The 121,798-nt window shown below is 49.0% G+C and overlaps 6 protein-coding genes and 1 long non-coding RNA gene across 16 annotated transcripts; 4 read left to right on the top strand and 3 right to left on the bottom strand.

The window, feature by feature from the left end:
* Positions 1 to 5,239: 5,239 nt before the first annotated feature.
* On the top strand, positions 5,240 to 7,742 carry Gpbar1 (G protein-coupled bile acid receptor 1). The gene is made up of 2 exons (XM_034499178.2): positions 5,240 to 5,335; positions 6,607 to 7,742. The coding sequence occupies exon 2, from the start codon at positions 6,649 to 6,651 to the stop codon at positions 7,636 to 7,638; it is 990 nt and encodes a 329-aa protein (XP_034355069.1). The 5' UTR covers positions 5,240 to 5,335; positions 6,607 to 6,648; the 3' UTR covers positions 7,639 to 7,742.
* A 146-nt stretch (positions 7,743 to 7,888) lies between these two features.
* Aamp (angio associated migratory cell protein) lies at positions 7,889 to 13,780 on the bottom strand. 3 transcript variants are annotated; one of them, XM_076931677.1, is made up of 12 exons: positions 13,478 to 13,780; positions 12,578 to 12,860; positions 11,962 to 12,117; positions 11,167 to 11,286; positions 10,471 to 10,610; positions 10,072 to 10,216; positions 9,781 to 9,864; positions 9,574 to 9,689; positions 9,378 to 9,481; positions 9,139 to 9,229; positions 8,829 to 8,983; positions 7,889 to 8,358 (listed from the first exon to the last, which is right to left on the bottom strand). In XM_076931677.1, the coding sequence occupies exons 2-12, from the start codon at positions 12,696 to 12,698 to the stop codon at positions 8,283 to 8,285; spliced, it is 1,308 nt and encodes a 435-aa protein (XP_076787792.1). In that variant the 5' UTR covers positions 12,699 to 12,860; positions 13,478 to 13,780; the 3' UTR covers positions 7,889 to 8,282. The 3 variants fall into 3 exon arrangements, with proteins under 3 accessions (XP_076787792.1, XP_034353765.1, XP_034353766.1); XM_034497874.2 differs by lacking the exon at positions 13,478 to 13,780 and having other exon boundaries at positions 11,962 to 12,120; positions 12,578 to 12,995; XM_034497875.3 differs by lacking the exon at positions 13,478 to 13,780 and having other exon boundaries at positions 12,578 to 12,964.
* Pnkd (PNKD metallo-beta-lactamase domain containing) lies at positions 13,075 to 87,793 on the top strand. Of its 3 annotated transcripts, XM_034497876.2 has the most exons (10): positions 13,075 to 13,211; positions 13,947 to 14,115; positions 81,067 to 81,182; positions 81,292 to 81,404; positions 82,409 to 82,467; positions 82,980 to 83,072; positions 83,403 to 83,566; positions 84,167 to 84,253; positions 85,498 to 85,613; positions 85,862 to 87,793. In XM_034497876.2, the coding sequence occupies exons 1-10, from the start codon at positions 13,145 to 13,147 to the stop codon at positions 86,033 to 86,035; spliced, it is 1,158 nt and encodes a 385-aa protein (XP_034353767.1). In that variant the 5' UTR covers positions 13,075 to 13,144; the 3' UTR covers positions 86,036 to 87,793. The 3 variants fall into 3 exon arrangements, with proteins under 3 accessions (XP_034353767.1, XP_034353771.1, XP_034353768.1); XM_034497877.2 differs by lacking the exons at positions 13,075 to 13,211; positions 13,947 to 14,115 and adding an exon at positions 62,476 to 62,655; XM_034497880.2 differs by lacking the exons at positions 81,067 to 81,182; positions 81,292 to 81,404; positions 82,409 to 82,467; ... (3 more) ...; positions 85,498 to 85,613; positions 85,862 to 87,793 and adding an exon at positions 15,199 to 15,571.
* On the bottom strand, positions 16,303 to 32,929 carry Tmbim1 (transmembrane BAX inhibitor motif containing 1). Of its 3 annotated transcripts, none has more exons than XM_034497881.2 (12): positions 32,465 to 32,602; positions 23,497 to 23,738; positions 22,278 to 22,369; positions 21,334 to 21,398; positions 21,162 to 21,215; positions 20,780 to 20,830; positions 19,817 to 19,856; positions 19,546 to 19,583; positions 19,335 to 19,422; positions 18,928 to 19,023; positions 17,972 to 18,025; positions 16,303 to 17,626 (listed from the first exon to the last, which is right to left on the bottom strand). In XM_034497881.2, the coding sequence occupies exons 2-12, from the start codon at positions 23,696 to 23,698 to the stop codon at positions 17,480 to 17,482; spliced, it is 927 nt and encodes a 308-aa protein (XP_034353772.1). In that variant the 5' UTR covers positions 23,699 to 23,738; positions 32,465 to 32,602; the 3' UTR covers positions 16,303 to 17,479. The 3 variants fall into 3 exon arrangements, with proteins under 3 accessions (XP_034353772.1, XP_076787794.1, XP_034353773.1); XM_076931679.1 differs by lacking the exon at positions 32,465 to 32,602 and adding an exon at positions 32,793 to 32,929 and having other exon boundaries at positions 17,336 to 17,626; XM_034497882.2 differs by lacking the exon at positions 32,465 to 32,602 and adding an exon at positions 25,403 to 25,526 and having other exon boundaries at positions 17,336 to 17,626.
* On the bottom strand, positions 38,011 to 39,559 carry LOC143441795 (uncharacterized). Its single transcript, XR_013109482.1, has 2 exons — positions 39,421 to 39,559; positions 38,011 to 38,162 (listed from the first exon to the last, which is right to left on the bottom strand). It is a non-coding gene; the product is annotated as an uncharacterized LOC143441795 (long non-coding RNA).
* Positions 87,794 to 96,357: 8,564 nt separating the features above from the next.
* On the top strand, positions 96,358 to 104,478 carry Catip (ciliogenesis associated TTC17 interacting protein). Its single transcript, XM_034498619.2, has 10 exons — positions 96,358 to 96,435; positions 96,617 to 96,748; positions 97,046 to 97,243; positions 97,506 to 97,561; positions 98,709 to 98,795; positions 98,954 to 99,121; positions 101,876 to 102,000; positions 103,054 to 103,130; positions 103,355 to 103,443; positions 103,603 to 104,478. Exons 1-10 carry the CDS (start codon positions 96,411 to 96,413, stop codon positions 104,215 to 104,217), a joined length of 1,572 nt encoding a protein of 523 aa, XP_034354510.1. The 5' UTR covers positions 96,358 to 96,410; the 3' UTR covers positions 104,218 to 104,478.
* A 6,565-nt stretch (positions 104,479 to 111,043) lies between these two features.
* On the top strand, positions 111,044 to 121,549 carry Slc11a1 (solute carrier family 11 member 1). Of its 4 annotated transcripts, none has more exons than XM_034498168.2 (15): positions 111,044 to 111,192; positions 111,577 to 111,710; positions 112,677 to 112,799; positions 113,046 to 113,165; positions 115,367 to 115,473; positions 115,828 to 115,898; positions 116,215 to 116,282; positions 116,438 to 116,593; positions 117,405 to 117,563; positions 119,226 to 119,315; positions 119,411 to 119,530; positions 119,824 to 119,973; positions 120,334 to 120,407; positions 120,789 to 120,942; positions 121,033 to 121,549. In XM_034498168.2, the coding sequence occupies exons 1-15, from the start codon at positions 111,186 to 111,188 to the stop codon at positions 121,183 to 121,185; spliced, it is 1,686 nt and encodes a 561-aa protein (XP_034354059.1). In that variant the 5' UTR covers positions 111,044 to 111,185; the 3' UTR covers positions 121,186 to 121,549. The 4 variants fall into 4 exon arrangements, with proteins under 4 accessions (XP_034354059.1, XP_076787789.1, XP_076787791.1 ...); XM_076931674.1 differs by having other exon boundaries at positions 112,632 to 112,799; XM_076931676.1 differs by having other exon boundaries at positions 111,065 to 111,222.
* The last annotated feature ends 249 nt before the right edge of the window (positions 121,550 to 121,798 follow it).

The following is a 121,798-nucleotide window of genomic DNA, read 5'->3' as shown; positions in this document are numbered from 1 at the left end:
AAAGGTAGGACTTCATGCACACCTCCTCCCTCTAACAAAAATGTTGGAAGATCCCGCTTTGTGCAGGATCACAAAGTACTCATCACGGCTGTGTGGTTGTGGTTCTAACAGCAGCAGCATGCCTTGATGGCAGTATTTCCTGATGCTCTTTCCCCATCTTCCCAGGTCTTGGAATTCTTTTTTACTTCACTTCTGTCTTGGAGTTTTTCTTCTAATGAAGAGAGGAAGAGAGACTTTGACCAGGACAACTCTTTTTTTTTTTTTTTTTTTTTTTTTTTTTTAAACTTTTTATTGATTCTTTGTTTCACACCATACACACCAGTCCGGCTCATCTTTCCATCCCTTCATAACTGCCCTTGCAACCTGTCCCCCAAAAGAAAAAGAAAATCTCATCGTGGAAACTGTAGTATGCCACAGTATATCATCCTGTCTACACATCTTTACTTGCAAATGCTCATTGCAATGAGTCATTGATCCGGTTCAAGGCCTCTGGCTTCTGCCACACCATCAATATGGGATCCTCACCAGGATTCCTCCCCATTATCCTGTTGTTGCCCTGTGTCCTGGAGCTCCTACAGCTTTGGATCTGTGTGACCAGCCCTTTCACAGGCTCAGCAGTTTGTAGATGAGATAAATGTTGGGGTGGACAAGCGCACACAGTTTTTAAAAACAATAAATTCCAGTCCTCCTTGGGAGGTAGTAGCAGGTGGATTTCTGTGATTTCAAAACAAGCCTATTTGATACAATGAATTCCAGGCGAGCCAAGGCTGCATAATGCAACTATGTCTCAAAAAAACAAAACCCCAAAAAAAAACAGCTAGGTGGTGGTGGTGGTGGTGAATCCCAGCACGTGGGGTTGGGGGAAAACAGGCTGCTCTTTTGAATTCAAGGCCAGCTTGGTCTACAAAGTTCCAGGACAGCCAGTTAAGTAGACAAACACTGCCTCAAAAACAAAAGGCTCCAATAGGATCTTACCATCTAATTCAGGTAGGCAAGCAACAGCAATAACCTGTACTTTTTTGGGGGGACGGGGGTGGGTGGTGTCTCTGAGACAATTAGGTTTCTAAAGAAGTACTACAGGTAATAAAATCAGGTTGGTTAGAAATCATAGGAGAACATATGACATTAAATATTCTTATAATAGTAAGCAAACCCTGTCTCAATTCCACAATGTGTTGTCAACATCAAAAACCCATGCTGAATGGAGGAGGAAGAGACATTTTCTTCAGTGATTCAGCTGCTGGTAAGGTATATATGTTCCTGTAAACACCTCTAACGAAACTCACTAAATCCTTAAAAAAAAAAAAATGACAGCAGGGGACAAGAGGGTACCCAATAAGCAGGCTTGTAGGGTGGTGTGATGGGACATCATGATAATTTATACATACTAAAAGGGGAGTAACACATGGTGAGTTGGACATGGCTCACACTTGTTCCCAGCACTTCCAAGGGCAAGGCAGAATTGCTTTGAGTTTCTGGCCCACAGAATGAGACCTTGCTTCAGAACAACGGGAAAAGAACAGATGAATACATGTTATACAGCATACACATCTCTAATATGTACAGACACAGATCTGCATACATAGAGTCTATTTATTTGGGTGGGTTTCCCCCCACACCCAGTGCTAGGGATGAATCCCAGAGCCTCGTGTATGCTGCACAATCACCAGCCACCACTGAGCTACACTCTGGTTCTAGAATTTAGCTATGTAAGCCTACTTCTCTTCTTTGCAATGTTTTTAAAATTATATGTGTGTGTATGTGTATGAGTGCACGTGCCCTTGAAGGTTGTACTCTCTTACCTAAGATGATTGTATTGCCTCTGTTGGAGAGAAGAGGAATCTCTAAATCTGAATGGCACATATTTAGCAGGAAGGGATATGAGATTACAGTAAGTGGAGGGGGTATGTTGGGTAAAGAAGGAAAAAGTCCTAACCTAATACATCAGTCTGCTTGTTGATGCTCGTATGTGGTGACTGGCATTTCGTTGCCTTTATATAGGGTCCACCCAACGCACCTTTACTCAATCTTCCCTGAAACCTAAACAGAACATGTTTGTTAAGACTGCTAGGATTCCGGGCTGGAGAGATGGCTCAGCAGTTAGGAGCACTGGCTGCTCTTCCAGAGGTCCTGAGTTCAATTCCCAGCAACCACATAGTGACTCACAACCATCTGTAATGGTATCTGATGCCCTCTTCTGGTGTGTCTGAAAATAGCTACAGTGTACTCATATACATAAAATAAATAAATCTTTAAAAAAAAAAAAAAATAAAAGACTGCTAGGATTCAAGGGGCTCACACAGGATAGGACAGGGCTTCTTCTGCCTCCACACCTGAATACGGATTTCTCAAAGCCAGCATCCTGGCCTGTTACAGTGTCTACCTAGAAGGCATATCCACATCAGCTTTAAGTGCAGGCCAACTGGTATAGTGGTGTAAACCAGTGATTCCAGCACTTGGGAGGCTGAGGCAGGAGGATCAGTAGTTTAAGGTTAGCCAGCATCCTGGCCAATCTGTTACAGTATCTAGAACAGTGGTTCTCAACCTGTAGGTCTCAAGCCCATTGGGGGTTCAAAGTACCCTTTCACAGGGGTCACCTAAGACCATTAAAGACATAGATATTCACACCACAATTCACAACAGCAAAATTACAGTTATGAAGTAGCAACAAAATAATGTTATGGTTGGGGGGGTGGTTGACCACAACATGAGGAACTATATTAAAGGGTTGCAGCATTAGAATGGCAGAGAACCACTGCTCTAGAAGGCATGTCTACATCAGCTTTAAGTGCAGGCCAACTGTGTGTGGTAATGCAAACCAAAGATCCCAGCACTTGGGAGGCTGAGGCAGAAGATCAGGAGTACAAGGTTAGCGTGGGCTACATACCAAGACCCTGTCTCATTGGTATGGGGCATATTAAGTAGCAGCTGGGAAAGCGATTCAGAGCACAGGAAGTTTCATCTGCTTCCCTGGTTCAGAGTAACTGCTTTCAGACCTCATAAAGCACACCCACCCAGTCCCAAGTGCATCAGGAAGAATACAGGAAACTGGACCAGGGAGATCCAGGAGGCTTCTAGCCTTCTAGGACAGTCTGGATTGTCCAGCCCAGCACATGCTCTCCACCAGGAAAACATCAGGTCAGGGCCACAGGCAGCAGATGGAGTGTCTGAAAACTTGCACCAGAGGGCAAAAGAAACTGTCATGGCCCAGGGCTTGACAGCCACAGAAAGGAAGCAGATACGCTGGTAATGGAGAAACTGAACTGAGCACAGGACAGGACCCAGACTCTCCAGCTCCCACTGCCTGAGCTGTCCCCCTCACACGCCATACCACACACAGTGTTTAGACAGAACAGAGAAGAAACAGACATCCTGAATCTCTGGGGAAGGAGGCTGGGGACAGAAGACAGGCTTGTTTATTCCTGGCAGCCCCTATATCCAAGGGGTCTTGCCCCATTTTAGACTAGCCCCAGGCTGACCTCTCCCAGAGTCTGACTCATGCCCCACTGCCACTGCGTGGGACTGAGACTCTGTGCCTGCCGGCATCCTGGAGGATGGATTTAAGACCAGTCTGCTTATTCTCCCAGCAGAAGCCCCACCTCTCCAGGACCCTGGAATGTGTGCTGTAGGGCAAACGGTGCCAGAGTCCTCAGACCTCCAGCCGTTCTCTCCAAGGGTAGTGAAGTCTTCTTGTTCTGTGAGGAGGTTGGTCTCATCTCAGTTCCAGCTTACTCGATACAGCCCCAGCCTGGTTCAGTCTTTAGGAAGTTTGGCTGGCCTCCCCTCCCTTAGCCCTAAAGATAAAGAGTGGAAATCGGACACAGATCTCTCGGCTTCTGCACTGGGAACATGTCCTTCTCTCTGTACCTTGGATGTCCTAGGCTTCCTATCTGCCTTTCAAGGCAGGGTCCTTGTTTGAAGGGGACAGGTGCTGAGAAGAACAGAAATCCTAATGATTTAACAGTAATCAAGTTCTCAGGAGTATGGGCTGATATGGTTCATGTTACCTACTTTGCTGGAAGGAGACTCTTCTTTTCTTTGGTTGCTTTGGAACAAGGTCTGACTATGCTTCTGAAACTGGCTGCAACTTACTGCAACCTACACATCTCAAGTGCTAGGACCACAAACCCAGGTTAGGTAAGTACGGTCTTGAGCTCTGCTCTGCAAATGAAGAAACTGAGAGAACTTAAACAGTTTGCCCACATTCACACAGCTAAAGCAGTGGGATCACTACCAGCCCTGTCATGCGCATTGCCGGGTATGCCCCTGAGTCTCACGGAGGTGGGAAAGCCAGCCATTTGTTAAGTTTCCTTCTTCTTGGTACTGTCAAACATTGTGTTATCCACAGATCCCTGTGCTGACACTCCCCACGGCAACTCCAACAGGTGACTTTTCCTTTTGGGGGAGGATTGACAGTATTGAAACAGTCTTACCATAACCCATCCCAAAACTTGACTCAGAAACCATTCAGGACTGGGGATGTAGTTCAGTTGAGTGTTAACCTAAGTGAATCCATGAGTTCTCTAACCTACCTGTAATATGGCGGAGTGTAGGAGAACCATCAGACTCTGTGACATAAAGCTGTAACTTGGGAGGTGGAGGGAGGAAAAAGGATCAGAAGTTCAAGGTGACAGTCCACTACACAGGAGTTTGAGGCCAGCCCAGGCAATATGAGACCCTGTCTCACAAGAAAAGTTGAGAGGTATGCAGGATGACTCCAGAGTCAGGAAGACAAGACTAGATCAGTGAAGATTCCCAGGGCCCTAGCCCCACCTCCATCTTACATGCACACCGTCCTTTGGTGTTATCAGCAAACGTATCTAGCTTGTTTGTGGGCTGCTGACTGGCATGTTCAGGGCTTAAGATACCTAAAAAATGGCTCTGTTAGCAGGAGGGGAGGAGTGTTGTGTACCAAACATTATTCATTAGATGGAATGTTTTTCCCATGTGAGCCTGGCATTGTGAGCAAGAGGGTCCAGAGGTAAGGAAACACCACCCAGGTTTCATGATGTGGCCGACTGCTAGGGAAGGGTTCACTTACACAGGAGGGGGGAGCCCTCTCAGTAAAAGCAGTCAGGATGTGCCACGTCCCACCCCAGAGGCGGAGCCAAAACTGAGGTCCTCCAGCCTGGACTCCTCCATCCCTTCAGGAGCCCAGGCCAGGACAGAGTCTGAGCAGGCAAGCCGGGTTCCTGCTGTCCTCAGCATCGAAGCACCATGCACTCATTGGTCAGGACACCAGGCATGGCCCGAAGACTTGCAAGAGTGGCCGCTGTGACTCTTTGATCCTCAGAGGAGGAGCTAGCGAGCACCACCACCTGTTCCTGACAGCCATGTGAGTAGCTACACAGCAACCCCTCCAGGTCTGATCCCGAAGAGGTCACTGCACTGGCTCAAGCCATTCAGGAGCTATGGTCCACACCCCACCAGGAAGTTACCCCGGGATATGGATGTCTACCTTTCTTGATATTCTGAGGGAGGTTGGTGAGGGTCCGAAGGGTGGGTCTCTAGCTCAAGCTAGGTCTCAGTAGTTTAATAAAGACAGATGGTGTAGGGAGGAAGGGGAACAAACTGGGGACGGAGATAGAAAGCTAGACCTGAGTGGCAGGCTGTGGGGGAGCCTGAAGAACTAGGCCAATGGAGGGAAAGCATCAGGAGTGCGGCTTGGGAGCACTTGGGAAGAAGAGCATCTTACAGCCTAAGGTAACCATACAGCTGATGCTGGTCCTAGGCCAGAGGCCAGAGGAGCAGCAGGCAGAATCCTTCCCTATTGACTTTGATCCTAGCAACAGCAGATGCTCCAGTTGACAGGATCCAGGCCCCCCTCCCAGTTGCCCTCCAGTGTGGCCTGGGGCTGAGACCAAGCAGCCGAGTAAAAGCAAGCCAGCTAGAGTCAGTCTCAAGGCTTTTCCTTGTCCCCTGGTTTCAGCTTGTGTTTAGAGGTGAGGGGGTGCTTTGTTCTTAGCACCCCCAATTCCTTACCAAGCATCTCCCCACCCTTCCCTCCAGTTCCCAGGAAGGGCCTGTTGCTAGTGTGGAGCGGATGAGTCAAGTTTATGGGCTGGAAGTCCTACCCGGAGGCTGTTCACTGATGTGTAACAGGCTCCACGTGTAGACAGGGTGGGGGTGCGGGAACAGAGCACTCTGTGACTTCCCAGACCTAGCCTTTGGGAGCCTCTCATCCAGTGATTGGCCAGCTACTGTCCTCTCTTTGGCACCCTGGTTGTGGGCAGGCAAAGGTTGACAAATGCTCTGGGTAGGTTGCCTTCCAGTCTAGACAGACATAAATGTAGCTGCCCAGGGGCTGTCTGATGACTGAGAGGTAAAGCTACCTGTTGGGAACTGTGGTTACGCCTGAAGTGTAGCCTCGTCTAAGATACACCAGAATTGATTTTCTAAGAGAAACATGATTTCCCTATGTAAAAAATCATCCAAAAGCATGATTTCCCTATGTAAAAATGTTTTTTAAGTTGACAACTGAGAAAATCTGTGTCAGAAAGTAAGGTATGGCTCACAGTCTGAGTCTGAAGCCTCAATGATAACGCGCTGTCCCCACCAGGGCAGTAGCTGCAGGACCAAGCTAACTCTGGCCACTCCTCCACCCAGGCATGCTGGCTGCAGCTCCGGATCCTCCATGTGCCAAGACCCATGATGACACAGAACAACACTGAGCTGTCGGCCATTCCCATGGGGGTTGTGGGCCTTTCTCTAGTCCTGGCAAGCCTCATTGTCATCACCAACCTGCTCCTGGCCCTAGGCATCGCCCTGGACCGCCACCTGCGCAGCCCCCCTGCTGGCTGCTTCTTTCTAAGCCTACTACTAGCTGGGCTACTCACAGGGCTGGCACTGCCCGTGCTGCCTGGGCTATGGAGCAGGAGACATCGAGGCTACTGGTCCTGCCTCCTTCTCCACCTGGCCCCCAACTTTTGCTTCCTCTCCCTGATGGCCAATCTGCTGCTGGTACATGGGGAGCGCTACATGGCAGTGTTGCAGCCACTCCGGCCCCGCGGGAGTGTGCGGCTAGCCCTGCTCCTCACCTGGGTCAGCTCCCTGTTCTTTGCCAGTCTGCCTGCTCTGGGCTGGAACCATTGGAGCCCTGATGCCAACTGCAGCTCTCAAGCTGTCTTCCCAGCCCCCTACCTCTACCTCGAAGTCTATGGGCTCCTGTTGCCTGCTGTGGGGGCCACTGCCCTGCTCTCTGTCCGTGTGTTGGCCACTGCCCACCGCCAGCTGTGTGAGATCCGCCGACTGGAGCGGGCAGTGTGCCGTGATGCACCCTCGACCCTGGCTAGGACTCTCACCTGGAGGCAGGCTAGGGCACAGGCGGGAGCCACACTGCTCTTTTTGCTGTGTTGGGGGCCCTATGTGGCTACGTTGCTCCTGTCAGTCTTGGCCTATGAGCGTCGCCCACCACTAGGGCCTGGAACTCTGTTATCTCTGGTCTCCCTGGGCAGCGCCAGTGCTGCAGCTGTGCCTGTGGCCATGGGTCTGGGTGATCAGCGGTACACAGCCCCCTGGAGGGCAGCTGCCCAAAGGTGGCTACGAGCGCTCAGAGGAAGAGCCAAGAGGGACAATCCAGGTCCCAGCACTGCCTACCACACCAGCAGGCAATGCAGCATTGACCTGGACTTGAACTAGGGAGACAGTAGCTACTGCTGCCTCCCAGAACACTCATTTGTCACAGTGCCCCACTTCTTTGGATTGGAGCCCTTGCTCCATGAGACCTCACCCAGACCAAATAAATCTCTGGCCACCAGGGTAGGTTATCTCCTTCCATATCTCCAGGAATGGGAGGGGCCAGAGAACTGCCCTAGAAGGACCCAGAGACAGACTAAGCACCACAGGAAGACTACTTCCTGTGCAGCCACCACAGAATGCACACAGACACTGCCAATGGGAAGTATATTTTATTTACATTTTTAAAATCTGTAACTAGTCTCTCTTCCTCCTTTCCTTTCCCAGAGACTTGGGAAGGGAAAGAACGGGAACCTCAAAGACCTACCCCCAACATACAAAGACGCACCCCATGGCTCACACCAGCGAATCAAAGTGAAAGAGACATGGCCTCCTACAAGGCCCCAGGGCTGGACAGGGGAGGGTGGGCCTGGCAAGGCAGGTCTCCAGGGAGGAAAGGGACAAGGAGTAGGCAGGTCAGCTGAAGGGGTTGGAAAGCAGTCCAATGTTCTTCCCTCCTCTTCCCTCTGCACCCCGCATCTCTGCTGGGGGGCAGGGTGTCCCTTTATCCCCCTCAACACCAGACACCATGCCAGAGGCTGCAGCCGTTAACGGTCAGGTCTCTGGACACAAAATACTTTTGCTTTGTGGTCTCCTGATGTGGTCACCACCAGGGAAGCATCTCTGTCGACAGAACACAGGGGTCAAAGAATGGAGGAACCTGAAGCCAGCGCAAGCCCATTCCCCAGGGGTCCTGAGGCAGCTGCTCCCACATGGCCTCTATTATCAGTCCCTGCCTGAGTCTGTATCTGGTTCTCAGACCCTTCTCCTGAAGCAAGGGAGCTGATTCAACTATGTCCACGCAAACAAGAGAATCAGTGAAGGAAACCCCTAACATGGGAGGAACACAGACCGCGTAGGACAGGTTCATTCTCAGTCTCAGTCCCCACAATGGATAGTTCACTACAAATTGCTGGGATAGGGCTGGATTCTAGGACTGTGACTGCACAGGTGAACGGCCTGGCACGCCTTCATCACACGATGCATCCAGGTATTGGGTCTCACTTCCCTTAGGAATCCCCTCCCATCCACAAAGGACCTGTGCTACCTCACACTAAACCCACTTTCTAGAGCCACCAGCCCACAATGCTTACTTGCTGAGGGCAAAGTCCAGGATCTCAGCAGTGTGGCCCCGGTAGTCAGTAAGCAGGCGGCCAGTCCGGGCATCCCAGAGACGTACAACACCATCCAGGCTACAGGTGTACACCACAGCAGTGCCAGCCTCCCACAGCAGCTGAACAATGCCCGACTGTCCGGGAATGTGACACAGTAATAGAGTAGGGCAGAAGTCAGGAGGGAGAAGACAAGACACCATCCCCACCCTCAGAGGGGCCACAGAGGGCAGGCTGCCCTTTAGCCAACACAACAGCCCACTGAATAGGAACAAAGCCCCAGACATCATACCTGGTGCTGACATTGGTGCCGGAGTGTCTGTGTAGACAGGTCATAGATGGCCAAGGTTCCGTCCAGATAGCCAACAGCGGCCAGAGGCATGCTGAGAAGCAGGTGACACAGGAAGGCTCTTGAGGCCCTAGATTCATACACCTTCCCTCCTCCCTGGTCCCAATACCTGAATCCCTCCTCAAAGCCACCTCCTCCCTCAGTGTCTTGGGTCTCCAGGCCAAGGCTCTGCTCACACTCACACACTGCAGAAGCCCAAGGACTCCACAGAGTTAGACTCACTCTCCTCCCCCTCTCCCAGGCTGGGCTGGGAGGCGACTGTCTCGGGTCTGAACACACCCACCACCTACAGGTAAGAGAAGAGGCTCACAGACCTGGGTAAAGAAGAAAAGGACAGGGGAGGGGCAGACGGTTCAGACAGAAGCCTAAGCTACTTACCTTGCCAGTGGTGGCACTGACCAGCTTGGCCTGGCAGTCCACAGAGCCAGTCAGGATTAGGCTGCCATCCTGGTTGGTGGCAACACAGGTCAGAGGTCCCTGATGACCCTCAGTCCCTAGAACAGAACAGGTGGACAGAGGTTCCGGTACCTGGCTCTCAGGCTCCTCCCTCCCAGCCAAGGAAAACACCCCCAGCCCCTCTGATACCTTTTAGTACATGGATGGGGTTTCCTTGCTTGAGGTCCCAGATTCTGATGGTCCCATCTTCATACCCTACGACAGCTCTCTTCCCTAAGGACCAAGGCACAGACAACCAGAGGACAGAGGGCACTCAGACACACCAAGGAAAGAAGGAACAGGAAGGATAGAGCAGGAGGTTCCCAAATCTCCCCTGGAGTCACAGGTAAGACCAAGTATAGTGCAGGAGACTGGGATGACTGAAGTACCTCCAAGTCACTGGATGCACCTCTACCCCCAGGAAGACACAATTGCTCTTACCATCAGGGAGGACGCGGCCACAGGTTGCAGGGCAGTTGGGGCCCTGGAAGGTCTTACAGTCACCATTTGGGACCTTCCACATCCAAGTGTTACCATCGGCTGTGCCCGCCAACAGGACAGGGGCCCGAGGGTGCCACTCCATCCACTGGTCAGAGAGGGAGGATCAGCAAGCAAGGCCTGCTACCTAGCCTACCTAAGAGTCCATGAACCTTATCCAAGCCATGACCTAAGTCAGCAAGAACTTTGTAGGTAAACAGACACACTGCTAGAGCTCGGGGTGCCTCGGCTCAAGGCAAACTTCTCCAGTACAGATTTGGATATGCCTGCCGCTATCCCTCCCAGAAGCACTTGCTCTCACTTAAGGTCCCACAGAGTTGAAGGCCACTCCAAGGATCTCACCTCCAGGTCTCCTGCTTCAAAGGACCAGACTTCTTCCTTGGTGTCTACCTGCCACACTTTCAAAAGACCACTCATGTCCCCTGTGGCCACTAGGGTGGAATCGTGACTGAAACCAGCACATGTCACAGAGTCTTTGTGGCCTGAAGCAAAGAAAGTAGGCAGATTTTGAACTCAAGTTTGCCTAAGAGATGTAACAAGTTTGAGGCTAGCCTTGGCTACATCCAAGGCCAACTCAACTGTATAACCTTAAAAAGGAACAAGTGGCAGAAAAAGAACATTAAAAATACCTAAATGCTGGAGACCTGTGACCCACTCATCTAGTCACCTTTTAAAAGCAACTGAGCAGGAAAAAAAAAAAAAGTAGGAGGACTTCAGCAAACAAGGGGCCAAACTTGCTGCAGCTCCAGGGACCAGACATTCCAGGTTTCCCAGGAACAGACACTACTGGCCCCACTAGTAAGCGAGCAACCAGAGCCTTTTCTCTGGCCTCTGCTTACTCCTACACCAGTACCAATGCTCATCTAAGCCAGCCCCCCCCCCCCCCCCCCGCCTATTAGCATTTCCTGTCCCAATGCCTACCACACTGTTATTATTCTGTTGTGGGTTCCTGGATCCAGCACAAGACAGAGGCTAGCAAACAGCACAGGGGCCACCTGCCAAGACGTCCAAAGGAACACAACCTCCCCAGCCTCTCACCTGCACACTCAAAGAGAAGTTCCCCATCGCTGAGCCGCCACACGAAGGCTTTGTCGTCTTCACCCCCCGTCACTGCCAAGGTGTTGGTTTTGGGGTCCAGGCTCACACAAAACACAGATGCTGTCCCAAGACATGGTCCATGAGAAAGGGGATGCAACTGGGCTCTCCCCTAGAGTTCTGTCTTTCAGAAGCTTCAAAAAGCACACTCCCCTTTTCCCAAAGCCACAGTTATTCTTTCCTGGGAAGGCTGCATCTAGTTCTCGTTTACAGTATCAGATTGTTAAGAGAAATCCTTCCCAAGCCCACGAAGCTCCAAGTCCCCCTCCAGAGCATATCCCCTGCCATGCTGTTCCCCTTACCACATACTCTGAGGTGCAAGCCAAGAGGTGGCTTCATGTGCACAGGCCATACCAGGCTAGGCATAAAGTAAGTTATGAGACCTTCGTGAGGCTGGCATCTGAGGTTATTGGCCATGCTCCTTTTGGAGTGTAAACTGCCTTTAATTTCCACTTAGGTTACTTCCATTCACTTTCATCCAATATAACTTTTTTTTTTTTTTTTTTTTTTTTAAAGAACACTAAGATTCAGAACGCTAACAAAGGTGACAGAGGCAGAGGCAGGATGAACCCAGGGGTCCCACTTAACCTCAGTGCCCTTTGGCCCTTTCTTTGAATATCCTGCAGGCCAAAGTGGGTGGCTTTTCACATTTGTCTCTCATAACACCTGTCCAGGGCCAGCGGGCCATACTCAAAAGTCCATCTGCACTGATCTGAGGTGATCCCTTCAAAGGCCTACCTGAGTGCAATGCAAAGGTGACCTCACTATCATCCGGACCCTCCATGCTACCGACCACCCCTTCCTGGGGTTCCAGGACCCAGCCCTCGTCATTGCCCTCTTCTTCTTCTTCCTCTTCCTCAAAGTCCACGTCTTCCATCTCTTGGGCAAGATCATCTGCTTTGGGAGAAGCATTAAAAGATGGAGCTCGAAAGATATTGAAGGAATAGGGTAAGGGTTGAAGAACGAAAAAGGTGACGCTAGGGTCGGTCATGTGGCCAAAGGTTAAAGTGTTGTCCCACACGTACCGAGCAGGAAGAGAGCACTTGGGGGGCGGGGAGGGGGAGAGAGGCTGGGTCTGAAGACCTGGTGTTGGCCAGCGACCGTGTGGGAAGAGAGGACAGAGGGCATGATGGGAAGGGGGTGTGTGAGGGGAAGGGCCAGGGGAGGCGTCAAGGAACCCCCACCCAGTCAGGCCTAAAAACTAAATGTGGGGGGTAGGGAAGGAGGTCCGGGAGAGAAATGTCGGTAGGAACGACCGGTAGGGAAGGGGGAAGGGGGAACTGGGGAGAAGCAGGGGTCAGAGGCCAGGGGTGAGCGCCTACTGTCCCGTGGCCTCAGGAGCGTCAGTTCTCACCCGGGTCCGGCGGGCCTGGATCCAGCTCTACCACCTCAATGATCTCTTCATCTCCGTGAAAGCTCAGAGTCTCCAGAGGCGGGGTGTCAGCGGCCGCTCCGCTCTCCGATTCGGACTCCATGCGGCGAAAGCTACCGATCCACTTCTCTGGGCCCAAACGCCTCCCAGAGTCAGCTCTGCGCGACGACGCGGAACTCGAGCCCCTCCTCCCGGGAGGAAGTAGGCGTAGGTGACTCCCGGCCGAAAGAGCGACGGCATCCGGGCCAATAGCGACAGTGGTGGACTAACAGAGTCGCCAATCATAAGGCAGAACTAGGATGATCAGGCCGGGGCGTGGCGGGAGAGCACAAGCTCCACCCTACACGACTCCGCCCCCAGCTGGAGGGAAACAAGCGAGCGTGCGCGCCTCCGGGGTCTCCTGGGAGGAGTAGTTCTCCCGGGCCCGCTACGCGGGCGTTTGGGAAATGTAGTTTCTGCTCTGTAGGCAGGACGGAAGGCGCGGGGGAGGCCCCTTACGCAAACTACAATTCCCGACGGGGAGCGCAGTGAAGGGGGTGGGACCCGAACATGGCGGCGGTGGTAGCTGCTACGGCGTTGAAGGGCCGGGGGGCGAGAAATGCCCGCGTCCTCCGGGGTAAGGAGAGGGACCCTCGGGAGGGCAGGGTTCTAAAAGATTCCGTTTCCTTCATATCCCACCCAGCGCGACAGCAGGAAGTCAGGATGCCAATCGCTGCCCACACTTCTCTGCAAGATCTTAGAGAGTCTGGGGGTGAAAAAGATGCTCTAGAGGTCACCCAGTCTAACCCCTGCGTTAGGTTGCGCGGCATATCTAGGGTCTTATTGCTGGAGACAGTACCAGAGAAACCTTTAGACTCCCGCGTCCCAGGGGTTTCAACTCACCGCAGTGCAGAGGAAGGAACCCTAGGCTTCTGGAGGCTTGAGTTCTAGCACTGAGTAATTAGCGGTTTGACCTTGTGCGAAGCAGCTCGTCTCTCTGGGCTTCAGCTTCCTCTTCGACTGGATGGAGTTAGTTATCCTTAAGGATAGCTAAGGTCCTGCAGTTTTAAAACAGTTCCCCGGATTTCCTTCATTCGTATGTCTCCGTTGAGTTCCTCTGCAGTCCTTCCCAGCCTGACTTCTGAATAGAAGAACAGCAGCGAAGCTCACTGCCTTGGCACCAGGGTGAGGAGCCCGCAGTGACGTGGAAGTAGCTTCCAAAGGTGTCACCCGATGGCGATTTTCCCATTTCTTTTTAGATTCTATACAGCACTTGTTACTCCAAACTGCAGTCACTCCCCTTCCTCAAATCTCAGCCACTCTTCCTCTTCCCCATCTCCCATACTGACGTGCGCCGTACTTTGATTCACAGGGATCCTCTCTGGAGCCACAGCTAACAAGGCTTCCCAGAACAGGACCAGAGCACTGCAGAGCCACGGCTCACCAGAATGCAAGGAGGAGCCTGAGCCCCTCTCCCCTGAGCTAGAATACATTCCCAGAAAGAGGGGCAAGAACCCCATGAAAGCTGTGGGACTAGCCTGGTGAGTTGTAACTGCCCCTTTGCCTGCCAGTGGGGAGTTCGATGAAAGGTGTTGGGACCTAGAAACTTCTCCAAGTTGCAGGTGGAGAATTCAAGGGAAGGAAATTGCTGGAGTCAAGGGATGGAATCTCAGAAGAGTGGGGTGAGGTGAGGGTGGAACGATATGTAAAACTGGGGAACAGTGGCTTTTCTGTGCAGCAAATTGAGGTGATCTGAGTCACTGGATTCATCCTTCTTCCCTTTGGGAGCAGGGGTAACATTCCAGTCCCAGTAATTAATTAAAATAGTTTCAGCTTGTGTTGTGTAGAAGCTAGATGTGTTTCTGTGAGTTCTGTGGTTCTGATTCTGGCTTTAATACATTTTACTGATTATCAGTCACTAAGGTAAAAGGAAGGGAAATTAATTTTTTTCCAGCAAATGTCTGAGGTATGACAGTACTTTGCCATATAGTGTTTTAAGCTTTCTGAGGTAAACACTGCACTTCATCTCACCAAGGAGGGAACTGAGGCCCCCCAGCTGCGACTGTCACCAGCTCTCGTGGCTTCCTGTTCTTTGGCCCTTACCAAGACCCTGCTTTAGTAGTAGTTGCTCAAATGGAGAGTGGGTGCACATGCTTAATGTTCTTGAAGCCCTAAGTTCAATTCACAACACCATAAAGAAAAATAGAGGGGGTCGGGCAAGGGACATGAGACAGTATATGTAGGGAGGGCCTTTGCTAACTCAGAGCAAGCCTGGGCTGCTTAGGCTGTCACATAGAAGCATTCAGCACAAGTGAGGAGGAGAACTGAGTACCAGCCATAAGAGGAAAAGTGAAGAGGCAGGTAGACCACACTGGGCTTTTAGTGCCATGCCTAGGAGTTTGGAGTTGGCCAGGATGTAATAGAGAACTATTATGGTTGTCTAAAGCAGGCAGCAGCAGGAGGCTCTGGTTTGTGGGGTCCCTCCAGCACTCAGCACAAAGGACAGGTAGACAGATGTCTCACCGCAGCATTTGTACAAGTGGCAAAGCTGGACTGATTCTTCTAGCTCCTCTGGCTCAGTCCCAGCCCCTGCCCAAACCCGGTGCACATCTCCCCATCCCTAGGGCCATCGGCTTCCCCTGTGGTATCCTCTTCTTCGTCCTCACCAAGCAGGAAGTGGACAAGGACCGATTGAAGCAGATGAAGGCTCGTCAGAACATGCGGGTGTCTAACACGGGCGAGTATGAGAGCCAGAGGTTCAGGGCTTCGCCCCAACAAGCCCAGTTCCCTGAAGTTGGGTCTGGGGTACAGACCTGAGTGAGGATGACTACAACCTTGTGCTATGCTCTTGACTGACAGCCTGTGTGGCCAGTTGTGTTCATTGCTCCTGAGGCCCACCAGAGGGCGCATGATGCCCAAACAGCTGCCAGCACCCACCTCTTCCACATGGTGGAAGGAGCCAAATGCAAATAAAGTTATTAAGTACTGGCACGGAAAGGAAGCAAGGCTGCATTTCTAAGCTCCCGGGAGGGGAGGGTCAGAGTGGGACTAGTTGCTCATCCCTGTTCCCTCACAGACCTGTGTTCCCAGATGGGTGAAGTAACCACAGCAAGCCTAGGAACAGGCCCTGGAGACCCAAGTCTTAAGAGCCACTGGTTAGGAGAGTAGCTACCCATGCAGCCTAAACCGGTTAAAATTAGTCAGGCATGGATATCTTTAATCCCAGCACTTAGAAAGCAGAGGCAGGTGGATCTTTGAGTTTGAAGCCAGGGTTCCAAGACAGCCAGAGCAAAATAATAAAGAGACCTTGCCTCAAAACAAAAGAAACAAAAAATCAAACGTAGTATTCAGGGTGTGGAAGAAAATTTTTTTAAAAAATGTATCTAAATATGTCAGCCTCTCTGGGCCTCATTTTCCTCCTTTGTAAGAGAAACTAGTTTCCAAGAGATTCTAAATCCATGGTCTAGCCCCTTTCCTGTCTGGAAAAAAAAATTATAAAGACACAGCTTCATGGAGAAATTAAAGCTAGGCTGCTTTTTACAGATATACAGGTGATCCAACAGGATGGTGAGAACCCCCTTCTGGAGCCAATACTGCAGACTTGGGCACCTGCTGTCATTTCGGCAGCCTGTCTCACCCATCACCAAGAACTGTGCCAAGAAAGTCTGCTTGGTTCCATAGAACGTGTTACCACCTTACAGTCAAGAAAGCCATAGCCACTCAAGATCTTCCTGCCATAAAGCTTTATTACATTTCTAGTTGTGTCCCTTTGTGACATATTCAGAATCAAGTACTGGACAGAAAAGCTCTATGTCCTTGGGCTAGTAAGGTTTCTACCCCAACTGATAAACTGGCTTCTATCCCCACCCTGGTACCAGCTGGAGGCACTTGGATTACATAGCGAGCAGCAGCTGGCTTGAAGAGGGCGTTTTAGTCTGAAATCTCCCAGTGGGAATATAGAACAGATTGAACTTGTGTTAGAGAGAAAGGTCACTGTGCACCAGAGTAGACTTCAGTGTTTCTCAGACCAGAGAGGGCACCCAAGGCACTTTCCCTGTCCCCACTCATCTCTCACCCAGACTGCTTCCCAGCCACACCCAGGATCCCACAATCCACATCACTTGCTGACCTCCACCTCTGTGTGTCAGAGCAAAGTAGGAGGTCCCCCTAGGTCAGATTTTAAAAGCCTCAGAAGGCTCGAAGCTCTGTGGGTCTGGATGGTAGCCAAGATGGGTACCAGCCAGGGTGGATGCCATTCTGTGTTAGCCCCATACTGAATGAACTTTGCTCACTGTCATTTCCCATAGCCCAGATAAATAATCGATGCTGGATAAATAATGTTACTGGAAGTTGGGGTTGGAACAGAGAGACCCCAGGGCACAGGTCTCTCTAGCTTCTAAAGCTAAGAGATGCGAAGCCTAAGAACTCAGACAGCGTGACTGGCCTGTGAGCACTGGAGCGGGGGGCAAAGCATCCGGCTTTATTGGATCCAGGAGGGGAGCAGCTCCAGCTCCTAGCCTAGAACCCTGTGGCTGAGGTGGGAGGGGAGCCTCTTCACCTCAGAGTTCCTGTGTTCACAGGCTCCCTACTCCCCCTACACACACACACACACACACACACACACACACACACACAAACACACACACACACGAAAAGTTTGGTGCATACTCGTCGTGGGTAAAGGGAAGGAGATACACCTTCAGTCTAGTTCTTACCAAGCCCACCAAGGGCAAGAGGTGCCAGTAACCCCAGCATCATGGCTCTCATAGAACACAGCCAGAGACCCTCCCATCCCCTGGATGGAGAGGAAACTGAGCAGATTATTTGAGGGGATATGGGAACTAGGGCCCAGCCCAATAGGAAAGGGTGAGTCCCAGGCCACTGAAAGGGACATCTCTCTATATTTCAGTCTCGATTTCCTAGGAGCTGGAGCACAAAGGTGAAGATGTAGACTATATCTGTGTAGATCTGCAGGGCGCCTGTGATGTAGTCCTCTGGGCTGATGGTATGCTTCCGGTTCCCCAGGACCAGCTGTGTGTCATAAGCCAGGAACTGCAGGGAAACCAGACATGAGTACCTAGGAGCTCGGAGTCCAGGGCTCATTTCCTGCCAGCACAATGTCCTGAGGGCCCTGGGCCAGCCTTATAGCTCACTAATGGAGTCACTAAGGAGTAGTGCGATGCATGGTTTCTGCCCTTGAGCAGTTCACTAGTCTACCAAAGACTGACACACAGCTGTCACCCAGCCAGCAATAAGAACAGAACACAGCAGGGGTGTCAGAAACTTGTAAAACACCTACATAAGAAAGAGAACAGTGGTCCATGGCTCCTCCCCACCTCCCAAGCTGCCTAAACTCCACCATCTCAGCCCCCTTCCCAGAAAAGGGAACAAACTTACCAGGGTGAAACAGATGGCCCCCACAGCTGCATAGACCATGTGGAGCCAGTAAATCTATGAAATAGCACAATATGGCATTAGGAAGCTGAACAAAGCATGACCAAAGCAGGCCCACAAGAGCCAGCTGACCCTGGGACTCCAGCTACAGGAGGTAGGGAAACTATCTCCAGGATGCCCCATCCTGCCTCTCTAGATCCTGGGAGGAACTGAGAATGTGATTTATCTGCTAGAGGCAGCAAAGGCTGTCCTGCAATGTCCACATTAAACATTAAGCCAAACTGAAAGCTACTAAAGTACAGGAGTGTCTACTGTAGGTCCTAGAAACAAGTAAGGTACTACTGTAGGTCCTAGAAACAAGGCAGCTGAGTAAAAGTCATGAGGGCCAAGCCCAGTGCATGCTGTTTGAAGAGCCTGTGACAGTGAGCTCCCAGCAGCCTATGGATGCAGCTCACTGGCTCCTACAACCCACCTTAGGGACAATTTAGAGAAGCCCCCCAGCAACCTGCCACCCTGGTCAACACTACTGCCATGTGCCTGTGCACAGGCCAAAACCAGCCATGGTGAGCGGGGCAGCACCTCTCGTTCTGATCCTTCCCCCCCCCCCCCCCGCAAGCCCTGTGCTCCCCCCTTAGCTGACTGGAAGCAAAGAAGGCATCAGAACCAGCAATCTCAGGGCCCCTTCCATCCAGGCCTAACTTGGTCCTTCAGGTTTGTCTCACAGAACCTGGTCTCTGTAACCTACCACTTCCTATAGGAACTGAGTGGTGCTATTCAGGACCTAAGGGACTATGGTTTACCACCTACCTGAAAGAAATCTGTTATAACCTAACCCAAAAGGATGGTATTATGTTGGTGCCTGCATTGGCCAATGGAGAGGTATGTTAGCCAGAGCCCACCCCCACTCCATAGGAAGTCTGCTGCTTGGGTTCTGCCTGCCCTCGTGGTAGGACACTCACATATTCAAAGAACAGCACTATGCTTGTGACAATACCAGTCACCATCAGCACTATTCCCAGCACACAGAAGAGGCCTGTACATGAGGTGAAGTCCACCTAGCAGAAAGGGAGAAAGAGGCACATCAGATAACTGCCATCCTTAGCAAACCAGAGGACTGACCCTGAGCCCCAGTTGTGGGGTCCCAGTGCTGCTCCTGGGAGCATGGCAGTGACATTGACATGCTAAGGACACATACCATACAGGAAGCAACTTGGCAAGTACAGACATGGGAGCAGGGGATTAGGCTAGGGTCTGCAAGGGTCTGGGCCCTCCCATGCCTGCCCAAGTGCCAAACCCAGAGTGTGTGTGTGTGTGTGTGTGTGTGTACGAAGGCAGGGTGCCAAGGAAGGGCCTTCCCCATCCTCACCTTAGTCTGAAAGCAGAAGATGGTGACAGAAATGGACACCACAGCAGTGATGATCATTGCTATGATGACAGCTTTGGTTTCATACATACTGGGGAAAAGGAAGCATAAGCCATAAGTAGAGACTCCCTGTGTTCAGGCTTATGCCCATAGTCCACCCAGCCCCCCACAACATTCCCTCCCCAAGAGCATGGAGGACTGTCCTTGAACATACCTGGAAATAGTGCCTGTCATAAAGCCCAAAGCCAAAGTCTAAGGGAAGGAGAGAATAGAACAGGATGAGCTCTTGAGTATGGTTCAACATGGTATCAGGCTCTAAGCTCCAGCCCCAATACTGTGGTCGCCATGGCCCTGCCAGAGCTGGGGGTAGATGTAACTGTATTGGGAGGAACAGCCACAGAGGAAAGCAAGAGCAGGGCCAGCCAAGGACAAGGGTGTCCCCAACCCTTTCCCCAGTAGGTCTCCCATTTCCCTTCTAGACTTACAAAGATGGTTAGCAGGATGACGTTCCATGGGAATCGGCGTCTGCAGAGAGAGAGACAGACAGACAGACACACACTTGGGCCCATTATATCTTAGCAGTCCTTCAGCTGAAGGAAGTCCTTAGCTCCTAAGAAATAAGCCTTTTCCTTAGAGAGGGTACTCAGGTATTTACACAAGGATAACCTGACACAGTCCTTCCCTGTGGAGCCAGCATGGCCAGGGCTTGTTTACAGCTCTCATGTCCACTGTGTGACTGTGACAAAGTCCTCGGCCTCTCTAAACCTTGAGTTCTTCCTGATAGGGATATAGTAACTTTCCCTTTTGTGTTTTTAATTGTTTATTATATATGTATGCATGTGTGTGTGTGTGTACATGTACCATTGCACACATGTGGAGGTCAGAGGACAGCTTGTGAGAATCATTTTCTTTCCAACATGTGGGTTTCGGGCCTTAAACTCAGATCATTAGGCGTGATGGAAAGTACCTATACCTGTTGAGCCATCTTGCTACTTCCTCCCTTTTTTATTTTCTTTTCTGTTTATTAAATACTTGAAATGGTCCATATCTTTTTTTTTTAACATTTACTTACTTATTTTATGTATATGAATACACCATTTGCTCTCTTCAGACACAACAGAAGAGGGCATCAGACCCATTATAGATGGTTGTGAGCCACTGTGTGGTTGCTGGAAATTAAACTCAGGACCTCTGGACAAGCAGTCAGTGAGTGCTCTTAACCACTGAGCCATCTCTCCAGCCAGGTCCATATCTTGTATATATGACTCTTACATATCTTGTAAGACAGATATAGCCAAGTGGGCATCACACACTACTCTGTAACATAGCTGGCCTCTTGTCCCTCATCAGTACTCCTTGTAGGTCTCTCTCCACTATATAAACCCTTTATAATAATTTGTCCCTGTCCCACTTTCTGCTCTCCTCTTGTCAGGGTCTCCAACACTCACCTGGGTCCCTGGCAGCAGGCAAGGATCACGTAGGTGACAAGGAAGACAGCGCTGGGGGAAGAGATGGGACACAGCTATAGGGCAGGACACCCCCTCCCCGGCCTGCTCCTGGCCTAATATGACCTAAAGGTAGTACAGGGTGATCATGGAGAGCCTCTCGGCAGTGCCATGAAGTCACAGTTCATCACCCATGTCTGCCTGGTCCTGTCCTGTCCTGTCCCAGCACTCCATGATGTTACTCCTCAGTCACTCTTCTGCCCCTGCCTGGAGACTGGCACAGTTTCTGGGAAGCCCTTTCTTCTAGGGCATAGTTCTGCCCTACACAAAGCTGGTCAGCTGCCTCCTGTCCCCTCCCTTCCCAGCAGCAACACCCTGCACTCACTAGGACACGTAGTACACAGCCACATTGCTCCTCACATATTCGCTGACTGGTTCCCTGCGAAACAGAAGATGCCAAGAAAGGAGTCATCCTGTGGTCGTCCGCCTCCAGCTGAGAGCCACCCCTCCATGGGCAGCCTAGCAGGTAACCCAGGCTGAGAAAAGGAGAGACTCACACAAAGGTGAAGATAGCAATGATGGCCACAGTGATGAGCAGCTGGACGGAAATGATGCAGTACACCTAGAACAAACAGCCAGGGATAGAGCTCAAATCTCATCCTAGCCTCTCCCTGAAGGACAGTCAGTGCCAAGGCCTCTGCCCACCTACCTCACCCCCGTCTTGTTAGTGTACAAGGGGCCTGCTTTTAATTTGAAAGGCTTAATGGTTAAGAACATATATTGCTCATGGACCAGAGCTCAGTTCCCAGAACAGCACCAGGCAGCTCGTGTTACCTGTATCCAACCCTAGCTCCAGGGGATCTGATGCTTTCTTCTGGATTCCTTGGATACTACACTCACACGCATGCACACACATACACATGTGTGTGTTTGCGCACACACACCTTAATTAAAAATAAAATCAGTCTTGAAAAGATAAGCAATGACTGTAATTTGGAAGGCTCCACTTTTCGAGTCCTCAGACATTCTTCCCTGACTGCAGTCTGGCCTGGAAGGGACCCCTCTGCCACTCCAGCTGTCTCTTGGTCCCTTTCCACCTACCCAGCATCCAACTTATAGTCAGCTTAGAGTATACTGCTCACTTTCTCTGCCTGCTCCTGTACTAACAGCAGCTTTCTGTGACAAGGATTGAAAGAAGGGTTATGGCCGGCAGTGGTGGCGCACGCCTTTAATCCCAGCACTTGGGAGGCAGAGGCAGGCGGATTTCTGAGTTCGAGGCTAGCCTGGTCTACAGAGTGAGTTCCAGGACAGATAGGGCCACACAGAGAAACCCTGTCTAGGAAAAAACAAACAAAAAACAAAACCAAAACAAAGTCAGGGCAATGGGAATCATAAAGAGGGGCATCCCTCTGAGGAAGGTGCAGAGGTAGGCAGCTAAGACGTTTGTGTGGGAATGTGTACCTGAACCTAGTTGTCCCCTAAGCCCCAGCCCATTTCTTACCTTTTGGATGAAGGCATGTCGGACTTTCCGGTCATCCCATTCTCCAGGACCAAAGCTTTCACTTCCTGCTCTCTCCTCATTATAGTCATGGCCTAGGACCAGAGGCAGATCACATCAAACCATCTGGAGACTTAGGACACATAGCTTCCATCTCAAAGCACCCTTGACCTTCGTGTCACAAACCAAGGCTCAGATACCTCTGTACAAAAGACACACTTGTAACCCACAGACTCTTATCAAGAGGCACCCTCAGAGTGACACCAGCTTGGCTTAGGTGAGAAAGAGCTGTTCTGTCAGCAGGCATCTGCTGCAGGCCGTGCCCAGCCTGCTCACTGGAGACAGGATACTGGCATCGCCATCTAGGGAATCAGTGGCATCTAAGGAGTGGGACTGGGCTGGCGGAACAGTGGCCGTGGGAGTAGAGGAGCAAAGAGAGAGGGAAGAACACAGAAAGTGGGTACAGGAGGGCATGGGCTGTGTCTACAGCAGGCTTCACAATGCACAAATGGCCACCTGTGAGATCCTAGGATCTGCCTCAGAATACATGTCCAGATAAGAGCTGGCCATACACTCACTGGCTCTGGGACACTGAGGCTACTGCAAGCCACTAACATTCCATAAATGCTTCTTTGGGAACTACTTCCAAAATCAACCCAAAAGGAGTTGGAGTATAGCCCATAGGCAGAGCATATGCTTAACATGTAATGACCTGAGTTCAGTATCTTGTACCAAAAAGAAATGCAAAATCCCCCCAGGAAGAAGAGGTTTACTATAGTCTAACCTCACCTTCACTGGGCAACCATGGTATTTTGGCTGTTGGCAAAAATCAGACTGAATATAAAGGATGGAGATGTGTCAGCCCTAGGATATTAAAACAAAAAGTGCTTAGGGTTCCTAAGGAAGAAATGGTGCCCACACACAGTGGCAACAGCCTTGCTGAGAAACAGAAATGGTTCCTTATGCAACCACTTAGAAGCCATTACTTCACCTAGCTACCGTTTCTGGGTGTAAGTTCTGGTACATGTCTTAAGATCTCAGTCTCCTTACTTAATACATAGGCCAGCAAGTGGCTGAAGGGAAGAACAGGAGGTTAAGGGGAAGGTGGGACAGGAAGAGGAAAAGGTATCAAAGGGGATGGTAAGGGGAAGGGAATGTAAAGCTTCCTTAGTCCTAAGCTCTACCTCCTCCCACCAACCCCCAGCCACCTTCCATGACTCACCGTAGTTCATGGGCATTGGATGGACAGGAGGAATTGGCTGTGGGTAGCCAGCAGGGTGGCCGTAACCAGGTTGAGGGTAGGCAGGGTAGGCAGGGTAGCCACCTGGCAGGACAGACGGCGACCCGTAACCCCCAGGAGGTGAAGGGCCAGGGTACAGAGGGTTGTGGTCCTCATAGGGAGGTGGGGCAGTGGGATTGGACATGGCCACTCAAGGCCTGAGGGGAAACCCCAGCTTCTGGGACCTGCAATAGGAAACAAGCAGTCAGTCATGAGTTCCTGGCTGTTTGCCCCACCCTTGCTCCTTTCTAGACTATGTCTGTAGCTTACACATGCCACTCACTGCCCACAGGCCAACACCCCACTGGGCCAGCCCTTGCCTTTTATAATCTCTAACAGCAGCCTTTATCTGGGGCCTCCCCTTCCCTGGCCATAGGAGAGTAGGAGTGGGGATTAGTCAGACGACCAGCTCACAGCTGAGCATCAGAGCAACAGAAGAGAATGGCAGCCTGGGAACTCCCTGTTCTCCTGTAAGGAAACCTTGCAGTGGTGGCTTGACAGCAGAACCAGGGGAAGAAGCTAGATGGCCCCTAGAAGAACTTCCTGGTGAGTCACAGGGCTGACCAGCTGGGACCCTTTGGAGGGGTCAACCCAGCCCCCATAGCAGCTGGCTGGAGCAGCAGGCTTGAGGGCCAGATACAGGGTGGAGCCTAGCTAGAAGCTGAGCAGGAAAGCAGAGGAAGAAAACAATCCTGCCTCTGTGTCAGAACTGCCAGGCCCCAGAGGGAGGGACAGGGCAGGCAGGAGACAGGACTCTTCAGTTCTCATCCCATCAGAGGCATGTGGCAGCCTGTGCCTGCTGCTCCCTTCACTGCTCTTGCCAGTACTCCAGAGCTCCCTGGAAAGGGGGTCCCTGGAATCTCCCCAGCAGCAGTGTCAGGGAGGGTCAAGGAAAGTAAGCTGAGAAGTGAGGGCACAGGATGGAATGCCTGACAGGAGAGCCCTGCAGCTTGGTGGAAACCCAGGTGCTACGCCCACTTGAAGTGTGCAGCAAGGCCCGGCAGAGTCAAGTGGCTCCCACAGTCCTAGAACCCTGAATGGAGTGCCTTGGGTGGTGGTGTGTGTCCTTTGTGCTCTGCTGTACTCCCTAGGCCTCCTTTGCTGAGTTCATCACAGCCTGAGGACACATGATGAAATGACAGGCACATCTAGATATGGCAGAGAGGAGGACGGAGACAAGCTAAGGAAATGGTGTCCTTATTTCTTTCATAGAACCGCCCCTTCCCATGTACACTCTGTGACAGAGTTAGCCCCTGCCCTATAGGAAAGACTTGAAGATCCAGGTCAGCTGCACCTTTGGAGCCGCTGCTGGAAGCAGGAAAGTCCCAGCTTCTCTTTCAGGGCCCTCGGTGCGGCTCAGAGATCAGATAGAGGACATTCACGTCTCTTCTCAGGACAACAGGAGTTAGTCACAAGGGCAATCAGTTAGGATCGAGTAACAGCCAGGTCTCTGAGCAGGTCACACTGAGGAAAGCCGTTCTCCATCTCCCCAGAGCAAGAATGTGTCAAGCCAGAGAGAAGAAAGCCCCTCTAGACAGCGAGGGTGTGAGAGGTGAGCCAGGCAGGGGAGCATGGGAGTCAGGCATTGAGCAGGGCAGAGCAGCTGGATAATGGGACACTCCGAGTGGAGAGCGAGCCTACGATCAGCCACTGCAACTGGTTTGGAGAGTTCTGAGTCCATGAAAGGACAGAGTAGTCACAAGCAAGATAAAAGAAGCAGGTTTTCCCTGCCCCAACCTTTGGAGCGAAAGCCTTGTTCCCCTAAACCCTATCTCCCTCTCCAAGTCCCCTCTGAGTCCACAGAAAGGATGGCATGCTGGTGAATGGGAAGAGAACAAAGCAAGTTTACCTTTGATATAGAGGTGCCTGTCATTTCACCATGGCCCATATCTCAGTTATCTAGGTCTATCTGACATCCTCCATTGGGATGGTGGTGCAGGCCGATGGCTAAACAGTCCTAAAAGGCCCTGCTAGGAAAGGCCCTGTTGTTAGAGTCCCAACAGTGCCACCAAGCCATGATGTCACAATGACCTGACACTTTCATAAGGCATGTGTGAAATGGGGTGGTTGAGTGATCTCAGGGCTCAATGACAGCTCTAAGAGCTGACTATGACCCTGGGAAACTGACCGTGCAGGGCCTGCCTTTTTGTTCAGCATACAGGGGCCCCTCCCTCTTCCCAACTGAATGGCTACAGTGATTCACTGCCTGGGATGGGGCTCCAGGGTCTAGGGTAGCTTAGCAGCTGACTCATGGGCCTCCCTCCTGTCCTCCCTGACCCTGCTGGGGCATGCTGGTAGTCATGCTGGTAGGAATTTGCCAGTGGACCTGCCTGATCCCAGCATAGCTCTCTGAGTCCTCCTCTGCCCTTCTGGACCAGAGATGATGCTGTGCATCAGTGTTTTCACCTGGAAGATGGGTTCACCATCTTCAACACCAGCTAACAGTGCCTCCCAAGGAACCGTAAACATCAAGAGAGAATAAACACACTGAGGGGGCTGGAGAGATGGCTCAGCAGTTAAGAGCACTGGCTGCTCTTCCAGAGGTCCTGCATCCACATGCACCCACATGCATCCACATGGCAGTTCACAGCTGTCTAACTCCAGTTCCAGGGAATCTGGCACCCTCATGCATACAAGCAGGCAGAACACCAATGCATATAAAATAAGTTAATTTAAAAAGAAAAGGAAAGGAAAGGAAAGAAAAGCAGGCCCAAGCTCTTAGAACAATGTCCAGCCTAACAAGGGATACACTCTGGCTCTTTCCAGCTGTAAATTCTGACTCCGTAGAGTATGCCAGCAGGTAAGCATTGCTATTACAGAGACACCAAGGTTTAGGAGAATGAAGAGAGTTGGTCAGAGACACCTCACAGGGTATAACGAAGTCAAGGCATACCCCCAGGCTGACTCTGCTGTCCTTTTTGAGTCCCTTATTTGGATAGTCTATCTATCCTAATTTCTTAGCCATCTCCCATGACTTTGGTCTCAAATCCTCCAGTGATAATAGCAGGCTTACACAGAAGTGGATGCCCAACGATTCAGCCCCTCCACAGTGCACTCCAGTCCTATCCATCAGCAAAGGAGACTCAAAACGGCAGAATCTAGACACCCACCCACTTAAGACAAGCTGATCCTAAGTTACAATGCAATCCCTGCTGTCTGACCCTGGGTGCGAGAGAATAAAACCCTTGTTCTGTACCAACCAGAAAGTCTCCAGCCTCTGCCACAGTACAGTCACCTCTGAGCCACAGCAGGGACAATACCTGTCAGATCAGCAAAAGCCTCTGGAACCCAGAACCCCCATGGTGGCTTCTAAGCAGGCCCCAGCTTCTGCCTAGCCTCCATGAGGACCCTTCCACCAAGGCTTCACCAGGGCTGAGGTCTGGGCTAGCCAGCACTACCCTAGGGGGAGTAGTCAGTCATTCTCCTAGCTAGGCTGAGGCATGGGGATGACTAGAGAAGGAAAAGAGTAGGAAGGACAAGGACAGAAAAGAGACCTGGAGACAGAGTACAGATAAGGCAGAGTCAGGTCTTCTGGGTTCACTCAGGGCTGTGAGAGCTTCCCAGGCTCCAGGGACCACAGAGAACTATAAGCATTTTCCTAGTTGAGAGGCATCCAGCTTCTCTATGAGCAAACCCCAGCTTGTGATCAGTGTCCAGACTTTGCCCCATCCCAGCAGTTCCATGTCTCAGCTTGTACCTTTCTCAGGTAATCCATCCATGTCAGAGAAAATCCAGAGCCCCTCCCTGACTCAGTCACCGTGGCAGCAGGAGTGTGTACTGGGCCAAACAGTAGGGTTTGTTGGTGGCCAAGGTTTTCAGGGAAGAATCGGGGAAGCAGTTCCCCCACTAAACCCTGGGTTGACTCGGGTCTGACTCTGTACCTGGCCTGCTGAGGTCATCTGGCTCTAGCTCTCTTATGGCATATCAAGTGTTAAGACCCTGGAATCTGTAGCTAGAAGGCTGAGCTACTGAGATTACAACCAAGAGGGTGTATCTGGAGAGAAGGACAGAGAAGAGCAGTGCAGGCAGCTTGCCCTCCTGAATGCCAGGAACCAGACCAGAATGGAAAAATTGTTCAGCATGCATCTCAGGAAGCCCCACCCACACCCAGGTCTCCATGCCTAGCTGCTTCTCTCTAGCCTCCCCAAGAAAACACCTCCCACCCAGCACACAGCCACTGGGACAGAGAAGTGAAGGAAGCAGCCAGGAACCCAGAACCAACATCATACCCTTAGGGTGGCCTGGCCTCAGGATTAAGAGGTGAAGTAGAGGGGAATCCAAACAGTGAGGTGTCAGCTAGAACCAGGAAACCCAAAAGCTCCAGCTCAGGGCAGGCCCTCTTGGCCAAGAATTTGTAACTTCTGGGCCAGGTATTGTACTTCATGCTTTTAATTCTAGCAGAGGCAGGGGGATCTCTGAATTCAAGGCCAGCCTATTCTTAGCAAGTTCCAGGCTGGCCAGGAAATGATAGTGAGATACTATCTTGGGGCAGGGGGTGTGTGTTAAGGAATTTAGAACTTTCCTTCCCATCCTGGCCCAGTATCTGAAAGCTCAGCCACAGGTGCCAGAACAAAGCACCCTCTCCAGTTCCCATTGTTTCTTGCTCGTCCTGCCAACCATTATGTTCCTCCCAGGCTCTAGACCACTGCCCAGCTCCCACCTCTAGAGTCCCTCTCTCTGGATCCACTGAAACAGAGTGCCAAGTCCTAGAGACTATAGAAAGGCCCAGCCCAGCAGCTTCTCCACCACCCTTATCTCAGAGGACAGAATTGTATTGTGGGGTTGTAATCTCAGAATCCCAGCCACATCACCAGTCAAAGTGGCCTTCGTGTGCTTATTGAGAAAGAGGGCCAAGTGGTGGCGGCACACGCCTTTAATTCCAGTACTCAGGAGTCAGAGGCAGGCAGATCTCTGAGTTAGAGTCCAGCATAGTCTACAAAGTGAGTTTCTGGACAGCCAGAGCTACACAGTAAGACTCTGTCTCAAACTAGAAAGAAAGAAAGAAAGAAAGAAAGAAAGAAAGAAAGAAAGAAAGAAAGAAAGAAAGAAAGAAAGAAAGAAAGAAAGGGAGAGGAAGCCATTATCAGGGCTGCTGCTATTTTTGACACAAAGGCCCCGCCCGTCTGTGTTATCTTCAGGTTAGGAGGGGAGACAAGCAGAAGAACAGGAGTATTAATCAGACCATAATGGAAAATCACAGAGGGGTGGAGAAGGAAGAGCCACCTAAGAGTGGCAAGGTCAGTACTTAGTAATCAAGTAAGGTACTTCTGATGGTCACAAAAGATCACAGCTCCAATAAAAATGCTATACCTGAGAGCCAAGAATAGTGGGACACACCTGTAATGTGAGCACTCAGGAGGCTAAAAGCAGGATTCAAAGCCAGCCTGAGCTACTAGTGAGACCAGCCAAGGCTACGTAGCAATGGCCTATCTCAAAACAGCCAGTTGGAAATTTCAGGGGGAAATGCGTGGGGTTTAGGATTCAAACATCCAAGGAAGGCAGTTTGCAAGCAGCAGGGACAGATTTGAATTTGATGACTGATTTTGGGTGCTTGTCTGCCAGGGAAGACACCTGAGACACCCTCACCTGGTTAGCAGAGCACAGCGCTGAGGGGGAGGTGGTAAAGACCAGCAGAGTTGAGTGCACAGTGGATATGGTCCTTTTCCTATCTTTGCCCGAGTCTCCAGTGTAGGAGCAGACACCTAATCCTTTGCCTGGTGTTGGTACTGACTCCAGTACATGAATTGGGGTAGGTCACTTTCCACTTTCAGGCTCCATTTTTACATCTATAAGATGGGTATATCCTAGGCTGAAAGATCAAAATCCACTGCAGCCTTGCCTGTTTGATTCTGTATAAACAGGCTAACAGGGCAGAAAGCTTCAGAGCAGAATGACATAGCCACCCCATCCCCACCCCACCCACACACACCTGGGAATCTACACACTGACTGGGTGCCTCTAGTAATACCTAGGACATATACAGAGGCAGAGGCACATGGCATGTTCTCGGCAAGAGGGTGGCCATTAACTCTCACTCTCTGCCCCTAAGATGTTTCCACTCTTCACAGCCTGTGTAATGCTGACCCAGGCAACCTATTTATTACACGAGGACCCAACCCTAAGAAAAACCTCATGTCCTTATCTGTCTCTTAAAACCCAATGCTTTCACCAGCCTGTCCCTCAAAACCAAGCAAAAAATCTTGTTGGTACAAAAGAGAAATACTTATTTGTGTTTTAAATAAAACTGATATAAGAAAGAAAAAAAAAAGCTTCTTGGATCAGCAGGTTAGGGCTCTTGCTGCCAAGCCTAACAACCAAAGTTGGATCCCTAGAAGCCACACGGTGAAAGAAGAGGACTGACTCCCCTGAGCTGTCCTCTGGACCCCCATATGCATGCACTCACCCTTGCACACAAATAAGTAAATACATTTTTTTTTTAAAAGAACCACATATTAAAGGGGCATGGTGGTCTACACCTGTAACCCTAGCACTAGGTTGGCTCAAGCAGAAAGATCACAAGTTCAAGACTGGGGCTGTAAGAACCCATGGATAGGTGGACCAGACATGCCCTCGTTCTCACATCAGCTGAATGCCAGGATCCCTGGAGGGTCTGCTCCCTCCCTTACGTCCAGCAGCTATTGAAACCTCCATGGTAGGATTTATAGCATGGCATGGAGGAAATCTAGGCAGCACAGAACCAGGAAAGTAGCAACCCTAAACATCACCCCTGCGTCATAGGAATCGTACTGACCATTCTAGGTAAGGAAGTCTTACCTTCCTCCCTGACCAATGCAAGTAGAGGCCTGTGGACTTCTGCATCTGTTCCTGTTCCTACTTCAAAATAAGTCCCGTTCTGGCCTAGACTCCCAAAATCTTAGGTTAAGTCTGGAAGAGTCTATCAAGGTCAGTTCTTGTTCAGCATTCCCAAGGGAACTGAAGGCCCTCTGAAGATTTGTTCATCCCTTCAACGGTGGCTTGTTGGGTTATGGTCTCACTCTACAGTCCAGGTTGGCTTCAGGTCCTAAGCCTGGCTTGAAATCCTCCTTTTGCCTTTGTCTTCTGAGAAGAATAGGTGCTGTACGCCAGTGTTGTTACTGTTCTGTGAGGCAGGCACTTGCCCTGTAACTCAGACCACTCTTGCCTCACTCAGCCTCTGGCATGAAAGGTGTGCACCACCACACACACAGTCCTGGTGCTTCTACTGTCTTTTCAAGACAGGGTTTCTCTGTGTAGCCCTGGCTGTCCTGGAACTCACTCTGTAGACCAGGCTGGCCTCGAACTCAGAAATCTGCCTGCCTCTGCCTCCCAAGTGCTGGGATTAAAGGCTTGAGCCACCACCGCTTCTACTGTCTTAAAGGCCCCTGGTGAGAGGTCTTGGGTTTGGATGTGCTGTGCTATAGATGGCTTCTCTCTGGGGATCCCCCATTCTTAATGAAGAAGCTGAGCCTAAGTGAGGAAGCCTAAGTGCCTATTACCCTAGCCCATGAGCTTCAACTGCTTGCCAACTAATATGTTATTACCTCTCTGATCTGCCCAGTTTTACACTCGCAGCCCTGAAGTCAGACAGGAAGGCAGGACCCTTGAAGCAATGGTCTCACTTCCCTTGAAACTATAAACCAAGACCAGGGCCCCAGGACTGAGAGGTAAGAACAGGCAAGTGAAGAGGAGAAGTATGGTGGCCTGTTTGAGGCAGGCAGAGCAGCCCAAAGAAGCACCTGGCTTGCCCTACCACCACTGGCCAGGCCAAAGACACCAGCTTTGAAACCAAAGCTCACCACTGAAATAAATATTTCAGAGTTCCAGAGAACCAGACACCTGACAGACCTTCCACGACAGTTCTCCCCACTTATCCGGTGTTTAGGTTGCCCCCCAGCCCCATGGGCACCACCACCCATAGGCCACAGTGGAGTGAGTGACTGGGTTGGGAGGCCCAGGGGTTGGGAGGGACACAGGACCCGGCAGAGCCAAGCCTAGTCCAGGCTCTGCCTGGCAGAGAGCCTTTCCTTCCTCCTGATCTAGTTCCCTCCCGGTCCTCGGTCCTCCCCGACCTGCTTTCCCTTTTCCCGTTTCCCTGTTTCGTTTGAATTTTTACTCTGACCTAAAGAGGTGTGTGTGTGTGGGGGGGGGGGGGCGGCATTACAACTTCCACCTGTATACTCCCAGCACTTTAAGAATCTAAGGCAGAAGTATTGAAACAAGTTCAAGGCTTGACTGGGCTACTGAGTGAAACTGTCTCAAAAAAAAAAAAAAAAAAAAAAGTTCACCAGCTTGACGGTAGTTTCTGTTAGGCTTTTGAATTAGAGAGCAAAGGAACAGAACAAGGAGCACCAGGTTAAGAGTAGGAATGGCCTCTTCTCTAGACCAGTGAGGTTGGCCCACTGGCTTCACTGTGCCAGGGCTTCCTCCCTACTTCCCTCCCCTCCTCTCCTCACCCCCTCACCTTAGGTAGCTCTTCTTCACCTGTCTTTACTCAGCCTGGAGACGCCAGGACAAGCTCAGACAGCCCCGGGTGGGTCCTAAGCCCTTGGCTGGCTCCCTCCCTCTTTCCCTCCGTCCCTCTCCCCACCAGCTGAGGATCAGGACAACCTCCATCTCACTTGCAGCACGGCCACTCTGGGGCCTCGGAGTTAGGGACATGTCCTCAAACAAACAAGCCACTCAGCCACTGAGTGGAGCACCCTGCAAGTTGCAGGTCAGCTCGCGGGTGCGCACCGAATGTGGTGGCGGAAACCCCGGCCATATGTCCTGCCCAGGCGCACAAGGAAAGTGAAGACTGGAACGGGCAGGACGAAAGGACCCTACTCTGGCTCGACCCGCGCGTGCCAGAAAAGTTCAGGCGCCGCCCCAAGCCTCTTCCATTCCCCGCCGGCCTACGGTCCCCACCTCCACTGGCCGCAGCCCCCTCACTTGCCTGCGTTGTTCTGGACCCTGAGATCCGCCTGGGCCTCCGGGCACTGGCGAGGACTGGGCTGGGCCCGGCTGGACTGGGGCTCCGTGCCCCGCCCCGTCTCTCTCCGCCGCCAGTGGGGAGGAGCCGCCGGGCCCCCGAGGCTGCCAGACAACGCTGGGGTCCGCTCCAGACCCCAACCACCAGCCAGGTGTGAGTGGTTCACACTTACTGGAAGAAACTCTGCTTCCCGGGTGAAGACAAAACCCAAACTCACTGGGAAAAAATAACTTCTTTCCATCAATTCCAGACTCCACCCCAGTAAGACAGAGCTACGGCAGTGCCTACTTACCAGGGATTTGCACTAGAGGCTTTAGAGCGAGTCCTGTCTTCTTTAAAGTTATTATTGGTTTTTGTTTGTTTATATTCTAGGTAAAAGGGCAATCTCACTGTGTACCTCAGGCTGGTCTCCAGCACTTGTCACCCGGCCTCAGCCCAAGTGTTGCAATTATTGACCCTAGTTTCACTTAGTCCGATTTCACTGAATTTTTTTTTTTTCTTTTTCTTTTTCTTTTTTGTCACTAACTGGTCTTCAGCAGAACTTTAGCTTTAGTGTAGCTCAGTGGTAGATCTCTGGCCTTCCATGTGAGAGACCCAGCTAGGTTTCATCCACATCACAGGAAAACCAAACAAAAGAAAATTTAAGTGATGCTATTGTATCACATGGTTGTGCTATGTTTATTATCAATTCATTTTGTAAAAGATTTATTTATTTCATGTATATGAGTACACCATTGGTCTCTTCAGATAGACCAGAAGAGGGCATCAGATGGTTGTGAGCCACCATGTGGTTGCTGGGAATTGAACTCAGGACCTCTGGAAGAGCAGTCAGTGCTCTTAACCACTGAGCCATCTCTCCAGCCTTTATCAATTCATTCTAAAACCTTTTTATTTCATTAAAAAAAAAAATCAGTTTTAAGTCACAAAAAAATCTGTGATGAATATCTAACAATTCTGTGCTTTTAAGCTGACTTTTTAAAATTTAAAACTTCAAATATACAAACATAGGCATGAGACTCCAGAGCTCTGCTTGGAATCAGTCATGTGTCACTTAATGGCAGGGGTGTGTTAGGTTAAGGAATTTCAGTGTTGTGCAAGCCTCATGGTGTATTTACACTAACAGCTCACTATGAGTCACTGGGAAGTAAAAATAGTCTTACTGCAGTTGGCAGTATGCTGGCTTAGGGTGCAAGAAGTCCTGGGTTCCATCTCCAACACGGCATAAACAGTGGGAGTGGCGGAAGCCTGCAATGCCAGGTATTTTGGGAATGTTAAAAATAAAGTAACTTACCTCAGAGAGGTTAAGAGGAGCCTGATATGTGGCCATGATCAGGGAAAACCAATTTAGGTCATCCAAAAGTCTGTGTTCCAGCGTGGTAATTGTTTGGTGATGTTTTGAGGGGTTGGGAGTTATCTACTTAGGGATTTACTGCTGTAAACAGACACCATGATCAAGGCAACTCTTATAAGGACATTTAATTAGGGCTGGCTTACAGGTTCAGGTTCAAGCAATTATCATCAAGATAGCATCCAGGCAGGCATGGTGCAGGAGGAGCTGACAGTTCTAGATCTTCATCTGAAAGCCAATAGAAGACTGGCATGCAGTCATCGAGGAGGAGGGTCTTAAAGCCCATGCCCACAGTGACACACTTCCTCCAACAAGGCCACACCTACTCTGATGAGGCCAAACCTCCAAATAGTGCCACTCCCTGGGCCAAGGATATTCAAACCACCACAGGATGGTTGGTTTTGGTTTTGTTTTGTTTTGTTTTTTTTTTTGTTGTTTTGTTTTGTTTTGTTTTGTTTGAGTCAGGGTTTCTCTGTATAGCCCTGGCTGTCCTGGAACTCACTCTGTAGACCAGGCTGGCCTCGAACTCAGAAATCCGCCTGCCTCTGCCTCCCAAGTGCTGGGATTAAAGGTGCGCCACCACCACCTGGCTTGATTTTAAGAGTCTCACCATGTAACTCTGGTTGGCTTGGAATTTAGTATGTAGACTAGGCTACCCTGGAACTCACAGAGAGACCTGCCTACCTCTGCCTCTTGAGTGTTGGGATTAAAGGTATGCACAACTGTAGCCGCCTGCAGCTACGGGTTCACCTGAAAGGAAGGCTGAGAATGAAAGGGGAATAGAGGGTGAGAGAAAACGCGGGGCCAAGACAACATATTCTGATCAAGGCCTGAAGTTTAATGTTTTGCTTTCACATATAAAGGGGAAGCCCCACCTCCAGAGTCTCTTCTCATTTCAGCCCAGCCCAGCGGCTGGTTGAGGGGATAGCAGCCTGGAGGTGTCAAGGCAAGCTCAGCAGACTCCATTCTTCTAGCTCCTGTAGCAGACTGCCTGTTGCTAATGCCTCCTAGGTCCTATTGTTTTGGTCTACTGTGGTAAATGACTCCTTCAGGCCTGCTCAAGGCTGGGGGGAGGACACACACAACCATACTAAATTCGATAGAGTTTTTATAAAAATTGTAAGTTGAGGCACTTTCCATATGCACTGTTGGAAAAACTAAGTAGGCAGTTACAGCAAAATGGAGACATCTCAGCTATAGCAATAGACCCCAGAGGCTGTCTGATGATACTCAGCCTTTGGGTTGGTAGTGTAAAACCCAAATGAAAAGGACCTCACCTATCCGTGGAGAACTGCAGACGCACCCCAAATCACTCACGAGAAACACAACTTGATGCAAATCGCAAGAGGTTTACTGGCTAGCCAGGGCTGTCTTTCCTTCAAGCCCGCGGAATTCAGCAGCCCGAACAAAAGAACTTTACAGCTTTTAAGGGTGAATCTACAAACCAGGTGGGGGTGGAGTTAGGGAAGGGGGAAGGAGGGGGAACAGGTCACTAGGTCATCGATACATTTGATCTCAAATTCCTAAGATGGATGGTGTGTCACTTTATAATTGGCTATTTCGAACTAGTTTCACACTATATATCATGAGCTCCAGTTCAAGGGGGTCAGGCTTATCTCAAACTTTTAGCATCCTGGCACCAACTGTCTCAGGGCTGTTAGTTCAAAGCTCGGCCAGGCTAATCTCGGGCCCATAGCATCCTGACACCATGAATCTTAAGGTTTGTTTAGTTAGGGCCATCTGTTCAAATGGTCAGCTAATTTCCTGGGACTGAGGCAACACAGTGTTTGACTTACAGGTTTTTATGTCTTTGCTTTTAAGAGTAGGGTTCAGGGGATCAACTTATGATTTTTCTATCTTTCAGTAGAAGGGTTTTATCTGTCTGTCACTACATGTTAAGTCAGACACAGAGGTAGGCAAAAAATGGCTATTTAAGGGTTGAAGGTAACCCAGGATAAATCGTAATTAGGCTCTGGACCGGCAAACATTCCACCCTCTACACAGTCACTGGAGTTCTAGTCTCTTAATCAGCCTGCTCCAAGTCTCAGGTGAGCATGCAATTTCTTTCTAGGAACTTCTCTATTCAGAAGTCGGAGCAAAACGGTCAGGATTATTCTCAGCTACACTGCAAGTATAAGACCAGCTTGGGCTATATAGGTATCCCCACTTACAAACAAAATAATGATTTTTGTGGGTTCCGCATCATATATTTGGCCCCTGTTTGATCTCATCATGTGGTCATCTCTGCACTTCAGAGCGGTGTGGTCTCAGTTCCACAGGGTGGTGCACATTTTGATGTTACTAAACTGGGATCCTAGCTCCTGTTGTCCAACCCCTTTTCACTCACAAAAAATACAGCAGCAGAAGCCAGGTTGAGTGACACACACCTGAATCCCTGCATTCAGAAGGCTGAAGCACAAGGATCTGAGGTCAGTCCAGGCCTCCAGGTGAGAATCATTCTCAAGGGAGTTGGCAGGGTGGCTCTGTGGGTGAAGACACTTGTCACCAATCCTCACTATCTGAGATCAATCCCTGAACCCTTGTATCTGAAGGGAAGAATCAACTCTGCAAGTTATCTTTACATACACACATTCATGAGATTTGAAAGGGTTTATTTGTTTAAGTTCAATTGGCGCCGGGTGGTGGTGGCGCACACCTTTAATCCCAGCATTTGGGAGGCAGAGGCAGGGGGATTTCTGTAGACCAGGCCAGCCTGGTCTACAGAGTGAGTTCCAGGACAGCCAGGACTACACAGAGAAACCCTGTCTCGAAAAACAAACAAACAAACAAACAAACAAACAAAAACAAAAAACAAAAAAAAAGTTCAATTGGCCAGGTATGGTGGTATGCCTTTAACTCCAGCAATCAGGAGGTAGAGGCAGGTGGATCTTTGTAAGTTTGAGGCCAGCCTGGTCTATATAGCAAGTAATGGGCCAGCCAGGGCGACATGGTGAGACCCTATTTCAAAAAAAAAAAAAGTCAGTAGCAGTTTCATTTTCTATGGAACAACTGCCTGGGTTTGTGTGGTTCCAAAGTCTAGTTTCTGCTGAGCACAAAGGCTGCTGGGTAGAAGCACACATATGTTACCTGCATTTAACTTATCTCTTGCTTATCTCGTGCTAATAGATGCAAATCAGTGTCACCTCTAAGTGTTGTCCACAGCTGGTTAATACTCCTCCCTTTAAAGTTTTATGTATATGAATACTTTATCTGAATATACACTTACATGCCAAAAGATGGTGTAAGATCCTATTACAGGTGGTTGTGAGCCACCATAGTTTCTGGGAATTGAACTCAGGACCTCTGGAAAAGCAGCCAGTGTGCCCTAACTGCTGAGTCATCTCTCCAGCCAGACACTTTCCTCTTTTAATTTTTTTGTTTGTTTCCTTTTTTGTTTTCCCCTGAGACATGACCTCACTATGTAATTCTGGTTGTCCTGGAACTTACTATGTAGACCAGGCTCTACTGCCTCTGCTTTCCAAGTACCAGAATTAAATTCACACACTGTTAGCATTCTGTCTAAAATCCACCCCCACAGTTACAGGTCAACAGCCAGGTATGCTCCGCCCCACAGTTACCTGGCAACAACCAGGTAGGCCTGGCCCTATAAAAGGGACTGCTTGCTCCCTCCTCTCTGTCTTAATTTCTTGTTCCTCTCTTGCTTTCTTGCTCCCCCTCTGTCCCCTTGCCCCTCTCTCCACGTGTTCATGGCCAGCCTCCTCTCCTCTCCTCCTCTTCTTCCTCCTCCTCCTCTTCTTCTTTTTCTTTTTCTTCCTCTTCTTCCTCTCTCTTTCTCCTACCCTCTTAACTCCCCTCCCAATGCCTTGAATAAACTGTATTCTATACTATACTGTCGTGTGCTGGTCCCTCAGGGGGAAGGGATGCCTCAGCATGAGCCCACTGAACCATCCCCTTCCCCTATAACCTCTCCACACACCCATAGGACATATTCTCTTTTCTTTTTATAAACACATCACACACTGCCATGAGTAGCAACTTCCCCCTTTGTAAATTGTTTTAAATTACATTTATTCTGTGTGGGTTCGTGAGGGTATGTGGGTGACTGCTTCCCACATGACACCTTCTCTGGCTAACAGGACCCACAGGCCTGAATCCTCCAAGTGCTTGCTACAGCCTCAGGCCCACTTTGACCTTCTGAATGGACAGGGATCACAATGAAATTTATTTGTTTTATGAAGTACACTGTTGCTGTCTTCATTGGATTCCATTACAGATGGCTGTGAGCCACCATGTGGTTGCTGGGAATTGAACTCAGGACCTCTGGAAGAACAGCCAGTGCCATCGCTCCAGTCCCTAGAACACAATAAGAAAGCCCAGCTAGGCCCGGCAGTGTTGACGCACGACTTTAATCCCAGCACGTGGGAGGCAGAGGCAGGTGGATTTCTGAGTTTGAGGCCAGCCTGATCTACAGAGTGAGTTCCTTGTTCCAGGACAGCCAGGGTTATACAGAGAAACGCTGTCGTCGCCCACCCCCCCCCAATATTTTTTTTTAATTAAAAAAAAAAAGCATAGCTAGAGATTGAGTCAGGTGGAGGCTGAGCACTGCGGAGCAGCTGTGTGAGTTCCTACTCAAATTTTTGTCTCCTGACACTGTAAGGCCCCCATGAAGAAAGGACCTCACCCAAGTGTCAGGAATTCTCAGCCACCCATTAACTCACAAGACACCGAACTTGATGCAGTCAGCAAGAGGTATATTTCAATCAACAGATCAACATGTTGCAGTCAAGACCCATGACCCACACAGGGGCAGTGGGGTCTGACCCCCGGGGCTTTGGAGACAGAGAGAATTTAAAGCCAAAAACCACAACTCAGGGGGGATACCACAACCCAGGGGGAGTAAAGGAGGGTTATTGGAGAGTACCTGTGGAAAGTCCCAGCCCATCCATTATTTGGTTTGTGACAGGGTCCAAGGAACAGTCATGGGGAACATTCTGTATGGGCTAGTCTCTCTCTGTCTCTCTCTCTCTCTGTCTCTGTCTCTCTCTGTCTCTGTCTCTCTCTCTCTCTTTTTTTTTTTTTTTTTTTTTTTTTTGGTTTTTCAAGACAGGGTTTCTCTGTGTAGCCCTGGCTGTCCTGAAACTCACTGTAGACCAGGCTGGCCTCAAACTCAGAAATCTGCTTGCCTCTGCCTCCCAAGTGCTGGGATTAAAGGTGTGCACCACCACTGCCTGGCAGTATGGGCTATTCTCTAAGAGTCTATTCATAACCAACCATCTATCTTGTGGTCAGCCAAGTTCCTGAAACACAGAGCTCACGACCAAGCTGACCTGCACTCTTGGTTCTGCCCAGCCTGCTAGGAGATTTTGAAAAATTTTAACCCTTTCAGTACACCGCACCCTTGCTAAGAGCAGTGGCTAGGCAAGAGCTTGGCAGGTAGACTAGGCTTGCCTAGCCAGCTGGTCCCAAGGGCCTGTCTGCACCTCCCCAGGACAGGGATGAAATTTGGACCCTCATGCTTAAATAGCAGTCTCTCTACCAACTGTACCATCTTCCCACCCTGGAGTAAACTTTAAAAAACACTTACTGCACAAGCATGAAAACAAGTACTTACTGCACAAGCATGAAAACCTGAGTTTAGATCACCAGCACCCACGTAAAAGCCAGGTGGACTGGCACATGTCTAGAGTTCCATTGCTTGTTTGGAGATGTTGTGCCAGGAAACATTCATGAACTTGGTGTCTGGCATTTCTCTGACAATCCCATAATCCTACTGGAACAGAAAGTCAGGAAGGGGTGGAGAGTGAGAGATACCAGGCCGAAGTTTATTTCCTGAATGGGAGGAAGCCAAAAGACTGAAGGGGAGGGGAGGGTCCAGGGAACCTGACAGGAGTAAGAGGCTGGGTCTGCATGGCTGTGCTTCCCTCCAGCCTTGCTGCAGACTCCAAAATTCCCTCTATAGCTCAGTGACTGCCTAGGCAGCTTTTCTGGAGTTTTCCTCCCCCGTGAAACTTTGCCTTGTCTATTAGCTTCCTCACAGAAGGTGCCCTTCTTCAGAGGGCTTTTCTGGTACTAGAGACAAAGTCCCATTCCTCTCCTTTGCCTGGCCCTGCCCATCACCTGCAGGGCCAGAAGTGCCCTGCAGCTCTTGGGTGGGACTGGGAAGACCTGTGTGAACCAGGAGGAGAGGGCAGGTGGGGGTGAGGTTGGGGGAGGGGGAGGACACAGGTTCTTCCTCCTACAAATGAGCCTTGTGCTTTATTCACGAAAAATACATTTAGTCCTGGCAGAGGCAGGCAAATCTTTGAGTTTGAACCCAGCATGGTCTGAAAAGCAAGTTCCAAGCAGCGGAGCTACACAGAGAAGAAACCTTGTGGTGGTAAGGGAGGGGTGGAGAAAGAAAGAAAGGAAAAGAAAAAAAAGGAGGAAGGAGGGAAGGAAAAAATGTTTATTAAACAATTATTATGTCCCAGGCAGCGCTATAAGGTTTGGACATCAGGGACAATTTAGGTGAAAATGTGCATCCTAGCAAGGAAACAACAGGCATTTTATGTCAAAACCAATTTATAGAGGTCACTCCATCTTGAAATCTTGAACAGAAAAGAGGAAAAATCCTGTTAATAAAATATTGAATTTCGCCGGGTAGTGATGGTGCACACCTTTAATCTCAGCACTTGGGAGGCAGAGGCAGGCAGATTTCTGAGTTCAAGGCCAGCAAAGGTCTACAGAGTTAGTTCCAGAACAGCCAGGGCTACACAGAGAAACCCTATCTCAAAAAACAAAAAAAGAAAGAAAGAAAGAAAGAAAGAAAGAAAGAAAGAAAGAAAGAAAGAAAGAAAGAAAAAGAAAACATTGGATTTTGTTGGGTGTAGTAGTACACGTCTTTAATCCTTGTACTCTGGAAGCAGATTTGGGTGAATCTCTTGTCAGTTCAGGGCCAGCCTGGATTTCTTAACAGATTCCAGGCCAGCAAGGGCAACAAGGTGAGATCTTGTCTCAAAAACAAGGCAAAGAAAAATACTAAGGTTTAAGTTAGAAATTGACAGTGTGTGCTCGGGAGGCAGAGGCAGGCAGAGATCTCTGTGAGTTCAAGGCCAGCCTGGTCTATGTATTGAGTTCCAGGACAAACAACCCGAGCTACATAATAGCACCATAACAATTAACATTATTGTTCATAAGCATTATTTATCACTTTCCTAAAGAAAAAATGGGCAGCACACATTGGCAATTCCTAGTACTAGAGATGCTGAAACAGTAGGGCCAAATGTTCAAAGCCAGCCTGAGCCACTGAAACTCTGAAGAAGGAACCCCTGAGGATGTGTGGCTGTTTCGGTAGAGTACTGGCATAGCACACAAGAAGCCCTAGGCTCTAATCCCAGCACAGCAACGCAGGAGAACCCATAATTCAAGGTTATCCCTGGCTATGTAGTGAGTTCTAGGAAGAGTGGAGAGTTTCTCCCAGGAGGGGCAGGGTGGCCTGTGGGGCATAGGCCTGCCTCCTCTGCAGCTGCACCTACAAATGAATCTGATCTTATCATGCTGTTTTTTTTTTTTTTCCCCACCTCTGGTTACATGAAGCCTTAGGTTATTCCATTTATACAAAAGACAGTCCTGTGGTACCCTGTAAACAGACTCAGCTAGAAATGGAAGTGAGTTGTGGAACCAGAAGCTAGAATCTGTCTGGCATCCACAAACGCACAGCTAGGGCCAGGGTCCATCTCCTCCGACCATTGGAATCATCTGAGGTGCTTGTGAAAAAGTACAAATCCCCTGGGGGGGGGGGGTGTTTCCCTCCAGACCCGAGAGCCAGCTGTAACCTGAGGCCCCAGGGGAGTCACTAGCCAACTCCAAGTTATAATTGTGGCTGTGGGACCTTGCGGCCGGTCCCTAACTACTCTGTGCCTTGGTGGCTGTGTCTATACAGAGAAAGGTAATAATAGAATGTGTTTGTAAGGATTCAAAATAGTAGTTGTCAGGTGCTTGGGGCAAAGTTGAAAAGTCCCTTGTTACAGGTCTGGAGGGAGCCTGCCCGGTGACTCAGATGGACTCCATCTCAGTCTGTGTTTCAGTACCAACCAGGACCTGTTGGGATGAATTTGTCTAGGTTGGGATTCCCAGCAGGGTCTGGATCACACTGGACCCTTACTCCCTGCCCAATGCCACCTTGTATCTTGGTCTCTTAAGCCATCAGTCCTGTTTGGAGTGTTCGGGATCGGGGTCCCCCCCCCCCCACTGCCCACCCATCTTTTGCTCTTAGGCTATGGATAACTTCTACCTTTTGCTTCTCCCCTCTCTCAGCCTCCCAGTCAGGAAGCTCCCTTTCACATTCCTCGTATATATCTAAGAAATTTACTCTCTGATAAGCGTCCACATTCACTGGCTTCTCACCCTGACCTGGTGGGTAGTTACCACAGGCCTCACCATCACCAGGCCTGTACTGTGTTCCAAGTGTTTATCAAATTCCTACCACCGGCTCCCAGCTTTCCAGCTCTGCCTCTGACAATTCTGTGACACATCAGGATCCTCAATGATGTATTGGTCTTAGCACATTTTCCCCAGTGCAGGAACTGAAGCCAGTGATGAAACCCAGGGCCTCACATATGCCAGGCTAGTGTTCTACTGTGCAGCTACCATGACCTCACTGTCTCTTCCTCGTCCCACAAAAAGTAATTTTACCTGTAATTAGATAAAAATGGAACAAAACTCGGTTTTACACTAACTGTACTTCAAGTTTCAGTAGTGACTACCATACAGAACAGCTCTGGTGGCCAGGGAGTAGTTCTTTTACCTCACTGTAAGGTACCTAGCCTAGCTTGGACCAGTCATTTTTAGTTTTTGAGACAAGCTCACATGTAGCCCAGGCTGGCCTAAGCTAGCCTTGAATTCTTCATCCTCCTCCTTGCACCTTCCAAGAGCTAGGGTTCCAAGCGTGAGCCCCTAGATCCACTCTGCACTAGTTTGCTTTCTTTATCACTAGCACCAGGCACCCCATTGCCTTCTAGGAAAGAGAAAGACACAGTCAGATCCAGGCATGACCACTAGATGGCAGATCTGGCTAACAGTGCTTGACAAGAAGGTAGGTGCCAGCGATTTTGCATAGACATTGTTGGATGAACATTCACTCAGTGCTTTCAATGTTATGTCCAAAATCAATTAGAGAATCCCAGCCAGAAATAACAAATATAATAAAACAGACTAAATAAAGTAGGAAATAAGACTGGAGAGACGGCTCAATGGTTAAGAGAACCAACTGTGCTTCCAAAGTCCCAAGTTCAAGTAGGAAACATTGTTTCAGTGTACCTTCATTCCAGTTTATTTATTATGTATGTCTAGTGTGTGGATCTAAGTTTTAAATGTAATTCCCACCCTCTTCAATTCACGCTTTATCAGGGCATCATACTGGAAGGAGATTAATCTTAAAAAGCCATAAGGGGCCACCAACACCAACATGGTTCAGCAGGTAAAGGGCTTGCTGCCAAACTGCAACCAAAGTTGGATCCCTGGGAACCACATGGTAGGTAAAGGAGAGAACTGACTTATGCAAGCACAAGGACACATCACACACACACACACACACACACACACACACACACACACACACGCATGTACCAGGTTTTCTCTTTATTAGTTTTCTGAGAATTTCATACCATGTGTTTTGACCATTTTAACCCATCCCCATTCCTCCCATATTCACCCCTACTTCCCTAACCCAAACAACTTTGTTTCCTTTAAAAAACAAAACAAACAAAAAAACAAAAATCCTATCAAGTCCACTTTGTGCTGACCACATTCTCTTCGATGCATGCACGGGGTTCCACTGGAGTGGACTCAGTCTTCCAGGATCTACAGGCTTTTTTTTGTGTGTGTGTGTGGATATTTTATTTACATTTCAGATGTTATCCCCTTCCCCCATTTCCTCCCACCCAAGAACCCCCCTATCCCATCCCCCCTCCTTCTGCTTCTATGAGGATATGCCCCCACCCACCCACCTCCCAACCCTCAAATTCCACCACCCCTCCACTGGGTGTCCAGCCTTCATGGGACCAACGCTTTCCTCTCCCACCTATGCCAACAAGGCCATCCTCCCCTACATATACAGCTGGAGTCATGAGTCCCTCCCTATGTGCTCCCAGGCTGGTGGTTTAGACCCTGGGGAGCTCTGGTTGGTTGGTATTGTTGCTCTCCTCATGGGGCCACAAACCCTTTCAGCTCCTTCAGTCTTCTCTCTAACTCCTCTATTGGGAACCCCTTGATCAGTTCAATGGCTAGCTGTGAGCTTCTGCCTCTGAATATGTCAGATTCTGGCAGACCTCTAAGGAGACAGCTATATCAGGCTCCTGTCAGCATGTACTTCCTGGCATCCACATCAGGGTCTACCTTTAGTGACTGCACATGAGATGGATACCCAGGTGGAACAGTCTCCAGATGACTCCTCCTTCAGTTTCTGTCCCACACTTTGTCTCCATATTTGCTCCTGAGAATATTTTGTTACTCCTTCTAAGAAGGACCAAAGCACCCACACTTTAGTCTTCCTTTTTCATGATATTCATGTGGTCTATGAGTTGTATCTTGGGTATTGCGAGCTTTTGGGCTAATATCCAATTATCAGTGAGTGCATACCATGTGTGTTTTTTGTGATTGGTTTACCTCACTCAGGATGATATTTTCTAGTTCCATCCATTTGCTTAAGAATTTCACGAATAGGGCTGGAGAGATGGCTCAGTGGTTAAGAGCATTGACTGTTCTTCTAGAGGTTCTGAGTTCAATCCCCAGCAACCACATGGTGGCTCACAATCATCTGTAAAGGGATTTGGTGCCCCCTGCTGGTGTGTCTGAAGACAGCTACAGTGTACTCACATACATAAAATAAATAGATATTTAAAAAAAAAAGAAACTATAAAAAAAAAAAAAAGAATTTCACGAATAGCCAGGCGGTGGTGGTGCACGCCTTTAATCCCAGCACTTGGGAGGCAGAGGCAGGTGGATTTTTGAGTTCGAGGCCAGCCTGGTCTACAGGGTGAGTTCCAGGACTCCAGGGCTATACAGAGAAACCCTATCTCAAAAAACCAAAAAAAAGAAAAAGAAAAAATTCGCGAATTCATTATTTTTAATAGCTGAGTAATACTCCGTTGTATAAATGTACCACATTTTTTGTATCCATTCCCCTGTTGAGGGACATTTGGGTTCTTTCCAGCTTCTGGCTATTATAAATAAGCCTGCTATGTTCATAGTGGAGCATGTGTCCTTGTTATATGTTGGAGCATCTTCTGGGTATATGCCCAGGAGTGGTATAGCTGGGTCCTCAGGTAATGCTGTGTCCAATTTTCTGAGGAACCGCCAGACTGATTTCCAGAGTGGTTGTACCAGCTTGCAAAGGTGCTGGTTCAACTGGAGGTCAGCATGTAGAAATGCAAAGGGATCCACTCTTATCTCCTTGTACAAAGCTCAAGTGGATAAAGAACCTTCACATAAAACCAGATACACTGAAACTAAACTAGAGGGCTAATATCCAATATATACAAAGAACTCAAGAACATAGACTCCAGACAAACAACCCTATTTAAAAATGGGGTACAGAGCTAAACAAAGAATTCTCAACTGAGAAAACTCAAATGGCCGAGAAGCACCTAAAGAAATGTTCAACATCCTTAGTCATCAGGGAAATGCAAATCAAAACAACCCTGAGATTCCACCTCACAGCAGTCAGAATGGCTAAGATCAAAAACTCAGGTGATGGCAGATGCTGGCAAGGATGTAGAGAAAGAGGACCACTGACTCCCTGGCTCAGCTGCGCTCAGGTGCCCGTAGCTCCTCAGCTAGGAGCAGGACGTCATACTGACTCCCCCTCCAGGCTGGATTTTGTCTGGCTTAAACTAATTAATTTTAAAATCAAAGCTACTGGTGGAGTGGAGGGAAGATAGCCTGTAAAATGTATGTTACTGAGACCCATGGCCAAAAAATGTCTGAAAATCACCTGATCTGTTACCTGTAGCTGAGGCATTGGAGGTAGGTGGTGGGTTTGTAAAAGCCTGCTCAGTTCTTCCTTGCTTTTTTTGGTTGTTTGTTTAAAACACCTCGGCCAAAAGCAACTTGGGGAGGAAAGGGAAGCTGGGACAGGAACCTGGCTAGAAACTGGAGCAGAGACCAGCGAAGAAGGCTAGTTACTGACTAGCTCTCATGCTCAGAAAGACCATAGCTCAGAAAAAGTCAGCTACTGAACTTAGACAGCCTGGACCCACCTGCCTAAGCATGGTGCTGCCCACAATCCATTTCCCCCTCAGTCGGTGCTTTATGTAGTGGACAGAGCCTTTCCACATCAGGTAGCAATCGAAGTGTTCCTCAGACATGCCCACAGGATGGGCAATTCCTCAATGGTGGCTCCTTCTTCCTGGGTGTGTCAAGTTGACAACTAAGATTAGCTTTAGTTTATTTTTGTGCTGGTGTTATTTCGATAAGGAGATAAGGTCTCACTAAATTGCACACATAGAGTGGCCTTGAACTCATCTGTAGACCACGTAGGCCTTGAACTTGTATCCTTCTGCCTCACCTTCCTCAGAAGAATCAGGCAGAATCAACATAATAGCAGGAAATAGTGATGTACAACACAGGAATCTAAGGCAGGGGGATTGCTGCAAGTTGGAAACTGACCTGAGCTTTCAGTGCAATCCTGTCTTCAAAATAAATTCTCCACTAGGTATGGTAGCACCTTTAATCTGCACTCAAAGTCAGGTGAATCTCTGTAAATTGGAAGTTGGCTTGATCTACCAATTGAGTTCTAGGGTCAGCCAGAGCTACTTGTAATGAGTCCTGTCAAAAAAAAAACAAAAAAAAAAAAACAAAAAAAACAACTTATTTTTATTTTATGTGCATTGGTGTTTTGTCTGCTTTTCTGTCTGTGTAAGGGTGTCAGATTTCCTGGAACTGGAGTTTCAAACAGGTGTGAGCTGGCATGTGGGTGCCGGGAATTGAACCTAGGTCTTTTGGAAGAGCAGCCAGTGCCCTTAACTGCTTAGCCATCTCTCCAAGCCATGAGCCCTGTCTTTAGAGAGAGAGAGAAATCTCCATAATAAAAAGTTAATTTTAGTAGGGCAGCGGTGGTGTACCCCTTTAATCTCAGCACTCAGGAGGCGAATCTTTCTGTTTGAGACCAGCCTTGTCTATAGAACTAGTTCCAGGACAGCCAGGACTACACACAAAGAAACCTTGTGTAGAAAAACCAACAAAAGCTGGGCGGTGGTGACAAACACCTTTAATACCAGCTCTCCGGAGGAGGCAGACAGATCTCCCAGTTCAAGGTGAACCTAGGCTACAGAGTGCTTTCCAGGACAGCTAGGGCTACACAGAGAAACTCTGTCTCTAAAACAAACACAACCAAGTTAATTTTAAAAGAAACTGAAGAAAAAAATGAACATATGTAAAGCAAGGCACCTCATCTAGAGAGGCTTCTCAGAGGAACTTCTATGGTAATATAGCATGTAGGGGTAGCCTGTGACTGGAGGGGAAGAGCGTGTGTGTGTGTGTGTGTGTGTGTGCGCGCGCGTGTGTGTGCGTGTGCGCGCGTGCGCACACGCTCGTGCGTGCACACACCCCCATTCTTGAGGGTGATAGTAAGGGAACAGATGTGGGTGGTGATGTGTTGGGGGCTGACTTTTAGCAGAAAGCGGCTATCAGCTTTGCAGCCATCTTGAGCCATATACCCTGACATGAGACTTGTATTGCAATAGCCTACAACAGATGAGCACACTCTGATAATCTTGGTTTAGATACCCAGGACTTTCCTTGGGTGTGTGAGATTAAAAGTGTGTGAGATTAAAGGTGTGTGACTTAAGAGTGTGACTTAGAGATCAGATTTAGAGACAAGACCTAAGGGCATGATTAAAGGCGTGACCAAAAGGCATGGCTTAGAAGTGAGACATATAAAAGCAGAGAATCAGACACTTTAGAGAGAACAATTTAGCAGAACAATTTGGAGTAACAGAGATTCAGACACTAGGAGTAAGAGTAGACATTAGACACTCAGAAGAGAACAATTTGGAGTACAACTAGGAACTAGATTGAGTACAACTAGGAACTAGAATTGAGTACAACTAGGAACTAGGAACTCAAGACTTGGGACTTGGACTAGGAAGAGAGACTGAAGAATAAACGGGATTGAAACACACTCTATCTGGTCTCCATTCTTCGAGCCCGTCCTCACTCTCTCTCTTGCTGAACCCTGACCCGCAGACTGGAGCAGCAGCTTGGGCCGGGAAACAGTGGCCACCAAGTGTGGAGTGGAGAGGGTTGCAACATTTTTAGCAGCCCAAAGTGGGGCAGCTCGGGCCTCAATATTTTTGGCGCCTGAACATGGGACTGGTGTGGTTCTCAACAGTGGTGGAGAAACACTGAAGCTGGACTACTTCTAAGTGTTCCAGAAACTTCAAAGAGAGAATCAGGCCCTGGACATGAGGAGATTGGGTAGGTAGGTGGCTAGGGCTGGGTCTATGGACCTGATGGGGCTCCTTAGGGAGAGATCCTTAATGGGGGGACATAAACATGGGCCTACCTCAGGAAAAAGCCACTCCAAGCTGTGAGTATGAGTTAGGAGGCTAGAGCCTGAGAGTAAGAGTCCAGTAGCTAAGTCAGTCACAGGCCAAAAGGCAGCAGTAGCCAGCCCCTATTCTGAAGACCCAAAGCATGCCTATGCATTAGCAGCCGTATGCGCAGCCCCCCTGCACCCTGTTATGTTTTAATTTTTATTTAGGAGTTGTATTGTTGGTTGTGTTGTTTGGTTTGGTGTTTTTATTCATTTATTTAGATTTGTTTATTTAATTTTATGTGTATGATGTTTTGCCTGCACATATGTATGTGTACCACCTGTGTGCCAGGTACTCAGAGAAGCCAAAAGAAGTCATTGGATCCCCTGGAACTGGGGTAATTGTAAGCTACCATGTTGGTGCTAGGAACCAAACCTGGGTTCTCTTCAAGAATAGCAAGTACTTTTAACCCCTGAGCCATCTCTTCAGCTCCTTGATGCTTTCTTTTATTTTGAAAGAAGAACTCATGCAATCCAAGCTGGCCTCAAACTTGTTAAGTAGCTGAGGGTGTCTCTTGATCCCAAAATGTTAGAGGGTCAGAGGCAAGGTGACTTACCAAGGTTAGGAGGCAGTGTATCAGATGGTGCTGGAGTAATTGTGCAGGTTTGGTTTCCAGCTACCCATATGGGTGGCTCAGCTGTCAGCACAGTGTGATTGCAAAGACCAGATTTCAGGTCCAGTAAAACCAGAGCTGAGTTTAGACGCTGTAGTTACTGGCTCTGTGGTGGAGCAAGTCATTTAGCCCATCTGAGCTTCAGCGTGCCCATCTCTAAACAAGAGGATGACATCTTCTTCCTTACAGCGTTGCCATGGCGATGAATGACAGGTGTCTCATGCAGGCCTTCTGTTTAGCAGAGTCTAAACTCTTGTTTCTCCTTTCCCACAACTGAACATTTATTTACACTCCACCTGTCGAGCAAGGTGCTAGGGGATAGAGGGCAGGGGGAGGGGTGTTGGGTACCAGGAAAGAAGCATACAGCATTGCTCCTGCCTATGGGGAGGCAGGTTCTCTTTGAATCCTGCATAATCTCAAGTACAAAAGTAGCACTTTGAAAACAATTACTCACTTCTGACTCTGGCGTGGTACTTTCCCCAGAGGGAGATAAAGTACTGACTGAACACTTGTGACCAAAATCACCTTCAAAAGGGAAGTTAAATTTACTATTTACTTTGCAGTGCTGGGGATCAAACCCAGGGCCTTTCTGTGCCAGGCAGGTGTGCTGCTGCTGGCTGAGCAATGTCTTTAGCTAGCTCAATTATTTTTAGCTGCAAGGAGACTAAAGGGAGAGGCACATCAGCTTCCCTAAGGTCTGAACTGCACATGCTCCAGTCTATTAGGTTCTCCAGATTGGAAGCTGGGGCCTTAATTAGTTTTAATTCCTCCCGGGAGTATAACACATCCCATGGGTGGGCTGGGCAGGAGGCACCTGGGACCTAAAAAATTTTACTTTAAAGGATTTCTTAGATGGGCAAGGTGGCCATTCCTGGGATCCCAGCACTTGGGTAGGGGAGGCAGGAGGTTCAGGGGTTCAAGGTTGTCATCAGTTACATAAGGGAAGCTATATGAGAGCCAATCTCAAACAAAACAAAGATGATTTCTCAGAAGCTGTGTGGCAGAGAACATAGGGCAGTAAGCAGTACTGGCTGGCTGAAGGAAGTGTGTGGGGGCGCAGCACTAGAAAACTGGCTTGAGACCATGTTGTTAAACCAAGGGATGTGCACTTAGTTGTATAGATACTGGCTTCAGGCTTGTGAACTCCCTGCAAAACTTCTGTATTACTTGAGGTGTATGGATATGAAGGGGCCAGCAGTGGGACAGATGTGACATTCTGGTCTGTGATGATGGCAGTGAGGAATGGAAACTGAGGGCATCCTGATATTCTTTCCTCACATTTAAGTACCTGTGAGGACCAAAGGTTGATTTCACAATAATGGTACAATGAGCTGGGCCTGATGCCTAGGGAAATGGCTCATTGGGTAAAGCCTTGTCTTGCAGGCCTGAGGGTCTGAGTTCGGAACCCCAGAACTCATGTAAAAACTAGGTGCAATGATCCTGTGGGGAAACGGGAGGTCGAGGTTCTCAGGCTGGTGTAAGCAGCAGCAAACCACAAGAGAAACCTTGTTTCAAACAAGCTAGACGGTAAGGACCAACACTTCAAGTTGTTCTCTGACCATACCTAGGAGATGCAAATGCATACCCACATTCATACAGACCAACACATGCACACTTCATTCACATGCACACGCATACACATACACATACACAACATACATATCTCCAAAACACACATATACATAGAACACGCACACATACACTCACAGATGAATATGCACACATAGGTACACACACACACACACACACACGCACAAACAAGATTTTTTAAAACTGTCACCATGTCTCAGTGCTTAAGGGCACATACTGTTAATTAAAGAGGAAACAGGCTTAGTTCCCAGCATAGCAGCTCACAACTGTATGTAACTCAGGTTCTAGCAGATCTGAGACCCTCTTTTCATTTCTAAAGCCATCAGGCATATACACAATACACATGTATACATTAGTTAAACTCTTATAGATATAAAAATAAAAAAAAATTAAAAGAAAGGCCGGGTGGTGGTGGTGGCGCACGCCTTTAATCCCAGCACTTGGGAGGCAGAGGCAGGCAGATTTCTGAGTTTGAGGCCAGCCTGGTCTACAGAGTGAGTTCCAGGACAGCCAGAGCTACACAAAGAAAAACCCTGTCTCGAAAAACCAAAATAAATAAATAAATAAATAAATAAATAAATGAAAAACAATATTTTAGTTGCCACCAAAGTAGTCACCAAGTAAGTGGAGAGTGGAGAGGCAATCCAGCCCGTCAGATGAGTGACTGCCTTCACCAAAAGGAACTCCAGGTGTTCCCCACAACCTGCTGAGGACAGTGACAGAGAAGTAAGTGCATGTATTTAGGGGACATCATGTAGACCAGAGAAAGGATAGAGGAGGCCTCTTCTAGGAACTAGCCTACTAGTCCAAACATCATTTGACAGATATGTATTCAGGCCTCTGTGTGCCAGGTGATATCTCCAGACTGGGGGTACAGCTGTCAATCAACAGACCAGAATCCCTGCTCTTGAGTTGCCCAGTGTTCCTCAGTATCCTACACCTTTCTGAACATCTGTGTCTTTAGCTTCCTCACAGCATACGCCTTGGCGAGGGAATTGAGAGCTTGTCCAAGAGTGGGAGGCAGTAAGTTGGGAGTTTGCTGGGGAATGAAGCAGAAATTGCTTCCATTTCGATCAACATGTTGAGGTCAAGCCCCATGACCCACACAGGGGCAGTGGGGTCTGACCCTGGGGCTTTGGAGACAGAGAGAACTTAAAGCCAAAAACCACAACTCAGGGGGGAAACCACAACCCAGGGGGAGTAAAGGAGGGTTATTGGAGAGTACCTGTGGAAAGTCCCAGCCCATTATTCAGTTTGTGACAGGGTCCAAGGAACAGTCATGGGGAACATTTTGTATAGGCTATTCTCAAAGAGCCTATTCATAATCAACCATCTATCTTGTGGTCAGCCAATTTCCTGAAACACAGAGCTCATGACCAAGCTGACCTGCACTCTTGGTTCTGTTCAGCCTGTTAGGAATTTTTGAAAATTTTTAACCCTTTCATTAGGATCCACTTTCCTAATGATAACCCCAAATTATTACTTAATATGTTTCATCTCAGCTGCTCTTAGCTCCAATTGGGCAGCCCTGAGGACCATGTTTTTATGGCACAGCTAACCCATGGTGGCTCTCCTTTTTCCTCTCCTGCATGTTCTTCTATTCCATGGCGGTTTCTTCTTCTCTTTCTTCCCTCCTTGTGGTCCTCTCTCTCAAGCCCTTGAAACCCCAACCCCACCTATGTCTCTTCTGCCCAACTATTGGCTGTTGGCATCTTTATCAATCACAATTAACTGGGGCAGGGCCACTCAGTGTATTATGTGTGGACTCTCTCATCTTTGGGGTAACCAGTCTTGGGGGCCCCAGCATTAGAATACAAGCAGCAATAGACCAACCTATGGTCTACTATGTACTACTGCCCTGCCCAGTCCTTTTCTTTCTGCCTTGAATCCCAGTTCATGGGATGACACTTCCCTCTTCTCTTAACCCAGTATAGAAACTCCCTCACAAACCTGCCCAGAGCTTCATCTCCTAATTAATTTTAGGTCCTGTTAAGTTGAAGTCACTATCAAGCATCACAAGGATAGTGAAGAAGCAAATGGGGTGAGATGTGAGACTGATAAGGTCAGCTTTGGACACATAATGTGGAAAAGCCTGAGGAGCAGCTACTTGGAGGTGACCAGCAAGAGGGTGGGCACTGAGACTGGCCACTCATGAGGGACACATCTCTTCGGAGCAATGAAGTACCTGAAATCTGGAAATGCAAGGACTAGACAGAAATGCATCAGCCAGGCATGGCAGCTTACACCTGTAATCCCATCCCAAACTTGGGAGGCAGAGGCACTTGGCCAGACATATGAGAAGAGAGCCTCAGCAGACGGACAGGGTGGGACAGGAATGGGTTAGTGCCATGCTCTCCTGTCACAGTAGCTGCCTTTGGTTCAGGGACAAGGAATGAACAGTGACAAGTAGGCTTGGCCTTCAAGGGACATAGCCTGCTGGGATAGAGAGAACAGAGCATGCCCAGATGAGCTAAAATGGATGCAAAGACTTCTGTTTTCATAAAGTAATCACGGCATATCATACTGTGGAAGGTCACAGAAGACTTTAAAGGTATAAGAAGTAAGTGACACCCAGTGGCATATAAACAAAGTTTCCATTCTACTTTTCCATTGTTCTGAGAAAATACTCCAAGAAACAGCAACTTAGGGGAGAAAGGGTTTGGTTCGTTTTAGCTCAGGTTTCAGGTTTCCAGGTTTCAGTGTGTTATCCTGGCAAAGTCAAGGCAGGAACTAATCTTGGTGACCCTGTCTCAAAGGAGGTGGGAAGTGTTCCAGGGGATTACACTTAAGGCTTTTCTTTTGACCTGAACACACACACACACACACACACACACACACACACACACACACACACCCCAAAACAAAAGACAGAGGGAAAAATTTGCATAGAAACTCTAGGCTGGTTACTTCAAGAGTTGGTTGGTTGTGACTAACAGTCTGTGTAGCCCAGGATGGACTATGAATCATAGCACTTCTGCCTCATCTTCCCAAATGCTAGGACAGCAGGCATGAGCCACCATGTCCCTTTTCCCATGAGGTCTTCAGAGATGCAGGTTGTCTTCATTTATTCTCTGCCTTCTGTAGTGTTCTGGGACATCCCATTTTTAGTGGTGGTGGTGGTATAAATGAGTTTTTGTGAATCTGAGTGCACATGTGTAAGTCAGTTCTTCTCCACAGAATCCTGAATTCAGATTGTCAGACTGGCCCTGCAAGTGCTTTTAGCAGTTGAGACATGTTGGCCACCCTGGAATATTCTTTTAAACTGCTTCATGATAGTACCAAAATGGCTGCTGGGGTACCAGATGCACAAACAGAAGACAGCACCCTAGAGCAGTAAAAGCAGCTTCCTTATAGAAAGAAAGGGGACATTTGAGAAATGGAAGCTGAGCTAAGTGGTGAGCATGTGCAGCCTATCCCGGCAATGAGGAAGGGGAGGTAGGAAGATCAGAAGTTCAGGCTCAGTCTCCAGTGTAAATCAAGTTCAAGAGGACAGCCTGGACTACATCAGAGCCTGTCTTAAACACACAACAACAAAAAGCTGCAGTAGAAATGGGATGCATCTCAGTGGTAGAAGGCCTTCCTAGGATGCAGAGGACCTGGGTTTGACTAGGAACACTGAACACTGACGTTGGTTAGGTCCTTTTTAAGGACAATAGAAACTTTTCAAGAAGGTCCCAGTCTATCTCTCCTGTCCTCTTACCAGATATGTGACCTGCAGCCACTGAATTGATCTCTCAGTCTTTGATTGATGGAGTCCTGTGAGAGCCAAGCGCTCTTCTATTTAAAGGACTGAGAACAGTGCCTGGCACATGTGTGCTGTACAAATATTTGCTATTATTATCTCAGGGCAGGAACTGCATCACATTCCTGGGGCTAACCAAGACCCACCCACCGGGCCTGGAGAGGAACTAAAGGCTGAGCTGCTGAGAGGAGATTGGGCAAAATAGAAGTTAACAAGAAAAAACTGAGGCGTGGTAAACAGTAGCTATTAATCAGCCAACAGAAACTGCCATGTCCATGTTCTGAAAAGAAAAAAAGGCTAGTCCGTCTCAACACATGAACACAATTCTATTTGTATAAGTTCTATTTTTAAAAACTTTGTTTGGGACCAATCTCAGGTTTACAGAGTTTGTTTTGTTTTATTTTTGAGACAGGGATTTTCTGCGTAACAGCCCTGGCTGTCCTGGAACTTGCTTTGTAGACCAGGCTGGCCTTGAACTCACAGAGATCTGCCTTCCTCTGCCTCCCAAGCACTGGGATTAAAGGTGTGCTCCACCACAGACAGCAGCAGAGTATTTTTTAAAAGTACAGGAGCTCCTGTACTTGTTACTGGGTATTCTAAAATGTCCACATTTTTCTTAACTATAAAATGAGTGTGAAGGCCAGAAAATTAACACTGACGAAGTCTAGCAGGTCATATCAACTCTGTTTCCAGGTGGCTTTAGGTCCGTTTACACATCTTCTGGGGACGATTCCATTGAGCAGAATTACTTTTTCTTTTGTCTGGGGACAGAGTCGAGGGCTTCCTCATATTAAGCCTTTGCTCTTGCCACTCAGCCATGCTCCTAGCCTGACATTAGAATTTTCCTTTCTGTCTTTTTCTTTTTGTGTATGTGTGTGGCATGTCAGTGTGTTCATGTATCTGTATAGGTGTACGTGGTGTGTGTGTGTGTGTACACATGCTGAGCCACCTCCAAGGCTGTAGTTTTAATTAATGAATGAATTAATGTATTCGTGCATGTATGTAGCACTAGGGGGTTGATAAGGCCTTGTATATGCTAGACTTTACCACTGAACTTCATCCATAGCCCTACAGGGATTCCATGTATTTATTTATTTATTTATTTATTTATTTATTTATTTATTTATGGTTTTTCAAGGTAAGGTTTCTCTGTGTAGCTCTGGCTGTCCTGGAAGTCACTCTGTAGACCAGGGTAGCCTCAAACTCACAGAGATTCGCCTGCCTCTGCCTACTGAAGGTTGAGATTAAAGGCATGCAGCACCACTACCTGGCTTGAGAGAACTTTTTATTGTTGTTTTATACAGGGCATAGCCTTGAACTTTGAGATCCTCCTGCCTCAGCTTCCTGAGTGTTGTGACTATTTCATGTACCACTGCAGTAGACTCTAGAGGGAAGCTTTAATTTGACTTTGCTCTTAGGGTGAGAACGGTGGATGCTTTGGGTACCACTGTTTAAACATGTGCAGGAAGGTCATGGCACTCCCCTGAGGAACCACCACGGAGTGGCGGGCCAAGCAGCCTCAGAGCTTGTGTTCTTGAAGGACATTTGCTGAAAGCAAAGGAACTGAAGTTGAGGCCTGGGGTTTGGAATGGCGGTGGAGTGGTGAGACCATACTGGGAATACTGGAGCTCAGTGCTGGCTGACGCCTGCGGGTGTCATGAGAGCAGACAGGAGCCTGAGAACTATGCTTTAATCAGAGAGCCGGCAATCTGAGAAGGGAGTGGATTAACATCCTGGAAACCTGTCATCCTCCAATCCACAGCCAGCAGATTCTATAGGGAGAAAGAGTGTGGTTGCTTGTTTCTGTCTGTCTGTTTGCTTGCTTGCTTGTTTGTTGGTTTTCTCAGCTTGACACAAGCTAGGGTCCTCTAGGAAGAGGGGCTTCAAATGAGAAAATGCCCCCATTACAGGCAAGTCTGTAGGGCATTTTCTTGATTAATGACTGACATGGGAAGACCCGGCCCCCTATAGGTGGCACTGCCCTTGTACCAATGGCCCTGGACGGTATAAGAAAGCAGGCTGACCAAGGCATAGGGAACAGGCCAGTAAGCAGCACCCCTCATAGCCCCTGCTTCAGGTCTTGAGTCGCTGCCCTTGCTTCAGTGATGGACTCTAAGTGGTAAGATGAAATAATTCCTTTCCTCCCCAAGTTGTGTTTGGTCTGTCACATCAATAGAATGTTAACTGTGACAGGGTATGGAGGCTATCAGTTGTTCCGTAGCTTGCTCTTTCCCCTCAGGTCAGGTGGCTAGCCCCAGAGGCTCATGGTCTCTGTTGTCTGCTTGTCTTCCCCATGTTTAGGCTCAGGCGCTGGAACCTCCAAGTCAGGTAGCTTTTGCTGGTATCAGCCTTGTTCTCTTCCAGGGGCATTGGGGTTGGGAGGGATTAACTCAGAATGAGCAAACCATTAATACAATGGGAAAGACACACACATGCTGACTCCCTATTATGATCTGGAGTACAAGTGTGCTGTCCCAATTAGGTGTCTGTACTAAGTTTAGTATTAACATGGTGACCTGCTGGGACCTGGGACCACCAGTTTGCCTAAGAAGGGGTGAATAGAACCAGGCTGGAAATGTGGCAAGTCAAAACCTTTGTGCTGGTCAGGAATAGTGCAGCCCTGCAAAGCCCAGGGCTGTGACAGGGTAGAAGCTACTGGTTAGTTCCCCTGCAGAAGGCAGGTTAATGGGTGGGCAGGAAAGAAATAGAAAACTTGAGACAGATCAAGTCAAGTAGGTGAGATGAGGCAAGGAAACCAAGCTTTCAGAATACGCAACACAAAGGCTCAGAGGGAAGGTCACTGTGGCCACAGTAAACTCTTGATGACAAAAGACAATGGGGCTGGCCAGAGCATCCCAGCCACCACAACACATTGGGTCAGTGTTTCTAAACCAAATTGACTTTGCCACCTGGTCCAATAAGATATCCCTATTCTTTTTGTTTATTTGTTTTGCTCAATACTGTTTTGAAACTGTATTTTTCTGTGTAGCCCTGGCTACCCAGGTACTTAGTTTGTAGACCAGGCCACCTGCTTCTACCGGTGCTGGGATTAAAGGGGTACACCACTATACCAAGTGACATCTCTCTTCTTTAATACTGAAACAGCTCCATCTATTAAGCTCCTCCATGGTGTTATTGATGTCATCATTGTTAACCATCATCACCATCATCATCACCATCATCACCATCACCATCATCATCATCACCATCATCACCGATGATATCCCGTAAGTCAGCTAAGCACTAGGCATCTAGTGAAGATAGGCTGTCCTTCCAAGGGACAGAGCTTTGGCTGGTGGATGAAATAAGGAGCAGGCATGAGAATATCTGCCTCCACCCCTAGAACCTGGAACCTGTGTGTGTATGCATGTACATGTGTGGGCGTGTCTTGTTTTTGTTTTTACGTGCGTGTTTTCTATCTGCATCTATGTCTGTGTACCACTTTCAGACCTAGTATCTGCAGAGGCCAGAAGAGGGTGTTGGATTCTCTGGGACTGGAGTTACAGACAGTTGTGAGCTGCCACATGGGTGCTGGGAATCCAACTCTGGTTCTCTGGAAGAGCAGCCAGTGCCAACCACTGAGCCATCTCTTCATCCCTGTTTTATCGTTTGTTTGTTTGTTGAACCAGGGTCTTGCTATGTAGACTTGGCTAGCCTTGAACTCACAGCAATCCTCCTGCTTCAGACTTACTGGGCCTTACTTCAGACTCAGCGCTCGTTCATCCGTGCTGGGATTACAGAGGTGTTCTCCCATGCTTAGCTGCCCGTTCGCTGTTGCTGTTTGGGGCATGCATTTGTTTGTTTGCTTTTGAGACAGTGTCTCACTGTGTAGCCCATGGCCTTGAACTCATGAACCTCTTGCCTCATGAGGCCTTCCTATTGCTGAGCTTACAGGCATGCACTGTCACACACGATTGTGCTTCTGATTTTTAATGGACCCAGAGTCACAGAGACAAACTTTAGCCTTGGCAGTGCCTCTGAGCTACTCTAGGGAGGAAGAATTGTGTGGCCAAAGACCTGGAGTGTGTGAGTGCTCGAGGACAGCTAGCTCCACCGTAGCCTTCCAGATGTGGACCATTCTGATCCATTTGCCTTCCATCCAACTGTCCTGCAGGGATGGATCCCACTGGTCAAAACAAGAGAAATCCAGTCTTCTCATAGTCAAAGTTATCAGCAGCAATACCATTTCCAGTCAGCCATTCTTTCCTTCTGTCATTCGCTCATTCATTCATCAAACACTTAATGCTGTCTTAGGGCCAGGCGTTGTACATCCCACCAACTTCGTGGGACTTATGTTCCAGCAGGAGGGAGTGACCCGTGAGAATCACAGACAATGTCCAGTTGTAAAGTGAAGTTTGAACTCTTCCACTCCCGTCACCTGTCTTGGTTTCTCTCCTATTGCTGTGAAGAGACACCATGACCAAGGCAACTTACAGAACCGTACAACTTCAGAAGGTTAGTCCATGACCATCATGGTGGAGATGGCAGCCAGCAGGCAGGCATGGGACTGGAGCAATGGCTGAGAACTTACATGTTGAAACAACAACCACAAGGCAGAGAAGGAGAGCAAGAACTAACTGGGGGCAATGTGAGCTTTTGAATTTTCAGAGCCCACCCACAGTGACACACCTCCTCCTCCGACAAGGCCACACTACTAATCCTTCCCAAACAGTACCACCAACGGGCCATATATTCAAACATGTGACCTATGGGGACCAGTCTCATTAGAACCACCACAGCACTGTAAGTAGTAATAGAATGGGACCATCAGGGGCCTCTGGGAGGACCGACTATTTTTCTACGTGCCTGACACCTTAATGAGTTTACATTTGCAGATGCTCCCTTCTCAGCCTCTGTGTTACAGTCATCTTGGGGCACACAATTTGTCATCCATGGGCTTGTCCTAGGTATTACAGGCCCTGAAGCATCTACTTGTAGATGCCATAGCATCCTCCCCACCCAGGTAGATAGAATGTAGCCATTCTCCTGCTCAAGGTGTAGATTGCTTCTCATCTTCCAAGTGGAAGGAGCATGTGCAAAGGGCCTGTCTCAATTTCTTTTCCCATTGTTGTGATAAAATGTCCCTAGAAAAGCAACTCAAGGGAGAAAACGGGTTTTATTTTGGTTTTGAGACAAGGTCTCAACTATATAGCCCTGGCTGGCCTAGAACTCACTACACAGACCAAATTGGCCTCAGACTCACAGAGATCTGCCTGTCTCTACCTGGGACCAAAACAGTGGAGGGCTGTCACTTTAACTCACAGTTGAAGACTACATTGCATCACAGTAAGAAAGTTAAGATACCAGAAGCCTGCAAGCAGCTGGTCATCTTTCATCTGTAATCAGGAAACAAGGATGGTTGAATACCTGCTCTCCTTTACAAACAGTTCAGTTGCAGCCCAGGGAATGGTGCCACCCACAAGTAGCCCAGAGAGGTGAGATGATCTCACCTCAATTAGCCTAATGAGAACAGTCCTCCACAGGCAAAGAGGCCCACCTCCCAGACGAATCAAGGTTGTGGTAACAACCTTGGTACTTTTGAGGGACCAAGCAACCAACCCAAAGTAACAAGCAGAAGCATGTCGTTTGAGGAGGTTGAGAACATAGGCTCTGCTATCGAGCAGAGGCTCCGTGGGCTGTGGATGGGACTTTGACATTTCAAAGAACATTTAGTAAGTATTTAATATGCAGGTGGCCCCATGCCAGGCACTGGCAAGCTAAGATGAATACATTAAATTATAGTCTCCAGTCTGAGAAGGCTAGTGAAGCCTGAGACTACATGCTGATACAGTCAGCAAGTGGAAAGGCGTGGCATTAGTATCCTACCAAAGGGTACTGAATGCACAAATGTGTGCTTGCACAAGAAAGCACGTGAGATCTGAATCTATGGAACAAAGGATGAACAGCACTGCAGGCAGAACACAGTGTGTACAAAGGCATGGGAGTGCAAAACAATATGGTAAGTTCTAGAAGCTGTGAGTTGTTAGGTATTACAGGGCAGAATGCAGGAAGCGGATGAATAGCATTTAGCTTGCTAGAACAGCAGATTCTCGTGTGACAAGGGGAAAACTACAGCAGATGTGGAGCAGTCATGGACTACCTTCCAAAACAGACCAGAGTAGGAGAGGCTGGCTCCCTGAGCCTGCGTGAGTTTGCTCAGACACTCCCCTTCATTCTCTATCCCCAGCCCTGCTGTGACTCCAAGAAGTTCATAAACAGGGTCTTGAGTTTATTATCTGTAAACGAATATAGGGGTGTGTGTGTGCAAGCACCTGCCCATGGTGGGACTGGGGCTAAGGTTAAAGATTAAATTGTGTCTCCTGCAGGCCCTTGCCTGAGCCTGCATTTCCTGTTTCAGCTTACAGGGACTGTTTTAATTTCTCCATATAATACTGTTTCACAGAGCCCTCCCTGCAGCAGGCTATGTCCACAATGACCCACAATCCTTCAGTCTTGCATGCACAGAGACAGAGACACAAAGTCTCTTGTGCTGGTCATGCCTTCTGTGACTTTGCTCTTTGGTCTTACTCTCATGCCCCAGGCCTTGGCAGCTTCAGCCCTTTCTGTGCCAGGGCACTGGAAATAAATCTGCAGGGAAGAGACTGGGCAGGTGCAGGCTACAGGTTGTGTCCTTCAAGATGTTCCAACAGAAGAGAAACTGAATGCCTCGAGTTTACAGATTAAAGCAAGGATTGGGTGGGTTGCAGCACAGTTAAGGGAGAATTATCCCACTGTTTTTTGGTGGGGTTCAAGTGGAGGAGAGTGAAGTATAAAATTGTACATAGGAAACCTTCAGCTACACAGTGCACTGTGACCGGCTCTGAGACCACAGATGTGAGGTCTGGTTATCTAGGGCTCTCAGGCTGAGCACAACAGTCAGGGAGGAAAGCAAGAGCCTTTCCTCACCTGCTTCCCTCTGCCTGTCTCCCAGTGGGAGTAATGGTGAGCTTGCCTTTGCAGAGTTTCCTTCCCTTCCTGCAGAGGGCTAGGCAAGATAGACTGCACACAGCCCCGCCCCGGTTCCTTTGTGCCTCAGTTTGGATACTGCCCCACACTTGCTCTCACACCCAGCTCCACCCCATTGACTAGGACTGCTTTTAGAACTCATTAGGAAGGCGAGGAGATACAGATGTGGCAACCAGACTGGGCATGCAACTGACGATGTCTAGCTGCTAGACCTGGCTCTGCCAGTCATGGCTGCATAACCTCGATAAAGTCTCTGTGGACTGTGGCCTCTTTTCAGGGTGAAATGTCACATGCCTTCTCCATCTAAGTTGATCCACTGTGTTCCATATTGACTCCCCTATTCGCTTCATTATACGTACCACTATTTCTCATCACATCTATGTTTGTGAGCACATAACATGTGCACATGCATATACATGCAATTATATTTGTTTGCCCACTTAATCTCCTTACTGTAGTCTATAGCGTAGGCTCCAGGAATGAGCCCATTTTCCCTATTAGAGATTAAGCCCAGGGTCTGGCACATGCTACACTATCAAACTATTGCCTGGATATAGTGCATTTGTGTGGTCTCAAGCACCATATCACACCACAACTTGTGGGAGTTGTCTTCTCCTTTCACCGTGTGGGTCCAAGGATTCAAACTCAGGGAGGCAGATTTGGTAGCGAGTGTTTATCCGCTAAGCTACCTCTAGCCTCTGTGTCTTTTGACTACCTGAAAACCTGGCACAGTGCCTTCAATTGAGTGAATGAATAAATGAACAGCAGAAGATCCAACGAACTCCCGGGTGCCTTCCAGCTGATAAAATTTAGGAGTCTTAAGCTTTCTCTTCAGGAGGACCACTCCAAGGCCTCTCCCAGAGTCCCCTGCACGGGAAGAGGGAAGGACCGGCCTGTATCGCAAGACTCTTTGCTTATGTGAACCCTGATTAGCACGCGGTTAAGCTGGCTCGAGCTCCGCCTCCAGACCCACCAGTAGGGGGAGGAGCCAGTCCGTCCTTAAGCTGTGGATTCGCAGTGCCTGCCAGGCCACAGCTGGCGAGGGGCCGGGTCAGAACGCGATGTGGTGGGCGGAGCCAAGTGCCCCCCCCCCGCACCCCCTAGCGCGCTGGTGCCAGGAGCCCCGCCTCTCCCCGCATGGGGCCGGGGCGGGGCTGTCGCCTAGCAACGCTCAGCCCCGCCCCCGCCCCCGGCCCCCAGCATGGCTTGGCTGGGCTGGCCCGCGCCTTGGTTGTGGGTCTCTGGCTGCTGGCTGCTTTTCTTCGCCTTCGTGGTGCTCCTGAGTCCCCGCAGCTGCCAAGAACGACGGGGTTTCCGCGGCCTCCTCATGACGCGCAGCCAGCGGCTGCTCTTCCGAATCGGGTTAGTACCCCGGCTCAGATCTGTGCAGGCTCGGGAAGGCGGGCACGCTGGGAGAATGGAAACAGAAGGGATACCGGGGGTGCCGGGATGTCTAGGACTCGGGGTTCCTAAACCACCGGAGCAGAAGGATGGAGAAACGGGCTGGAGAAGCCCCTGAGTTTGTTCTGAGTTTAAAAAGCAAAGAGTTGAAGAACTAAAGAGTTGGGATGGGATGGATAGGAAAAGAGGAGCAGGGGGCACAGATCCGAGTTGGTAGGGTAGGGAGCCGGAGGACTCAGGGAGGGAGAGGGCCAAGTAAGATGCTGGAGCCCAGGGAGTGCGGGAACTGGTTCAGGGACGAGTTCACCCGGCCGCAGGGCAGAGGTCAGCAGATCGGGCTCCCGGTCTCAGGTGCAAGGGTAAAAGCGTGCCCTAGATGTCTAACTTTGCTCCGTGTGCTCCTGTCCTTCTGCACATCATCCAACACTCCACACCTCTGGGTGGGTTGTTCTGTCCCTCTCGTAGTTCAGCTCTTTAGGTCAATCTAGCCCTGTCCCTTTTACCTCTCACTGCTGGCACCCAAAGCCCTCGGCTGTGAAATTTGACCCAACGGCCAGCCACTGGATCTCCGTGACTTTCCCCCTAGGCAACTCTCCCTCTCTCTGCCCCTGACAAGAGTGATAATCATCACTGTTCTTCTGCATTCAAAAGCAGGGAAGAAACCGGAAGACAAGCTTCTGAGGGGCTGTTCGGCAGGACCTCAGATCACAGTTGAGGGAAATCGATGTAAAGACAGGAATCTTGGTCTGTGTCCAGATTCCCGGGAAGGCCTAAGACTGGGGATTTCCTTAGTTTCAGAGACAACACTGTGCAATTAACCCTTCCTCCCTCTCCAGGCCATCCCCCACTACTCCCCAAAACTTCAGGCCTGGAGCTCCATTTATGGTCTCTAAAGTAGAAATATAAAAGCCTAGTGGGCTGAAAAACATTCTAGATAATGCTCTGACCAAATCACCGTTACTTCGTGGGTTGTTTTGTTTAGCAGTAAACTCATGAGGTGGCAGAGTTTTTGTTTGTTTAGTTGGTTGGCTTGGTAGGAACGGCTCACAATGTATCCCAAGCTGGTCTTGAACTTGTGATCCTCCAGTCTCCTAGGTTGCTGTCATTACAGGTGTGTAGCACCATACCTGACTAAGATTTGTGACTATCACTGTATTTTGTATCTGGATTTTGGAAGCAGGTGTAAGGTTTTATTTTGTTTGCTTTGTTTGTAATTTGTTTGTTTGGTTGGTGCTGGAGACTGAACCCAGAGCCTCGTGATGCTAAGCATGTGCTCCACCACTCATCTGCACACCCGAGTCACTAGAGTGGGGCCTGTGTGTGTGTGCCTGTATGTGTGTGTGGATGGATGGATGTGTATATGTGCATGTGTGTGTATCTGTGCATGTGTATGTGTGCATGCATGTGTGTACATGTGTGTTTATGTGTATGTGTGTGTCCATTTGCTTTGGTTTGGGTTTTTTAAGTTTTCGTCACGAAAGTCCTGGGAATCATGTAGCTCTATTTAGAGAAGGGATTTAAAATCTACTTTTAGCACCCAAAATTGGTAAGCTTGAAGTCACGCAAATGTCAGAGGAAGTGGAAAACGGGAATTTCCATGAGGAACTAGAATCAGAATTCCTAAGATCAGAATGCCAGTAATCACGTTATTAAAACCACAAGCGTCTGGGTATTCCTAGACTTGAGATTTGGGAGTTTTTCACATCCCTTAAGTTTGATTTCTTCTTCATAATTTTTTTTGGGGGAGGAGGGAGTATTCGGGTTGAGATGGGACCTTTCTATGTCCCAGGCTGGCCTCAGACTTTGCAGCCGTCCTGTCTTAGCCCTGTACTCGATTGCAGACGCACACTACTGCACCAGCTCAGATCCGGGCCTGGACTGTTGAAGGACTGGCTGCTCTTACAGTGAACTCAAGCTCTGTTCCCAGAACCCACATGGTAGCTCAGAGCTGTCTAACCACAGTTCCAGCGGCTCTAACATCCACTTCTGACCTCTTTAAAGGCATCAGACACAAACACGCCACACAGATAGATACACATGCAGGCAAAACACCCATAAACAAACAAATCTAAAAGGTTTTTTTTTTTTTTTTCAGAATTCAGTTGTTCCATGGGGTTTTCCTTTGTCTAGATTTCCAGGTTGCCTTAAAATCAACTTTCAAATTTTGCAGAGCAGAAGGGTGTGCCTGGAATAGGATTTCCAGACCCTGCTGTTCTGTGGTCTGAGAAACAATTAGTCCAGTCCCTTGAGGGGAGACATTGCTAACCTTCAGAGTGGGGCAGGGATGCTGGCAGGAAACATGTGGCAGATGTATAGGTGGCGTTGTGAGGTGCCTCCAAGCCTGCAGGAAGGATGGATGGACGCAGGAGCCCATCCCCACTCCATAAGCTGAAGGTATGGCCAGGAGGACCACAGACAGAATATTTTGTTGGGGCTGGAAAGCAAATAACAGCACTTGTAAGTGATCCACAGACAGAGGAACAATTCATGTTATTATTAGTCATGATAATCCCACAAAGGGCTGTCCTCAATGGTCACTATTATCTGGGCATGAGAATAACTAGGCTCAGCTGAGGGTAGATCTGACCGATGTGGGCTGACATTAGGCACTGGGACTCTGAGAACCAGGGCAGAGAGTAACTAAGCATGTAGTAGACAGGGTGGCTGGACAAGTCACCTTTTGAATTCTGGCTCAGCTGCATATTGACCATGTGTGGCCTTGGGCAAATATTCTTTCTGAGCCTGGCTTGTTTGCACCTGCAGAATGGGGAATGGTGTCTTGCCTTCTGGGGCTCCTGTGAAGGCTTCACGAACCCGCATGTGAGTGATCAAGGAAGAAGAGCAATTGTGTGTAGCGTGTGATGGGCAGGAGGGAGATGCATGTCCTCCTTAAATTCTCTCGCAACTGTCTTCTAAGTTTATCCAGCCACGGCTAAGAAATGCTGTTTCTCTCTCTCATTCCATAACACCTAACTGCCCTGGGTCAGGACTCTGTGGTCACATGTGGAAATGGGATCTGGCCAGTGTTCTCTATAGCTGACTTTCAGAATGAGGCGATAACTCTGTCTGAACTCCTGCAGCAGGGGATATGACACTTTATTCTGGCCTCCTTGCATAACTCTGTGTGTGTGTGTGTGTGTGTGTGTGTGTGTGTGTGTGTGTGTGCAAGTGTACATACACACGTGCAATTTAATATTTTTCAAAAGTACCTTTTTAAAAAAGAGAAAGATCTCCCAGGCTACAGATGTAGCTTAGTGGTAGGAGGCTTCTGTACTATATGCAAGGCTTGACACCCATCACGAGGAAGATTAGGTAAGAGACAGGGCATGTGAACATGGCTCCAAACTGTGGCAGAGGTAGGACCCAGCAAGCTCCCTGGGATGGCAGGGGACAACTAAGGAGCCTGTGATCAGGAGAATAAGATTGTCTCATGTGGGTCCCCTTCACCAGCCTCAGTTTCCCTTTTGCCCCTGTGCCTCCTCAGGGTAGTAGAGAGGGCTTGCCAGAGCAGAGCTCTGTGGAGGGCCTGCCTGTTGATACGAGGCAGGTAGAACATGAGGCTGGATTCTTGCAGCACTGAGGGTATCCTGCACAGCTGAGGTGGGCAGTAGCTGGTCTCTGCTGATGTCCAGTCTTATCTGACCAAGTCTCTGTTCATTTTTATACATAAGAGACCTTTTTTTTCTTTTGGGGGTTTGATGGTTGTGAGTCGCCTAATATGGGTGGTAGGAACTAAACTCTAGTCTTCTGGACAAGCAGCAAGCACTCTTTAAAAAAAATTTTTTTTAAGTGCATTGTTGTTATGCCTGCCTGTATGTCTGTATGAGGGTGTCGGATCCCCTGGAACTAGAACTACAGACATCTTTGAGCTGCTATGTTGGTGCTGGGAATTGAACCCAGGACCTCTTGAAAAGCAGCCAGTGTCCTTAACTACTGAGCCATCTCTCCAGCCCCCCAGGGGACCTTGCTTGACCCCCACTCCAGCCATGTGAGGAAATTGATGTGAGCAGATCCCCGAGACGAACCTTACTTTTACCATTTGCGAAAGAGGAAACCTCTCGTCCAGGCCAATGGGGTCCACTGACCCAGTGTGCAGGGTGGCAAAAGCCCCAACGTGAGGATCGAGGACCCTTGAGGAAACATCCTCTTGTTTGTGGCCCAGATGAAGACCAGGCGTTGCGAGCTGGGCTGTCAGAGACATAGCTGACAGTATCCCTAAGCGTTCCCATTGGAATTTCTGATTTAAATTGGAAACAGGAGCCACAGAGATAACTAAGGCTTCAAGTCTGGAGTTCATGACTCCTACAAGTCCTCTCAGCTCCACACAGGAGCAGGCACACACACCATAAACGTAATACATCAAAAATAAAAAAAAATAAAATAAAAACAGAAACAGCCAGGTGGTGGTGGCCCATGCCTTTTAATCCCAGCACTGGGGAGGCAGAGGCAGGCGGATCTCTAAGTTCAAGGCCAGCCTGGTCAATAGAGCGAAATTTTAGGGCAGCCAGGACTATACAGAGAAACCCTGTCTTGAAAAACCAACCAACCATCCAACCAACCATCCAACCAACCAACCAACTAACCAAAAAACAAAACAAAACAAAAACCCAGAAACTTATTACTTCTCTGTTCAGATCCCTCTGTCGATATCTCCTGGAAGGCAGAATTAGCTCTCTGTGCCCTGCCCACCCCCAATGGCAGGAACTAGTTTACTGTTTGCCAAACACTGCCAGCCAGTCCTTCCTCCCAACTCTTCTATCCCTGTTCAGATTTCACCGTGTTCCAGAGGCCCAGCTCCATGTTGTGACGACCCCACCTGTGCACAGCAGTGTCCCCATCCCTGCTGTTCCATTCCCCACTGCCCAGCTTTAGTCTCAATAGTATATGACAGTGATGTGTACTGGCTTGTCTGTCTGTTTACCAGTTTCCTCCTCCCACCTGAATATGGCCACACGAAGAAAAAAACCTGGTTACTACTGCATCTCAGCTTCCTGGCACATAGTCAACCCTTATCAAATGTTCTTGAATGGAGGGAGGGAGAGAAGAATGGGAGGATAGCCTTGGCCCAAGTGCCATGTCCTCCCTGAAGCTGGCTTAGCCTCCTTAGCCCAAATTCACCTTTGCCTCCCTTGGGCCTGGCTGTATTATCCTCCTTAGAGCTTTTAGTGTGTTCTCCTCTCCTGGGCTTAGGCTCCCACAGGCTTGCCCAGGGATCAGGGTTCTGTTGAAATGGCCTGTGCTGAAAATGACTGACAGAGGAGAGAACCAATGGAAGTGAATCCCAGCACTTTGGCAAGGCAGGTGGCCTGGAGCGCAGGCCTTCTGGCAGAGGCTCACTGAGGGGCTACAACTCTGATGTGTTTCTCACTTTGCCTGAGTACTCCTAGGGGTCATAGGTCTCCTACAAAAGATGGCTGTCCTCTGCAGGGGTTGGCAAAGATTGGGAAGGCTGAGAAATCCCAGACTGGAGGCTCAGAGTTTGCATGCCCTGGCCTCTCCTGGGCATGTGGAAGTGACCTCCAGACATGCTGGAGGCTGCAGGAAACCCTTACCCCAGGGCCTCGTCAGCTGCCTCATTAGCTTGGTCCCCACCCCACCCCCCAAGAAGCACACAACAGGGTGTGACTGTTTCTAAGGCCTTAAGCCAATCCTGCTCAACAGAACCCTGTGACCTGCTGGCCCTCCAGGTCTAGACCTTCAGCCCTCAGCCATTCCAAGTTTGTTATTAGGTGTTTCCTATCACTGGTCACATGTAAGCCTGGACAAGCTGAGTCTTGGCCAGAAATACCCGTGACCACCACCCTGGGTCTGTCTCACCACCCTGAGCCTGCCTCTTGGGTTACAATAATGTCTTGGGTCTCACTATACTCAGGGAACCCACATATATGGAGTACCTAAGCTGAGAAGGAGGCAAGGGAGATGACCCTGGCTGCTGTTATGTTCTGGGGCTACAGGACCCCCTTCATTTGGCATCCTTCTGTCCCATACTGGCCTGAGGTAGGATCCAGGCCCAGCTGAGGCCAGTCACTGGACAGCCTTCCAGCTTCCCTCAGGGCTGCCCTGGGGAGGAGGAGCAGGAAGGAGAGCCTGTGTTGTGTGTTCATCAGAAGACTGGCTTGGGGGAGGGGATGTCATCTTACTGTCAGCTGTCCCCATAGCTTCCAGGACCTTAGGCTGGCCTCAGATAACAGAAGCCATGCCCTAGCTCAGCAAGGCAAGGGAGGGGTGCATTGTGAGCCCAAACTAGGGGGCCAGCCCTGTTCCCAGCCCTGTGCCCCAGGGAGGGTTCGGGGAGGGCTGTAGCTCAGCAGCAGCCCCCCACTTTCTCCCACCTGGGTCCCAGGGGACCGATTAGGAAGCTTTATTTTCTCTCTGATGTGGTTATGGTGGGTAGAAAGGCTGTTCCAGGCTGCAGAAATGCTGAGTCAGATTTCTGGATTGGGAAAGGTCGAGCTTAGTGCGTGCCCCAGCATGTGCCAGGACCTAGGTTCTAATTGTAGAACTTCAGACTGTAGAGGGGATGGAAGAGGACAGATTCTTCTGTTGCTGTTGTTTTGTTTTGGGGTGTTGGTGTTATTGTTGTTTTGAGACAAGTTCTCATTCTGTATCTCTGGCCAGCCTAGAAATTCATAAGAGATCCACCCACCTCTGCCTCCCAAGTGCTGGCATTGAAGGCTACCACATTTGGCCCAAAAGGTCAAAATCTTAATGTGTACTGGACACACAACCCTAGTAGCTTGTTCTGATACACTGCTGTGAGTGCTGTCCTAGATCTCAGCTTGCTGGGATGTGCCTGGGGACCCCATGCAGAGAGTGGCTGTCAGGGTTACCCTATTAATCACATGGATTGTTAGAGGCCTGGGGACCCCATACAGAGAGTGGCTGACAGGGTCACCCTAGCAATCACATGGATTTGTAGAAGAAGAGTTGAACAAAAAGGAGAACAGGCTGCAGAGCAAGTTCCTCCTTTGTGCACTGAGCATTAAAAGACCAGAGGCTGCATATCTAGTAATGACTGAAGAAACCAGGGGCTGTGGGCTGGGGTGTAGCTCAGTGGTAGGCCTGCTTGCTTTTCATGCATCAGGCCCTGGATTCCATCCTCGAGCCTTTGCATGGAGCCATGGCATCCAGGTCATGTTGGCTGTGGGACACAGCTTCTACAGTGACTCTTCACAGTGTCCCCTCCAGGTACTACCCCTTCTACATTCTCCTCTCCCTCTGGCTCCCAGGGCATCCTTGGAATCACTGGCCTGCCAACACTCCACTCCAGGAATTATAGAGCCTTAATTTCAGAAATCCTTGTGCTGGGTGTCCCATCCTGACACCCCCAGGGCTCTGTCCTCGCTACAGTGAGTGCAGAACATCTGCCAATGTCATGAACTTGCTCATGTAGAAGACACAGCAGTTGCCAGATCCTGGGTCCCCGAGACCAGACCCTGGGTCCCCAAGACCGGATCCTGGGTCCCGGAGACCAGATCCCAGGCCAAGTACCATCACCCTGACCTATCATTTTCCTCCAAAACGGTTTTCAGAGGAATTGGGGGATCCCTGTAATCATTCAGGGCCACTCATCTAGTCCTACGCCTGACTTGAGGTTTGGGAAGGATTTTAGTGGTTGAGTGGGTTGCTGATCAGGGTTCTAGGGAGATATTTCTACCCACTGACCCCCATCCTGTGATCTGACCAAGCAAGGCCCACACCTTTAGAACTAAGTCTTTTAGTTAGAAAAGATGACAGAAGTTCTATTTAGTTAACAAAAATGATGGACTGGGTGTTAGGTCTATATTGTATTTTAACAATTACAATATGGTAATATAGTTGTGTTCAATTTATATCTGGGAGAAAAGAGTCTTAACTGGACAGAAAGGGGGAAGTGTTGTGGACAGCCCCGGCCTTGTATTGGGATACTAAGTCCCCTTTCCTGTGAAGGGCTGCAGAGGAGGTGTGAGTGTTACACAGGTGAATTCTAGTGAACCTTCTGCCCATCTTAATTTGTAAAATAAAGGCTGGAGCCAGTGATTGGGCAGAGGAAGGGGAGGTAGAGAAATAAAGGTTGGGGAGAGAAGAGAGAGAAGACGATGGAGGAGGATAACTGGGAAGCAGGAGGTAGAAGGACAGATGCAGGGTCTGGAAAACCCTCAAGTTATAAATAAGGGTCTCATAGCTGGGGAACAGAGCAGTGTAGTGGTGAATCTGCCCAATCTAGGTGTGCAGAATATATTCATAATTACTGAGTTGTGTTTTTTTTGACCGGTCTTATTTGGGTTGGAGATTTAAATATCTCCTGCAACATACCCCCACACTTCCAGGCTTCATTTCCTGTCTGTAAGATGAGGGTATGATACCTGCCTCAGATTTGAGGGGCCTGAGATGACCCATGGGGAAACCTGGGCTCACTCGTAGCTTGCTCTCAGGCTTAGGCAAGAAAAGCTGTGGCACTGGAAATTGTTGTGAAAGAGACGGTGGTGAGCTCCAGGGAGGAGCCAGAACCCGACCTGTGGTACCTCTTGTGGACGTCTGTCCAGTGTTCCTTCCATTTTCTCACACTCTTCTGTCTCTCTCTCCCTTCCCTCCATCTCTGAGGCCCTGGATGCAGCCTCCATGACAAGCAACTTTACGATCTTATGTCCTGTGACACAGCCCCCACCCATGCCATTGAATCTGGGTGACCTGTTTGGCAGAACACCCTGCTCATCCAGGTCCATGGGGTTAGTAGGGCAAGAGAGTGCAGAGGTGGAGAGGACTTGAGTTGGGCAAGCCACCGCCATTAGGCTTGCTGGGCCTGCCAGCCCTGGCCTTGCCTGGGATTCATTCTTGCCAGGCACTGTGCCATGTACTTGCCTAGCCCCTCCCCAGCCTTTCCTAATCTCTAGCCGGCCTTTCTTGGATGCCACTTGCTGTTCTGTGCCAGTGTAAGAGTTCCTGGGGGTGGAGGGAAATACCGGAGTCACAGGGAGCCACGCAAGGGGCAGGTGGGAGACTGCTAGCCTCAGGCAGGTGCTACCCCATGAGGGTACCATGGAATCCATAGGCACCAGGTCTGGGGAGCTGGGGTTGCCATGTGTTCTAGATGGAGCAGTTGTCTGATGGGAAGTTGTCTGATGGCATCATCAGTGGCTGCATCTCCTAGGAGATAAGAGTGACCTTAGCTCTGAATGTTACTTAGGACTTCAGTAAGTAGAGAAGCCTAGGGGCAAAAACGGGGGGGAGAGAAGGGAGGAGGAGGAAGAGGAGGAAGAGGTTTTTTATTCCTTTCTAGAAAGCTATCAGAGCAGGGGCAGGGAGCCCAGAGCTATTTCTTGTTGTGATCTTTGAGATAGGGTCTCAGTAGCTAAGCTGCCCTCAAACTCTGAACTTCCCGACTCCACTAGTATTATAGCTGTTTACTTGGTACAACTATACTTGGCTTATGGGAGCCAGAGTTTTGAACCCAGGGCTTCATGCATGCCAGCCAAACACTGTGCCAACTGAGCTACATTTCCAGACCAGTTGTTTGTTTCTTTGTTTGTTTGTTTGTTTGTTTTTTGAGACAGGGTTTCTCTGTGTAGTCCTGGCTGTCCTGGAACTCACTCTGTAGACCAGGCTGGCCTCGAACTCAGAAATCCGCCTGCCTCTGCCTCCCAAGTGCTGGGATTAAAGGCGTGCGCCGCCACCACCACCTGGCTCCAGACCTGTTTTTATTTTTTTGTTTTTAACCCTTTTTTTGATGGGGGAGGGGGCACATGAGTTCCGGGCACACTATATGCTCCGAGGACAGCTTGTGGGAGTCAGTTCTCTCCTACTATGTGAGTCCCAGTAATGGAAGCCAGGACATAAGACTCAGCAACAGTCATCTCAATACCTGTGTGTCACGTGCATGCACACACTCGTGAGCACACGTATACCACAGAGGCCGTAGTACTCTGGTAGAGGTCAAAGGATAACTTTTGGAAGTCAATTTTCACCTCCCATTTTGTCCTAGGGTTTCTGTTGCTGAGATGAAACACCATGATCAAAATAACTTGGGGAGGATTGAGTTTATTCAGGTTACACCTCCACAGCACCATTCATCCTTGAAGGAAGTCAGGGCAGGAACTGGGAGGCAGGAGCTGATGCAGAGACCATGGAGGGGTGCTGCTTATTGTCTGTGCTCCTCGTGATTTGTTCAGCCTCATATACAGTCTGTACTCCGCTCCTCAACTCAAGAAATAGAACATTGCAGATGGGGCAGGAGGTCCGCAGTCCCACCCCCTCCCCAGGGCCGAGCAGTACTGCCGGCTAGGATGGTGACCATCTTCAGCATCTTATCCTGAACAGGAGCTGGGGTGGTTTCTGCATGCAATGGCATTTCAATAAATGTCAGGGTGTTTTCTTGGCAACTTGTCTTTCAGTATATGATACTTATTCGGACTCTGTGCGTGTCGTGTCCTGGTTTTCATCATTTGTTTTGCTAGCTGTGTAGTTTCCCACAGTGTGGGTATGGCCTGGCTTATTTTTATATTTTGCTGTTGATGGACATGTAGGAGGTTTCCACCCTTTCACTCTGGGGAGCACAGCGGGAAGGGTGGAGACTGTCAGGGGGTCAGATCAGGGAGCAAGAGTCTCTTGGGAACACTGGAGGCCAAGGCAGGCTCTGAGCAGGAGCCAGACTCAACCAGAGGTGGCACATTTGGAGCTTTGGCCTTGTCTGTAGTTTGGACTGGAAGCCAAAATTGGGTAAAGGAGGCTCTTGCAAGACCTTGGGATGAGCCCATGGACCTAGCCCCTGTATGAGCCCACCCAGAGCAGCAGAAGGCAGAACTGAGAAAGAAATCCTCATTTGAAAGACAGGGCTAAAGAGGAGGGGGAATGCATAGACCCCGTGACACTCTGAAGACTAATGATACCCAAGAAGGAGTTGCACTCAGCATCAGAGCCATGTGATGTCATTGTGGTGGCAGGGGAGGGGGAGGGGTGCCAGGCCTGCGGAGAGTGTCCCAACACAGCTAGGACCTCAGCTTCTCCCCAACCCCCAGCCCAGGCCCTGCTTCTCCCAGCCTGATTGACTTGACTCCTCAGGCTTCCTTCCCCTTGGCTAACAACCTGCAGGATACCATCCAGACTGTTGCTTCTTTCTTAGCCCTGCCTCTTCTTTGCCAGCATCTTCTTCCCCTGGATCTCTTCATGGTCTCTCTCTACCCACTTACTGTCTCCTGTTCCTGCCCTTTGCCCCCTCTGGCCACCTCAGGCTTCCTGGCAAAATTCTTAGAACATGGCACATTTCCTCCTGCCCAGGCCTTGGTTCTTTACTACCCCAGACACCTCACTACAGGCACCATCTCTCAGTTTCCACTGCAGTCTCCTGGCTGAGAGGACAGGTCTTGGTTCTCTCCTGCATGCACAGGGGCCCCTTCCCTCCCAGTGGCTCCGCTGATAGTTACTGATTCATCTGTTCTCCAGTTGAATGCGTGCAAGTTCCCCTGTTTTTGCCACAACACAATTATTGCCACGGCAGGGAGCCTTTGGCTTTGTTCTGTGCTATCCACACAGTGTGCAGCAAGCACAGTAAATATTTTCCAAATAAAATGAGCCCAAGAGACTGGCCTCTTGTCCGTGGCCCCTGCACTCACAGATCCTGCCTTTGTTAGTGCCACAAACCCACAGCACACATATTAGCACTGGACAAGGAAGGCAAGAAATGTCTCAGCTCTTCACAGATGCAGGCCATCTTGCTCTGGCTGCTGTGTCGGCATCTGACAGAGTTTGGGAAGGAAGTGGTGATTTTGAAACCCCTTCTGCCATCCAATTCTGACTGGGCGCTTTCCATGTGTTCTCTTACTTCGTGCCACCTAAGTTTTATGTGGTCTTGACTGGGCATCCTGGTTAAGAGTGAGGAAACTTACCTGTTAGGCTAAGGACATAGGCAGCAGGACCCAAGCTGCTGTGGAGCCACAACTGCTGCACTTTCTATGAGTGAGAAGGGGAAGAGATGACAGACTGATTCCCGGGGTGGGGTTGGGGAGGGAGGGTGGGGTGGTAATTGTATTTATTGTTGTTTAACTTTTCAGTTTGAAATAATCTTAGATATGTCAAAACAACACAAAAAAAGTTCCTTGTACACCTAGCCCAGCCTCTGAGATGTTAATGTTTCATGATTACACTACAGTTCTCAAAAGCAACAAATTTGTATCAATAAGAGACTGTTAACACCATCCGACTGTATTCACATGTAGCCAGCTGAATCACTAAGTCGATTTTCTGGTCCTGATTCTGATCAAGGATCCTGCACTGCTCAGTTCCTCTGCCTGTCTGATGTTGAGCACTGGACTGGTGTTTTACAGTGGTCCCTCCACCTGGGTTTGCCTGCCAGTTTTTTTCTTTTTCTTTTCTTTTTTTTTTTTTTGTCATGAATAAATTATGGTTGTGCATTTTGGGCGTGAAGACCACAGAAGGGAAGTTGTGCCTTCCTCCATGGTCAAGTATCTATTGTTACAGCTGAGATTAGTGTTTGTTTGTTTGTTGCCGGAGCTAGAAAATGCATTTTTGAGCTGGGCAAGAGCCTTGCTGCTCCCTGCAGCCCCGGGCCTGTTTTATCTCCATCCATTTCAGGTGGAGTCAACCAAGCTATCTGCTGATTGGTTAGCATCTTGTGAAGCAGTCAGTTTGAGACTATGCAAATCTCTCTCTGATGGTGCCTGGCGACTTGCTCCATTTCCAGGTGTTAGCCTGCGCTCCTGTGCAATAGAAACTGGAAGTTGTGTTTGTGCATTGAATGAAAGCAAGCTGAGAGAAAGGGAGTAAAGTCAGCGAAGGCTTCCCGGACAAGGACTCAGAGCTGGGACAGAGTCTAGAGCAGCAGAAGGATGAACTTCCCAGGTAGACCTGCCCAAGAGAAGGTGTGTAGTTAGGATGGCTCAGACCCAGTGGCTCTCACTAGTGCTCCAGATGCCCCACCCCCACCCCACTGCCCTCCTAGGCCGTGTACCACCTTGAACTCAGAAACACTGACTTGACATGAGGCAGCTGACACAGGCCCATCCGAGTTCATCCCTCTATCAAGTCTAGGAAAGAAAAAGTGTTTGCTGAGCGACCTTCTCAGGATGGGTCACATCCTCCTCAGTCACACCTAGGGAGAATAGATGCCTTGAAGGTAGTCTGTTTCACTGCCCGCCAGCAGTTGTGTACACCAGGGTCTCTCAGGCAAGCAGTGCAAGAAAGAAACCTTGATGTCTTCAGGGTACAGATGGCTCCCAGCTGACACCTACCTCTCACCAGCCTCACTCCCTGCAGTCCACCCCCTCTAATGATCAAAGGAAGGGACACTTCCCGTACTTTCTGGATTAGATTTGCAATCCTAATATATCTTTTAAGTTTATGTGTCTCTTTTCTCACTCATGTTTCAAATTAGTTCCCCCCTCCCTTTTGTTTTTGTTTTTGTTTTGTTTTGTTTTGTTTTTTCAAGACAGGGTTTCTCTGTGTAGCCCTGGCTGTCCTGGAACTCACTCTGTAGACCAGGCTGGCCTGGAACTCAAAAATCCACCTGCCTCTGCTCCCAAGTGCTGGGATTAAAGGCTTGCGCCACCACCGCCGGCTCCTTCCCCTTTTTTACATTTGCATTTTCAGGTATAATTTTTATGTTTGTTGATCTTAAAAAAGGAAAGGAAAATAAATGCTGGGGCCCAACAATGTGAATGAGGGGTGTTATTTCTGACCCACAGGATTCTTTAAGAATCTCGGGATCTAAGTTTCTCTCCGTTTCTCCTTCTCTAAATTCCTAGTGTAATAAAATACACACAAGCAAAGAAGCCGCCACACACTGGGGTAGAGTGTGGGGCCCTGGACTCCAACCCCAGCACATAAAGAAGGATACACTGATATTTTCACCCCTGACAACCATTTTCAATGACCATGGGTCTTTTCCCTGTAGAAATATCTAAGTATGTACTCATCCCTCTCCACAAGCGAAGGTCTGTATATCGTTCAGCTATTCAGAAGTCTACCATAATCCTTCTTCCTGCATCCTCATCATGGGTGTCTAGGTTGTATCTAATGCTGCCCCACATCCCACCCTGACTGGATATGTCCCTTCTACCAGCTCTTTACTGTTACAACAGAGTATGCAAAGAATTAGCCATGAGCTCAGGGTCCAGTCTGCTTCCCTGAACGCCTACTCGGCCTGCCCCCTATCAAATGGTCTACTGTATCCATGACATTTTGTTTATTCTCTGTGTGGACACGTGTGCTATAGTGCTAGGGTGGAGATCAGAGGACAACTTGCAGAAGTAAGTTCCCACCCTCCACTCTTGGGAGTCCCTTGTGTTGGGGTCCAGCCTCAACACAGGATCGGAGTTCTCAGCTGGAAGCAGAGATATCTGGAAAGCACAGAATAAATATACACAGACTACTTTTTGGGTACAAGCTGACAGGCAATTTTTCAAGGCTTAAAGTTTCTCTTTTCTCTCACTCTCTGCTTTCTTTCTCTCTCGCTCATTTACTTGCAGCTTGAGGCTGCACACACTCTGCGTTCTCCTGCGTGCGCACTCTGCTTTTCTCCTGTGCACTTTTCTTTTCTTGAACTCCCACACTCCGACACACCTGTGCGTTCCCCTCTCACTCTCATGCACACTCTTCACACACCCTCACATACACCACATGCACTCTCCTTTCACTCACACACATACACACACTCTTTACACACCTCACATCCTCTCCTCACTCACTCACTCTCCGCATGTTCACTACTCTCTCACCTTTCTCTTGCCCCAGTCTTTTATTGTTACTCCAAAAGTAGGTAGAAAAAAGTCATTGTATAATCGTTGCCAAATCAAATTCAAAAGAATAACCACGTCCCACAAAGAATCAAGAATTACAATTGTTCCCCAAAGTTTCAAGCTTCCCTATTCCCAGGCCTGTAGCCAAAATAATAATAATAATTGCAAACTTATCATTATTTAAACTTTAACTTTTGACTTATTATACTTTAGAGCTCAGAGCTCTGAGGTCAGCTGCTTGCATTTTCCTCTGAAGCTCTAATGATAAATGACATGGGCAAAGCTGCCAGGCAGTGGCCAGAAAGAATCAAGTTAACCCTTAACTCAGCAGTTCCACTAGCTTTCTGCTTCTGTGCATTGCACACAATGACTCTCCTAAGAGTCCCAGTGTTGTGACTTAGTTTTACTCGTATATAATTTTATGCATTCTATACTTGCTTATCCAGGAACCACTCTTAAATGTTGTGCAAAACTTCAGTAGTTTTTTTCTTTCTTGGGGTCCCAGTGTTGGCTCTATTTCATATTCTAATAATTTCTTCAAATTTTCTTTGGAAGTCAAGCATTAATCTGGAACTACCATTGTGCAGTTATTGCAATGTTTCCAAGATGAGAACACACAGCACGCACCTGGGCCATTAGGACTGTGCTGGGCTGTGCCCTGTGCCTCAGTTTTTAATTGTTTAAGAATCATTACATCAAGGAACATCTAGTTTCACAGAATTCACCAGAGCAGAAGGAGAAAGAAGTCAGAAAGTCAGATATAATAGAATAATTGCACACACCAAGGCCAACTGAAAAACAGTCACACACAAATGAGATCTACACAGCGTTGTCCAGGGCTGAGGTCAGGAGAAACGGGAACAACTGTTTTTTTTGTTTTTGTTTTTGTTTTTGTTTTGTTTTGTTTTTCACAGAGCTGCACAGGCTTCTGAGATGTCTCCATCCCGGGCTACTGCGGGCAGTCCCTTATTTCAGATGGCGGGTCCCTGAGAGGGATGTGTCTCCTGCTTCTCAGACACCATCCTTTTCTACAAGGAGCTGCCGCGGGCTTCTGAGATGTCCCCATCTCAGCCTACTGCAGGCAGTCCCTGTCATAGTGTGCTGTCCCCAGCACCCGGGGGTCAAGCTCAGTAGTCAAGACTTGGCCTCTAGCACCTTTCCTGCTAAGCCATCTTGGTGGCCTGGTCTACTGCATTTGAAACGGCAGCTCTGTCTGTCCCTGTCCTCTGCTTTCAGCTGGTCATCTTCCCTAGTTTATCACTGCATCTCTTGTACTAGAAGGTCAGCTTCGGGAGCAATGACTGTCTTGTGCAGTGTACAGAGCACCTGACCAGTCAGCAGGGATCAATAAATGTGGCTGGAAAAGTGAATGTCTAAGGGACTAAAGCTGAGTTGCAAAGGAAACCAAAAGTAGAGGGCTTATAAAAATGGACATAGGGGCTGGAGAGATGGCTCGGTGGTTAAAAGCACTGGCTGCTCTTCCAGAGATCCTGAGTTCAATTCCCAGAAACCTCATGGTGGCTCACAACCATCTGTAACAGGATCTGATGCCCTCTTCTGGTGTGCATGAAGACAGCATACTCATATACATAAAATAAACAAATAAACAAATTTTAAAAAGGAGTGAGGGCATAAAATACAGAAGGCAAAGCTTTTCTTGGCATGAGTAATTGCCAGGGCTGGGCAGGGTCAGAGAGCAGAAGTTGGCTAGGCTGCAGCTGAACCCTCGCTGCCAAACTCTCAGGGACCTACTTGGTTTGTCCAAACTTTGCAAATAAAGCATCTAGTGTTTTGCCAAGGGGCTAGGGAGAGCCTGTCCTTCTTTGTACACACTGTGAAAGATTTAGGGTCCACCTTCCATGTCCTCTCAGGTTTCCAAGCTTGGGATGCCGTTAGTTTTCTGACTGGTTTGATACATACTCCAAGCACCCAGTGCCTACTCACACTGTGCCTGCCCCAGCTTCCGTTTCCTGCACAGCAAGGGCCCAAGCCAGCTCCTTCCCTTCCTGACAGGGATAAATATATAATGTATCCATCCCAATGTAATAGAAAACCCAAGGGCAAGGTAAGGTGCTACAAACCTGTGACCCCAGCACTTGGGAGGAGATGGCAGGAAGATCATGAGTTCAAGGTCATTACTGACAACATAAGAAGTTTAAGGATAGTCTGGGCTACACAAGGACCTGTCTCAAGCAAACAATAATGCCTAAATAAATAGGTAACTAAATTAACTAGTTAAAATAAAGTCACTTGTTCAAACAACAGGAAAAAAAACCCTATTAGTCAGTGTACAAAGGTAATAAGGCCACTTGGCCTTACTTGTGCACACTTACAGCGTAGCACTGAGACACAGGCAAAGGGATCTTAAGTTTGAGGACACGGTGGGCAATACAGCCAGATTCTGGGGAAAGAAGGGGAGGGGAAAGCAACAAAATCTGAAGTCTTTTCATTCTTCCGTCTCTTTCCACTTGCATTTTCAATTTGTTATTTAATGTCATTCTAAATAAAGAAAAGCCAAGCACGTGCCTGGTGATTCTAGCACTTGGGAGGCAGATGTGGGAGGACCAGGGCCGCCTGGTTACTTCACAGCTACATAGTGACAGTCTACAAATGGAGTTCAGGCCAAGTGACATAATAAGGCCATGACTCAAAGGGAGAAAGAGAAAGAGAGATGGGGGGAGGATAAAAATGTAAATTCTGAGTAAGAATTTTTTTCCATTCATCTTTATATTGCGCAGTGCCAGTCTCGCTTGTTTGTGGTGCTGAGCATTGAACCCAGTACCTGTACATGCTCGGTGCTCAGTGCTCGGTGCTTAGTGCTCTACACTACGTTATATCTCCAACCCCTTTATTTATTTATGTATTTTTTAAATGTGAGACATGGATCTACCTTCAGGATATAAACTTATTATATCCTGAAGATCTGTCTCATAAAAATTTTTAAAGGCTTCCAAAAGTCAGGTCACTAAGAATCCAAGAAAGTGACGTTGGCGCGTTGAGGTGTTGGGCCCGAGGGGCCCTTTTGAACTGGGCCCTTGATGGCTCACAGCTTTTGTTTGGCATCCTGGTCCACTTTCCTGAACTACATATAGCTGGGATGGCAGTGGGGCAAGGGTCAGGCCCTCCAGCCTCACCTCTGGCTGCTTTTCTATCTGTTAAGTAGCCACAGAGTTCTCTGTCTGCTGTCTGCTGTCTGCCATCTTTTGACCTCAGACTTGCTTTCTCTACCCTGGTGGCTTCCAAAGTTGATCTCTGAACCAACAGCAGCAGCAGCACCTGAAGTGGTTAAAAAGTAATTTCCAGGGTTGAGATGTAGCCCGTTTGGTAGTGTTTGTTTAGTGAGCATGAAGCCATGGGTCCCATCCCTGGCATCGTAGGAAGCAGGTGTGGAAACGCATGCCCACAATCTCAGCACTGGGGAGGTGGAAAGGCTGGAGAGCCAGAGTACACGGTCACCCTTGACAACCTAGTGAGTGTGAGGATAGCCTAGGCTATGTGAGACTAAGTAAAGAGCAGAGCAAAACAAAAAATGGAGATGGTAAAGTGCTTGACTAAGGGTGTCTGTGGAAACAGAGATCCTAGAGATGTGAGGCCTACAGACATGGAAGAGAATTAACCTGACCTCAGGCCGTCTGCCCTGCAGGTATAGCCTGTATACCCGAACCTGGCTCGGGTACCTCTTCTACCGACAGCAGCTTCGGAGGGCTCGGAATCGCTATCCCAAAGGCCACTCCAAAACTCAGCCCCGACTCTTCAATGGTAAGCTCTAGCTGCCCCTGGCCAGCACCCCACCTTGCTCCCTACTCTCCTTCTCCGCCTTACCCCTTCAGTGGGCTCCCACTGCCCGGCCTCTCTGTCTGCCCCCCAGGAGTGAAGGTGCTTCCCATCCCTGTCCTCTCGGACAACTACAGCTACCTCATCATCGACACCCAGGCTGGGCTGGCAGTGGCTGTGGACCCCTCAGACCCGAGGGCTGTGCAGGTGAGGAGAGAGGGAGCAGGGGTTCTGGGAGTCACTGCAGGGGACTGCCAGCTTTTCCTGCCAGTCTGGGGTTGGTCCTGGTTCCCATAACTGTGGGCTATGCTGCATATGGGTGGGCATCCTCTCACACAGAAGCACCTCATAGAGCATGGGGAGTGGTGCCCTAGGCCTGCAGATGAAAGAAGAGCAGAGCCAGAGGGTGGGTGGGTCCTAGGACTTGGGGTCTGGCAGTTTCCAGTCTGCCTCTTACCCTCTTTTTTACCCTGGTGTATATTCTTTTTTCATTCTTATTTCTATATTTATTTATCATTGGGGGGGTGTGTGTTTGTCCTCTCTCCTGTCCTTCCCCTCCACCCCCAGGTAGGGTCTTAGGAAGTAGCCTCAGCTGATCTAGAACTTGATATGTTAATCAGGCCCCGTCCTCCTCCCCAGTGGTGGGACTCTAGGCATGCACCACCATGCCTGGTAGAACATTTCCCCCCATTATATATATGGGCATGGTGTGTGTATGTACGGTGTGTGTGTCATGGCATGCACGTGGAGATCAGATGACACCTTGTGGTTATCACTTATCTCTTTCTACTTTTATGAGGATCCTGGTGATGGAATTTACCTGCTGAGCCATCTCACCAGCCTTCTTTCTTCTCTGACCTCTGTCAGTACCTGGGCCTCTCTGCTTTTCCCTTCATGTTCATATCTCCCCCCCACCCCCGCCCTCTTGTGTACGTATGTGTGTTATATGATAGTAGGAATAGAACCCAGGTTATTTCTCAATGTGAGTGAATCTATGTCAACTCTTGATGTCCCCTCTCTCTTCCCTGCCCCACCCTTATTTTCTGGATCTCTGCTCTTCCAAGTCCCCTTTGCCAGCTTCTCATTCCTTAGCCCGTCTCCTGCCTCTCTTCCATCTCTCCAGCTGTCGTTTCCACACAGCCCTAACTAGACTTGGAGTGTCTCTCCCTCTGTATACTACCCCCACCCTCAGTATCTCTTCTCTCCTCCAGGCTTCCATTGAAAAGGAAAGAGTTAACTTGGTTGCAATTCTCTGTACCCACAAGCACTGGTAAGGGGCTGGGAATGGTGGGGCTATGGTTACAGGCAGTTTTACCTTCATAGGTTGGGCTCAGAGGACCACCTGGGGGACATCAGGATGAGCGGGACCTACATTCCTCATAAAATCACTCAGGCACCAGCAGAGATGAAGAGATGGGTTGGGTCACTTATGGCCCTTAGCAGCCTGAAGGCTCAGTGATGGGCAGGCATTGTTGTGTTCCATTTGCAAGCAGGTAGTAGGCACCCACAGAATGAGCACCTAGTTAGTTAGTGGGTACAGAGGTCAGAGTACAGAGGTGGGTGTGGTCAGATCCACTTGGGGGAGTTTGAGGATAACTGGAGCTGAGTGAGAGTCCAAAAGGGTCTGTTAGAATTAGTCATGGGAGCATAGCAAGTTGAGGGGTGACTTAAGCAGGGAAAAGGCTTGAACAAAAGCCAGTGGATACTTTAGGGAAGGAGGAAGTCCAGGTATGGTTGACCTTTGAAGTCCCCGTATGCTAGCTTAATTCTGCCATCCCACAGGGACCACAGTGGAGGAAACCGTGACCTCAGCCGGCGGCACAGGGATTGTAGAGTGTACGGGAGCCCTCAGGACGGTATCCCTTACCTCACCCAGTAAGTCCCCAACCCAAACACGAATGGGCATCACCTGTCTCCTGCCTTCAGTCCTCCAGGGTGTCAGTAGTTGGATCTTTTGTGACACTCTGCCTAGCCATTAGACAGCTAAGCAGAACCCACGTAAGAATAAGAAGAATGGCCCTGTTTGTCCCAAGATGACCCAGCCATGGTCAGAAGAGGAAGGCTGTGATCTCAGCCCCTGGGCACCTGGGCCTTCTCCCTGTTGTACAAGTCCCCCTCCTATAAGTCACCCAGCCTTCAAGCCTGGTGAGGTGACAGAGACCAGAATGACAGAATGTCTCTCTTCCCTGTTGTTTTGTGCCCCAGCCCCCTGTGTCATCAAGATGTGGTCAGCGTGGGACGACTTCAGATTCGAGCCCTGGCCACCCCTGGCCACACTCAAGGCCATCTGGTCTACCTGCTGGATGGGGAGCCCTACAAGGGTCCCTCCTGCCTCTTCTCAGGGGACCTGCTTTTCCTCTCTGGCTGTGGTGAGTTTCTGCAAAAGAGAGGGGAACAGAAACAGGAGGGACAGGGAGCAGGGACAAAGGCCAGAGTAGCCACTGCTCCATGTCACATTTGGAAGTGTTGTTTTCCATCATTCAGTGGCTCACTAGCAGTCACCTCTGCTCATGTCGCCTGACTATTTATGTTCTCAAGGTTCTCAGAGGGGAAGGACCTAAGGAGAGGATCCTCTAGGCACAGACCCTATGGGACACTAATTTCCACTGGGTGGGACCTAGTTCTCTAAGAAAGTAACTGGGGAGAAGAGACCGTGGGAAGCAGAGGATACTTGAGACGGAAGTACCATGGGTGGGGAGGACCACAAATCCTAGACTGCTGAGTCCCAGAGAACAGCCAAGGCTAAGACTGTCTTGGAGAAAGGAGCATGCCTACCCACCAGGTCTGGACCACAGGAGCCCAGCCCTCGACATGGAACTGTGTGTGTGGAGGGGGCCTCACACACCTCTGCCAGAGATTGGGCAGAGCTCCCATGAGGAGGGAGTAGAAAGCTGCCCAATCTGGTTCTTAACCCCACCTGTGCATACTTTATACCATGCTGTGTCCTTGGACATATGATCCCAATGCAGGACGGACCTTCGAAGGCACAGCAGAGACCATGCTGAGCTCACTGGACACTGTGTTAGACCTGGGGGATGACACCCTGCTGTGGCCTGGTGAGGTGCCCCTCCCCCTCATCCCCATACTTTGCCTGGCACCAGAACCCTCCCAGTCCCTCACTTTCCTAGAGACAGGAGATCTCAGCTCATGGCCCAAAGGTAACAGAGCCATGGGGGTGGTGTAGGGGGAGCAGACACTGACCTCCCTCCTGGAATGTTAGACTGGCTGGGTGATGTCCACGCCTCTCATGCCACTGTCCCATTCCCCAGACTGACCTTGGCCTCTGTGACTCCTGAGGATTCAGAGTCCTAGAGAGATATCTAATTGTTCAGATAATTATAGTCAAAGCCCCAAACAGAAAGTAGCATTTGCTTATCTGAGAAAATAATGATTGGCCTGAATTTGATACAGAGTATTCACAGACATCTTATTTAATCCACAGAACACACATTCATTTGTGTAACAGATAATACATGCAGCTGTCTCTCAGTAGGTTCTGTTCTTTTTTTTTTTTTTTTAAGTAGGATACAGGATATGTGTATTCCTGAATTCTCTTCAATAGCTTCACTATTTTTTTTTTTTAACAATTTATTTATTTATTAGAGGAATACACTGTAGCTGTCTTCAGACACACCAGAAGAGGGCATCAGATCTCATTACAGATGGTTGTGAGCCACCATGTGGTTGCTGGGATTTGAACTCAGGGCCTCTGGAAGTGCAGTTAGTGCTCTTAACCACTGAGCCACCTCTGCAGCCTCCACTAGGTTCTGTTCTATGCATCAGGAAAACCACAGTGATACATGGGCTTCACACACACACACACACACACACACATACACACACACACAGAGAGACTCACACACTCCAACACACACAAACACTGCACACCAAATCTCCCCAAACCTCCCCTCTCCTAACCATCCAACTTCTTTTTTCTTTCTTTTAATTTTTTTTTTTTCTGACTTGTTACTGTTTTCTCCATTTGCTAAATGACATAACTGTGGCTTAGGCAGGTGCCAGGTCATAAGTGAGCTGGGCACAGTAAAGGGGCTAACCATGGCCTGCCAGCTTCAAAGATAGTGATTTTCTCCATGAGCCCTAACCATTGCCCAAACTGGTTCTTCACCCCGTCCCCCACCCCCAAGCAACAATGTCCATGGTTGGAAACCACCTTTGGTGTTTTTCCGAGAGCCCTGTCCTCCCCTCTGACGGTTGGACAGCTGTGGGCGTGGGCCTTGGAGTAGGAAGGATGTATGATGTCACCACTCCTCTCTCTCTCTCTCCCCGTGCTTTTGGCTAGGACATGAATATGCTGAAGAGAACCTGGGCTTTGCAGGCGTGGTGGAGCCCGAGAACTTGGCTCGTGAGAGGAAGATGCAGTGGGTACAGAGGCAACGGATGGAACGCAAGAGCACAGTGAGGCCTGGGGAATGAGTGGGCGGGGTGGACGGGTTGGGATGGGATGGGATGGGATTGGGTGAGGTAGGGTGGGCTGAGAAACCTGGCCCTCATCCAGCCAGTGTGGTCACTGCCCAGCCTGGGCCAGCATGCACTTTCCAGAGCTCTGGCCTCTGACCCCCGGAGTTTAGGAGCTAGGGCAGATATCCCTGTATTGGTGCCTTTCCAGCTTTGATCCACCCATTCCTGTGCCTCTTGCTCTGCAGTGCCCATCCACCCTGGGAGAGGAGCGCGCCTACAACCCATTCCTAAGAACCCATTGCCTGGCACTACAGGAGGCTCTGGGGCCAGGGCCAGGCCCCACCAGTGATGATGGCTGCTCCCGGGCTCAGCTCCTAGAGGAGCTGCGCCGGCTGAAGGACCTGCATAAGAACAAGTGAATAACCCTAGCCTGCCCGTCTAGGCTCCCCGCAGGGAGGCCACCCACCGCCCACACCTCACCATCTTCATTACTAATACCATCACCACCATTGGTGCCCTAGGCAGCACTAATCCTCCAGACTGGCCAGGGAGGGCAGAGCCCAGGCAGTGGGACCTAGAGGAGGAAGCCATGGGAGGCTCAGACCCACACAGCACAGACGGTGTTTAGGGTAAGAGGAAGGAAGCACCTGGAACATCTCTAGACTTTGCTACCTTGGAGGGTCTACCTCCCTTCTCCCACTCGTGGACCAATAGCCAGATGATGAAGGCTGCTGTTGGCTCCTGCTCAGAGGCCACACTACCCACTAGAGCCCTAGAACCCAGGAGAACAGAGTCCTGACCTGGCTAGTCTGTCTTCCACCTTCCCCCATGCAGGGTTGTTGAAGAAGCTCACCCGCTAAAATGATCTAAAGTGTGGTGCCTGAGAAAGTGGTCCTCAACAGAGGCAGCCAAACTCTGGGTGACTGAGACTCTAAGCTCCACCCTACCCACCTTGCTAAAGACATTGCCAGGCAGAGTCATTCCTAAGAATACCCAGGGGCTGGAAGCCTGGCTCTGGCCAATCCCTGCCTCAGTGGATGCCCTGATGGCCAGAGACAAAGGTTCCTGATTGCCAAGGAATCTTCTGCTTCAGGTCAGGGAGTCACAGGATGCTGGGATACAGAGCCACACAACATGCACATCTGTTCTGGGTCTGCCACTGGCCTCTGCCACTGGCCTCTGCCCCTGGCCTGGGTCATAAGGGCCTGCCTTCCCAGGGGAGAGTGAACTGTGGTCTGCCTCAGAGATCTGCTTCTCTTTTCTGCCCTTGTTCTTAGGAATCCCTGCCTGCCTGCTGTCTCACTTAACCTCTCTTGCTTTATCCTCAACCCCTTTCCTCTCTGAGTCATTAAAGGCTGACCGTTCTTCCAGCCCTCGTACTCATCTGGCTCTTCGCAGTTTGCCAAAAACCTTCATTCCCATGTCATTTCCCACTGGGTCCCAGGGCCCCTTGCTGGCAGTGTGCAGAAAGCAGAGGTCTGGGAACAGGAAGCTCCAGTGAGTGGCAGCTTCCAGGACCTCAGGCCAGGGTATACCTGACTGCTCATGCCCCCTCCAGATCTGCTTGTCCTCTGGTCTCAGATCAAGGGCCCTTTGTGACCACAGGAGTACTGTGGTCATTTAGCAGACACACCTTGGGTTAGTCAGGAGCCACATCTTTCTGTCAGAGCCTTCCACAGGGCTGTACAGTGCCCTTTGTTGTTCCTCTGAGATGCCCCTGCCTCAGTTTCCCCTCTCATCTGGCTTCGGCTGCCCTCTCCAGACCCAGCCTTTGGAATTCACTCTAGCAATACCACTGGACTAGTTAGCCTTCCCGGCTCCCAAGACACTTGCAGTTTCATGCCTTTGTGCCTTTCGCTCATGCTGTTTCTTCAGCTGGAATGCCTTCCTGCTCTTCCCGCCTCTGCCTGGCAAACATCTATTAGCCTCTCCCAGGCCCCTCCCCCAGGCAGGCACCCTTCACCCCTCTCTTCCAGGCTACCTCTGCACCTTGTAAATGCTTCTCTCGTGGCACCTATCACACACACCGTATTTTACTTGTTTACATGTTTGTCTCCCCTCCTAGACTGTGAATCCTTAAGGGCATGGACTGTATCTTATGCATCTCTGTATTTCTGCGCCTAGCACGGTGCCTGGCACACAGTAGGCGCTCAATAAATGTTGAATGAATGATTTAACCAAGGTCTGAGCTCTCAATGGCTTATCTATGCTGCCCCGTGGGTAACAGCAGCAGAGAATCTGCTCAGTTTCCTGGGACTCCATTCTGGGTACTTCATGGGAAGAGCTCTGGACAGCCTATCAGGAAAGGCCCTGGGTTCAATCCCCAAGAGCACCAGAACAACCCAGAAAAAAAAATGCCCTCCACGTATTTCTTCTATAGCCCATGTGCTTTGGATTCAGTGCAGTGTGGGTTCCTCGGGTCTTTCCCTCAGCCTGAAACACAGGACACCACTAGCCACAGCCCAGCAATGAAGAGCACTCTGGGAACACAGCCTCTGCTCCAGCTTGTCTCTTTTGTTTTGTTCTCTGGTTTTTTTGTTTTGGGGTTTTTTTGTTTGGTTGGTTTGGTTTTGGTTTTGGTTTTTTTATTGGGAGGGGTGGTTTGGGTTTATTTTTTTGAGATAGGGTTTCTCTGTGTAGCCCTGACTGTCCTGGAACTTGTTCTGTAGACCAGGCTGGAGTCAAATCTTGAGATCGTCCTGCCTCTGCCTCCCATACCATCTCCTGCATTTTTCTTTTCTTTTTTTTTTTTTTTTTCCTTTTTGCTGTAGCTGATCTTAATGCCTCTGTAAAAACAAGCTGGATCCTGTTCTGTTCTTGTTTGTGTTTCATTGCATCTATCTTTTTGTCAATCCTTGGTTTTGGTGAGTGAGACTGTTTTCTAGTTCATGAAGGTGATTGAAGATATTTCTTAAGAGAGCAAGAAGTGAAGTGACCCCTGGCCATGGCAGTATTTCTTCAAGTGGCTGTGTGTGGGTGTACGGTGAAGACACGATGGCATAGTGTAACACCAGGCCAGGCAAGAATGGTTTTCCCGTCTTGAGATCAGTCTCCCTCTTGGACATGGGGGTTGGCCACAGTGAAGAGTCTGGCTCACTGCTGTCCTAGTGGATGGGTCCAAGGCCCTGAACCACACAGGTCACTTAGGGCATGCTAGTGCCTGTACTTGATAGTTGACATGTGCATAGCCTTGGGGCTCCTCCCACATGACTATCCATTTTGAATGACAGGTGAGCCGGGCGATGATGGCGCACACCTTTAAGCCCAGCACTTGGGAGGCAGAGGCAGGTGGATTTCTGAGTTCGAGGCCAGCCTGGTCTACAGAGTGAGCTCCAGGACAGCCAGGGCTACACAGAGAAACCCTGTCTCAAAAAACAAAACAAAACAAAAAAAAGAATGACAGGTGAGCACATACATCTGTAGTTAGTGCTTCTCAATCATATCGTGAGAGGCTTTGCTCATAGGAAGGGGGATGCTATCAGCCTTAGACACCGGGGGGTCAGTCCCAGCTCTGTCCTGCTTGGCGATATCTTGGGCAAGTCACTTCCTTGCCTTATTTTTATGAGAGGCTATAAGAGGCACAGCATCTCCATGGCTTGGGTAGGCAACCTAAAATTGGGATTTTCCAAGTCACAGGCATGGGCAGAGCCAGAAGTTCAGAGTGTCTTGGCTAGGGCAGATGCAGGAAGATTGCAGGTTTGAGACCAGACTGGACCACACCCCAAAAGCCTGTCTCATAGCAACAGCAGAAACAGTGTGGCACCATGCACCAGTAATCCCAGACTGAGGCAGGAGGGCAGGAGTCCAGGGCCAGCCTGGGCTAAACGGTGAATTGAAAGCTCACTTGGGCTACATGGAGGTATGTATGGATTAGTCTGTCTTAACAAACAAACAGCAACAAGAATACCAAAAGATTTTTTTCAACACATGCACACACACACACACACACACACACACACACACCCATCTAGCTGTGCTTTCTTTTGTGTTAGCTTCTCCCCTGTCAGGCTTTCTCCTTGCAGGACAATGTAGATGTTTGCCAGAAATTTCAGCCTGTCAGGCTACCAGTTCATCAAGCCTAGAAGAATCCCTTTACTTCTAGGAATGTAATTCTGTTGGACCACCTTGGGTCCTATGACCCTACCAGGATGGGCTCTACCCATCCTAACATTAAATTCTATCACATTGAACTGAAAGGTGACCTGACATGAGAAACAATGCCCAGGAGCCTAAAGCATAAGTCAGCCTCCACCAGCTCCCACTGTAGGCCGTGGAGAAACACTGGATGGGAAAGGCATAGGGAGCCACTTGGAAAAAGGTTGAATCAAATTTCTGGGACTATGCTTTTAGGGGGGAAATAGAGGTGAACACATGGACTGACCTCAAAGATGTTTGAAGAATACACAGTCTCAAAAGTAACAGCATAATGGATCTTTTCATTCATTCCTTTTCCTGGATTGCAGAATTGAATGTGGAAGTCATGTGTATGTCAGTGTGTGTGTGTGTGTGTGTGTGTGTGTGTGTGTGTGTGTGTGTCTATGTGAGTGTGTGAATGGAGGAATGGAGGGCCGGAGCCATCTTGATTTCTAAAGCCCTGCTCACATAGCAAAACCATGGAAACCGGGTAGAAGGCCTGGCATGGCAGAGCACTGGAGAAGAGGCAGGTGGAGGATATCAGTGGCCAACCTGGACTACATAATGAATTCCAGGCCAGCCACAGGCACATAGGAAAGCCCTGTCTTAAAAAAAAGAAAGAGAAGCCAGGCAGTGGTGGCGCATGCCTTTAATCCCAGCACTTGGGAGGCAGAGGCTGGCGGATTTCTGAGTTCGAGGCCAGCCTGGTCTATAGAGTGAGTTCCAGGATAGCCAGGGCTACACAGAGAAACCCTGTCTCGAAAAAACCAGAGAGAGAGAGAGAGAGAGAGAGAGAGAGAGATCAGGCATGGTGGTGCATGCCTTTAAGTACAACACTCCAGAGGCAGAGGCAGGTGGATCTCTGAGTTCAAGGTCAGCCTGCTACAGGCTGTGTTTCAGGACAGCCAAAGCTACACAGAGAAACCATGTCTTGAAAAAAAAAATTAAAGGAAAAAAGAAAGGAAGGAAGGAAGAAAGGACATTTTTATGTCTAAGCCATAAGCTGTTGCCATGTCAAGAAATTAGCAGGTTTTCTGTCCTGTTTGATTTTCTCAAATTTTTTGAGATCTTCAGGGGGTCTTTTCCTGTCATATCTGATCCATATCACTCTGGAAGAGGCCCAAAGCCTTTTCTCCTTTCCTGTCAACACAAATGCAGAGCTTTTCTCCCCAAATAGGATGTCCTTGGTCCAGTAACTGGAAGTCATAAAAATATAGCTTGACCTCTCTCCCAGAGGAATTTTAATATAACCACCAAACTCATAACCATACACATTTTTTTTTTTTTTTTTGGTTTTTCGAGATAGGGTTTCTCTGTATAGCCTTGGCTGTCCTGGAATTCACTCTGTAGACCAGGCTGGCCTTGAACTCAGAAATCCACCCGCCTCTGCCTCCCAAGTGCTGGGCTTAAAGGCAAGTGCCACCACTGCCCAGCAACCATACACATTTTGATAATTAAAACAATTCAAAGCAGAGGCAGGCAGATTTCTAAGTTTGAGGCCAGCCTGGTCTACAGAGTAAGTTCCAGGACAGCAAGGCAGGCTTACACAGAAAAACCCTGTCTCAAAAACACACACACACACACACACACACACAAAGCAATTAAAGCAATGTAAACAAATATTTGAACAAATATTTGAAGCACTTTGAAACAGTGCTTCTTTACCATCTCCTGAATTTTGACCTATAATTTAAGAATTGAAAGCCTTGATATTCTACATCTCTGTATTTAATTAAATTTCCTTCTACTTATTGTATAACCTATTTCCAGGCTCTATTCCTGTCATGCTAGTCTAGGCAATCCCAGAAATCCCATGTGGACCTATTTGAGAATTTACCCTGGCAAGACTTTTAAATTTCTTTAAAGTATATTTAAGAACATTTAAACAATTACCATTATACACTCTTCTATCCTTAAAACCAATTAAATCAAATTTCTAAATGTTTATTCTCTGATTGTGTGCTGGCTGGGGACAGGCAGCTTTTATTGTCTGTTTCCCGTTGCCTCCCTCCTAGCACCAGGTTAGGGCACCAGCCAGCCTCTTTGCACAGCAGGAGTTCCCAGCATCTCTGAGCTGAGGCTCTCCCTGGCAGCTGCTAGTTTCTAGTTTCCTGTGTGGAAACCTCTGACTCAGCTCCACTTAATGAGAAACCAGTTCTCCCCCTCCTAGACTTAAATCATTTGCATGTGTGTATTCTATCCCAGAATACCTAAATTATTTTTAATAGTGGTTTCTTGCCTAACACGTAGCACATAATCCCAGCACTTAGGGGGCAGAGGCAGAGGTATCTCTATGATTTTGAGGCCAGACTTGTCTACACAGCAAGTTCCAAGCTAGACAAAACTATATATTGAGTCTGTGTCTCAAACAAACAAACAAACAAACAAACAAGCAAAACAAAGAACATCAAAGAACAAGGTCTCTGGAGCCCCAGGTAGGTTGGAGTCCACATTTCCCATTTATGGGCAGGTGGCTTAACTTTTCTGAACCTGGGTTTGTCATTTGTCAATGGGGATGATAGTGGTACCAAGACAAGAAGCTTGCTGTGAGCCCTGAATACTTTAATACTGTGGAGCACAGCACAGGTGTTTTCTCTAGGTCGGTGGACACTGCTCAGTAGGTGCCTACCCCATCGACCAGAGCCTGTTTGTCCCACTTGACACCCCCAACTTGCACCCAGCTTGTCATCTTGTTCCAGTATATTCACACTGCCTCAGGGAGGGCCTCACAATAATGGGAAATGCAAACTGAAAAATAAGAAACAAACAAAAACCCAAAACCAAACAAGCTAGAGAGGTGGTTCAATGTTGAGAAGCACCAGCTGCTCTTGCAGAGGCTTCAGTTCAGTGTCCAGCACCCACATGGCTCACAGCCACCTGGAAGTCCAGTTCCAGAAGATTCAGTGCCCTCTTCTGGTTTCCACAGGTACAAACAAGGCATGCATAGTGTACAGATATAGATGCAAGCAAAACACCCATATGCAAAATAACAATAAAATAAGTAAACCTTAAAATGCTTTTAAAACACTGGGATTACAGGCATGTGCAACCATGCCCTGGCGGGCCTTTATTTATTTGTTTTTTTATACATGGTGGGGATCATGCTAGGGGCTTGTGGCTTGTAGACAAGTCTGTACAACTGAGCCATATCCACAGCTGCTACGTTTTCTTTTCATTTTATTCTAAGAACCAAAATATTTAGGAGCTGGATGTGTAGCTCGAGTACAGAACTTGCCTAACATACATGAATCCCACAATATCTCATGAGCCAAGCATGGTGGTCCACACTTCTAGTCCCAGCATTCAGGAGATAGAGTCGGGAGGATCAGAAATTCCTTATGATCCACAACTACATAAAGCATTCTGGTCCAACCTAAGACACATGATACAATGTCTTTAAAAAGAAGTGTATTGGTACATGCCTGTAATCCCAGCACTCAGCAGACCCAAAAGGAAGATATTTTTTTCTAACATTATATAAATTTATACTATGAAAGCAGTAGGATTTGCTTTTTATTTTTTTTAGTTTTTAATTTAAAACTTTTTTTTTTTTTTAAGGAGTAGTCTCAAACGATAGCCCTGGCTGGTCCTGGTAGTCCCTGTGTTGACCAGGCTGGCTTCTTGAATACTGGGCCTAAAGATGAATACCACCATGCCTAGCTAAAAATCTAATCTTAAAAATGGCTAGTGTCAGGGCTGGAGAAATGGCTTAGTGGTTAAGAGTACTGGCTGCTCTTCCAGAGTACCCAAGTTCAATTCCCAGCACCCACATGGCAACTCACAACTATCTGTAACTCCAGTTCCAGGGGATCTGACACTCTCACACAGACATGCAGACAGAACACCAATGCATATAAAAATAAATAAATCTTGAAAAGAAATGGTTAGTGTCTGTCAGGGCCACATAGAGAAACCTTGTCTTGAAGAAAACAAAATGACCAGCAAAGTGGCTCCTTTGGTAAGGACACCTGCCACCAAGCCTGACAACCCAGGACTCACATAGAGAGACTTGACTCCCAGAAGCCCTCTGAGCTCCAGATCCATGCAGTGTCATGCACCCCCTCCTCTACACAAGCAAATTACAGCAAATGTAATAAATTAGAAAATGTAATATGGAGGGGCATCACCCTGACTGAGATGAGAATGGCTTGGAATAACCCGTCAGTGTCTAAGGCTAGCTCATGTCAAGAATTTTTTCTGAGGTCCTGGCTATCATATTGAACTGTTTGTATTGGATATAACATCACCTCAACATTCCACGTGAACACACAGCAAATGTATGAGTCCTGCAGCCACTCTTTCTCCGAGTCTATATTTAATCACTTCAGGTGCTGTTACCCCAGAAGTTCCCATTCACGGCACCGCCTATCACCCATTCACCCACCACCTATTGCTTCCTTGTTGCTCAACTCTTTTTCTTTTTTTTTTTTTTTTTAAGATTTTATTTTATTATTTATATGAGTACAGTGTCTGTCACTGTCTTTAGACACACCAGAAGAGGGCATCAGATTCCATTATAGATGGTTGTGAGCCACCATGTGGTTGCTGGGAATTGAACTCGGGACCTCTGGAAGAGCAGTCAGTGCTCTTAACCACTGAGCCATCTCTCCAGCCTTCTTTCTTTCTTTCTTTCTTTCTTTCTTTCTTTCTTTCTTTCTTTCTTCTTCTTCTCCTTCTCCTTCTCCTTCTCCTTCTCCTTCTCCTCCTCCTCCTCCTCCTCCTCCTCCTCCTCCTCCTCCTCCTCCTCCTCCTCCTCTCCCTCTTCCTCCTCCTCCTCCTCTTCCTCCTCTTCCTCCTTTTTTAAGACAGGTCCTCTGGCCCCCAGTGGTGGTGCATGCCTTTAATCACAGTACTTGGGAGGCAGAGGCAGGTGGATTTCTGAGTTCAAGGCCAGCCTGGTCTACAGAGTGAGTTCCAGGGCAGCCAGGGCTACACAGAGACCCTGTCCTTTTTTCTTTCTTTTTCTTTCTTTCTTTTTTTTTTTTTTTTTTTTTTTTTTTTGGTTTGGTTTTCGGAGACAGGGTTTCTCTGTGTAGCCCTAGCTGTCCTGGAACTCACTCTGTAGACCAGGCTGGCCTCGAACTCAGAAATCCACCTGTCTCTGCCTCCCAAGTGCTGGGATTAAAGGCATGCCTTTAATCTCAGCATCCAGGAGGCTGAGGCAGATCTCTGTAAACTGAAGGCCAGCCTGGTCTACAGAGTGAGTTTCAGGACACCTAGAGAGCTACATAGAGAAACATTGTCTCCAAAAAAAAAATTTTTTTTTAAATATATGTCAGGGGCTGAGATGCAGCTTAGTTTGTAGAGTTTGTGCTTAGCTTGCATGGTGCCCTAGGCTTGATATCCCAGCACCTCATAGACTGGAAATGGTGGCACACGCCTGCCTGTAGTCGTAGGACTCAGGAGAAAGAGACAGGAAGATCAGAAACTTAGTCATTCTCCATTTCATTAGGTTTGAAGCCAGCCTGGACTATGTAAGACCCTGTCTCAAAACAACAAAACAAAACAAAGAAAGTACTACAGGCCAGGCTAGCCTGACAAATGATATAATGTCCACTAAAAGTGTATCTGGCTGAGGACAGGCATGGTTTAACCATTTGCTATAAGGCTGGGCAGTGGTGGCATACATTCAAGACCAGCCTGGTCTACAGAGTGAGTTGCAAGACAGCCAGGGCTACACAGAGAAGCCCTGTCTTGAAAAACCAAAAAGAAAAAAGAGTTTGCTATGTCTCTCAGTGCAATCGTCATTATGCCTACATGTATGAATGTCCTTCTGCCTCTGAAGGATTATATACCAGTGACCTCGATGATGACAGTCATCCAGTAGGATGACAAGGCATCCAAGTTCAGCTAGAGTCCTCTGCAGAGCACAGGCTGTTGTGCCTCCAGATCTCCTGGCTGGCTAAAAGTTGCAGCTTGCAGAAAAGAAGATGACCGGCCTTGGTGAACCCCGAAACTAGAAATAGTTTCTACTGAATGTGCATGGTTTTCTCACCAGAATAAAGGCAATGAATGAACGGGAGGCTGAGCCATCGGAAGTCAGAGACTAACCATACTGGGAGTATAACCCACAAAGACAGTTGTCCAACCTTGAAGTGGACTCTGTGTGTGAGCCTAGGTCTGGCTTTAAACTCCTGGTCTTCCAGCCTAGGAGTCGTGAGTGCCAGGATTATAGGCACAAGTCACTACTCCTGGCTTAACCCACTACTTCTTTGAATAATAATAATAAATATTTATTTTATATATTTGGGTGTTTTGTTGGATGTATGTGTGTATACCATATATGTCTCTGGTATCCTCAGAGTCCAGAAGTAGGTGTTGGATCCTACAGAACTGGAGACAGTTGTGAGCCATCTTGTGGGTGCTGGGATTCAAACTCAGCTCCTCTGGAAAAGCAGCCAGTGCTTTCAACAGGTGAACCACCTCTCCAGACCCCTTAGTTCATTAAATTCCCAAGGAAGTTGTAATAACCTGCTTTCCCCCAGCCTCTTAAGAATGTCAAAGGCTCCCTCTGCTGGACAACCTCTCAAGCTTGGGCTGAGCCCCAGAGCCTGACAAATCTAGGTTCAGTAAAGTGGGTTGGTTGCCCTTTAAGAGGCAGTACCTAGCTTCTGGTTGCCATGGAGACCACTAGCCACAGACTGACTAGCCTCAATAGCAATGTCTTCCAAAGTTTCCCCCACAGGTGGGGAATGGGCTACTGGTCTGTGGGTAGAGGGAGAAAGTATTTTTTGTCTCTTACACACCCATCAAAGTGCGGTCTTCATAAATTTAACTTTTGGGAATGGCGATTGGAACCGAGTGTCCCTGCCTACTCTTCCCTTCTCCCCAGGGTCTGACATATTAGCTTTTCTTTCCTCTTGTAGGCTCCAAAGTCAAGGACCACCACCACTCAGGCCCGCAGCAGCAGCCTCAGCAGCAGCAGCAGCAGCAGCAGCAGCAGGAGCAGCCGTTCCCAGAAGCCAATGCTGAAGCCATCAGCTTCCTCAACTCCTTCCGTGAGCCAGAGGGTGTGGTGGGCGTGGGGAGGAGAGGTACAAGGCTGGGGACAAAGGAAGAGAGGAGGCCTAGTAGGCCTCTCTCGCCACCTGATCCTCTTGAGATTCAGAAAAGATCTGATACCTATTTGCTAATGTACATGGAGGGACAAGCCCACGGGGAGATCTTCACCAGTTGGCACCCAGTGATGACAAGGAGTGGCAGGGCTGGCTAGGAAAGGGAGACATGGCAAGGGGCCAGTGGGTGGTGTGGGGTCTAGAAGCTGGGCCTGGAAAGAGCTTCTCTGCACCACACAGGGCTGGAGGATATGCTTCTGTTCTTCCCGGAGACTCTGGCTATCCTCTCAGACACAGGGGAACCTCAGGGAGAGTTGACCATTGAGGTGCAGAAGGGAAAGTACAGAGACGAACTGGGTATCCTGACCCACTGCCTCCTGGTACACGCCTCTAGCCGCGGCTTCCTAGACAAATCACTGTGTGGAAGCTCCCTCCTAGGTAAAGTTCCAGCTGCTGGCTTGTCCCTCACGTCTTCCCTCCATGGTCCCCACTCCAATCCATAGGTCCTTACTCAGGACCTATCCCTGGGAGGGGTAAAGCTTGGGGGAGGGGGAGAGGAGGTGGTTCCCAGCCACATACCCAGGACAAGAACAGTGTTGACCACCTTGTCATTTTCCCATGGCCACATTGCACCAGCCTGGGCCAGCCCCTTTCCTAGGGTCCATCCTGTGACATCAGCACTTGCCTCCCTGTACCTCAGGTTACCTAAACAAGAATCTGGAGTTAATGGAGCAACACAGTCAGGAGTTCATCAAGGTATTTACTCCCAGCCTCCCCCAGCCTCGCCCTGCTCCGGGGTAAGAAGAACATGGGCCCTGTGAGGGTGGGAGGGGCCCCAGTAGAATATCACACGCCCGTATACCACCAGCCTGAACCTCCACAGTTTGATAACCAGTCACCTCCAGCACTGCTGCTGCTGTTTTCTGGATGTATAAACTGAGCCCAGCCCACTGAGGCCTCCTCCAGCCTAAAAGCCTGGTCTACTTCCCAGGGCCACACGACCTACCCTTTTCCAGAGCCTGTCACTGTTTAGCCTCCAGATCTTCTGGCTCTATCCCCTTCACCCAGTCCTTTCAGTAACTTCCTCTGTGGGGCCGTGACCTATCTAAACATGGGAGATGACTTGGGCCTAACAGCCTTCTCAGAGAATCCGTTCCCAGCTTCCAGCCTGTGTTCCTTTCCGAGGTATAGAGCTGTCCATCTTTCCTGTTACATACTATGGGCCACTTTCTGACCTCCACCATAAACGGAAGACGCCCTTTCCTCCCTCCCCTCCCCTTCCTTCCTTTTTTGAGGAAGTCTCAGAGCTAGACTGGCCTCAAACTTAGTATGTACTTGAGGGTGATTCTGAACCCCCAATTTCTCTCCCAAGTGCTAGACCACCACACCAGGCTACCAGGCTTCTGGTTCATCTTTCTGTCTGTCTGCCTGCCTGCCTGTCTTATTTTTATCTTTTTTATTTATCGAGACAGGGACTTTTGTCTTATTTTGTTTATAAAAAGTAGGACTGACTACATTTGCCTATAATCCCAATGCTTAGGAGGCTGAGGCAGGAGAATTGATTTTTGTTTGTTTGCTTTGGTTTTTTCGAGACAGGGTTTCTCTGTGTAGCCCTGGCTGTCCTGGAACTCATTCTGTAGACCAGGCTGTCCTCAAACTCAGAAATCCGCCTGCCTCTGTCTCCCAAGTGCTGGGATTAAAGGCGTGCGCCACCACAGGCAGGCTGAGGCAGGAGAATTGTTGCAAGCACAAGTCTATCCTGGGCTACATAGGGAGTACCAGGCCATTCTGAACTTTTGTCTCAGAAAAAAAAAAAAACTACAGACAACAGCATCGAAGAAAGGCCGGGAGCTAGCCTCTCAAGGGTGAGCACGTGATTCTTTCCCTGTACTCTGTTCTTCAGTTTCCCATCCTCCCCATGGAAAGGAAGATGAGTGTCCTGAAGAGGGATGACCAGTTTGTTGTGACCAGAAGTGTCAAGGAGGGTGAGGTAAGAGGGAAAGCCAAGTGGGAACCCCTCCCGCATCCTCAGAACCACAGCAGGGACAAGCTGTGTAAGGCCAGGTAACTAAGACACCCAACACCCTGCTCCAACACCTCCTGCCTCTTCTAAACTCCAAGTCTCTGACTCAGATCTGCCCCAAACAGGAAACGAAGACTGCAGTCTCTGCTTTCCCCTGTAAATCACTCAAGGGCTTTGTCTCCAGTGCCGCCAATGTGGTGCTGCTCAGAGTGATGGCCTGGCAGCAGTCAGTGCCCAGCGGGGCTCGCTTCCTAGCCTTGGACTCGGAGGGCAAGCTCTGCAATTGCACCTATGTGAGTACTGTCTCTGGGCAAAGGAATCGGCCTGGGGAAAACTAAAGGGCTATGAAGGCCACTGAGGTGGGAAAGACAGATGTGTTGTGGGAAAGCGGCAACCAAGGCGGGATGGGTAGAAGTCCTGAGGGTGGGATGAGGCACACTGGGGGGGCAACAGCAGTTAGACGAACTTGATAGGAGGACTGTGCTTGTGGATGGAGCACCCGAGATTAGCAGGGAATGGAAGGGTGGGAAGCAGCCTTCTTTGCACAAAGGTCAGTACACAAGAAAATATCATGGAAGCCTGCTTTCTGACCACATGCCTTCTAAGACTAGAGAGATGCTCAGTGGTGCAAGACGAGGCTCTGACTTTGATCCCCTGGCTCATGTGAGGGCTGCACATGTATAATCCCTGAGCTGTGGACGTAAAGACAGCCTGGATGCACCAGGCAGCCTCAGGATCCAGGAAGAGAGCCTGTCCCAAAGCCAAAGTGAGGGCAGAGGGATGTCTCAGTGGTTCTGAGCACTTACTGGTTTTGCAGAAGACCCAGGATCAGCTCACAGCACCCACATGGCAGCTTACAACCTTCTGTAACCCAAGTTCCAAGAGATCTACATACATATGTGTGTGTGTGTATATATATATATATATACATATATATCTCACATATATGTGTACATGTAGGTAAAACATTCATATACATAAAAAATAAAAATTTCAAATAAAATAAAATAGATAGCTCCTGAGGAACTCACACACATGCACATGCAGGCCAAACACCCACACACATGTGCATCTACGAACACATATACACCTGCATGAGTGCAGACCCCCCCCCCCCCCCACACACACACACAAAATACATCATCTAAAGCCAGGCCTGGTGTCATGTGCTTGTAACTCTAGTGCTTGGGAAGTGAAAACAGAAGGACCAGAAGTTCAAAGTCATTGTTAGCTACCTATTTAGTTCAAGTCTAGCCTGAGCTACATTAGATCCTGTCTTTTTTTTTTTTTTAATTTATTTTTATGGGATATTATATTTACATTTCAGATTTTATCCCCTAACCCCCCACCCCCAATTAGATCCTGTCTTAACCAAAAATAGCAACAAGAACTGTTGGGGTCCACACTAGCCCCACGTTGGGGCAGCCAAAAAACGTCACAGCCCAGGCAAAATGTTGAGGCCCAGGCCGACCCACGTTTGGGCGGCCACTGTATCCCGACCCAAGCTGCCTCTCCGGTCCGAGGGTCGGGGTTCAGCAAGAGCGAGGGTGAGGGCAGACTCGAAGAATGGAGACCAGACAGGGTGTGATTCAATCCCGTTTATTCTTTAGTCTCTCTTCCTCTAAGTGTCTCCTTCTCTGTCTCCTCTGTCTGCTGCGTCTGATTCTGTCTGGAGCCAAGTGTCTTCTACCTAATGTCTGATGTGTCTGATTCTCTGATCTCAGTCTGATTCTGATCTGTTCTGTCTCTGCCTTTTATATGTCTCACTTCTAAGCCACGCCTTTTGGTCACACCTTTAATCATGCCCTTAGGTCTTGTCTCTAACTCTAAGTCATACTCTTAAGTTACACACCTTTAATCTCACGCACCTTTAATCTCATGCACCTTTAATCTCAAGGTATCTAAACCAAGATTATCGGAGTGTGCTCAGCTTGTAGGCTATTGTAATCCAAGTCTCATGTCAGGGTATATGGCTCAAGATGGCTGCAAAGCTGATAGCCACTTTCTGCTAAAAGTTGGCCCTCAACAAAGAACAAGAACAAACAATCATTTACCATCCAGGGCTTTGGAGGTGAGGCGAGTGTTCACCACTGAGCTGCACTTTAGTCCGAAGATAAAGCTTTTTGTTCGTTTCCTTTTTTAAAGAAAGAATTTATTATTTTTAAATACTCTTTTAAAATTTTATTTATTTTTATTTTATGTGCATTGGTGTTTTGCCTGCACGCATGTCTGTGTGAAGGTGTTGGGTCCCCTGGAACTGGAGCTAGAGACAAGTGTGAACTGCCACGTGGATGCTGGGAATTGAACTCAGGTCCTCTGGAAGAGCAGCCTGTACTCTTAACAGCTGAGCCATCTCTCCAGCCTCTGCTGCCCCTCTTTTTTCCAACGAAGTGATTTGTTTTGTTTTTGTTGTGGCCCAAACTGGTCTTAGACCCTCCTTCTCTAACAAGGTAGCCCTTGTCTGTCCTGGAACTCACTCTGAAGGCCAGGCTGGCCCTCAAACTCACAGAGAACTGGGATTAAAGGTGTGTGCTACCAGCTCTCCTGGTCATGGTAGGGTCTCAACTTAACTTCCCAAATGCTAGCATTGCAATTACATGTGTGCACCTCCACGCTTGGCTGACACCCCTGACTTTCTGTGTATATGCGTGTAGTATGTGCACGCACACACACTCAGGCAGATGTATACACATTTTGTGCTGGTGGAGGACAGAGGTCAACCTCAGGTGTTTTAAAGCTCTGTCCACCTGGTTTTTGAGACAGGGCCTTTCTCATTGTACAGCACCTTGATCCCCACCCTGAGCCTCCTGTAACAAAGTGTGCAGCTATCAGCAGTCCTCCACTGAGGTGGCTTGAGAAGGGGGTGGCAGGGGCTGACTGTGAGAAGTCCCAAACGTATCCTGTGGCACGTAAGGAACTGAATAGCTAAGTTTTGGTTACCAGTGGTGCGCAGGAATGAAGACCTGAGGAGAAGGAAAGGGCTTGAGGAGATGGGGACACCGTGGTGGGCAACCACCTCACCATGGTCTCCGCTTTGGTTGCCCTAGAAATCCCTGGGTTTCCAGACAATCCAAGTGGGCAACCAGCAGGCTGAGATGTTCATCGTGGAGCAAACCATACACTCGGAAGAGGGCATCCCCTTCTCCTGCCAGTTCTATCTGCTCTCTGATGGGTAAGCCATTTGTGGGGAGGGCCAAGGTGACTGTGTCGTGTAATGTATGGGAGCGCTGAACGTGAGGAGAAGATGTTCACGGGGTGGGATAGGTCACAGGAGTTACTATTATCCCCAGGATGCTGCCAGGAAAAGTTGTCAGTGAAATCTGAATGTACCTTTGCTTTGCCCATCTCATTCGCTTAAAAAAAAAAAAAAAAAAAAAAAAAAGGCCTCAAATTCACAGTTCCTCTGCCTTAGTACCTTAGGTTCTGGGATCACAGATGTGATTTGGGCAAGGCATGATGCTTGCTGTTACCGGGGACAGGACCCAAGAACTACAAAGATAAAGAGAGAAAGCAGGGTAAACATAGGCCCCCAGGCAGCTCTCATGGGGACACCATAGTGTCTTACAAACATAGTTGCCATGACAGAATACCACAAGATGAGGCAGCATCAGGGACTCACACCTGTCTTTCCAGTACTTAGGAAGCTGACACAGGAGGATGGCTCCAGGTCTGAGGGTCATCTACAGTGGTAAAATATTCCCTCAGAAAGGTGCATACAAGTCAAAGGATGGCACAGCTGGAAAGGTAGTGAAGGAGCTTGCTGCCAAATCTGATGACCTGAGTTCAATTCCTGGAACCCACTTGGCAGAAGGAGAGAGTTAACTCCTCTGTTGTCCTCTGACCTCCACACAAGCGTGTGAATGGTGTGTGTCTGTGTGTACATGCACACAGGATAAATTAATGTTGAAGAAAAAAAAATCACTGGGTGTTTTAAACAAGTGGCCAGCAGGGTTGGTTTCTGGGGAGCTCACTGGCATCTTCAGGGCCCTGGCTCTTTTCAGTGTGCCAGTGGGGAAACAGCTCTGTAGACAGCTTTCTCTGTTTTCTCTTCCTATTCTGAGGATGCCAATCCTTTCCGATTGGAGTCCCCACCGTTATACATGTCAATTGACCTTAGTCATTTCCCAGAAGGCTTTCTTTACACTTGGGGGCAGCAGTGGGAGGCGAGGCTCCTTGTGCTAAGTACCATTCAGCCTCTCTCCCCAACCTCTGTCCTGCCCTGCAGGCACCTGGCTAAGAGAGTTCAGGTGGGCTCTCCAGGATGTTGTATCATCACCAAGATGCCCCTCATAAGGGAGGAGGGTAAGTGGCTCAGGGCAGGATGGAGCAGTGAAGGGATGGGTGAAGCATGGCCTCTGGTTTGGTTTGGAAAGGAACCCTAGAGGGTGGGACAGGATTCTTGAATCCAGGCCCTGACTCAAAAGGACCTCTAATACTAGTCCTTCTCAGCAACTCTGCCCGTACTTGAGAGTTCCTTCCCGTTTGCCGAGGGATGGGTAAGCAGTTCCCTTGCTCACTCTGCTCAGATGTGATTGAGTCTCCGCCCACGTTTGATCAGAAGCCCCTGGTGTGGGAGGAAGACCTGGAGCTTTACTCGAAATTCCTGGACCGGAAGGTGAGAAGTGGCTGCGGCCTGGGGGTCCATCTGCTGTCCTACTGTGGACCGGGAGTGCCGAAATGCACGAATCGGGGAGATGATTGGGGGGTGGAGGGGGGGATGTCCCAGGCGCTCCTGTGCTCAGCTCCGGTGCTGGACCGCCCTGTGCCCGGCCAGGAGCAGCTCCGCCTCAGCCACACCAGCTATCTGCGGCAGCACCCCGAGGCCCAAGCGCTGATCTCCGACTTCCTGCTGTTCCTGCTGCTCCGCCGGCCGGAGGACGTGGTCACCTTCGCAGCCGAGCACTTCGGGCCCTTTGCAGCGCTGCGTTCGCCTATCCCAGCCCTGCGATCCTCACACCAGCCCAGCCCTTTCCGCACTCTGGAGTACGAGGAGGAGGAGGAGGAGGAAGAGGAGGAGGAAGAGGAGGAAGAAGAGGAGGGAGAGGGATACATAGAAGAGGAAGAGGAGATAGAAGAGGATGATGACTACTTGTACATCGACGGGGAGGAAGACATCAAGGATGACTTCTACTATGAGAGTTACTATGACAACTACGAAGATGTTGAAAATTACGATGATGAAGACACTTACTATGATAATGACCATGTTGACGATAATGACGATGTTGACAATTACGATGATGATGACGACGACGATGATGATGTCGATGACAATGACGATGATGTCGACGAAGTCAAAGTCAAAGTTGACAGCGTCAATGTCGACAATGACGACGATGATGTCAACAATGACAATGTCGATGTTGACAATGACAACAACAACAACTAGGGTTTGGATCTCGAAAAGGACTAGGTGGATGGCTGGAAGCGGGAGACTGGGACTGGCTGGGGCTGCGGGCTCAGTGGGATATAAGCAGGGTCCTTCTGGGGTGATATTCTGCCAGCGGGGACAGTATTTGGCCAACTCTTCTTGCAAAAAATGGGAAGCTTTAATTTCACTTACCCAGCAAGTTTCATCTTTTCTTCCTAGAGTCTATTTTCACAGTTATGGCCATTTCAGAGAAAATAAAATTAAGTCCTGTGGCCAGATGTGTTGGCTCAACATCTGTAATCCCAGCCCTCAGGGCCCTGAGCCAGGGGAACTGCTGTGAGTTCAAGGCCAGCCAAGGGTACACAGCAAGATCCTCTCTCAAAAATTAAATTAAAAATTAAGAAGAGAAGGGAAGAAAAGAGGAGGAAACTACTAGGCCCATGCCACCCATAATCCCACACTCAGGAAACACAGGTGAGTTCATGGTCATCTTTGGTTCCCTTTGGTGAACTTGAATCCTGCCTGGACCACAATAAAATCCTGCACGTGGGAGAGCAGGATTTGAACCTGGAGTTGGACATGAGAAGCCTGCAGGAGCTCCATGAATCTAAACATAATCACTACCACCTAGAAATGAACACATAGAAAGTGCAGGAGGCATATGAGGAGGGACATGGGACACCCCTACCCCTCTCAGCTTCTTTGTGCTTCAGGTCCTCCTTGACCCATTCTAACACACACACACACACACACACACACACACACACACACACACACACACGACTCCCAGACTGTGCAAAGGGACCCTCAGCCACCCAATGAGAAGGAAAGACAAGCAGGGATCACCACCACCTCCAGGTGGCTCGATCACCAGCAGTTCTGGCCAGTGGCTTGTCTGCCTGACCCTGGCTGTGTGTGGGCTGAGTGAGTGTTAGGGAAGGGCCTCTGAGGGAGTTGGTAGTTGGGGTGCAGACACCCGTGCCTCCATTAATGTCTCTGGCTGTCAGCCCTGCTGCTTTGAAATGAGAGACTCCAGAGAAATGCCCAGGTGTAATGGAGAGTTCCAGTCTTGGCTACAGAGCTGAGGAATGTAAGGGAGGATAGTGTCTGTCTCCCAGAAATCACTTCAGAAGGCTTCAGACAGGGCTGCCACTTGAGCCTTGCAAAATGTTTTATGTCATGTTCCCCCTCCTTAAAAACAAAAAAACAACAACAAAAAATCATTCACAAGCTGGGCAGTGGTGGCACACACCTTTAATCCCCACTCTCGGTTGGCAGAGGCAGGTGGGTCTCTGAGTTGGAGGCCAGGCTAGTCAACAGAGCAGGTTCCAGGACAACAAGGGCTACACAGAGAGACCTTGTCTCAGAAAAAAAAAAAAAAAAAAAGGGAAATAAAACCACAACCAACAAAATTATTTTAGTTTCTCTGTCCCATGATCTCACACACACTCTACCAAAGGCTTCACCCCAGCCCCTGCCAAGCATTCTAAAATAAATCTTTATAATTCCAATGGATTAGCAAAATGGAATCATACCAGTAATACATGCTTGTTAGTTGGTAATTGAGTACTTAATTTTATATATATATATATATATATATATATATATATATATATATATACACACATATATATATATACACACATACACACACGCACATATATGTGTGTGCATGTATACATTCAAGTGGAGCTGAAGTCGCCCTAGGTTCATTGTATTTTGAAACACTATTTTATGTGTTAGAGTTGGCTTTCTGGGGCTGGGGAAAAAATGGCTCACCATATAAAAGTGCTAGCTGTGCAAGTCTGAGGACACCAGTTCCATCAGTGGAACCCACATAAAAGCTGAATGTCTCTCAGTATGGTGACACATGCCTTAAATCCCAGTACTCAAAGGCAGAGGCAGGTGGATCTCTGAGTTCAAGGCCAGCTTCATGGCTACATGGTGAGTTCCAGAGCAGTCAGGGATACACAGTGAGTTCCCATCTCAAAAACAAATGACAGAAGCCAGATGCAGTGGTTTGAAGCTCTGATCCCTGCACCTGCATGGCAAGACTGGGAACAGAGACAGGAGAAACACTCTGACACTTTGGGGCTGTCTAGCCTAGAGTATATACTATCTGTAGCAGTAGAAATGAGAGAGGCCCTGCCTCAACAAGGTAAAAGATAGAACTTTTTCTAATACCATCACAGCCCTCTGTCTTCATGTGTCTGTATGTGGATACAGTATGTTGGTAGGAATTTAACCCAGAGGTTCATGCGTTCTAAACACATATGCTGGCCCACATATCTGTGGTCTGTGCTGCAACCTGAAGCCATATTGCTGTCAGTGGGCAATGCTGCTGTTGGAGGGTCACATTGATGTGGGTGGCTTACACTACCACCTGTGACCATACTGGTGCGTGGGGCCATAGTGCCACTGAGGACCATATCTGGGTCTGTGTTGGTGTTCATGGCCCTTGTTGCCACCAAAGGCTTGGCAGATGTCTATGGTCTATGCTACAGACTGAAGCAGCATTAGAGGGGCTTGCCTGGATCACAGGCCCTACTGCTACTGGGAGCCCCGTTTGTGGTCTGTGTTGACAACAGAAACCATGTATAAACCCATGATCCATGTTCCTGTGGACCATAGAGAACAAATAAGCTACTATGTCAGTGATATCGATGATTGTAGAAGCACAGTTGAGAAAGTGGGACATGGAAGACTTTCTGTGACAACCCTTACCTCTGCTCCACCCAAAATAGTGACAGCCTAAATAGGAAGCTATGGAAGAGAACCCTTAAAAACTGTGAGAGGCTGCTGAGATGTCCCCAATAGAGGGCTTCCGTCAGGGGAAGGACTCAGCTCTGTTTAAGACGCAAGCCACTCAGAGTGTAACCATGCTCCAGTGAATATACAGATAACGCAAACTGAACTTTTTCCCCTGTGGGGCAGGTCACAAGGGCGGCTGGGGTTGGACAGGGAAGGACTGGGCAGCAATGTGATAGGGGTATCTGATGTGAAATCCCCAAAGAATCGATAAAAATATGTTGAAAAAAAAAGGAGAGAGGCTGAGACAAGACAATGGAGAATGACAAAGTCTGCTGGTGCTGACAGAGGGAATTCTGGGTCAGCCTGGGCCATTCAGTTAAGTCTTGTCCCCAAATAAAAAGTAAAAGGGGGCTGAGATGTCACTCAGCAGTGGAGCACATAACTAGTACCAGTGAGGACCTACTTTCGGTCCGTGGGCGTGAAAACCAAAACTGAGCAAAATGCAGGCTGGTTAGACCTTTGAAGGTGCAGACCAATCCTCCATTTTTCTTTCCTTCATTCACCCTTTGGCTAAATCTCTTGTTTCCTGGAAATCGTCACCGTGATGGAACCTCTCCTGCTTAGTTGGGACAATCCCACTTGAAATCGCTCTACCACACAGAGCCTGTAGTTTGGATATATACATGAAAAGGTCTGGCTGACTGACTGAGTCCATTGTGACTGTTAGAAGAGAATACCCCAGGTCTAGAGAGTTGGCTCAGTGGTTAAGGGCACTTGTTCTCCTGAAGGACCCAGTTGGATTCCCAGCATCCACAGGGAAGTTTACTCCTTCCTCACTCAGGCACCAGGCATTTGTGTGGCACACAGACATGCACGCAGGAAAAGCACCCAATCTAAAAAAAAAAAAAAAAAGAAGAAAAAAAAGGGAGCCTAGTGTGGCGGCACATACCTGTAATACTACTAATATTTAGGAGGCTGAGGCAGGAGAATCTTCAGCTCAAGGTCAGCATGGTGGTGAATGAAAAGCTTGTCTCAAGTGTGTGTGTGTGTGTGTGTGTGTGTGTGTGTGTGTGTGTGTGTGTGTAAGAAAAAGAAAATGAAGCAAAAACACCAAGCTGAAAAAGAAACAACAGGAACAGAAATTTAGCCAGGCATGAGACACACTTGTAAATCTCAAATGATTTATCTGTGTGTGTGTGTGTGTGTGTGTGTGTGTGTGTGTGTGTGTGTGTACTCGCACACACAAGTATGGGCAATAGCCAAGCATCCAGAAGAGGATGTCAAATGCCTTGAAGCTGGGAGTGCCTTGACATGGGCATTGGGAACTGAATCCAGCTCTTCTGCAAAAGCTGCAAATGCTCCTAACTGCTGAGCCATTTCTCCAGCCCAGTTCTGTATACCTGTTTATTTGCTTGCTTGCTTGCTTGCTTGGGTTTTGTTTGTTTGTTTGTTGTTGGGTTTTGTTGTTGTTTATCTTTTATTTTCTTGCTGGAAAGAGAGGTTGAGACAGGGACTCAGGAAGCATAGGCTAGCCACCTTACCTGTGCCTCTTAGGTTTAGGTGTGAGTTGCCATACCCTGTTTATGCTGGAGATGGAACCCACTAGGCAGACACTCTACCAAGTGAGTTACATCCCCAGCCAGCCCCTCAAACCTCACCTGTGAGAATAGAGGCCTTGTGACCTTAAAGCACTCCCAAGAGTCCCACCTCTTAATACGATCATCACCTTGGTAGTGACTTTGGCACATAAATGTGGGGTTACAACATTCAAACCGTAATGGTGGGCAAACCTGGGAAGCCACCGTGGGCATCATTGATTATGACATTTCAGTTCCAAAGAACGGAAGGCCACCACCACAAATGAAATCCAATTTGGTCATAATTTCACTTTGTAGACCAGGCTAACCCTGAACTTATGCCAAACCTCCTGTCTTGTCTTCCCAAGTGCCAGAGCTGCAGGCAGGTATGGGCTACCCTACCCAATCCAGCATGGTGTTTACAGGGGTTATCTTTATTATCTAATGCATCAGAATTCCATGATGTTTTAATCCCAAGTGACATTCCATTGCATGTCTATACTATATTGTATCTATGTATTGACAGATATGTGGCTGGTTTCCATGCCTTGGCTAATGTGAGAAATTGCTAGGAACAGGTCTTCCAATGTCTGTTGGTATTTCTACTTTTTCTATAGTTGGAATACTCACATTGATCCAATGCCATGAACCATTATCCAATGTCCCCACCTTCTCTCAGACGCATCATCTGTGGAAGGGTGCATGGACACCTGAATATATTAAGTCCTGTGTGGTCGGTTCACATGTGGGTTCCTTACCTACCACATCTCTACACCACGGGGCTCCTCCAAGTCACTTTTATGACCACATCCATCACCCACCCCTCTACCTGACCTATCCCTAGCCTGGGGTAACCACAAATCTGATCTTAGATTGCAAAAGTACTATTTAGGGCTGGAGAGATGGCTTAGCGGTTTCTTAAGAGCACTGACTGCTCTTCCAGAGGGCCTCAGTTCAAGTCCCAGAAACCACATGGTGGCTCACAACCATCTGTAACCAGATCTGATGCCTTCTTCTGGTGTGTCTGAAGACAGCAACAGTAGAGTGTACTCCTATACATAAAATAAATCTTTAAAAACAAGTTTATTTAAATGGAACAACAAGGGCAGGGAGGTGGTTCAGTGAGTCAGAGCATTTGCTTTGCAAGCATGAGGACCTGAGATCTCATCTTCAACATCATATATAAAAAGGCACCACACACTCACATGCATATACCACACATGCCACACACCCATCCTCCCAAGACTCACAAATGATCATGTGCACATTCGTGCATGTGCACGCGTGCACACACACACGGACACAAGGCAGGTGTGACACATACCTATAATCTCCACACTCAGGTGCAGAGGCAGGAGGACTGTGAGTTTGAGTCAGCCTGGGCTACACAGAACCTGACTTGAAAAAATCAAGGGCTGAAGCTACTACGTGCCAAGCAGTTGCCTGGTATGTAAAAGGCTCTCACGGAACACACAATTCTCCTGCTGTAGCTTCTGGAATACTGGGATTTGAGGCATGTGCTCCCACACTGAACTACCCATACACCCATAGGTAAGCTTTTGAAAGTGACTTTAAAAAAAAAAAAAAAAAAAAAAAAAAAAAAACCTGCCGGGCAGTGGTGGCGCACGCCTTTAATCCCAGCACTTGGGAGGCAGAGCTGGTGGATTTCTGAGTTCGAGGCCAGCCTGGTCTACAGAGTGAGTTCCAGGACAGCCAGGACTATACAACTATACAGAGAAACCCTGTCTTGGAAAAAAACAAAACAAAACAAAAAAACCAAAACCTAAGGGCGCAGCCTTCCTCCACTACACTGCTTCACTGCTTCGTCACTGCTGGTTTTACTTTTCATCTTGAGCAGGGTTTCACTAAATTGTTGGGACCTTAAACTCAGTCTGTAGCCCAGGCAGACGATGAACTGATTCAGTCTGATCTCCTGAAGATGTCTCTGTGCTGTTATCTGTATCCACTTACCTGACAGCTCGGATAATTCCAGCTTCTGGTTATTGCAGGTAATATTGCTGAAAGCATCACGTGGAGGTTTTTTATTTCTCTGGGGTAGATGCCCAGGAGTTTGTCCTGTGATATGGACATAGCATGCACTTATGGCTATCTGAGACCCTACAGGTCCACAGGACAGAGGGCTTTTTACCTCACTCGCCTTCCCATTAAGTCAGCCAATGCCCCTTGAACTCTAGACTGAGATGAAAGACCTGACAGGATATGGATCTGTGTATGAGCATGTGTGTGTGCGTGTGCGTGTCTGTGTGTGTGAAGCTGCCATGAGATATTAATCATTAACACGTAAATGGAAGAAAGTGCCTCAAGTCAGAGGTAATTTTGGAAGTAGAGAACCTGGGGTATCTGGAATGGGGCCAGAGTTGTTATATGGAACATGGGGTATCCAGGAGAGGAACGAGGGTCAAAGCTGTGGGTTAGCCTTTTCTGACACAACTGGCCACTTCTGCCTTTGGCGAGTGTTTCGAAACGCCAAGTATGTGAAATTGAGCATGCCCTTGGTGATGCGGAGATGAAGTCTGGTGAGGATGGGAAGGGTGTGGGCTCCCCACTCTTACTCACTTGGACCAGCACCCACAGAAGGGAACAGATTGAGGAGCTGCCAGGCCTGGCGATCGCGAGTATCCTGTCGTCTTCGTCCTCATGATTCGTGAGTGGTGGCCTCCAGGGACCTAATGAGGTGTGGCAAGGAAGACTTACAGTCTCTGTGGGGGCTCTGGTCGGCCAGACACACTGGATTAAAGCTGATGGAGGAGGCAGAGCATAGGGTCAAGCAGCTGGGGGAGGGGCTGAGGTGGGGGCTTAGCTTACCCTTCTCTGGGCCTCCTGTCTCACAAATCTCCTGACTCAGGAGATTTGGATTGGAGAAGTTCTGTGCTCACTGGGAGGGAAGTGATTCTGGAAACCTCCACTTGACACATAGGTGGGACAGCCAGTTGAGGGGAGTTGAGGTTGCTGGGAGAAAGCAGGTAGCTTGAATCCAAGGCTCTTGAAAGAAGCACACGCCCACCTAGCATCCTGGGGTCCCTGACAGGTGACAAGAGCCCTCAGAGGCTGAGCAGGCCCAGTTATGGCTCCATTTCCAGCCTGCCTGGCCCAGCACCTCAGCCAGCGCCTTCCGGGAAGACTCACCTGAGCGAGAAGATTCCCATCCCCAGCACAGAACAGGTAGGAATGTTAGGAATGTCCTCAGTGCTCCAGGGTCCTACCAGATCCTCCAAGAGCTTGCAGGCTGGGGAGGGGGCAACTGTTGTGACCATGACAGTGATTAAAGGGGCTGCTCTGTAGTTATTGGCGGGGGGGGGGGGGAACGATCAAATGGTTCTCAAGAAGACCTTAGCTTTTCCATAGGCGGAAAGAGCCTGTGGACTATTTGGGCATTAGAAGAAGGGACCACCTAGGGACGTAACATGGGTAAAGATGAACATCGGCCTGGTTCTCGGATGCTGCCATCCAGCCTTGCCACAACCTTTCTTTTTATAATGTATTACAGTTATCTATTTAGTTATGTACGTTTGCGTATTTGTGTGTGCATTGTAGGTGTGTCCATTTCTATAGCATGCACGTGGAGGGCAGAGGATGCTTGTGAGTCAGGTCACTTCACTTCTACCATGGGGTTCCAAGTTTGGTGGCTCTATCCGCTGAGCCCCTTCTCAGTCCTCATTGCCACAGTCTAAGCAGACTCCGAGGCTGATGGGCCAAGCCCGGAAATAGAGTTGAGTGACTGAGACCTCCGTGGTCCCCAGAGAGAAGAGCCTAAAGTCTGAGAAGGGTCTGGGGAGGAAGAGCTGGAACAGTGCGGTTTAACTACAACAAGTAGTTAAACTCTCTTGGGACTCTGAGGTCTGTATTTCAAGCCTGAAAGAGGCAGACTGGTCACGCGCTGACCAGTAGTTGCAGAGGCTGCTGCTACACATGTCCCATCCAGAAAGCAGAGCCATAGTGACTCAGCAAATCCCCTGGTCCCTCGGGGTAGGGGCAGCAGGGCCACTGGGTGGGTGATGGGAGGACAGGGCTGGCCAGCCTGCGGGAAGAGACCTGAAGAGTTTTCAGCGGAGGGGATGGTCAAGGCCAGTTGTTTCCACACAGGAGCTAACACGACCATATCTGCTTCCACCCGCCACCCGCCCCCAGGGTACATTCAGCCTGAGGAAGCTGTGGGCGTTCACAGGGCCTGGTTTCCTCATGAGCATCGCTTTCCTTGACCCGGGGAACATTGAGTCGGACCTTCAAGCTGGTGCTGTAGCTGGATTCAAAGTACTGAGTTGGGCCTCCATGCTGGCTTGGGGGGAGGGCGGGGGGGGGGGGGCTGTCTTAGCTAAGACACTGAAGACCCCAGTTCTCCAGAGCAAGCTGCATGGGTGGTTTTCCTGAAGATAAGGACTAAGTTCATGTGGTCCTTGGGGAAGGCCCTCCAGAAAGGAGGCTGTAGGGGGAGGTCTTTCTACCCGTTCCCTGTCAGAGCGGCTGCTCTGGCTGAGGGTCTCCTCTGTTTCCCCACAGCTTCTCTGGGTGCTGCTGTGGGCCACTGTGCTAGGCTTGCTCTGCCAGCGGTTGGCTGCCCGGCTGGGCGTGGTGACAGGCAAGGACTTGGGTGAAGTCTGCCATCTCTACTACCCTAAGGTGAGCTGGGAATCCGCAGAGGGGCTGTGGACAGAAAGCACCTACAGGTCTCAAACCCTGAGCAGCTGCTGATAGCTTCCATAATAAAATAAATACATTCGCTCCCAGGCTTCACAAGCCCAGCTGGCAGACAAAAAACAAACAAACACACACACACACACACACACACACACACACACAAACCCAAACACAGGTTCAATTTGTAGCACGCAAAGCCCCACAGCCCAGGGCTAGTCACTGTTCACGCAAGACCTAAACTACACCTACACCATGGTATGTATATATATATATATTTGTTTGTTTTTTGAGACAGAGTTTTTCTGTGTAGCCCTGGGTGTCCTGGAACTCACTCTGTAGACCAGGCTGGCCTCGAACTCAGAAATCCACCTGCCTCTGCCTCCCAAGTGCTGGGATTAAAGGCGTGTGACACCACCGCCCGGCTGGGATTTTTTTTTTTTTTTTTTTTTTTTTTTTTTTTTTTTATCTTATGAATTCACTAACTTGTTTTTTTACACGACTGGAGATTCTACTTGGGGGTTCCTGAATGCTGGATGAGCAATCTACCTTCAAACTACATCTCCAGCCCCTTTCAAAGGGATTTAATGTAATTTAACCCATTCAGGAGTCAGAAGGGCTGGAAGTTCCAGGGCAAAAGGTGTCCTAAAAGCTGATAAGCCATGCCCATACTCCATAGGAACCCCAAAGCAGGTGTTTGCTTCTAGAAGCTTGTAGCAACTTTCAACCATCCATGAGAGGACTGGAGCTTAGGGTCCTAACCAGTGTTACTGCCCAAAATACAGGAGGCTGGGTTTCTCTTCGCATCCATCTGAGTTAGTATGTGTCTGTTGCTGAAAGAAAGTCCACGAAGCTGAGTAGTTTAGTTTACTATCTAACTATCTAGCTAGCTAGCTTTTTATTTTTTCAAAACAAGGTTTCTCTATGTAGCTCTGTCCTGAAACTCACTCTGTAGACCAGGCTGACCGCAAACTCCAAAATCCTCCTGCCTCTGCTTCTTGAGTGCTTGGGATTAAAGGAGTGCATCACTTCCACCTGGCTATTTTATTTTTACTTATTTATTTATTCAGAGCAGAGTTTCACTGTGTCCCCCTGACCAGCCTGAAACCCAGAGAGACCCACATGCCTCTGCCTCCAGAGTACTGAATTTAAAGGTGTGCATCATCATATCTGGAACAATCATCTAGTTTTGTTTTGTTTTTTTGTTTTTTTGTTTGTTTGTTTAAGTTAAAGGGACAAGCTTGGTAATATCCCAGGACTCAGGAAGCAAGGCAGGTGGCTCTCTGTGAATTTGAGGCCAGCCTGGTCTACATAGTGAGGTCTAGGACAGTCAGGGCTATTTAAAGAGACCCTGTCAAGAGAGAGAGCGGGGAGTGGAGAGGGAGAGGGAGGGATGGAGAGAGAGGGCAGAGAAAAGGGAAGATTAGGCCGTGTTTAGGGCACATACACACCTAGCCCTGGGATGAAGCACCAGTGCTGCAAAACAAAGCAACAACAACAAGAAGAAATTAGCTCACATCTCTAAACGTTCAAGATGCCAATTTCCCCTTAGCATGGCGGGGGTGGGGGTGGGTGGGGCGCATGGGGTTGGCCTCATCCACACCAGGCAAGAGTTACCACATTACTCTGCCTTCTCTTTACTGTTTGTTTGAGACAGGGTCTCACCACGATGCCCCACCCCAGGCTGTCCTTGAACATGTTCGTCCTCTTGCCTTAGCTTCTAGGCTATCAGGTCAGCGTCACCACGTCCGTCTTCTGCCCTAAAGGGTTTGGTCATGTCTCAACATGAGGACCAAGGTTCCAACACAGGAATCCTTGAGAGACCCAAAACTGCCAGAGCAAAGTCCTTTAAGCCATTTTTTTTTTTTTTTTTGGTTTTGGTTTTGGTTTTGGTTTTGATTTTTCAAGACAGGGTTTCTCTGTGTAACCCTGGCTGTCCTAGAACTCACTCTGTAGACCAAGCTGGCCTGGGACTCACAGAGATCTGTTTGCCTCTGCCTCCTGAGTGCTGGAATTAAAAGCGTGTGTGCCCTCACTGGCCCGACCATCCTGTCTTATAAAACCAGCTGGCAAACATAAAAGCGCACAGGCTTCGAGCCCCTCAGCACAGTACAGAGCAAAGGCAAGAAAAGTGAAATGTCAAACAGCTAGCTTTCTTTTAAGGAAGGAACATCTCCTCCCCATAGGCGCCCCGCGTCCTCCTCTGGCTGAGCATTGAGCTGGCCATCGTGGGCTCAGACATGCAGGAAGTCATCGGGACGGCTATCTCCTTCAATCTGCTCTCCGCTGGACGGTATCGTGCTAGGGAACCCACCTCAATACCAGGCTGGAGGGAGGCACTGTTTCCTCCCCAGGCCAAGGACCCTCCTGTATCTTGGTTATCACCCCATTTCCAGTAGGGCTGGTGGGAGTATATTTTTTTAGAATGTAAGGTGACTTGTGAGTCACATAGCATACAGGTCAGGGCTCCCTACCACACTTGGTCCCCAACCTGGTTTTGCCCTTCCCGGATGTCTATGCATGTTCAACACAGCCCACACTCTCCTCATCCTAAGCTGGTCAAGCTACTTGGGCTCCTGACTCCCCACTGAGGGTGGGAACTCCAGATCTGGACCAGGCTGGGCTGATCTGACCTACTTGGTTTCAGCATCCCCCTGTGGGGCGGCGTACTGATCACCATTGTGGACACCTTCTTCTTCCTCTTCTTGGATAACTATGGTGAGGGGAAGCCCCTCTTCTTAGGGGATGGAAGTGGGCAGGGCTGCCCTCCTGGAGCCTTAGCTTCTCCCAGGGGTGTGGGTCCTTCCTGGTCCAGCTGTATGGCTTGAGCAACTTACTCTCTGGTTTCATTTTCTGTGACATGGGACAGAACATCCTGGTGTCACAGGGCTGTGGTGAAGTTTTTATGAGAAAAATATATGCTAAGCCCTTGGCCCGGTGCCCAGAACAAAGTGCTCAAAACAGCCACTCTTCAAGTGTTTATGTGACAGGGTTTTTCTTTTCTTTTTTTTGTCCTCCTTCACTGTGCCCCTAGGTTTGCGCAAGCTGGAAGCTTTCTTTGGGTTTCTCATTACCATAATGGCTTTGACCTTCGGCTATGAGGTGGGGTATCAGAGTTATACCCCTTCCCTCAAGATCACTCCCTTCCCTTCTGCCTGGGTCTAGGGGAACAGCCCTTAGCCGGGATCCTTACCTGCCTTCCGGGATCGGTGGAAGGGAGGGAGATTTTAGCTGGCTGACCAAGTTCCTTCCAACAGTATGTGGTAGCGCGTCCATCCCAGAGAGCACTTCTAACGGGCCTGTTCCTGCCCTCCTGCCCGGGCTGTGGGCAGCCTGAGCTGCTGCAGGCAGTGGGCATCGTCGGTGCCATCATTATGCCTCATAACATCTACCTGCACTCAGCCTTGGTCAAGGTGAGCAGAGGGGAGGGAGGAACAAGGGAGGCACCCACTTCTGAGCCTGGACTCCTGCCTCAGATGCCTTCCTGGAGGGTCTTAGTTAAGAATGGACTCAGTGTTCAGCCTGCCTGTAATAACAGGTCTGACAACAGGCAAATCAACAAAATTTAGTCAAGGCCTAGAAACATCTGCATCCTCAAGCAGGGGACAAAAACAAGGACAAAGTAAATAAAGGAGGGAGATGTGGACGCTGAAAGGTGCTCACAAAGAAACAAACCGTGGCGGCATGGCAGACGGGAGAACAGCAAATGCAAAGGTCCTGGGGCAGAAATGAACCAGACACACTTGACAATGAAACATGCTGGATGAAGGGGGCGGGGATATCAGGGCTGAATTAGAGAGGGACCTCAAAGGTCAGGTCTTCCTTCATTCACATAATTGGTCACTGTGGACCAGACCTCTGGCAAGGACAAAGATGTGGGCAAGCGGCAGCTGACCAGGACTTGAACAAGACTACCACATAGGCTGGGCAGTGGTGTCACACGCCTTTAATCCCAGCACTTGGGAGGCAGAGGCAGGTGCATTTCTGAGTTCGAGGCCAGCCTGGTCTACCGAGTGAGTTCCAGGACAGCCAAGGCTATATACAGAGAAACCCTGTCTCGAAAAACCAAAAAAAAAAAAAAAGACTACCACATAGGGGACTTTCCTGGAACAGTGACTCAGAGAAGACAGAAGTGTACATGTGTGTGGGGGGGGGAGGGGGGTTAGGGAACACTGGGGAGCTCTGAGGGACTCCGGTCCTTCCTTTCACCTCTGACCTCACTAGTCTAGAGAGGTAGACAGAGCCCGCCGGGTGGAAGTTCGAGAAGCCAACATGTACTTCCTGATTGAAGCCACCATCGCCCTTTCGGTGTCCTTCATCATCAACCTCTTTGTCATGGCTGTGTTTGGTCAGGCCTTCTACCAGCAAACCAACGAGGAAGCGGTGAGCCACGCTGCCCCTGTCACCAGCTCATTTGTATATACCCACACCCCACGTGCCTGACAGCTTTGCCAGGGATGCCAGGTCATGGGGCCACATCCTTCCGAGTCTCTGCTGGACTCAGCTCTTCTCATCATCTCAACTCCCAGATGACAGGTGTCACTTTGAAGTACTGCTTGGCTTGAGATGTTGCTCTGGTACCAGGCATCACCTGAGAGCCCCATGGTAAAGCGAGCCAGTCCTACACCTTGCTCTTGTATGTAGGGAACGCAGGGAAGATGTGAAGGGAGAAGAAGCCAGCCCACCCACCAGTGAGCGCTCAGGGACCGTCAGAGTTGGAACAGTGCAGGGAAGCAGTTGCAGGTGGGGATGCAGGATGGGCTAGGGCTGGGGTCCCTGAGGGACCCTGACAGTTCTGTTCCCTCTGGAGGCCGGAGCTGATCATCGTGGGAGTGGGCATGCAGGGACTGGGAGTCACTAACCACTGCACTCGAAAGCCCTCGCTAAATGTTCTGAGTGTGTGAAGGTGCATCCATTTTTGGGTGACACTCTGCCACCTCGCATGAGGGAGAGAACTCTCTGGGGACTTTGAAGCCTAGTTTTTCTTCCTTCCTCCCTCCCTTCCTTCCTTTCCTTTCTTCCTTCTTTCTTTTTTTCTTTTCTTCCTTCCTTTCTTTCTTTTTTTTTTTTTTTTTGGTTTTTCGAGACAGGGTTTCTCTGTGTAGCCCTGGCTGTCCTGGAACTCACTCTGTAGACCAGGCTGGCCTCCAACTCAGAAATCTGCCTGCCTCTGCCTCCCAAGTGCTGGGATTAAAGGCATGCACCATCACTGCCCGGCACTCACTCTCTTTCTTTCTCTCTTTCTTTCTTTCTTTCTTTCTTTCTTTCTTTCTTTCTTTCTTTCTTTCTTTTTCAAGACAGGATTTCTTTGTGGGTAGCCCTGATGGCCTCAAACTCACAGAGATCCACCTGCCTCAGCCTCCCAAGTGCTGGCTTTAAAAGCATGCACCACCACCACCACTCAGTGGAAGCCTATTTTCAAGTTCAAGTGACTGCAGGCTCTTGGATAAGGGGGCGGGGGCTGTGGAATGTGGTACCAGCCAGCCAGAATAATGACCCCAGAGACTGGAAGCCCAGTTCTCACCTGGAGCTGCACTGTAAATTCTAACAGCACATTCACAGTACGTAGGCAAAAGAAAACAGATTTCTATGAGTTCAAGGCTAGCCTGGTCTACACAGGGAGTTCCAAGACAGACCCAGCTACATAGAGAGACTTTATCAAAAAAAAAAAAAAAAAAAAAAAGGAAAAAAGAAAAAGAAAAAAACAAAACCCAAACCACTATTAGCAAAGTGTGTCTAGACAGATATAGCCTGCAGGGTCTCAGGTTTTCTTTTTGTTGTTGTTTTGTTTTGTTTTTTGAGACCAGGATTTTTCTGTATAGCCTGAGCTGTCCTGGAACTCGCTCTGTAGACCAGGCTAGCCTCAAATTTACAGAGATCTGCCTGCCTCTGCCTCCCAAGTGTTAGGATTCTTTAAGGTATGTGTGACTACCGCCAGCCTGGGCCTCCTTCAGGTTAACTTGGGTTGGGGCCTAGCTGGGGTCCTGATTTTCCAAAGTGAGTTTGTATTTTCCCACCTCCCTCCTACTGACTTCCTGCCTGCAGTTCAACATCTGTGCCAACAGCAGCCTCCAGAACTATGCTAAGATCTTTCCCAGGAACAATAACACTGTGTCAGTGGATATTTATCAAGGAGTAAGTACCACTCAGACCAGACTTTGGCCACGCCTTGTCGGGGGTGGGGCCTCTATTGGGCGGGGCTTCTGTCTGATCATGCCTCCTCTTTCTAGGGTGTGATCCTAGGCTGTCTCTTTGGCCCTGCGGCCCTCTACATCTGGGCAGTAGGTCTCCTGGCAGCCGGGCAGAGTTCTACTATGACCGGCACCTATGCAGGACAGTTTGTGATGGAGGTGGGTATTGAGGGCCCAAGGACAGCAGACACACTGCTAGAGGCTTGGACGCTGGGTCTTTCTGAGTTGCAGAGGGGTAAGATGACAGACAGAATCCCCCAAAGCTGTTCCTTATTCAGCAACCAGTTATGGGAATCCTCCCTCTCCGACTCGTCCTTTCTTCCACCAACAAGAGTCAGAGCTACTCCCATTTCCAAGACAGACAAATGCATGTGGGGGTTGGGGGTGTTGGGAGCGGGTGTCTGAGACAACAGAGACCACATAGCTCCATCAGGATACTTGGTCGCATCCAGGGTTTCCTTAAGCTGCGGTGGTCCCGCTTCGCACGCGTTCTTCTCACTCGCTCTTGCGCCATCTTGCCCACGGTGCTGGTGGCTGTCTTCCGTGACCTGAGGGACCTGTCTGGTCTCAACGATCTACTCAACGTTCTGCAGAGTCTACTGGTGAGACCCATGGTCTAGCTAATAAGGAGCAGAGCAGCCCCCTCTCCCCTCCCCCCTCCAAAAGTCCTACAGGGTTTTCCCTAAACTCTCACAGGATTCTACAGCCACACTAAAAAGCAAAAGTCCCCACTGTACCCATTCCACAGATGGAAAAACCAATGCATTGGGTTGGTTAACTGGAGATTGAGCTGGCATTCAAACTCCAGCAGTCTGGGAGCCCTGCTTCCAGATACAGAACACTCAAGGCTCTTAGGGACTGTCCCTGAGGGTTCCCACCCAGAGGCGAGGCAGAACTCCCCACTCCCACTCCCTGCTGTATCAAAGCAGGGTCTTAGCCTCAGTCTCCACCACTCCCCACAGCTGCCCTTCGCAGTGCTGCCCATTTTGACCTTCACCAGCATGCCCGCTGTCATGCAGGAGTTTGCCAACGGCAGGTGAGTATTCCCTTCCCAAACCACCGTGGGACCGCTTTCTGTACTTAGCCACGCAGAGGCACAAAAAACTGTGATCTCCACCTTCCCATGAAACCAAGGCCCCAAGACCATAAAGAACTTGCCCAGTGTCACACAGCTACTAATCATGGGGACCAGGGTTTGGTGGGGGCTGTTTCTAGAACCCGGGCTTACCTTCACTGCATTTCTTGCCTAGTCCTGTCAGTAATGGAGCCCAAAGAGCCCCAAGTGGCTAATGGGGTCAGAGAAGGCGTCCTGCTTCCCCATCTCCAGCTCTGAGCCAGCTGGAGGTCCTGAGGGTGGGGAGACTGTCCAGGTGGTCCAGCTGCATCCAGTCAGCCCTGAGCATGCATTCCTTCCCAGGTTGAGCAAAGCCGTCACTTCCTGCATCATGGCACTGGTCTGTGCCATCAACCTGTACTTTGTGATCAGCTACCTGCCCAGCCTCCCGCACCCTGCCTACTTTAGCCTTGTGGCTCTGCTCGCCATAGGTTACTTGGGCCTTACTGCTTATCTGGTACTGGGGTCAGCCAAAGGGCAGGGCGGGCAGGAGAGGGAGACATGGGGCTTCTGCGTGGCCTCTCCTCCACTCATGGTCCTTTCCCAGGCCTGGACCTGCTGCATCGCCCATGGAGCCGACTTTCTGATGCATAGCTCCCACCAGCACTTCCTGTATGGACTCCCTATCGAGGCACAGGGAAGTGTGGAGAGTCCCGATGACCAGCACGGCGCAGTGACCAGCGGCACCCAGCAAGCATAGAGACCTGCTGGACCTTGCTGTGTTCTGTTGGATGGACACAGCAAGACAATTGGAGGTCCCCCACCAGGCTTTCTGGGTTACCTGTTTGGACAAGTACTTTACCTCAAAGTGTGCTAGGGACCACAACCATATTACCACAACCTAAGAGACTTAAAAAACACAATGCCTGGGGCTAGAGAGATGGCTCAGGTGTTAGGAACACTAGTCCTTTGAGAAGACTGGGATTCAGTTCCCAGCATCAACATGGTGGCTTTCAACTGAGGGTAACTCCAGTTCCAGGGCGTTCAGTGCCCTCTTCTGGCAGTCTCCTCTGGTACTTTCAAGCCCAAAACGCTCATATACATAAAAATTACTTAAAACAAAACAGTGTCTGGTCCTCCTAAAAAAATATCCCAAAACTATTTACTTGGTGCAGTCTTGTAATCCTAGCCCTGAGGCAGCAATGCCAGGCTGAGGTGGTGAGAACAGGTGAGTCCCAGGCTAGTACACACCCAGACCACCTTAAACAAACCCTCCGCGAGGCCGCAGTCTCCCTTCAGCACTGGGAAGATGAAGGCAGGGGTCTTAAAGAGTTCTAGGTTATCCTCTTGTTATAAGGTGAGTCCCATGCTAA

The sequence above is a fragment of the Arvicanthis niloticus genome, chromosome 3 (genome assembly GCF_011762505.2).
Source record: "Arvicanthis niloticus isolate mArvNil1 chromosome 3, mArvNil1.pat.X, whole genome shotgun sequence".
Taxonomy (NCBI): Eukaryota; Metazoa; Chordata; class Mammalia; order Rodentia; family Muridae; genus Arvicanthis; species Arvicanthis niloticus.
The sequence above is the reverse complement of the archived record's forward strand: the minus strand, read 5'-3'. Positions and strand labels throughout refer to the sequence as shown.

What these genes read in the sequence shown, in the direction of transcription:
- Catip (XM_034498619.2), top strand. Translation starts at nt 96,411, where the DNA reads ATGTCTTCCAAAGTTTCCCCCACAG. An exon ending in CAGCTTCCTCAACTCCTTCC is followed by an intron (nt 96,749 to 97,045) that starts GTGAGCCAGAGG and finishes TGCACCACACAG; the next exon opens with GGCTGGAGGATATGCTTCTG. An exon ending in GAAGTGTCAAGGAGGGTGAG is followed by an intron (nt 98,796 to 98,953) that starts GTAAGAGGGAAA and finishes TGCCCCAAACAG; the next exon opens with GAAACGAAGACTGCAGTCTC.
- Slc11a1 (XM_076931674.1), top strand. An exon ending in GTGCTGTAGCTGGATTCAAA is followed by an intron (nt 112,800 to 113,045) that starts GTACTGAGTTGG and finishes GTTTCCCCACAG; the next exon opens with CTTCTCTGGGTGCTGCTGTG. An exon ending in CCTCTTCTTGGATAACTATG is followed by an intron (nt 115,899 to 116,214) that starts GTGAGGGGAAGC and finishes CTGTGCCCCTAG; the next exon opens with GTTTGCGCAAGCTGGAAGCT.
- Tmbim1 (XM_076931679.1), bottom strand. Translation starts at nt 23,698, where the DNA reads ATGTCCAATCCCACTGCCCCACCTCCCTATGAGGACCACAACCCTCTG. An exon ending in TCCAATGCCCATGAACTACG is followed by an intron (nt 22,370 to 23,496) that starts GTGAGTCATGGA and finishes CTCTGGTCCTAG; the next exon opens with GCCATGACTATAATGAGGAG. An exon ending in GCTGTGTACTACGTGTCCTA is followed by an intron (nt 20,831 to 21,161) that starts GTGAGTGCAGGG and finishes CTCTTCCCCCAG; the next exon opens with CGCTGTCTTCCTTGTCACCT.
- Pnkd (XM_034497876.2), top strand. Translation starts at nt 13,145, where the DNA reads ATGGCGGCGGTGGTAGCTGCTACGGCGTTGAAGGGCCGGGGGGCGAGA. An exon ending in TCAGCCCCGACTCTTCAATG is followed by an intron (nt 81,183 to 81,291) that starts GTAAGCTCTAGC and finishes TCTGCCCCCCAG; the next exon opens with GAGTGAAGGTGCTTCCCATC. An exon ending in CTCTGTACCCACAAGCACTG is followed by an intron (nt 82,468 to 82,979) that starts GTAAGGGGCTGG and finishes GCCATCCCACAG; the next exon opens with GGACCACAGTGGAGGAAACC.
- Gpbar1 (XM_034499178.2), top strand. Translation starts at nt 6,649, where the DNA reads ATGATGACACAGAACAACACTGAGCTGTCGGCCATTCCCATGGGGGTT.
- Aamp (XM_034497874.2), bottom strand. Translation starts at nt 12,698, where the DNA reads ATGGAGTCCGAATCGGAGAGCGGAGCGGCCGCTGACACCCCGCCTCTG. An exon ending in CCCCATCCATGTACTAAAAG is followed by an intron (nt 9,690 to 9,780) that starts GTATCAGAGGGG and finishes GTTCTGTTCTAG; the next exon opens with GGACTGAGGGTCATCAGGGA. An exon ending in GGCACCAATGTCAGCACCAG is followed by an intron (nt 8,984 to 9,138) that starts GTATGATGTCTG and finishes ATTCCCGGACAG; the next exon opens with TCGGGCATTGTTCAGCTGCT.